At 32.0% G+C, this 121859-nt stretch overlaps 8 protein-coding genes and 1 long non-coding RNA gene across 13 annotated transcripts; 3 read left to right on the top strand and 6 right to left on the bottom strand.

The window, feature by feature from the left end:
• Window positions 1–10007: 10007 nt before the first annotated feature.
• LOC145319398 (uncharacterized) lies at window positions 10008–11498 on the bottom strand. The gene is made up of 2 exons (XM_080161518.1): window positions 10304–11498; window positions 10008–10075 (listed from the first exon to the last, which is right to left on the bottom strand). The coding sequence occupies exon 1, from the start codon at window positions 11299–11301 to the stop codon at window positions 10675–10677; it is 627 nt and encodes a 208-aa protein (XP_080017644.1). The 5' UTR covers window positions 11302–11498; the 3' UTR covers window positions 10008–10075; window positions 10304–10674.
• A 60-nt stretch (window positions 11499–11558) lies between these two features.
• On the bottom strand, window positions 11559–14890 carry LOC145319397 (uncharacterized). Its single transcript, XM_080161517.1, has 2 exons — window positions 13341–14890; window positions 11559–12873 (listed from the first exon to the last, which is right to left on the bottom strand). The coding sequence occupies exons 1-2, from the start codon at window positions 13378–13380 to the stop codon at window positions 12260–12262; spliced, it is 654 nt and encodes a 217-aa protein (XP_080017643.1). The 5' UTR covers window positions 13381–14890; the 3' UTR covers window positions 11559–12259.
• Window positions 14891–16858: 1968 nt separating this feature from the next.
• LOC145319409 (uncharacterized) lies at window positions 16859–21054 on the top strand. 2 transcript variants are annotated; one of them, XR_013879833.1, is made up of 5 exons: window positions 16859–17548; window positions 17953–18019; window positions 18252–18319; window positions 18748–18864; window positions 19650–21054. It is a non-coding gene; the product is annotated as an uncharacterized LOC145319409 (long non-coding RNA). The 2 variants fall into 2 exon arrangements; XR_013879832.1 differs by lacking the exon at window positions 19650–21054 and having other exon boundaries at window positions 18748–18999.
• Window positions 21055–31711: 10657 nt separating this feature from the next.
• On the bottom strand, window positions 31712–34434 carry LOC145319396 (uncharacterized). Its single transcript, XM_080161516.1, has 5 exons — window positions 34292–34434; window positions 33584–33844; window positions 33100–33206; window positions 32420–32538; window positions 31712–31840 (listed from the first exon to the last, which is right to left on the bottom strand). Exons 1-4 carry the CDS (start codon window positions 34432–34434, stop codon window positions 32477–32479), a joined length of 573 nt encoding a protein of 190 aa, XP_080017642.1. The 3' UTR covers window positions 31712–31840; window positions 32420–32476.
• Window positions 34418–38526, bottom strand: LOC145319395 (ral GTPase-activating protein subunit alpha-1-like). 3 transcript variants are annotated; one of them, XM_080161515.1, is made up of 6 exons: window positions 38289–38418; window positions 37538–37645; window positions 36875–36992; window positions 36174–36260; window positions 35202–35258; window positions 34819–34864 (listed from the first exon to the last, which is right to left on the bottom strand). In XM_080161515.1, exons 1-5 carry the CDS (start codon window positions 38363–38365, stop codon window positions 35217–35219), a joined length of 432 nt encoding a protein of 143 aa, XP_080017641.1. In that variant the 5' UTR covers window positions 38366–38418; the 3' UTR covers window positions 34819–34864; window positions 35202–35216. The 3 variants fall into 3 exon arrangements, with proteins under 3 accessions (XP_080017640.1, XP_080017639.1, XP_080017641.1); XM_080161514.1 differs by lacking the exon at window positions 35202–35258 and having other exon boundaries at window positions 34418–34864; window positions 38393–38526; XM_080161513.1 differs by lacking the exon at window positions 35202–35258 and having other exon boundaries at window positions 34418–34864.
• A 12706-nt stretch (window positions 38527–51232) lies between these two features.
• On the top strand, window positions 51233–62826 carry LOC145319394 (LIM domain transcription factor LMO4.1-like). Its single transcript, XM_080161511.1, has 7 exons — window positions 51233–51420; window positions 58008–58064; window positions 59359–59406; window positions 60172–60336; window positions 60600–60685; window positions 61092–61155; window positions 61668–62826. The coding sequence occupies exons 2-7, from the start codon at window positions 58014–58016 to the stop codon at window positions 62112–62114; spliced, it is 861 nt and encodes a 286-aa protein (XP_080017637.1). The 5' UTR covers window positions 51233–51420; window positions 58008–58013; the 3' UTR covers window positions 62115–62826.
• A 19390-nt stretch (window positions 62827–82216) lies between these two features.
• Window positions 82217–93459, bottom strand: LOC145319393 (uncharacterized). Of its 2 annotated transcripts, none has more exons than XM_080161510.1 (4): window positions 93405–93459; window positions 84689–84827; window positions 84305–84413; window positions 82217–84218 (listed from the first exon to the last, which is right to left on the bottom strand). In XM_080161510.1, exons 1-4 carry the CDS (start codon window positions 93448–93450, stop codon window positions 82284–82286), a joined length of 2229 nt encoding a protein of 742 aa, XP_080017636.1. In that variant the 5' UTR covers window positions 93451–93459; the 3' UTR covers window positions 82217–82283. The 2 variants fall into 2 exon arrangements, with proteins under 2 accessions (XP_080017636.1, XP_080017635.1); XM_080161509.1 differs by lacking the exon at window positions 93405–93459 and adding an exon at window positions 85294–85412.
• A 6521-nt stretch (window positions 93460–99980) lies between these two features.
• LOC145319391 (uncharacterized) lies at window positions 99981–104284 on the top strand. Its single transcript, XM_080161508.1, has 4 exons — window positions 99981–100118; window positions 100351–100483; window positions 100925–101033; window positions 101631–104284. The coding sequence occupies exons 1-4, from the start codon at window positions 100052–100054 to the stop codon at window positions 103548–103550; spliced, it is 2229 nt and encodes a 742-aa protein (XP_080017634.1). The 5' UTR covers window positions 99981–100051; the 3' UTR covers window positions 103551–104284.
• Window positions 104285–112576: 8292 nt separating this feature from the next.
• On the bottom strand, window positions 112577–118853 carry LOC145319390 (uncharacterized). Its single transcript, XM_080161507.1, has 12 exons — window positions 118741–118853; window positions 118197–118271; window positions 117900–117946; window positions 117401–117452; window positions 116945–116990; window positions 116044–116115; window positions 115491–115562; window positions 114660–114758; window positions 114143–114254; window positions 114009–114053; window positions 113362–113446; window positions 112577–113009 (listed from the first exon to the last, which is right to left on the bottom strand). The coding sequence occupies exons 1-12, from the start codon at window positions 118814–118816 to the stop codon at window positions 112882–112884; spliced, it is 909 nt and encodes a 302-aa protein (XP_080017633.1). The 5' UTR covers window positions 118817–118853; the 3' UTR covers window positions 112577–112881.
• Between the last annotated feature and the right edge of the window lie 3006 nt (window positions 118854–121859).

The following is a 121859-nucleotide window of genomic DNA, read 5'->3' as shown; positions in this document are numbered from 1 at the left end:
GGTTCAAATCTTCTGTATCAGACGATTTAGGAGGGCTATCAGGCAGGTCAGCCAGCTTAGCAGGCAGCTCAGGCTCAGACACACTCATTTCGTTCTTCTCTTTTTCGCTATCACTGAAATATATAAATATATATTATATATCCCAGGTAATCGGACCTTTGCCCAAAGAAGTAATTACCAAAAAATATGTAATATGTATTTATGTAATTATGTTGTGATGGATTGTCGAATCCGATTCGATGAATGGTTACCAAAATATAGCTAGGGACGGACGGACGGACAGACAGACAGACAGACATCATTCTACTTCATTTTATACATATTAAAATATTACTCACCCACTTGTGGTTTCCGGCTTCTGTTCTTCGTGCTGTTCGTCTCTCTCTAAGTCGGCTGCTGCGGCTGACATGTCGGACATTCTATATTAAATTTGAAAAGAAACAAATTATCACTGGTAATTAAATTTTCATGAATAAATGTCCAAAAAACTGACGTAGGGAATTTTAATATAATAGGGTCCAGCAAGATCACATATTGGTATATCTTATATTGTAAACAAGTATATAGACAAATTTCATTTACAAAAAGTTAATACAAATTTGAAACGTTCTCTTTTTTAATTACAGCACATAAACCTTACGGATTTTACCATGGAAATCTACCACCGTATTAATTAAAACATTCCCTACGATAACTGTCATATATATAATATTTATATACAAAATTAAACAAATATATAAAATTAACAAAAGCTAGTTGTGAATACTTTTTTTCCTTAGTTTAGGGGGTAAACTACAACTGCTATATACTGAATTACAAAAAATGCGACAGATTATACAACAAAAAATTTTCAGTTTAAGCTCTTAACTTTAAGCTCATTAAACTTAATTGGTGGAAAGGGGTAGTTTCACAAAATGCATTTGAACTTAATTTTGTGAATTGCATATTTTTCTTTGTTAAGATGGTAAAAGTACGTGGTAGAAAATTTAACTTTCTTCAAATTTATGCCATATAAATAGAGTTTAAACACATTTAAACAGGTTCAAATATACGGTTCACTAAATTAACTTCAAATGCATTTTGGGAAACTACTCCTTTCTAGATATTATAAAAAAAAGTTGAAGATGAAACTTATGAAATAAAAAAAAAATTACATATAAATATATATATACGTAAAGTCCTGGAATTATTGGGATTGACTGGGACCTATCAGGTCTTCGTCTTGTTCTTCGTCTTGTTCTTCGTCTTGTTCTTCGTCTTGTACTTCGTTTTCAGACGAAAGTTCCGACGAATAATACTTGTCCCCATTCTGCCAGGGATGTATATTCTACATGGTTCGGATGTGTAATATTTTTTCCAATTCTGCGCAGGGATGTATATTATATTTCATTAAATATAAATAGATGGAGGAAAGAAAAAAAGGTAATAATTAAGAAAACTGAAAACATTTGTAAATTTTAAAAATTTTTAGCCGTGGACAAACAATATTTCTTGTGCAGAATATACACCCCTTTCCCGAATCAGCTGTAATGTAGCTGCCAAAGATACTGTAATTGCTTATGTTCTGAGAACATTGTTGAGAACTTGCTCTCTGTGGTGGTCTGGAGCTTGATCTTTTCTTCTTCTCTAACTCAGCATCTTCAGGCCTGATTCCCTGTTCCCACAATCTTTGCTTCTTCATGTTGGCCTTTACTCGTTTGTTGGCATCTCTTCTTGTCCGAGCCTCACCACGCTGGCCGAAATCGGGCAAATGTGTATTTGTTCTGTTCAACATTTGCTGCATCCTAATTTGGTTAGGTTGCTCACTGAGTTGACTATAACTACAACCTGGCTCTGGACTGAGTTGACTATAACTACAACCTGGTTCTGGGTTTACGTCTTCATCAGGATTTGATGTGCCTGCGCAACTTTCAGCATAATCCCGGCTTGAATTTTGTGCTCTGCTCGTGCTTGCTCTGCTCTGGTTTCTGTACAACACCGCTTCAATTTGATTCGTTGATGGAAATGTTGTTTGTTTTCTGGGACGTTTAGGAACTTCTTTGGTAGGCTTTGGCTTTTGGGCCACTTTTGCTTTTGGCCTGCGTTCAACTTCTTCTTCTTCACTACTACTACTACTGCCAGTTCCAGTGTCTGGGTCTGATTGATGACCTTGATCTGTATCATCACTTTCTGGTGCTTCTTCTTTGATGTCAGAAATTAATTCACCTTCTTCTCCATCTTTTTTCCACTTTGCTTTTTCTCCTACAAAGAAATAAAAAATATTAAAGCAAATGTACATAATTGTAGCTTCAATATTATTTCCATACCTATATGAACATTAGTTACTATTAATCAGATTCAAATGAAAACAAGCAATATTTTTTACCCTATATTTATATGCCAATCAAAGATAAAAGGGGGAATTTTGCATTGGCAGTTGCTTTATAGGGGTACAATATGGAACTGTGAAGAAACGGCGTCGCCACCGCCGAGAACCGCCAATAAAAGCCCCAAAAAAATTCGGCTGGTTTTAGTTTTGGTTTCAAAAAGTGTCACTTTCGCCCACCCCCCCCCCCCCCCCCATTTATTACATTAAGACCTGTAACTTACCGTCAATGTTGATGAGTTCTAAAATTTCCCTTTGGTTGTGTATAGAAACATTTGAGCCTACTGCAACAACCTCATAATGACCCAGGTGGTTTTCAATTATAATGGCAAGTTTGGGTAATATTATTCCACATGGATGTATCCGAATTTCCTTACTTGCTTTGCCGTCATTCTTGCCCTCAATGTCCTCAACCTCCAAAATTTCGTCACTCTCGTTTCTGTCATCTTCGTTATCCACCTCGAATGATGGTTCATTTGAGTCCAGCTGTAAACTTCTCTTGGTTTTTGCTTCGGCTTCCAATGCGGTTTGCCTTCGCTCCCGGTTCTTCTTTGGAATGATCGGCACATCATCTAAATAATTATTATAGTCATTATTTCAAATAGTATAAATGTTACCCAACCCCCCCCCCCCCCCCCTCCAAGGAAATAGCTTAAAATCACCGCAGGACCAATACACAGAAGAGTAGAATCCGATCCCCAGGACACAATTAATACCATAAAAAACCTAGTTTTTACCACTTTTATGGTAAAATTTTACCAGCCTATACGATTTAAAAGGTGGTAAAATTTTACCGTAACCTCGATCGATTCAGTGGTTACTGAGATCTTAAGCTTCTGACGGCCGGACAGACATTAAGCTACTTAGTATTATAGATAGCGGCTGCGCCCATACAAATTTTAGCCTAAAACCCTGTCAGGGCCTGTACGAAGTTTCCCTTAAAACAAAATTAATGCACAGGGTTTTTATCTAAGACTACTTCTCAACTAAAATATTAATAAACTTAAAGAGGACTATCCACGAACAAGAGCACGTGATTCTAAGTACCTTCCAGCATTGATCCTGAGTATTTTCTTTTAGAATATAATAGGCCACTATCAATAATTAATATATTGACGAGAAAATTTATGTTTCACCACTTCATGTTGAAGAAAAGTAAAAATATGTCCACCATTTTTAGTTAAAATTCTATCAAACGTTTTGTTGAGTTCGGGGTGTCTTTAATTGTCCATGTTGTCAAATGATAAAAATTAAAAAGTCAATAGCACATTTACTATATTTTATATGTATGTTTAAATTAATGCTAATATGGATTAATTTACAATCTATATAACACGAGTATTCGCATATGTATCATCAAATATCCATTTTATTAAAAGAATTAGCTTCATAAAAGTTTTCAAAATCAATCAAAATATCTAAAAAAAACATGGTGAAACATAAATTTTCTCGTCAATATATTAATAATATATGGTGACCTATTATATTCTGAAAGAAAATACTTAGGGTCAATGCTGGAAGGTACTTAAAATCATGTGCTCTCCTTCGTGGATAGTCCTCTTTAGGTGATACAGTTCCTACGTTTTTCAAACTATAAATAACAATACCTTCGGCATCCTCATCATTCTCATCACTGCTGCTTTCCTCCACGACACTTGTTGCCTTTCCAGTCACCTGTCTCTCGTTACTGTTGCCTGTAAATAATTAATTTATACATTAATTTTATACGTTTCCAAACAAAAAGCAAGTACTGAAAACATTTTTTCCACCCCCCCACCCCCCCTACTTGGTGGAAAAAAAAATTTTAAAAGGAAATGTGTTGTAGGAGGGATAGAATAAATAAATCATAGAGTTCTTTAAATATTTTTCCATTTTCCCCCTACTTGGTGAAAAAAAACTAGGGGGGGGGGGGAAGAAAAATTTTAAAAAAATTAGTAGCAGAGGAAAAAAAATCTTGTGCAGTATATACACAATACGAGGAAAGATAAAACTTATAAATAATAATTAATGTTCAACAAATATGTACCTGTGATTGAATTATTTCGTCCATAAAATTCTTTCTGTCTTTGCAGTGGTGGAAAGTTTGGTGGTGGTTCATCATCTTGCATTGGCACTGTATCATCAAGATTTCCCACATTTTGGGCCTCATCGTCTGTTTCACAAATAATTATCTTCTTCGACTTTTTCGAGCCCTTTCCTTTTCCATGCTTCTTCCTTTTGGAGCTTGTGATGTTTTCAAATACATTTACTTTGGGTTTATTATTGGACTGGCTGTTGACAATTGGATCATCATATAACCTACGTGGCTTTACTGGTTGCTTTACTGGTTCTGGAGTTACTGCTGGATTCTCCGCGGGTGGTATGCGAAACTCATTCCCAATCTGATCATCATTTGAATTCATTTCAACGTCGTCGCCTCCGTCATCAATTACAAGCTCACCATTGTTGCTTTCTTCATCAGCAATGTTTTCCATACCATTTTCTTCAACAGCATTGCCTTCAGCATCATTGTCTTCAACAGCATTGCCTCCACCATGATTGCCTTCACCATCATTGTCTTCACCATCAGTGGATTCATCAGCAGTGGAATCATCAGCAGTGGAATCATCAGCAGTGGAATCATCAGCAGTGGATTCATCAGCAGTGGTGTTCATTCTTCCGATCTTTCTATTTCTGGAAATTACTGTTGCTTTCTCACTGGCATTGTGAATCTTTGTCTGTTCTTCACTCATTTCTGGTTTCAAATTTATTGTGGCGTACGTATAATACATTACAGCTCTTGCTATAACCTTCTTATCACTATGGACTGTCTTGAAAAATTGCTTGGGGTTCTTTGCATTCCCAATGTCTGCATAATTTTTGATCTGAAATGCAGTACTCGACTTGTCATTGTTTCTTTTCAAGTAAATCTGGTTCTTTCCTTGAACTTCGTGGGGTAAGCAACCCATTGAGTGGCCACCTAACATGTAGTAAAATTTCTTGTCTTCGGCTGTAACACCTGGTGTTGAAGTTGTGATTGTCTTCGGTTTAATACGCCGCTTAATTCTTTGTATCTCTGCAGGGGCCAGATACAATTCACACATCTCTAAGGCTGATCGTTTCTGTGGCTTTTCCTTCTTGTCTTTCTTGTCTTTCTTGTCTTTCTTGCCTTTCTTATTGCTTGTCTCCTTGCTTGGCTTGAGTTCAAAAACCTGTTCGAACTTGTAGAGGGGGGTTGACAATGCGCGTTCTTGTTTTCGCGTTACCAGCGCTCGAAATAACCTCCAGCAGACAGGATCATCATTAGGAATCATATAATCTTCGGCTCTCTTCATATTTTCACAAAAACCAGTCGCGTCCTTGGTAAAAGTGTGTTCGAAATTGCGCTTGAACCTAGATAAAAAAAGGGTTTATATCAAAACAGTCTCAATATATAACATATAACATATATCAAGAAAAGATGAACTAAAAGTCTTGCCACATAAAAAAATACATGGTACAAAATTGAAATTCTTTGAAACATATGCCATAGAAATGTAGTTTAACAATTTAACAAGAATACAATATGCAGTTAACATTTCGTGAAACTACTTTTTTAACTAAAGAACATTGAAATGCATTTTGTGAAACTACCACTTTCACATTTAATAGACGCGGAATAGATGCGATAAATAATTGAATTACCTACAAGCTTGTAAGTGGTTCCTCACTAGAAAAAGGTCGCTTGAAGACACATAGGTTCCTGTTCTCCACAAATTTGGTGGGATAGCTTCATGTAGGTACGTCTCGTTAAGCACTAACTTACAATGATCCAAGAAACGTTCCACTGAAATAATAATGAAATTTTGAATTAACTATGCATAGGTACATGTTTATTATTGTACCAGGGGTGTATATTCTGCACAAGATTTATTTTCACAAATAAAATATATATATAAAAAGATTATTGTACATGGTCACCTGCTAGCAAGAATAGGAATGCCCCTTTTATTCGGTTTATTTCCCTTGCCCCCACCTCCCTTCTCCCTGTTTTAAACGTTTTCTCATCATGTCAAATTTACAAAATAATATTTACTTACCAGTTTCGTCATCAATAAGTTCCGGAGCAGTCCAAAAGGCAGCGGTGATGCGGGCGTCAAAGGTGAACTGCTCGAACACGACATATAGGAAGGTGATGGTGTCTCTGCATACTTTCAGTAAGGTTTGCCAGCCTTTATCCACTTTCAGTGAGTCATCGAAATTTTGGATGAAAAAGACAATTTCTTCTCTTCGCATATAACCATCTTTTTTCAAGGGGTCATGGTTCTGTATTCTTTCTTTGTAAAATTCTGGTGAGAAAATACGGTCCACGACAACATCCTGATTCTCACTAGGCCCTTTATTCGCCTCCTCCTCAAGTTGCTCATCCACATTGGTCAGTCTTCTTAGATCAGTCACCAAGGTTTCCACTATTTTTCCGGTTTTCTTCATTTCTGTTGTCAGCGTTACAGTATTTTCAGCCATATCTCTTGATACACTGTCTTGCAGGTCTTTGATTTCATTCTTCAGTAATTCATGGTTTGTGGACGATTTGTTTGCCAAGTTTCTGATGGACGCATTAATGGGCTCTATTTGATTTTTCATGTGTGAGGTGAAGAAAGTACGTAGCTGCTGAAATTGGTTCTGAATTTGGTTCATAACGGCCCCGGTGAACAAATCCTTAAAATTAAACATATTAAACCACATATTTTCAAGTCTTGGTATTTTAAAAACTACGTGGTAGAAAAGAAGACTATCCACAAACAAGAGCAAGTGATCCTAAGCATCTTCCATCATTTTTGGACTTTGACAAACAAAAAAACTTGGTAAAATTTGACCAACTTTTTGGTAAAAATTGACAAGGTAAATTTTTAGGCTAAGTCCAGATTTTTGGACTTTGACCAAAAAATCAACTTGGTAAAATTTGACCAACTTGTTTGTAAAAATTTACAAGGTAAATTTTTATTGGTCAATGTTTACCAAAAATTTAGTCAAATCTTACAAGTTATTTTTTCCAGGCTAAGTCGATATATATCCTAAATAATTGTAATTTGTATCCTCTGGATGACAAAATGAAATAAAAATAATACCTCGCTTTCTTCCATCTCACCAGAAGGGGCAGATGATCCCTGGGGTCGTGATGACTGGGACTGGGGTCGTGATGATGATGCAGGAGGAACTACAACTCTCGCGGTCCGTTGACTCGCGGAGGGGGGCCGTGGCCGTGGCCGTGGAGATGGAGGTGGGGTAATCCTTATTGGAGATGTTGTGGTTCTAGTTGTGTTCTAAAAATAATATAGATAATTATTGTAAAGCATTACTTACCGAGGATTATAGTTTTAAACAACACCGGCATTATCCTAATTTTTTTCTTCTATTTTTTAAAACTTTACCCTCCCCCCCCCCCTCTCCCGACAAAATGACTGTGTTAGGTTAGGCTAGGTTAAGTTATATGGTTAGAGGGACCCAATTTGTTCAACGGTTAACGAGATTTGTTGGTACAAACCCACAAACAGACATCATGTTAGTAAGTTTAGTTTAACAACAAAACACCAACAAACCAAAAACCGATAACAATAAAACTTAAAATCCTACCTTTGCTGTTGTACCTTTGCCACCTCCAGTAGATTTGTTGCTTCCAGGTTTGGCACTTGCAGCTTTGGCACTTCCACCTCTGGCACTTCCATTAGGTTTGCCACCTCCAGTAGGCTTGTTGTTCTAAAACAAGAAATAATTGTTGTATTTACAATGCATAATAAGATATTAGATAGCAGTGGCTACGCCCCTAGAATTTTAATTACTAATATCAAATGTTAAACACACTGTGGAAAATTAATAAATAATTATACTTGGTCAATAATCTTTTGTGGTCTGTTAAGCATGAACCGATAAGGTTTTCCTTTCGATCCGGTAACATGCGAATTTATAAGTTTTAAGAGCGAAGGGTAGCAGCAATTTGTACAATAGTAAATTAGGCCTTAAATATAATTTTTACCTTTACAGAACTAGCACTCTTTCCAGTCCTCGTCATTTTGGGATCTAGCTTGGTCAATTGCCAGTCGAAATTACGCTGTTCTATCCAGGTCGTTGGCATGGGCAATTTGCATAGTTTTAAATCTGAAATGTGTAGACAGAAATTAAAATTTTATGTAAAATTAAATTAAATTGCAAACATGTACTCTTTCAAATTACAGACTAGACTTATAACACTTTAACTTCATACCCATCGATGGCCAAAAAGGTAGGGTTTTGCTAAATTAAGTTGAAATGCCTTTTTTAAAATTAGCTATAAAAAATAATTTTAATGAAAAAAATATTTTAAAGTACATTTCACATAAATTCCAAATAAAGAGGGAAGGGCCTTCAGTTGAATTTTACAACATTTTACATACATATTATAACAAAAGGGGGGGGGGGGGAAGTGACACTTTTTGAAACCAAAACTAAAAGTCAAAGGAACTGAACTAAAGAAACAGTTACAGATCTGTCATTTTGCATGGCAGTTGTTTTATAGGGGTACAATATGGAACTTTTAGTTTTGGTTTTAAAAAGTGTCATTTCCCCCCCCCCCCCTTTCTCTGCTTTCAATGTACAAAATTAAATTCCGATAGGAATTACGATGGAGACATCTTGATGCAACAGGTGTACGGAGATATGTGCTACTCTGTACTTCAGTAGGTTGGAGGCTAGTTGTGTTGGAGGATGGCTATAGTCTTCGGGATCATCAGTCTTGCCTACTCCTAATACCAGGGGTGTATATTTTCAGCGTTTAAAACCATAAAACTTAATTCATATTTCCTAGACCCCCCCTTTACCACACTCTCCTCCTGGCATGATAAGAGAATTACAAATAAATTGTGGTAGGTTAAAAAGGAATTAGATGAAATGTATAGTTCATGAAATATTTCTATACAACAATTAATCATGTGCAAAATATACACCCCTACCTATTATTCTGGAATCTTCAGGAAAGGTGTATGCCGGAAAAAATGTCCTCACTTTGTGGACCAACCATACTGTTTTATCACGACGGCAGTCTGGGACAAAGTAGAGGTCTTGGCAGTCTGTATAGAATTGATTACTCTCGAACTTTCGTTTGTTGGCATTCCTTGTTCCCCTGACAGCCAGCTTTTCATTTATGTACGGTTTCACTGTGTGAAATATCAACAATCTAAATATGTCATTTATGTCATTAATGGCTGTTAAACGGAAAGGTATGTTGCTGGTGAAATCGTTATAGCTTAAGTGTTTGATCAGCAATACACGGAAAGAAAGTTATGTTACATTTTTAAAAATTACATTAAAATTTGTAAAGAGTGGGGGGGGGGGGGAGAAGTGACACTTTGAAACCAAAACTAAAAGTCAAAGGAACTCAACTAAAAAAAAATAGTATTACCTGTTTGAAACCTCTTTAAGGCCAAAATTATATCCTCGGATGTAAGTTGATATCACATGATTGGCACTTTCGAAAGCATAACAACTGAACGCCATGGATGGTCCAAATCGGCGGACATGTTCCGGCATATGGTAAAGCATGTGAGTATTGTAACTCAAGCACGATTCGCCGTACATCTCCGCCAATTTTGAGTTCAGGACCATTATCATGGTCTTGAGCTCAGCCACACGTTCAGTTGTTAGATGCTCTTCGAGACTGCGCAATATGTGGAATAAAAACTTGCATATCAGACGTTGTTCATCTTTAAGATTTGCCAACTGGAAAAAAAAAACAGTGTAATAATTTAAGGTAAAACTAGCTGTTTCGCCCCTAGCCTCTAGGGGCTTCGCCCTATATACTTATTGGAAGTCCACCCTCCTCAATAGAAATATATATATAATATAGCACACGTGCAAAAATTTAAAAAGAATGTTATTGCTATACAATATAATGAAACTGAAATAAGCTTTAAATTCTAAAAAGATTATAATATGGTAAAAACCTACCTCTGCATAAAATATCATATGGTAGAAGCCCAGTACTTTGAATTCAGAACTTTTCAAATTGAGGGCTAGCTTCTTCTCTGTCAGGCGCATGATGGACGTACGGGGAACGCGATCAAAATCGCCAACAAGCTTCAATTGATCGTTGATTTCATCTATAATTGGAGTTACTGCAGTTCATGGTAAAATATGGGTGATAAGGAGAAAATTTTCAAAATTTAAGTTCTTTAAACTTTTCAAACTAACACTCTTTTAAGCGGCATAACAAGGCGTACAAATAATGTGTAATAGACATAAATCTAAAAATGCAGAATTTTATCGCAGTGCCGAGAAATGCGCGAAGAAAACACCTATTTTACGCGTCATTTCTTTAGTCAAATGCAGTACATCCCTGTAATTCTCTCCATTTGAACTAAGTCTTCTTCTTCCAATTCTGGATAACTATTACGTCCTTTCTTCAGGTACGTCATCACTTTCTTTACATAGCCCAGGTGCAACGCGTGCATCGGATCACTGGGGGTATCTTGTATTAAATCCAAGCTCGGGTCAAGGTCAGAAAAACTGGTTTTCATGTTCTGATTATTTTCCTCTAACTTGCGGAATTTCTCGTCAGACCTCGGCGTACCCATATTTTGACTGTCACTGGGGTAAAATACATTCATTGATTCGAACAATACCAAGTTCTTTTGACGGAGATAAGTCTGTGAAAAAGCCATCCCTGGAAGGTCACAGTGTGGGCATCCATTTTTTGATCCATGGCCAAGAATGCCGAATACATCGGCTCTGGCAACGGCATCGTGGATGATGGTTCTACATTGAAAGGTATGTCCAGGTAATCCTTCTTGAATTAGTTTGTTGATGAATCGGGTAACATTATCCAGAAAGTTGTAACTGTAGGGACGCCTCCTCGTCTTCTCAAATATGCTGACTGGCAATATAACACTGAAATCCTTGTTGAAGAATAACCTGAAATAATAAAGAAGAATTAATAATAATAGCATTTAATACCTTAGACTTAAAATTGTAGTCACTGATTTATAAAACGTAAAGGCTGGTAAAATTTTACCGTAAAAGTGGTAAAAACTAGGTTTACTTATGGTATTAATTAAGTCCTGGTATACAGTAAGACAGATTTTTATATATGTATGCAATAGAAAAAAGTATCAATTGTAAACTTAGTTTTCTTTCTTATTTGTTTATTGAATGGTTTCCTAAACTTTGGCTTTAAAAATCTGGGCTGTCAATTGATGTAAAACAAATATTTTGATATCCTTTGAAATATAGGCTGCCAATCCTAAAAAATACCTTTTCGAGGGTCATGCTGTATATGAAAAGAACTTTATCCCAACCCAACCCTTTCAAATCCACAATATATTAATTACTTACCTAATCCAGACAGTATAATAGGAGATATGAGATCCCTGAGCTGCTTTCACTCCGTCGCCCGAGATGTCAAAAGTTATATGATCATCAACGGCCTGTTGTCCATTCAACCGTTTAAAGTCTGTGATGGCGTCTTGGAGGATCTCATAGGTAGGGAATCTGGAAAAAGAAATATATTTTTAACTAAAACTTGCACAATTCAAAGAAATTTTGCACCATCGGGCTCCAAATAATATTACGATGAAAAGTAATGGAACAAGGATGACAACATCCATAAAAACCAAAGCACTGAAACGGTACGACAAACGGACATTAACAATTGTGAAGTATCTGAACTGAATTTAAAAATATTAAAGTCGAACCAAAATTGTATGTAAGTAAATTTGTTAAAAAAAAATGCTTCAAGAAGGATAAGGTTTATGCACATACTTAAATTTTAAGGAATTAATTATAGAGTGGCTTCGCTTATAATATTGTTCTCAAGTTGTCGCAGGAAGCAATATACCAAAGAATGATCAAACTGATAATTAGAACACTTGAAAGTTTGTTGTTAAAAAAGGAGAAAAATCGACATGTTTAAAATGGACGTACGGAAATTCTGGTAATGATTATAGAAATGCTACGCTTTCTAAATCGTATATAAACATACCTGCACTCAATCAGTGAACCAGGAGCATTTGTAGGATTATATTTGTTTTCTTTGATTTCAACTTTGTATTTGGGTTTGAATAATGTATTATATGACGGAAATTTGAAAATACACGAGCGTTTCAGAATCGCCAGGATGATTCTAACTTTGTTGTGAGAGATGGGGTTGTCTAGAACACAAACGCTTCTGAAATCATTAACAATTTCTTTCTCAAGTTCTGTAAGATGTTTGAAGCGATCCCCGTCATGATCGCCATCAGGTTCGTCATCAGGGTCATCGTCATCATCTGGGTCAAAATAATCTTCAGGTATATCAAACAATTCGACGTGTTCCCAGTCCTCGGCATCTTGAATGCTGTCATTGTCTGCATCATTATTATCGTTGGTATTATTGTTGTTAATATTGTCTACAACAATATTAATGTAGTCCGTTTCTTCAGGATTGTTATTTAATCGCTCCAAAACTTGGTTTGCGTAGCATTGATAACATATACTTTCGGTTTCCTTTGTGAAGTTGGTATTGCAGCCTGTACAAACTTTACCTAAAAAAATACGATGTTAAACATGATGTTTTATAGTTATAAACCTTCCCGGGACCTATGTGAAGGTACCCTGTAAAGGAGAACCCAATCGGTTCAGCGGTTAGCAAGATCCTTTTGAACAGACACACAGACATCCTGTTACTTTAGTATAAGGATAATGCCGTAAAGAAAAACTAGTCAAATTAGAAAGTTAAAAAATTAAAAATTCCAGAAAAAGTAGATAAATGTAGAGAGTGGGTGAAGGTGGGTTAGGTTAAGGGATCCCATGTAGAATATACACCCCTGGAACAAGGATATCTTGAGACAAACTTAACTAACGTTTGATCAAACCAATTGTTTGAAATTTAGATTGAAAGGAAAATAAAAAACAAAAATTGGGAGACAATGTTTGTGGGAATTTGGACAAACAAACAACAAACAGACAGACTGACATCGTTCTACTTTATATTACAGATATTGTAGGTTACCTTTTGACGATGCAGTTTCGTTCTCATATTCCACATCCATCAAATCCTCCTGCTGTTCTTCTTCTAGTAATGGCTGACTGTCTTCACTTTGTGGAGGTTTCTTGCGCCATTTTCTGTTTCTCGTTGCATTACAGAAGAGTTTTCTTAAGGACCTCAGTTTATGCTGCAACTGGAAAAAGATTACATAATTAGTGAATTACTTATTTAAAATAATATAGGGGAGTTGTTATGGATCGTTATTTGGGCAAGCTACACGTGTCAATTGATTACAGTACATATGACTATACTGGTGTAAGAGCAAGCATGTTTATAGTGCGCTGACTGCAAGTGAAAAATAGAAATTAAAGTCGAGCATAGATTATACTTTATGTACAGTAATGAAAAGTAAGGTCTCATCTTAAATATGTAGAAATAATTAGTTGTAAAAAGTCACCTGTACATTTTTCCTCTTATCTCCACTTCTTATACGCTTCAGTAGAGCTTTAGAGAGTGTACCAATCAAATTGTCTCCCATTTCAATAACGTCTAACAGGGGTGTATAGGTAACTCCTGAAATAAGAAGTATATGTTATAATCAGGGATGTATATTCTGCATGGGATCCCCTGCTCAGGGGGGGGGGGGGAAATAAAAAATAAGTGGTTGGAGGAAAAATAAATGTAAAAATTAAGAAAACTGAAAACATTTTTTCCATTTTGCCCCCCTCCTTGGTTAAAAAAACTAAAGAAATGTGTGGAAGGAGGGATAAAATAAATGAAATATAGAGTTCTTTAAATATTTTTCTATTTCCCCCCCTACTTTTTCAGAAAAATCTAGGGGGGAAAAAAAATAAAAAAATTTGTAGCAGGGGAAAAAAAATAAATCTTGTGCAGAATATACACCCCTGGTTATAATAATAAGGTTATTACTTGTTTACATATAACGAAAGAAGGAGAAAGTAAAAAAGGGGGGGGGGGGGAGTGACACTTTTTGAAACCAAAATTAAATGTCAAAGGAACTCACAAAATAAAGAGTTAGAGTTACAAACATAAGAAAATACCCTTATTTATTCTTTGATTGTCTATAAAATTAATTAAACTTACCTATCAAAATTGTGATCCAATTATACATACGTCATCCAGCGTTGGTCTGACATTTTTTTACTTTGAAAAAAATAACTATATACAATATACATAAAATTTTGTTTGTTCCAGTCCTGACCTGGATAATACCTATATAAATTTCCTGCCTTCCCTGAAAAGCCGACGAACGCATATATAATCGAGCCCCACTGGTCGTGACTTTTGCAGAATTCTGCAGTTGCATGGAGTTTTATTATAACAACAATGTTGAACCCAGAAAATTTGTTAATTTGCTATAAAATAAATAATAATAAATAATATAAAACAACATAACAAAAATATCAAAAAACAAAAACAAAAAATAAAACATATCAATTAAGATCTCCTAGAGAGCTATAGCCAGAAGCTTAAAAAACTGTACACGTGCATACGTAATCGTCGGCTTTAGGGGTAAATAATGTTTATTAATGTTTATATGCAGGAAATTATATATCTGCACGACCAGTGGGGCTCAATCACTGTCACCATGGGTACTTAATTATAAAATATATGGGCGCTGCAATCAAAGAGAGGTTAACGTAAATGTTCTGAAAGAACAAATTGATGTTATCCTCTTAGGAAATACCCCCCCCCCCCCCCCCTAGAAAAACGGCCCCTGGCCTCTACCTAGCCGTATAACTTAACCTAGCCTAACCTAACCCAGCAATTTAGTTTGGGGGGGGGGGGGGGGATGGGGAGTTAAATAATACAAACAAAATTTTCTAAGAGGATAACGCCACAAATTACAATTAAAATTCGCTTTCAGCATGGATATCCGGAGGCTGGATGAAATCGCCGGCGGCGAGCTCGGCTTCTCCTAGCTTCTCCTTTCTCTTCCCTGAAAGGAAAGAACATTGAATTAAAAATGAGAAAACTAAAGCGTTTTTTAATGAAGAAACTCAAAGAATTCTGAAACATTTTTTGGTTAAAAACAATTTTTTCCCCTGCTACAAAAGACAACTAGCCATGAACAAGAGCAGGTGATTTGAAGCAACTTCCATCATTGATCCACTTATTTCTTTTTTCCCCCTCCCCTCCCCCCCCCCCCCCCCCGGAGCAGAATATACACCCCTGCAATAATTTCGTAGTTTTTACCTTTCCTTATTCTTTCCTGCTCGTCAGAATGTGAAGAACTCATGGTCTTGAATATTATCAGGGCCGAGCAGGTTAATCTAAATTAAGAAAAGAGATGTGTTACTCTGGGTTTTATTTAGAAAAAAGGGCTGACGTTGGTGAGGAAAGGTGCACAGTCGGCTTCATGGTCAATGACATATCTCTCGGTATCATCCAGGCGGGGTCTCTCGTTCTCGTAGAGATTCTCGGGCATAGGTTCATTCTTCTTTAAGTGTGTCTCTACCCAACCGTGATGGTATAACAGTTTTACTATTTCAACAGCGTCATCAATGCCACATGATTCTTCTTGAACTCGAATATTTAGCTTGGAGAAGAGTCTCAACATCCTAACCATGAGGGCGTCCCATCTGTCATGCAGCTCGTGGTATTGGTATGGATCCATCCTAATTTGAGGAATGATTATTTTGTTTGTCTTGTTTATTTTTGGGAGGGGTGTGATTAATGTTTTTTAACTTTCCGGTATTTTATTTGTCCTTAAACAAGGGGGGGGGGGGGAAGGCCTGGAGCTCCGGAACCTGGAGGCCTATCCAAAAAATATTAAAACTTGGGAAAATTCATCATATAAAAATGATTTTATCCCTAATAACCTATACTCTCAGTCCAAAGATAAAGCCTATACTCCCTGTTTACGCAAATGTGTCAAAACTTCCCCCCCCCCCCCTATTTATTTAAAACAAATTTTGTAGCAGGAGAAAAAAAATAAATCTTATACAGCTAATATACACCCATACCTGTTATTATGATGTACGCGTACCCAGGTGATTGACTTGAATAGCCTGTTATTCAGAACTATCTGAAAAGGTAGAATATTTAAGAAATAAAAAATTACAAAATAAAAATAGCTCGTATTCATTCGAATCCGGTGGATAGGAACAGGTGTTCTCATTCATACGCAAAAAAACTAGGTAACTAGCATATCGTATTATATGCATGGTTTTCTACGAATATAAAAATCTAAAAGCATAAGATTAAAAACAGTTATTTTTAGCCAGTGCCTCCGGCACCTCTGGGCAAAAAAAGTAGTTTCATTCTTATAATTGTACTCCTATATTTGCGACAATCCGTTTATACTACGGTGCAAGAAATATATTTATTAATTTTACATTTAAAAAAGTCCTGTATATTACGTAAGCTAAAAAGAGTCCCAAAAATTGGAGAAAAAACGAATACGAAGAATATTTTACAAAGAATTTTCAATAATTAATGATAAAATTTGAATTATAAAACAGAATGTTACATATTAACTTCAAAATTCACTGTAATTTCACTAAAAATGATTACTAAAATACAAAAATGCACCGTAGTCATATAGTCCAGTTGAATATTGCGCCGATGGAAAGTTACGGTTGCCAACATACAGATTGAATAGGTGGCAAAACACTTTGCAAGACAGTTATATTTTTAATCGTAAAATTGCAACGAATAATAACATTTCATGAATTATATAAGTTATGCAGTTTTAATTAATTAACCGGTAAAATATTAAAATGATATTATATACATAAGGTGTTTTTTAAAGTTTGGCAACTTTGTCGAGCACGCTGATTTGATCATCTGAAAACAGGGTTACGAAAGTTAAATTAATGTAAATTTTTTTTAATGTGAATGTAATATATTTTTGCAATGACTTAAATGAAATATCATCGATAAAATATAAAAAAATATATTGCAATGGATATAAAAGAAATATTTTTCAATATAAAGTTGTATACCTGTACAGAGCATGTGCATGAATGCCGCTATACCGATTGAAAACTATTGTAAACAATGAGTGTTATATTTCAAGTCTCTTAGAGAAAATACGTGTTATATCCAAGTATGATTGACAGGAGATGGTCCATGTCACAAGATTTATATGAATGTCAGTTAAGAACGCCTAGAGAGCTGATATTCAGAAGTTTAAAAAAGTACGTGTCCACCTTCAGTCTTGGCTGTTAGTATATGGACCCTGCAATCAAAGAGTGGTTTGCGTAAAAGTAAGTGTTTAAATAATTTTAATATAAAAACATTAATAATGTAGGACCTTGAGCGTACGGTTTTAGGCTGCCTTCGATTAACGGTTTAAGTTTTACTAGCGGCTATGCCCCTTAGAAGCCTCGAGGGGCACTTAAAGTAGGAAGAGAAAAGTCGAGGCCTCATCCTATTTTTAATTTGAGTTTCAGCTATAGATTAAAATAAATAAAAAGCTTCGTTGTAAAAGAGAACAATATTAATATATTTATATAATAGGATAATTGTTTTAAGCCTTTTTTAAGCCTTTTTGATTTGATCTAAGAAACACTTTTTATCCTATTCTTAATATTAAATAATCCGGGTTTGATATATATAAATGTAAAAGAAATATTAATAAATTATATTTAAATTGAATATTGTTTTTCAGGTTCAGCAACACTGATTCATCAGAAATAACTATTTGGGCGCTGCAATTAAAGATTGGCGAGATAGAAGTAAGTGTTTAAATAATGTAATAAAAAAATCAATATAATTTAGGACCTTACGCATGGTTTTAAGCTGCTACGATAAACTGCATTTGTTTTATAATTTTTTAAACCTTTTAGATATATGATATAAGAACGACTTTTTATCCTATTCTTAATATTTAAAGTATTCTACTATCAATATATATAAATAATAATAGAAATATTAACAAATTATATTTCAATTAATATTGTTTTTCAGACTTAACCAGGAATCAGATTCGTGAGAAAATATATGGGCGCTGCAATTAATGAATGGTTTACATAGAAGTAAGTGTTAAAATAATTTTAATAAGAACATGGATATTTTAGGCCATGTTATTAAGACTATCCTTTAACGAAACCTTTTTAATTCAACCTTGCTACGAAGCCTTGTGTGATGGTAGAGTGTTTGAGTTCTTAGGGAACCACACTAATTACATAATATTATCTTGAGTTAGATAGGTTTTATAAGCTGTAAACAGACTAATACAATTAGATATGTCATTATCTTTAAATTATTTATTATAATCTATATAATAGCACCTTTGAAATAAGCTCATATTATATCCAACCTATATTCGCCCTTTAAGGTTTATGATTGTTTTAAGCGTAACGAATTTTTATACCCTTAATAGAAAGATATTATAAGATGTGTTTTATGTAAAATAATATTAAAAATATATATAAATTATATTTCAATTAATATTCTTTTTCAGGTTTAGCTTCGCACACAGCTGGGTGTATTCTCTGATTATAAGCTGACCGCAATTCGACCGTGGAACATTTCTTGCACCAACATGAAGCTGTTGCCATCAGAAATTCATCCGTTAAAAGTAAGTGTTTAATTATTTGTAATAAAAGATAGTTGGAATAATCCTACACGCAACTACGGCAACACCTCGGCCCCAAAAGGTAGTTTCCATGTATACAAGCATAACAAATATGAAGTTAATATACACAGACACACATCGAACTAACTTTATGAAACTGTATACTAAATTATATTAACAATTAAGCTATTATTAAATTTATTAGATAGATATTAAACTGGTTAGACAAAAGTTAATACATAAAAATAATGTACTAGATAGGTAGCTATTTAAAATTAGATTTTACTACTTTATATTATTGAAACAGTACATTCAGGATATTATTAAAATCTAAACAGCATTACATTCATCCTTGTGCATGTTTACTTCGTGAAGAACAGCTGCCAGTTCGGCAGCCTGGGCAGCGGCGGGCAGCAGAGGGGAAGGACGGCAGCGATTAAGATGTGTAGTAATCCATCCATGCTGATATAACCTCTTACAAACCTCCCTCTGGATCTCGACATTGTCAGTTCTGGCTCTAATCTCTAGACTCTCTCTTAAAACTAACATACGACTATTTAATTCATACCATAACTCCAAATTCCCGTTATAAGACATTCTTAGTTTCTCTCAGTCTGGTTATGTATTGATAACTGAATTAAACTTTCTCTAATAAGCAGGCACGTACACAAGCTGTATCTACTTTCTCCATGAAATTTTCCCAAAACAGTTAACTTTCCTTTTTGTAAGGCCTTTTTGATTTGTTAATCCTTTAATTGCTTAATTTAAAAATGAATATTCTTTTTCAGGATTTTGGAGTTGAACCAGTTTTGAAGTGTGGAGCTTTGCAGTTCCATGGAGAACAACTAGAGTTCCATCTCAACATGTAACAGTCACAGATTATACAAAAAATTTCATTATTTATTATGACGACAATGTTGAACCGAGAAAATATGTTAGTCAGTTAAAATTAACAAATAATTTACAGAACGATACTAATAAGTTTTATTATGACGATCAATGTTGAACAGAGAATATTCTGTTAGTCAGTTAAAATTAACTTAAATAAAGCGTATTGATTACAATCAGTGTTTATTATGACGACAATGTTGACACCTAACATTCCACAAGCTAAAATTCTAAAAAATATTGACTTTAACATATAAAGCGTATTGATTATACAATCCGCCCAATCGGTGTTTATTATGACAACAATGTAGAACCGAGAAAATTTGTGTCAGTTAATTAAGTTCTACTCGAGAGCTCCAAACATTCCACAAGCTAAAATTCTAAAAAATATTGACTTCATTACACATTTGACAGGTGTATGGTATGTTATTTACAGAAACGATACTAGTAAGTTTTGTAGTTTCAGTATTGACCTGGATAATATCTATATGACCTGTTATGTTATAATATGAAATAAATTCTAAATAAAATCATTATCATCATTATATTTTATTTGCGATTTTTATCATTAAGTAGAAGGATGTTTGTTTGGAAAAATCTGGACTTAGCCTAAAAATTTACCTAAAAATATTGACAAGAATTTAATTAACAAGTAAGAATGGAAAAACCTACCTTAAATACTGGAGATCTTGAGGCAAGTATAAACTTGTGCACTTTTAATTTGGAGGTACTAGTTTCTATCAAACAATCAGTAAACTCTGGATCCTCAAAACAATTCTCCAGGTCACCAGAGAGACAGGATACTGCACTTTCAGGTCCAGGTTTTATAACTTCCAGCCAAATAGTCAGAGTACCTCCAGGTAGGAGACTTGCCTGATTGTTCTTCAGTACATTAATCTCCATAAAAGCAGCATTACAATTTCCCTCTCCAGGTGGCACTGTTATCAATCAACATTTAGGCATCAGTACTAGACTGTTGTTATCTTGGATGCCAATCTTTTGTAGTTTCAGTATTGACCTGGATAATATCTATATGACCTGTTATGTTATAATATGAAATAAATTCTAAATAAAATCATTATCATCATATTTTATTAATTTCATATTCCATATAACGAAAGCAAATAGTGCTGAGTAAAAGGATGTTTGTTTGGAAAGTATTAGGTCTGAATATTTCCTCATTATATTTTATTTGCGATTTTTATCATTAAGTAGAAGGATGTTTGTTTGGAAAAATCTGGACTTAGCCTAAAAATTTACCTTGTCAATTTTTACCAAAAAGTTGGTCAAATTTTACCAAGTTTTTTTTTTTGGCAAAGTCCAAAAATCTGGACTTAGCCTAAAAATTTACCTTGTCAATTTTTACCAAAAAGTTGGTCAAATTTTACCAAGTTTTTTTTTTTGGACAAACGGACATTAACACTTGTATAATGTCAGAACTGAATAATCAGAATGCGAATGTATAAGAGTCAAAGCAAAATTGTAAGTAAATTTGTTGAAAAACTGCTTGATACAGGATAATGATTATGGACATACTTACATTTTTAGGACTTGATTATAGAGTTGCTTCGCTTATAATATTGTACTTTGTTGTCCCAGGAATCAGTATACCAAAAATCAGACCAATCGGATAATTAGGTCACATACAACTTTGTTGTTAAAAATGTAAAAAAAATCAACATGTTTAAAATGGACGTACGGACATTCTGGTAATGATTATAGAGTTGCTACGCTTTCTAACTCGTACCTAACTATTACAGGAATCACCATGCAAAATTTGAAATCGATAGGACAATTCTAACATGCCTAAATTAACGAAAAAAGCTATTTAAAAAAGTAAAAAAATCAACATGTTTAAAATGGACGTAGGGACATTTTGGTAATGATTATAGAGTTGCTACGCTTTCTAAATCGTACCTAATTACTAAAGGAATCACCATGCAAAATTTGAAATCGAAATTAACGAAAAAAGCTATCCGTGACGGACGTACGGACGGACGGACGTACGGACGGACCGACCCTAATTATAGAAAAGCTTTGCTTTTAAAAATATTTTTTAAAATTTTCATTTTAAAGAAAAGAGTTAGTGATAAAGGTTGGGTGGGATTAATTTTGCATTATCTTGTGAATCAAGGTTGTTTCGGTACAACGGCATTTGGCTGGCCGTTTACCAGATCTTTACGTACAGACGTACGAAACCTGCTACTTCCCACAAGAATCAAAACCAGCATAGTTACTAATACAATTTATTATATGAAAACGGTCATGCTGAAATAGAAAATAACAAAATTAATAATCAAATATTAAAATGTTAAATACATGATAAAATAAATCTTGTAAAAGAGAATAAATCTTTTTCTTATTTGGAACAATCATCTATTCAATAAAGTAAATATTCCTTATAAGAGGTTGCGTGACTTCGAAATTATATTTCAAAATGTATAAAGAAGGCTAGGGTTATTTTTTGCTTAAAATTAATCAAAATTGAATGCGAGTTTGAAATTCATAAACAAAATCATAATAGACTACTATTAAAATATTCTGATACAAAAATAAATTAATTACTTGGTCTAATTTCAGTGAAAATGAAAAGATTAATTTGCCGTCTTAAAAAAATCACTCCACTCCATTATAAATGCTTAAAGAAAGAATTCTTACCGAAGTTTTTGATCTTGTCAAGCCGGGAAGCACTCAAAGGTATTTTTCAGTACGGATAACACCACAATTCTGACTATACATGGTTTTTTATCACACAGATATTCCGCACATTTTGAAAGAAAGATTAAAGATGGCCACGCTAGCTTTGTTTTGGTTTAAGCGCAAGCGTTGTTTTGATTGCCGCGTCCAATTATGAACTTTAATTTAAACTTGGGCGCTTTCTAAACTGCCATTAATGATAAGGAAAACAAAAGGATGAAGGTTCGAGTTCACAAACGCATCACACTATTATACTTCCAATACAAAGGTAGTAAACCTCACAAAAAGGTGAAACTTCTGACGCAGCTCAACAGAATAATATAACATTTATCTTAAAAACTTGTTTTTTTAGCAAAGAATAAAATGAAGGAAAATTAAATTTCTATTTGCTTGTTAAAAACATCTTTTTGAGAAGCATTTTATGGTATTTTTTGGGTGTATGTAATTGTAAGTAAACTTCATACCTTAATTACGAGATCTCTACAAAAAAAAACCTCCCCCTTTACCTTTTCCCAAGGGATTGTCTGCAGATCTTGAAATTCACCACCCTCAATATCTAAACTAAAGAAGAATATCATTAGTTTTTTTAAAAAATCATTTAGAACCAAAGATTCAAAAAACTTTTTTTGAAAAAAAGTTAATTGTTTATGCTCAAATAGTGTCTACAAAGCATTTTTTTCTAAGATTTTTTTCCCATAAAGTTCAACCAATTCGGACCATTTTTTCCCTATTTTTTATGCTTTAGACATAAAACCTTTATAGTAAAGGATATTTATTGAGGGAGTAGACAATCTTATTTTATCTTTTATTGTAAAGGTATGTGGGTTTTTATTAGTTTTTAAAGAGAGGTTTAGAGATTTTTTATTTGTAAAACTTTAAAAGATACTTCTATAAGAAACAATGATGACAATATCAATAAGTTGCAGAGCACAAAAAAGGGAGATTTAAAGCGCATTTGTTTCAATACGGACAATGTAAACTACAAACTGGATGTTCATTGGTACAGGGAATCTTTACAAAAAAATTCAGTCGTCTATCTTGACTAGCAGCCGAGATAAACATTTCCCTGATAGCGTTACGGACTAAAAGACAAAGTGAACTTTAGAGGAGCTGTGCTATTAACAATGAGTTACAGTTTAAAATGGCTAGGAATGTCATTTCTTCAAATATTAGCTAATGTTAAAAATTAGAGCAATATCGCTATATATTTGTAAACTTTGTTCGTGCTTATTATGCTTTGTCAGAATTGTTGAGTTTTGATTTTTTGTTATCCTTGTAGTTTTTGCAAATACATATATTATTCCCTTCCAAAAATAAGATGGACAGTGTGAAATAAAAACCATTTTAAATTTAATATTTTATTGGATTTAAATTTGAATATGCAAATAAAATAACAAAAAAATGTGTCAACTGCAAAACTTGATATGGCACCAGGGGGAGTGATCGCAAGTTTACCTTTTAAAATTGCGCTTAATCGTCCTAGGAATCAATTTTTTAAACATCATATTAATGTGATAAATAAATTGTTTTAGAATTGTTATTTATCGCATCGTATTAAAGACAGCTTGATATATTAATATTAGGATTTATGTTTTATTATTCGTGAAAATTTTTCTATAATACAATACAATACATGATTTTTCAGTATGAATTATGACTGGTTCTAATCCAGCAGGTATTAATCAGATTCGAAGCCACGCTGAAAACAAATTTATATTGTTTACTTTGGCAAGCAGATTTACTTATAATGATTATAGAGATGCCACAATTTCTAGATTTTATTTAACTGTTTCTGAGAATTAAATCTGACATACCTCTATATCAACAATCAGAAGTTACGTACGAAATGTAGAAAATACACATCTATCAATAAAAATCACTTATATTTCTTAAGAAAATAAAAAAAACGGTATCCTCGGAAGTAAATTATTGAGAAAACTTATAACACAAAAAGTACTATCTGACAGAATTTTTTTTGCAACAATAAGAGCCACTTCTATAGCAATTAAATCTAAAATTAAAACTTGTTGGGATTTTTAAAAGCGAAGCTTTTCTATAATTAGGGTCGGTCCGTACGTCCGTCCGTCCGTACGTCCGTCCGAGATAGATAGCTTTGATTCGTTAATTTGGGCATGTTAGAATTGTCCTATCGATTTCAAACTTTGCATGATGATTCCTGTAGTAGTTAGGTACGATTTAGAAAGCGTAGCAACTCTATAATCATTACCAGAATGTCCGTATGTTCATTTTAAACATGTTGATTTTTCTACTTTTTTAACAACAAATTTTTATGTGATCTAATTATCCGTTTGACCTGATTTTTGGTATATTGATTCCTGCGACAACAAAGAACAATAGTATAAGCAAAGCAACTCTATAACCAAGTCCTAAAATGTAAGTATGTCCAAAACATTATCCTGTATCAAGCAGTTTTTCAACAAATTTACTTACAATTTTGATTCGACTCTTTCGATACTTTTATATTCTGATTATTCAGTTCAAACACTAGACAAGTGTTAATGTCCGTTTGTCCTACCGTTTCAGTGCTTCGCTTTTATGGATGTTGTCATCCTTGTTTTATTTGTAATTTCTAGCAAATATAGAACGCCTAGATACCTTATCAGTAAATGAATTAATAAGAACACAGCGCAAGAACATTCCGGATATCTTATTAATTGAAAGACGTACACATTTGCAGTTGCAGTTATTTTTTCCATTTCAACTATAACTGATAAGTCAGCTAAAAATAGTTTAATTTCTTCGGTTGAAGTTCATAATATCGTATTTGACTGATCTCTATATTTACAGTACGTCTAGAGTAATAAATCTATTTAATTTCATAAACAATTCAAAATTCAAATAATATTTAATTACAAAAGCTAAATAGAAGCAGAAATTTATCTGACGTGTAACATTGTTAAGTTGTCTGTCCAAGAATTAATGCAAATATTGCCGTAAGACTGAATTTAATCGCTGGACCGATTGGTCTCTGCTTTTCAGAGAATACACCTACTGTTCATACAATGATATTTGGCTTGTAGAAGGAGCAAGGTTAAGCTCTTTATAATGCCTATAAAAAAGTAATGTGATACAATAAAAATCACCAATGATAGGCCAATACACAGACTAAATTACCAATGGCAGGCCAGTATACATTTTAATTGATCTATGGTAGGGAAGTATGACGTCATTTTTATAGGCACTATACAAAGCTTCAAGCAAAGGTCCTTGTTAAAAAGTAACAACGAATAAACAAACTATAAAGATAATATGTATTATTGAGAAGCTGCACTCCAAAAAAAAATGTCCGTCAGACAGCCAACATTCATAAATGGATAGTGGACCAAATAATGCCATTTCTCGCGGTCGTAGCGGTCATGCGTCATGTTGAAAGGATGAGGCAAGTTTCAGATCCCAGATTTCGCGATTTGAGAAAAAATTTTCTTTATATCATAGCGAATTAAATAATCTTGCAAGCATCGCTTTTGTCAAATAGAGAAAAAAATGTAAATCAAGTAGCGAAAACTGAGATCTGAAATTTGCGTCACACTTTCTACATGAGGCATGACGGTGTATGACCGGGAAAAAAGACATTATTTTGTCCACTATCCATAAATGGCATTTGAAAACCATTCAACTGTGGGTTTTAATAATGGATAGAAGAATATGTTTGGGGAATAGGTGTGCACCAAAAACTATAAAACTTACACGCCAATTTTACTGATAAATTCAGGAAGGGGGGATAGAAATAAGAATAGAAAGGTGAAAAAGAATTACATAAGGGGACCATGGACAAAAAATTATACTGGTCCCTAAAGATAATAAATATGATCTCACATTTTTGTGATTGGGGTGTACAAACTAGTAGAGTCCAAACTTTTCAACCAATAAATACTGTACAGAAGGTGTAATTTTGTTTTTCATTATTTGGAATATACATCAATGTAACGTCCTTTACTCACTGAAAAGTAGAAAAATAGAGGTTATACTCTGAATTATTAAAAACAAGACATTAAAAAATCTGTTGTATTATTAAAATACTTTGGGGGAATATAAATATTGAATTAGATTATGGGTTGAGATAACAGAGAGTTTGGGCACATAAACTATTCTTGACTCTTTAATCATAATGGGTATATTACACATCCCATCAAATAAATTCACATACATTTTTAAAACAGAAGCTTTTCTAAAATTAGGGACAGTCTGTCCGTAACGGATAGCTCTTTATTTAGGCATGTTAAATTGTCCTTTAATTATTTGTTCTTTTATTCTGCCCATTAAAGACATATCTGTAATACAAAGTAGCTTGCTGTCTGTCCGTCCGCCCCTTAAGATCTCGGTAACCACTGAACCGATTGAATTATACTCTTCAGGGAATATATATACTGGTCCTGTGTTGGTTTTAAGCTATTTTCTTTGGGGGTGGAACAAAAATTTCCCGTAAGGATTAGAAGCACTCATAGAACAAATTTTTTTATAGAAAGGCAGAGCCCCTAGATGCCAGGGGCGAAGCCGCTAGTAATATACATACATAAACAATTATAATATTGAATAATTATAAAGGCTTCGTGATTTTCTAGTATTTTTCATATCCTTCTCTCTCTTTCTTTCTCCTGAGGTGGAGTCTTAAAAAAAATTTGCCCCACTAATCGCTTAGTTGGGCAAAATTGTATTCGTGAAAAATCCTCCAAAATCACATAAAAAATCTTATGTTAATTACCCTTCTATGATTTTGTTTAATTTTTGTAGATTTTTAATGTGATTTTGGTGGATTTTTCGCGAAAACCATTTTCCCCCACTAAGCGATTAGTGGGGCAAATTTTTTTTTTAAATCCACCTCTGCTCTTTTTATCAACACTGAACATATGACCCATAACTCCTTTGTTACCAATATTTTTTTTTCTGCTTACCATCTTATGTATGTTACCATCCTTGTTTTGTTAGTTTTAATACAAAATGTCAATATAACACTTTAAATAATTTTAAAACAAAGTGTTTTTTTTGTAGATGTAGCCAAGTGACTTCATCTCTATCCTCTATGAAGTGTGTCCCAAGAATGGTATCCCTACATTTGCTTTAGAGAAAAAATATTTTCTAGGTACGGTTTTCTTTCATCTTTTATAGGTTTAGATTTACTTTTTCGCCAAATCGGCTGAAAAAGGGGAGAGAGAGAAAAGACATGAATTATATTAGTTATCTATCACAGGATAATATAAACAGCTTTCCGCTGATATAAAAATTTACAACAACAAGATTTAAACCAGTTTTTTTAGCCCCAAGATGTCAAACGCACGGGCTTTTCAGTATGGCTGATAACCGGTTCTAATCCAGCGGATATCAATCGGTTTCTAAGCCATACTGCCAACTGGAATAAGAATTTCTACTATGCAACAACCAAAAAAGGGGCGAAACAAGAATAGCTAATGAAGAGAACGGAAGCTAAAAGAATGGTTGATGGAATTATTGGAGGGATTCAGCGTATGGATTAAGATCTGTGTTTTAGATACTGAAAAACATATTTGGTATGGGGAAATTGCTGCGTCAGAGGAGAGAGAGGGATGGGAATAAATGGGATATTAATCAGGGATCTATAGGGATAATATAATGGTTGATAAATTGATGTACATCCCCATTAATGATACACGTAATTAGTGCTTCTGTAGATAACAATTATTGGCTAAAAAGCTTGGAAACTTCGCTTCTGAATCAACCAATCAATATTCATGAAAAGTCCCCAAAGTTATTAAACTAACGAATGAGAAAACTTTATCTTAGAATCTTGGGGACTAGTGTAATAAACAGCCCAATGTTCCCTTCTTCCCTGGATATTAATAAAAAGGAAGAAGTGGTATAAATGTTAAGGATTAATAACAGCGTTGTCAACTTAAAATTAGAAATAAAACTTCACAAAAAAAGTCAAGCAAATTTATACTAATTATAAATTAAAGTAGTGTAGCTACCCTATAATATATGCAAACAAAATGTGAATTCGTTAGTATGTCAGTGTAATTCTCAAATATACAAACAAACTCTATATATTCTTCTTTCGGACAAAATTGTCTTTTTATTAATTTTAATTCTATTTGCCAAATATGATGTTTTATATTCAAATCAGCTGGTTATTGCTGGGATAATTAGTTTTCCTTAAAAATTCTAGTACTGTATTTATCTTTTTTTTTGGTTTGATTGTCATTAAAGTTTGCGGGAACGGTGACATAGTAATTTGCTGTGGGAATATTCTCTGATTAAAGAAATGTATATTATCTATAACACAAAGCAGAATGATGTCTCTCTGTCCGTCTGAAGCTTGAGAACTCACCAACCACTGAAAAAATTGGGCTCTACTTTTCAGGGAATATAAATACTGGTACTGTGGTGTTTTTTTCTGATGGGACCCCCTCGCCCCCCCCCCCCCAAAAAAATCCCAAAAATATTTATTTTAATTTTTTTTGTAAACAAAACTATTCAGGAAGTATAGATACTGGTCCTGCGGTGATTTTAAGCTGACGGAAAGACATTATTCTCTGTATCCTATATAATATAATGTGATGATAACAGAGATATCTGTACTAATATATATATATATCCATTATCCTATCTCTGTATCCTATATAATATGTTCTGATGATAACAGAGATATCTGTACTAATATATATATATATCCATTATCCTATCTCTGTATCCTATATAATATGTTCTGATGATAACAGAGATATCTGTACTAATATATATATCCATTATCCTATCTCTGTATCCTATATAATATGTTCTGATGATAACAGAGAAATCTGTACTAATATATATATCCATTATCCTATCTCTGTATCCTATATAATATGTTCTGATGATAACAGAGATATCTGTACTAATATATATATATATCCATTATCCTATCTCTGTATCCTATATAATATGTTCTGATGATAACAGAGAAATCTGTACTAATATATATATATATCCATTATCCTATCTCTGTATCCTATATAATATGTTCTGATGATAACAGAGATATCTGTACTAATATATATATATATCCATTATCCTATCTCTGTATCCTATATAATATGTTCTGATGATAACAGAGATATCTGTACTAATATATATATATATCCATTATCCTATCTCTGTATCCTATATAATATGTTCTGATGATAACAGAGAAATCTGTACTAATATATATATATATCCATTATCCTATCTCTGTATCGTATATAATATGTTCTGATGATAACAGAGATATCTGTACTAATATATATATATATCCATTATCCTATCTCTGTATCCTATATAATATGTTCTGATGATAACAGAGATATCTGTACTAATATATATATATATCCATTATCCTATCTCTGTATCCTATATAATATGTTCTGATGATAACAGAGATATATGTACTAATATATATATATATCCATTATCCTATCTCTGTATCCTATATAATATGTTCTGATGATAACAGAGATATATGTACTAATATATATATATATCCATTATCCTATCTCTGTATCCTATATAATATGTTCTGATGATAACAGAGATATATGTACTAATATATATATATATCCATTATCCTATCTCTGTATCCTATATAATATGTTCTGATGATAACAGAGATATATGTACTAATATATATATATATCCATTATCCTATCTCTGTATCCTATATAATATGTTCTGATGATAACAGAGATATATGTACTAATATATATATATATCCATTATCCTATCTCTGTATCCTATATAATATGTTCTGATGATAAGAGAGATATCTGTACTAATATATATATCCATTATCCTATCTCTGTATCCTATATAATATAATGTGATGATAACAGAGATATCTGAACTAATATATATATCCATTATCCTATCTCTGTATCCTATATAATATGTTCTGATGATAACAGAGATATCTGTACTAATATATATATCCATTATCCTATCTCTGTATCCTATATAATATGTTCTGATGATAACAGAGATATATGTACTAATATATATATATATCCATTATCCTATCTCTGTATCCTATATAATATGTTCTGATGATGAGAGAGATATATGTACTAATATATATATATATCCATTATCCTATCTCTGTATCCTATATAATATGTTCTGATGATAAGAGAGATATCTGTACTAATATATATATCCATTATCCTATCTCTGTATCCTATATAATATAATGTGATGATAACAGAGATATCTGTACTAATATATATATCCATTATCCTATCTCTGTATCCTATATAATATAATGTGATGATAACAGAGATATCTGTACTAATATATATATATATATCCATTATCCTATCTCTGTATCCTATATAATATAATGTGATAATAACAGAGATATCTGTACTAATATTTATATATTATATATATATCCATTATCCTATCTCTGTATCCTATATAATATGTTCTGATGATAACAGAGATATCTGTACTAATATATGTATCCATTATCCTATCTCTGTATCCTATATAATATAATGTGATAATAACAGAGATATCTGTAATAATATATATATATATATCCATTATCCTATCTCTGTATCCTATATAATATGTTCTGATGATAACAGAGATATCTGTACTAATATATATATATATATATATCCATTATCCTATTTCTGTATCCTATATAATATGTTCTGATGATAACAGAGATATCTGTACTAATATATATATATATATCCATTATCCTATCTCTGTATCCTATGTAATATAATGTGATGATAACAGAGATCCCAGGTTCTAATTAATACCATAAAAACACCTAGGTTTTACCACTTTTATGGTAAAATTTTACCAGCCTATACGATTTAAAAGGTGGTAAAATTTTACCGTAACCGTGGTAAAAACACTTTTTGTGGTACTCCGAGACGCTTTTTACCAGTGATTTTTACCACAATTATCGGTAAAATTTTACCAGATTTCCGGTAAAATATTACCATTTTAGGACGCAAATTTATACCAGATTTTGACCAATTTTTACCACTTTTTTGGTAAAATTTACCGCAAATTTCTGCAAGATTTTACCGAAAAAGTGGTAAAACTGTTCAACACCTGGTAATATTTTTGCCCTAAATTGGTAAAATTTTACCAGAAATAGGGTAAATATGGTAAAAATTTACCAAAAATTGTGGTAAAAACAGGTGGTAAAAATCACGAGAAAGTGGTAAAAAACGACCTTAATTATAGAAAAACATCGCTTGTAGGTATAAATCGCAAAAATAAAAAAAAATTGTTTTCATTTTTATCTTTATTGATTGAAACAACATATTTTTCTTGATTCTACTGCTCTGGCCGCGAAAACTGTTGCGCAACCTCCTGGATTTGCTGGGCACCGGCCCCATTCGACCTCGTATCACTGATATTCAACCTGGAATAAAATTGCTCATTAGTTAATTAGATAATTACAGGGATATAAAGGGATAAGACAATGGCTGATAAATTGATGTTCATCTCTAATGATGATACACATCGTTACCCCTTCTGTAGATTACAATAAGTGATTGAAATGTTAGGACACTCAACTTAATGAACCAACCAATAAAAAATCAATAAAAGTACCCAAGGTTGTTAGGCCAAAGAATAAGAAAATGTTATTTGAAAACTTTGGGGGCTAGTGTAATTTACAGCCCAATGTCCCATCCCTCCCTACTAAATATCTAATCTATAATACAAAGTAGAACGATGTCTGTCCGTCCGTCCGTCCGTCCCAAAGATAAAGCCTATACTCGCTGTTTACGCAAATGTGTCAGAACTTCCCCCCCCCCTTACTCTCACACCTAAATTTTTTCTTTTGAAAGCAAAAATAAAAGTGTGTAGGTTCGACTCCCCCTCTCCCCCCTCATTCATTTCCTACAGGCATCTTGACACGTGGCAAAAAAATCAGCAAACTTATCTAACTAAACATCTTTGAAAACGCAGAACGAGAAAAAATAAAGGGAAAGCTTACCTGGAAAACATAAGCAGTAACAACATCCCTGGCTAACAAGAACATGCTGTGTCCATACTACTCGGCATTACTGATTATATGCTTCACGTGGCGTATGGAGTCGTGGAACGCGGGGTCCTAAGTTATGGAGGATTAAATGAAGGAAGGAAGTGGACTGTTTATTACACTAGTCCCCAAAGCTTTATTTTCTTCTTCGTTGCTTTAACAACTCTAGGGACTTTTATTGAATTTTGAATGGTTGATTAATCAAGTTAAGTGTCTAAAGCTTTCAACAACTAATTATACTCCACAGAAGGGGTAATTTTGTGTATCATCATTGCTGATGTACATCAATTTATCCGCCATTGTCTTGTCCCTTTAGATCCCTGTCCCAAACAAGTACTAATATTAGATAAATTTAGACCTAAACCCCAGGCAGGGAGGGTAAAATATGGTGTAAATATCATAATGGTATCCAAAGTTTCAGAAACAAGTTTACTTATTCGTCAACTCAAAAACTTTGAGTACCTAATTTTTATTAGGTAAATCTTGATTTAATTTCAATACTTCGTCTTTTGTCCTATCCCATAAGAACCATGTTTCCCGTTGTGTCTACAGAAACGTAAATTATTTTAGTACAATCTTTTTTTAAACTTAAACAATATTTTACTTCGTCTTAAATCATTTAATAACCCATTCCTGAATAGCCTTGGTCCCTGGTCCACGTCTACCCGGGGAGGGTGGAGGTCCCCTGCGTCCTGGAGAATAGTCACCTGGTGGCCCTTTGGATGGGGGTGGTGACATGTACCTTGAATATTCAGATTAGTTTATAATAAGTAAATGTTATGTCGTTATCTATTAAAAATAACATATATCATCAAAATTCTAAAAAATACCTATTAAAAATCAAATTAGGTAAAAAAACTAGGTACTTTATGTCATTATTGAGAGGAGACAATGAACTGTTAATTTCATCAGTCCCAAAAGTTTTATTATAACGTTTTCTTATTCATTGGCTTAGGTAACTACTTTGGGGAGTTAATTAAATTTTGATTTATTGTTTCAATAAGTTGAGTGTTCAAACGTTTTTTAACCACTAATTTTATGTATCATCGATGTTGATGTTCATCAGTTTATCGGCCATTGACTTATCCCTTTACATCCCTGATATAAATTTGATTTTACCTTGGGGGTGGCCGACCTCTTGGTTCAGGTGAGTAATCCCTGGGTGGTGGGCCCCTACCGGGAGGTCCCCTCCTGGGTGACGGGGAATATTCTCTGTGGTGGGGGGGAGGAGGTCCGCGGGGGGGTCCTCGTGGCGACATATCCCTCATTGGCGGTGGGGGGCCTCTGTAACGTTGTTGTGGAGGGGAGTAGTCGCCCCTGGGGTGTGCCTCCCTTGTGAAGTAATGTGAGGGGGGTCCGTAGCCATCTCTCCTCTCATACCTGAAAAAATAAAAATAATTTACTTAAAAAGTTAAAATTCATTAAAAAAAAGGTTTTTAAAATTTTTTGATTGGTAGAAAAGGGAAGAACTAATAAAAAAGAGCATATCTAGGTAGGAAAGTTATTGTAATTTTAGAAAATCTTTAATAAAGCAATAAAAGAGATGGTAGGCATTTAAAGTTAGCAAATTTGGAAATTACACTAATATATTTTGTTTATATACTAAATTGTTTAAAGTAAAAAGGTTCTTTGTCTTTAGCTTAAGATTTCGATAACTACTAAACCGATTGAGTTCTCCTTTATAGGTAGGAAAGCTTCTCATATGACACGGAATGGTTTTAGACTATATTTCTGTCCCCTATCTATCCTTTTTAATACAGAGCCCCTAAATGCTAGGGCCGCAGCCGCTAGCAATATCTAAACTAATCTTAAAATTTAAAATTTTACCTTGGTGGAGGGGATCTACCACCCCCTCTGCCACCACGTCCTCTGAAACCACCCCTGTCCCCTCCACGGCCTCTGCCTCTAAAGCCACCCTTATCACCTCCCCTTCCTCTACAGCCACCTCTGTTATTTTTAAATGTTTTCATTTTGAAAAAAAAAATTCGATGATTTTTAGTAAGTATTTTGGAAGATTAATTTTAAATTTTTTTATCTTAGGTACTGCTGTTTTATTAGCGCAGCAACTTTATAACAAAACTGTACGTCAGTCCATGGCGAAATTACAAAAAATGCATTGCTTTTAAACGTTACATTTAATAAATAAGCCTACCTAAAGATTTTCTAACTTTTACTTTTTAAAACAAAAACTTTCCTAGAGTAATGTGGGGGGCTGCGTCTTTCATACCTATCCCCGCCCCCACCCCGGCCTCTACCTCTGTAAGAACTGCGCCCCCTATCACCTCCGCGTCCTCTATCACCGCCTCCGCGTCCTCTATCACCGCCTCCACGTCCCCTGCCTCGTCCCCGGGATATTTCCACTCTCAGCCGTTCACCGGCATATAATGTACCGTTCATTTCCTTAAAAAATAAAGTGAAGTAAAAATAACTTCAAGACCTGAAGTTTGTTTAATAACAATAAGGTAAAAATAAATCAAAACAATTCCCTATAACTTAAAAATACCTCCTACCCTTGTGGAATATTCTAAACCCTTCTTGATCTCCCTAAACCTAACTAAAAGCAGTAGTGAAAGTTTCAAACAAAAAATTCAAGTAATGAAAAGGTGAAGGCAAGCCTTGACTTTTAAGGGGGTGGCAACACCCAGCCATTTTGTTGTAAAGAAACCAAAATATTGTTTGTATTATTATACAGATCTACAAAGATAAATATAAGCTGCGAAACTTTTCTGTAACTTACTTCTTCAACTGCCCCCTATGTTTCAAATGCTGATCTGAGGTCTTGTTTCTTTACAATCTAAATAAAAGAATTTGTTATAATCAAAAACTATAGGTATGAAACTAAAAAAATACGACAAAAGTAGAAACCTTATACTTTTTAGCTAGACCAAAATAATCAGTAGGTAACAAGTTTGAAATAGATAGGACAATTCCTACATGCTTGAATTAATGATAATAGCTATGAGTTTCGTCCATACAGACCGGCCATCCAACACTAATTATAGAAAAGCTTCGCGTTTACAAAAAACATAATTCCCTTCCACAAAATAACAATGATAACGTTTATGAGAGTAAAGCTCTCAAATAAGACAGTGGGACAAACGGAATTTTGTTGGTAAAACTTCAAGGATTTAAAGGGATAAGGCAATCCCCGATAAATTGATCCACATCATTAATGATTATTAACAAAATTACATCTTTATAATTATAATTTTTTTTTCAATTTTTTTCAATTTTGTACCCCCCCCCCCCCCCCCCCCCCCCGACTACCGACGAACAACTATTTTAGGTTAGGTTAGGTTTTAGGCTAGGGAGCCGAGCGCTGCGGCTAGGCAGGCAAGTGGGCCGAGCGCTGCGGCTAGGCAGGCAAGGGGGCCGAGCGCTGCGGCTAGGCAGGCTAGGGAGACGAGCGCTACATTTCTAAAAGGATAATACCACCTACTCTAATGAATGTAGAATATACGTGGATATTACGACAGGGGGAAAAAATTGTCGTTATTTTAGCTTGCTAACATGAAATTCGTTTATTGGTCAGTTTGTTCAACCAGTAGTAGGGTAAGGATTGGGTTTAAAGAAGGGGGGTATCTTTATTTTAGCCAGCTGTGAGCATCTCCTTATCAGAGTAAATGAAAATGTGGTACAACATCCCAGTAATAATATATAGATTATTTTTATAAACTTTAATGGAAAAAACATTAAAAAAATAATATACCTGTCTAGCTAACACTCTGGTAAGGGTTTCCATAGTCTTAAACCACTCCCGGATTAATTCTTCCCATAAAGTTAGTCCACTCAAAACCTAAAACAAACGAACTTATTTTGACAAGTAGAAAAGTTGGTGGAAAAATAATTCATCTAAATTAATGAAGCAAAAATTCGTCCCCAAACTTCATTTTTAATTCTTGATACAGATTTTAAAGGGTGGGGCTTAAAGGGTGTTAACTCCACTCAACCCGTAAAACCCCTTATTTGTTTCCCTTCAAAATTAAAAAAAAAATATATTAGATTACCAACCTCAAACCTTTGAAATCCCTCATTTTATCCCTCTTAAAATTAAAAGCTTGACGTACAATCAACCATTGGTTGTCTTTAGGACGATTGGCAAATAGATCTGATTCCTGTACTGTAGAACAAATAAAACATTATGGAATGGATATAGAATATACGTGGATATTGATGACAGTGGAAAAATTGAAGTCAATTTAGGTTGCTAACATGAAACTCATTCAATGGTCAGTTTGTTTATCCAGTAGGACGGGACGGAATGGAGTAAAGGGGGCGAATTAGGGTTATCGTCATTTTAGCCCACTGGGAGTTTTACTTTATTAGAGAAAATAAAAATCTAGTGTAACATCCAAGTAATAAAATATCTATTTCTGCAGGTTATCTTAATTATAGTATAGCTAACATTACCTCTAGAAACTGATCCCAAAGTTCACAGGACACAACAACATAGAGATTAGCCTTGATCCATGTGACAATGAGGGTCTGGAAGATGGCCTGGGTCAACCTTCCTCCAAGGGTGTCCTCCCTGATAAGCATAGATAACTATTAACTAAAGATCCAAGAACAAATTAAATATAAATAGGCTATTTTTATTTAAGTGTGTAGGTAGGTATAAAGTATACTTTTTATCTAAAAATGGTATTTTTGTCTCTGATTTTATTTATCGCGTCGTATTATAGACAGCTTTCCGCGACTGGTAAAATGAGAAATTTTCAGATCAATAGCAATTTTGTTAGCCCCGAGGGGCCAAAGGACTGGCCTAACAAAGCTGGTATTGATAATATAATTTCTAGACTATTGTTCATAGAAAATTGTCTGTAATACGTAATTTTTCAGTATGGCCCAGAACCATTTTTAATCCAGGGGATATTTATCGGTTTCAAAGCCATACTGAAAAACTCTTTGTTTAGGTCAAAACTACATTAATATCAATTTTTCTTTATTTTAGATTTAGTGTGCTGACTAAACAAACTAATTTCATTACTTCTTCTTTACAAGCAAAATGCTAGTGAATTTGTTCTTAAATACTTAAAGAAAATCGTAACTTCTCTATAATAATTATCTATGTGCCTGCGTCTTGGTGGTGTTTCTGTGAGGGTGAGTTGAGTTATCTGCAGCAAGATAAAGAGTAACTGCTCCCATGTTCGCCCGTCCATCTTTACATTCATTACCATAAACCTGACCAAAATAAAATTATTGTTAGATTAGGAATATCTATTTCTTAAATAAAATTAACAGGATGTCTTTCTGTACCATGTGAAAAAGTTTAATTTTAGCTATAATGGGAGAAAAAATCGGCGTTATCCTCTTAGAAATTTTTTTTTCAATTTTTTTCAATTTTGTACCCCCCCCCCCCCCCCCCCCCCCCCGACTACCGACGAACAACTATTTTAGGTTAGGTTAGGTTTTAGGCTAGGGAGCTGAGCGCTGCGGCTAGGCAGGCAAGTGGGCCGAGCGCTGCGGCTAGGCAGGCAAGGGGGCAGAGCGCTGCGGCTAGGCAGGCTAGGGAGCCGAGCGCTGCGGCCAGAGTTCATAGTTCGCTGTCGGGGGGGGGGGGGGGGGGGGGTACTCAAATTTTCAATCTTGAAAAAAAAATTTCTAAGAGGATAATACCAAAAAATCAATTTAATGGACATTTTATATAATACGGAAAATTTCTTCCTTTCCCTATACCTTATAAAAATCGTCGGAAAAAGCCGTTTTTTAAGCAAACAAAAGCGCGTTTTGCTCTATCTGTGAGATATTATGAATAAGATAATGTTAAGATTTGATATTAAGATGAGAAAAATTTACGTTCACAGTCCCTTTAAAGACACAATACCTGTAATAATAATGTACAAACTTTTCAACCACTAATAATACCCTGGCCTTTCTAATTATAAGCCTAGGCAGAGCCATGCTGGTGATGCTAGCTCAAGCGTGTACCGTGGTTTCTGTAGAACTGTACTTCTGAAGCCAATACAGGGTTACGAAAGTTTAAATTGATGTTTTTTTTTTAATGTTAATATTAAATGTAATATAGTTTTGTAATGACATATAAAATATATATTCGATAGAATATAAAAAAATATAGTGCATTCAATATTAAAAAAAAATATTTAAATATATATATAGTTGTTAACCATATATGAACATATAATGAATCTATTTCCGGCCGGGTTCTTAAAAGATATTGCCGCGTTTTTTCGACATTTTTTACGCTATGAATAACAAGCGCGACATTCGCGAAATCTAAAAGAGTATACAATGATTTATTTAATTATTTCGCTTTTGATGGTACGGCCTTCATAGAAAAAAAAAAGATTATCTTCAATCCATTTTTGCTGCATATTAATTAATGCATCTTTTTAGAGCTGTGTTAGAAATTAGAAAAATTGCTAAAAAAATAATTTAAAATTCAGTATTTTCATGTTATATACTCTGTTTGAAATTCTATCGTCAATGTTCAATCAATCAATGTCTAAAAAACGCCGAAAAAATGTGGCATTCATCTTTTAAAAACCCATCTCAGTGGTATTTCCGGTTGGCAAAGACAACATAAATATAGAAATCATGAAACATTGTTGTTCCACAATTTTGCCACATTTTTAAACATCTTGCTTAAAAAAAATCTTCCTTGTAAATTCTACAAATTTAAATATTTAGAGAAAATTGAGTAGTAATTTACTTCTTGATTCAAAATATTTGATTAAATTGAATCAAAACTAATAATTATTTTTGGCACTCTATATTCAAATAATCATAAGCTTATCAATAGTGCGCATGCGCGCACAGAGGTGCCATAAATTTCAAAACTTAAAAATATAAGTTTTGTAGCGAAATTACTCTATAATTCGAAATCTCTGTCTTTCTTTTAGAAACATTCAGGGGAATATACGAAAGCTTATATTTATATTAAAGATGAAAAATCGATAAATTCAAATGCACACGGCACATCTGCGTAAACACACCCTGGATTTTTTTTCTTTTAATTTTAATTCGTATGAAGCTAGCTCAAATAAGTAAATATTAAATTTGATATATTTTTGACGATGCGGGAGGATGTTTTAAAAGAAATGATGAAATAATTTTCAAGGTTTTAAAAAAAAGTTAGCTTCTTTTATGCGAAAAAATTCAATAAAAAGTAAAAATTTTTACCAAAAAGTTGGTCAAATTTTACCAAGTTTTTTTTTTGTTAAAGTCCAAAAATCTGGACTTAGCCTAAAAATTTACCTTGTCAATTTTTACCAAAAAGTTGGTCAAATTTTACCAAGTTTTTTTTTTTGGCAAAGTCCAAAAATCTGGACTTAGCCTAAAAATTTACCTTGTCAATTTTTACCAAAAAGTTGGTCAAATTTTACCAAGTTTTTTTTTTTGGCAAAGTCCAAAAATCTGGACTTAGCCTAAAAATTTACCTTGTCAATTTTTACCAAAAAGTTGGTCAAATTTTACCAAGTTCATTTTTTTTGTCAGAGTCCAAAAATCTGGACTTAGCCTAAAAAAATACCTTGTCAAATTTTACTAACTTTTTGGTAAAAATTGACCAAATTGCGTTTTTTTGTCTAAGTCCGAAAATTCGGACTTAACCTGAAAAATAGAGTTGTAAAATTGACCACATTTTTGGTAAAACTTCCAAAAGTGGTAAAATTAAAAAAAAAAAAAAATTTAAATTTAGGCTTCATTGTATAGAAGTCATTATTTTAAAGTACTACAACTGATTATGAAGAGCTGTTTTTAATTTAAAACACAAAAAACGGGTTTTTTTGTTTCGTCAAATTTTACAAAAAAAATGGTAAAATTTGACTAATTTTTTGGCTAAAATTTTTGCTGGTAAAATTTACCACGAAACTGGTATATTTTACCAGGTTGACCAGCTTTACCACTTTTCTGGTAAAACGATTTTTTTTTCTGGTATTTCGTAGAACCTGGGATATCTGTACTAATATATATATATCCATTATCCTATCTCTGTATCCTATATAATATAATGTGATAATAACAGAGATATCTGTACTAATATATATATATTCATTATCCTATCTCTGTATCCTATATAATATGTTCTGATGATAACAGAGATATCTGTACTAATATATATATCCATTATCCTATCTCTGTATCCTATATAATATGTTCTGATGATAACAGAGATATCTGTACTAATATATATATCCATTATCCTATCTCTGTATCCTATATAATATAATGTGATGATAACAGAGATATCTGTACTAATATATATATCCATTATCCTATCTCTGTATCCTATATAATATGTTCTGATGATAACAGAGATATATGTACTAATATATATATATATCCATTATCCTATCTCTGTATCCTATATAATATGTTCTGATGATAAGAGAGATATCTGTACTAATATATATATCCATTATCCTATCTCTGTATTCTATATAATATAATGTGATGATAACAGAGATATCTGTACTAATATATATATCCATTATCCTATCTCTGTATCCTATATAATATAATGTGATGATAACAGAGATATCTGTACTAATATATATATATATATCCATTATCCTATCTCTGTATCCTATATAATATAATGTGATGATAACAGAGATATCTGTACTAATATATATATCCATTATCCTATCTCTGTATCCTATATAATATAATGTGATGATAACAGAGATATCTGTACTAATATATATATCCATTATCCTATCTCTGTATCCCATATAATATGTTCTGATGATAACAGAGATATCTGAACTAATATATATATCCATTATCCTATCTCTTTATCCTATTTAATATGTTCTGATGATAACAGAGATATCTGTACTAATATATATATCCATTATCCTATCTCTGTATCCTATATAATATGTTCTGATGATAACAGAGATATCTGTACTAATACCTATTTATGGCCATTGTGGCAGATCAATAATATTTGACTTTGTGGGAACAAATACTTAGAGCGAAACTTTTTTTACTTAGGGTCGGTCATTCCGTCCATCCGCAACGTATAGTTATAATTTCGTTATTGATAAAAGCTGAAAAGATGTACTTTCATAGTTATTTCTCTCGCATCGTACAGCTTTCCGCAGATAGGTATAAAATGTATTATTCAAAGATTAAAACTGGTTTTAATACTATATGATAGTATAATGTTTATATTTGTAAAAAAACTGGATATAATATGATGCTAGACATATTTTTTCTACTCGCGTGGATGAGAACCGGTTCTAATCCACCGGATATTAATCTGTTTCAAATGAATACGAGAAAAACGATAACAGTCCAATTTCTGATTACAAATGATCTGAAAATTATACAAATTTGCGCTTTTTTTGATTCCGAAAATTAAAAAATAAATAAGGATGGAGATAGAACTGCAAGAAGAAAAAAACATACAAAATGATGAATTTATATTTATATCCAATGTCAGCAAAAAAATCATGTTTATTGGTTAATTTTGAACATTGGATGAATTATACAACAATGGTGCTTTGTTTAATGATTTAATGACAAAATTAAACTTACTGCATGACCTTAAATATTGCTGATTTTTACATATTTGCCAGACTAGCGACCACGTAGGCATCAGCTCGTTTGGGGAGGGTACGGGTTCGAATCCTTGCTCAACACCTCGCAATAAAAGGCGGTACTAATTGCCATACATAGTTAGGACTTCCAGACAAAAGATCGTGCAATCAAAGCGTTAGTTAGTTGTCTGTTAGGTGTTACTTAAACTTATACCCCGAATTTTTGGACAGGAAAGGAGAGATTGGATCCACTTAGTTATCCTTGCATTGGTTGTAGGACCTGACTTTATAAGAGTGTCATATACAGCAGCCTCACCCTTACGAGGTATTTGAAACAGGTATAAGGTATGACCAACGAGCGAAATAATTAAAAATAATATTTGAGGTGCAAATAGAGAGGTCGTAAATTTTACGATGTGTTGCCCCCTACGACAGCTGAAAAACACGTACAGGTTTCGTGTTTTTTTGTTCGAATTAATTTCGTTATTGGTATAAGCTATGTTTGTCAAAGTTGAACAAAAGGAAGGAATGTGTTATTTTTTTAATATTGTGTCCCTACCCCTGAGCATAAGATCTCAGAGAGTGCATGTGTCGTCACTCTAATCAAGACATTTAGATCTAGCTACAATAAATGGGGATGTTTCCATCTTACAGCCATAGTTTTAAACAATAGATTAATCAAACAAGATTATAATTAATTATTTTGTAGAAAAAGGGACATAAATGCTTGTACCTAAAGTTTATAAATATGTCAATCTTCAAAGGGGGTAACTTAGTTTATCATCACTGGGAATTTACGCCTATTTATTGTCCATTGTTTTATCCCTTCATATTCCTTTAAACCTACTTTTCTTTCAAAAAATATTTGTATATTGCTGTGCTTCTTTTGGGTATCATTGTTTTTGTTTTGTATGATGTCTAACTATGATAATAATTTGAAACACACACCTACAGGGACATTAATTCATTTTATGAATATGAGTCATAATTCAGGACACGAGTGCGGCATTCACGCGGAAACCGCATCTTGATAGTGATCGATCAATCAATAAACAACTTAACATAAAAATAAATTTAGGTAAAGTAAACGATGATCAACTCGTGCAGTAGATCCAAAAGCCTAAATCCATGAACGCTAAAGTAAAAAAAATCCTTGAAAATAGAACAAAATCGGCCCAGTGCAGTGGTTTGGGGCAAACATCAGTATATGAACTATCCTTTCTGTTGTCAGCTATTACAGCTGCGCTACTTGTGAACATAATTGTCCTTGTTTTTAGTATAAAATACTTTGAGGTATACAAGCATTAGTAATTTACCTTTAATGGGAAAGAAGTGACTATATATGTAAGTAATTTTAGTATGTATAATTTTCTAATACACTTAGGAAAGCACAGCTTAGTGTAGGTGGTTTAGGATTTAAGCATAGCTGCAAATCATCGCCCTGCGACCTTAGGGTATTAATTTTACCTTAACGAGTTGCTCTATCACCCAGGGATATCAGAATGAAGAATACCCATCTGACAACAAACCCTTTAAAAGCAGGACTTTTGTCTGAAAGCACTAACTATCAGAGTTATAACATATAACGTAGCTAAGAATAGTTTCTCTCTGCCCTGTCTAGCATTGATAGATAGGGTTTTTCGTAGCGTAGTATAATATTTTTTTTTATAATAATACAGCATCAATAATATTACTATTTTTAATCTTGAACATTTTCTTTTTCTTTTCAATTCTTATTTCTGGAAGGCTGTAGACTCATAAAAAAAAACCTAGCTTGAAACCATTATAGAATTTTAGAAAGAAGGACAGATGAACAGATAAACTGTCTGACTGTCAAACAAAACAAAAATAGATATACATACAGAAAGATAAGAAGGAAAAAAGACAAAAATATAAAGAAAAAAATTGGTATCTAAATTGAGATTCGAAATTGCTTTTACTGTCATGACTAACTCAACCCAAGCAATATACACTTTACTATGTGATAAATGAAGAAGGACCTTAAGTGGAATACAGTGTTCTATACTTTGTATAATATACTTATATACTATACATCGATAATGCGGGTGTGCCACGATTTCCGCTTTAAATATCACTTTAAATCTATATTCAAGCCAAAATTGAAATATTAAAACAAAATTACATAACTAGGTAAAGTAAAACGTGCTTTTTATTAATACTAGTTGCTTCGCACAATGCCTACCTAATAACGTTTATTTTTTGATGAAAAGTTTCTTTTTCTTAGGGATATATTTTTTGGGGAGGTCGACCCATCCAACACTCTCTCACTACAGTCACATTCGAAAGTAATGTTTTACCTACACTGACATATTAATTCAACCAATTCCTAACAACATTAAAGTATAATGCTTTAAATTGTAAGATGAATAATTAGATCAAAGTGTATTGGGATAGTTGATATTCTTACAAAGAGTAGGGTTTTACATAAAATGTTCTAAAAACTATATGTAAATGTAATAAAGATTATTACCTCATATTTTTTAATGTTTCAATTTAAAAATTATTAAAATTATTAAAAATACTCCTTTTCCTAATTAAAATAATACTAAACTGTAACTGAACTAACCCTTTACTTTCAAAAATAGTTTAAAAACAAAATTAAAAAATGAAATTGGCGAATTTTTATGAAGGTCATTTTTCTTGGAAAGTTAGGTACCTTAAAATGGTTATAAACCCTCTCTGGGCCTGCTTAAGAAACTTTGCTAGATCCTATGCAACAGACATACAGTTTCAATTAACTTTTTAGAACTAAATTATTATCCTCCATTTTCTGTTCGTTTTTATATTTATTAATGGAAAAATACTGCCAAAAAAGGCTAATCTTAGAAAATAATTAATCTATAAAACAAGGTAAATTTTGTTCATAAGCAGCGTAGCAACAACAATACAAAAATTGCATAATCAAAAGATTAATATAACATTTGACAATAATGTAATTGAAATGTTGAATTGTCAGTTGGTATACATTCAATCATCAAAGCCTTTAGAAAATGGTAAATGCACATTTTAGTAGACTAATTACTAATTTGTCGAGTAATCAGGTTATTTTTAAAATTCAGTTATACTTTTTTTATAAAAAGTAGCAAAAACTAGAAGCATTGAATTATTTTTGTTTGATTTATTTATCCTTCTAATGTAAGTACACGAAGAATCAATCTCACCAATTTTTACCACATACAGAAAAGGAATAAATATTAAAAAAAAACTATGGAAAGGATAGTCAAATTGTATTGAAACTCTATAATTTTGTAATGTTATTTTACTGAGGTCTGTCCATCTATCTGAGCTAGATTATTATTCATTGTTATTGTTGGAATTCACCAATAATTTTCTTAAAAGTATAATATTTTAATAGTTATTTCTTTCATCGTATCATAAACCGCTTTCCGCGGATATAGATGTACAATTAAAAGATTAAAACCAGTTTTTTTAGCCCCGAGGTGCAGTTTTAGAACCGGTTCCTATCCACCGGATACGAATGAATACGAGAAATAAGTTTACCAAGATTACTAAAAATAAACCTTTTTACGTATTTTAAATCAGACTCTTATGGTTATAATATTCTTTGTTTAAATGTTCTACATGGATATTTGAATAAGTTTTCAATGATTTAGATCCAAAAGTAAATTATTATTACAAGTTTAAAAAAAAAACTTTTCAATTGTAATGAACAACTTATTGTTTATCCAAATAATATTTTATAATGCATGTCAATATTCCAAACTCTTACAACAATCTAAATGTTTGAGAAAAATACTAAATAATGAACCATGGCACTTAACACCACTCTACACATACAACATTTTTATTTCATTAGAAAAAACTCCTTTTTTTGCTAAAAACTTTTTTATGTAGTGCAGTTTCTCCACTGAAAAATACTTGTTAATGCTTTATAAAAGTAGAAGGATGTTAGTGTGTCTGTTTTTCTGTGTTTGTATGTTCGAACCTCTCCCCCTCCCTTCATCTGTAGAGGCGTAGCCGCTAAGAAGTAAATATTATGTTGAATTACCTCCTTTTCAGTACGTCTACAGTTTTTACGCAGGCTTCTAAATTTTTATTTAATGTTTTTAAACTGTATCTGATTGGCACATTTTTTCTCCTTTTTTTCTTTAGTAAATATAAATGTGGTATTTTTTACCTTTTTACCCTCAGATTTGTTTTTTATTCCCTTCCTTTCACAAATCTGAGTTTTCTCTTACTAAACAATGATGGTAACATCCATAATGCCAATACGTTAACTTATCAAAAGCATAAAATTGTTAGGATTATTTTTAAATTCCTAAAAATCCTAAGCTGCAAATTTACTGCACTTTTTTATTTGGACTTTTTAAATAGTTTTTTATTGAGATGCAATGTTCCTTAAACATATTTAGATATCAAATGAATAGTATTATTCTAATATTTCTAATTAATTTTTAAAAATTTATTTGATGGTCTTTTGATTAAATATGTTATAATAGCGTCAAACTAAAATGTTTGAAATCAGTCAAAATTTTCAGAAACTTCCGTTAGACCTAAATGTAAAGAAGATTTGGTTTTAAAGACATTGAAACGTACTCGTGGCAACTTTGTATTACACTATTGAATTTCCATGTACAGTCAAATTGGTTGAGTGACTTAAACTCGGGGGTGTGGCAATATTACAGTCAAATTGGTTGAGTGACTCAAACTCGGGGGTGTGGCAATATTACAGTCAAATTGGTTGAGTGACTGAAATTCGAGGATGTGGCAATATTACAGTCAAATTGGTTAAGTGACTTAAACTCGGGGGTGAAGCAATATTACAGTCAAATTGGTTGAGTGACTGAAATTCGAGGGTGTGGCAATATTACAGTCAAATTGGTTAAGTGACTTAAACTCGGGGGTGTGGCAATATTACAGTCAAATTGGTTGAGTTACTGAAATTCGAGGGTGTGGCAATATTACAGTCAAATTGGTTGAGTTATTGAAATTCGAGGGTGTGACAATATTACAGTCAAATTGGTTGAGTTACTGAAATTCGAGTGTGTGGCAATATTACAGTCAAATTGGTTAAGTGACTTAAATTCGAGGGTGTGACAATATTACAGTCAAATTGGTTGAGTGACTGAAATTTGAGGGTGTGGCAATATTACAGTCAAATTGGTTAAGTTACTGAAACTCGGGGGTGTGGTTAAATATAAACACAAAAATTTAGATTAAAATTCATAAATTGCTTGCTCAAGTTTAGTCATATAGTTGTGGTTTAAAAAAATTATTAAAACATGACCAATTTCCTATTTTATTTTTTCATAAGTATTCTGTATCACACAATAAATCATATAGAAAGAGAAAAGATACGAAAAATAGTAAGACGAAGAAAAGAAAAAGAATAGGGCCTTTACAGACTATCTAACTTAAGAGAATACTGGAAAGGTTAAGACTTTTATTGTATGATTGACTTTAGTAAGGTATTTAATACTTGTTTATTACATGCAAAATGTAGCTTTTGGTAGGTCCAATTAAATTTGATTTTCGTGTCATAGATATACAAAAAAATATCAAATAATTGTTTGTTTGTTTGTCAGGGTTCTCTGTATAAATAAGAAAGAAAAGTATGGATTTTCTATTCTGATTTCTGTAAAGAGTAATGGTTATTTTATACACTAGAATAACCATGATCAATGGTCAACTATACCCAGGAATATATGGATATATAATATTATTTTATACACTAGAATAACCATAATCAATGGTCAACTATACCCAGGAATAAACTGATATATAATATTATTTTATACACTAGAATAACAATAATCAATGGTCAACTATACCCAGGAATAAACGGATATATAATATTATTTTATACACTAGAATAACCATAATCAATGGTCAACTATACCCAGGAATAAACGGATATATAATATTATTTTATACACTAGAATAACCATAATCAATGGTCAACTATACCCAGGAATAAACTGATATATAATATTATTTTATACACTAGAATAACCATAATCAATGGTCAACTATACCCAGGAATATATGGATATAAAATATTATTTTATACACTAGAATAACCATAATCAATGGTCAACTATACCCAGGAATAAACTGATATATAATATAATTTTATACACAAGAATAACTGTAAATTTATGATCAATGGTTTACAATAACATTGTTTTTTTTTTCAACTGTTCTTTTCAAGCTTGTTTGTTGGTGCGTTACTTAAAGACAAAACTATTACAATTTTGATACTACATATGGTCATTTTCATGTAAAAGAAAATAGTTCTTTTGGGGGAGTGGGCGGAATTTTAATGTTGATTTGGACTCCAGTATTTTCATGTTTCCTTGACTAATAGAAACTTTACAAGTATCTGTAGATAATTTAGAAGAGACAAATACTTTTAGATCCAAGAAATGTGTGTCTATAGATAAATGTTCAAGTTTTAGTTATCAAAACGTTCTTTTGTAATGACACATTTTAAAGCAGTTAGATTTTGTTTGTTTGTCCATTAAGATAACGCTAACAATTCAACCGATTGAATTTTCTCGCTTGACGAAGCTCTTCATAGGTACCACTATGGTTTTAGGCTATTTTCTTTCCCTAACATCATCCTTATATACAGAGCCTCTAGAAGCGAGGATCGCAAGCAACCGCTAGAAATTTTTAGCAATTTCATTTAAAGTTGTTTTTATTGAAACTAAATGGTAGGTAATATTACAATGTTTGTAATTATTTTAGAGTTTAAGATTATACCTTATTGTTACTGGAATTGTCAACAGCCGATAGATAGAGTGAGGAACGGGAACGGTCTTAAAATATAAAAGGTTTCCTTTTTTAAAAAAATGTAATGCTATCCTAGCGAGCCCAAACGCAATGCATTCTTTACATGATAAAAATGACCTAAACTAGTCTATATTAAAAACAAGGTTGACACCATCCATAAATGCGAAGCTCTGAAATGGAAGGACAAGCGACAATAACTCTTGTAGAGTGTCAAAACATTAATTTCGTAGTCTAAACGAAATTGTACATATCTTTCATTTTTAGGATTTGATTATAGAAGTGCCTCACTTATAATTTTGTACCTTGTTGTCTAAGATCATCATCCCAAAAATCAGATATTTGTGTTTGTTGGGAGTAAAATAACACGGGAAGCGCACCGCAATTTTTTTATTCCCCCCCCCCAAAAAAAACCCGGGGGTAAAATTCGCAAACTATAACATGTATTTTTATCATGGTTCAGAACTGTTTTAATCTGGTGGAAACATATATAATCTTTTGATTTTGGGCGGTGGAAAAAAATCTTGAAAGTGGAAGTAATAAAACGCGAAGCGCGCCGGAATTTTTTTTTAGGGATTATTCATTTTAGGGGGGGGGGGCTTAACACGTAGCGCATCCGCTCGTCGTCGGGAAGGTGATAGGTTCGAATCTCGGCCTGACACCGCGTCATAACTAAAGACGTTAAAAATGGTTCCCACTGCTACTATGTCAGATGCGCGACGTAAATAGTTAGAGTGGGGGGAATGCCTTGGCCCAAAACAGGCGCAACTCGCTACCATGCACAGTTGGGACTTCTCAGACAAAGGACGTGCATCTCAGAGAGTTGGTTGTCTGACGGGTGAATGGACGCTTTACACCGCAATCATAAGTATTGTATGTATGTTTCAAGGTGCGTGGAGAGAGGATTAGTTACCTAGTACCCGAAGCGACACCTAGCCCCCTAGAGTCTTAACTCTTAAATGTAAAAAAATCAGCATGTTTTAAATGAAAGTTTGGACTTTCTGGTAACTATTACAGAGTTGTTACGCTTTCTTATTGTTGTAGGAATCATCAAGTTTAAAATCGATTTAGCATGGCTTAATTAACGAAAATGGCCAACCGTTATGAACAGACTGACCGACCTAGTTATAGAAAAGCTACGCTTTTTAAAATTTAACACACGAAAAAAACTTCCACTTATTAATTTCAATTTATTTCAATACGGAGGGGAGGGGGGTCTGTACTCGATCAATCACTTTGAGAGAGCCGCCAACTATACAAAACACATATGAAATTTCGTTGAATAAAACAAAAATTTAAAAATCACTCACATACATCCAAAAATTTTAACAGATTTCTTATTGAAAAGATAAACATAACTAAATGTTAGAAATTATTTTGAGTTTGCACAGTGAAAAACTTACATGATTGTAGAAAATTGTTGTTTAACTTTTTTTTGATTAAAGATACTCTATAACTCACAATATCTGTCCGTCCATCAGGAAGTCATCAACGTCACGGAGAAAGTTTGTTTTACTTGGCTGCTATTCAAAATAGACGTCAGAATCTTTTATTTCTTTTTTTTTCTTTAACGACTGCTATACTAGTTAGCTTTGTTTTATTAGCTTATTTCGTATTCCTTTTTACTTATGGATGTTGTCAACCTTGTTCTATTTCAAGGAATCACAAATTGATTGTTTTTTCATGTTTATCATTGTAATTGTTATAAATTTAAAATGTTCAAATAAATCACAGCAAAATTAAATGATTTGCATTATTAGTAAAAATAAAATTTATTTTAATGATAATTATTGAAAATCTAAATTTGATAAAGTCGTATTTCATTCATTTTTTAGTCGATCACAATATAACACTATTTTAATTAAACTAGCGGTTGCTTTTAGCATTTACCATATATAAGTAAAAGAGACTAAAACCACCCCGGGACCCATGTGAAGCACCCCTAAAATTGAAAACTTAATTAGTTTATTAGTTATCGCAATCTTGAGATTAAGACAAATACAAACTGATTAATAGGATTCCATAGTTTTATGTAAATTCATTAAAAAAGTTTAAATTCTATATGCCCATTTTGTCAATTAATTAGAAAAATTAGATTAGATTAATATATAGTACGTTTTTATGAAGATAAAATTTAAATGATCTTATTTACATGTATATTTACTTTATCTTAGCGCCCCGGTCCTATCTGTGATTGGCTGACAGAGAACATACATTTTTTCTTTTTTCCCGCTGTCCTATCTTTATTCCCGGCGTCGTATGTTATTTTGACCCTGTCGTGGTTTATACACCCCCCCCCCCACCCCCTACTCACCTCCCAACTCTTCACAACCATCCCCATTACAATGAGCTTCACCCATCCGTGCATTCCAAACATTCTTCTACCTCCGATTTTCCCGCGTTTATCTGATTCTACATTCGGAGATTTTCTCCGAGGATCGGAGGAGATATTTTGGAAGATTTTTCTCCGACAGATTTTGTTGATTTTAGTCGCATCTTAGCTGAGTTAGAAGCAACAACAGTGTACTCAATAAAGAAATTAAATATCTAAAGACAGTCTTAAAAAAAAAAACAGAAAGAATACAAAACAAATACAGGAATTTTATATAAAAAAGTGAATTTAAAGTTTTCAAAATTATTATCCAAAATCAATTCAAAACGGCGGAAATAATAAGGGTAAGTATTTTGTACAATTTAATATGAAATTTATTACAGTGGTTTTGCTGTTGACAAATTACCAAATTTAATTGATTAGCTTGAATAAAAAGGGATTTCTATCGAAGTTTTATGAGAACAAAGTAATTTTCATAAATAATACGATCCTTATTTTAATTATCCTAAAACAGTTTAACCAGTCGTTTTATCAGTAGTTCTGATGAACAAGTTTAACCAATTTTAAATTGAAACTGAAAGTGTATTATAGATTAAACATTTTACAATTTAAAATGTTAATTTGGTTCCATAAAAAATGACATTAATTAAATTTTAATTTGGAAAAAGATTTGGCATTTTAATATTTGGTGATTATTTCAAATTTTTATTCCCTGCTAAATTTAGTTGCTAATATTATATCAACATTCAAATGAAAAGACAAGAATAGGCTTGTCAATGCTTAATTACTAAACAGCTTTAATCCTGCGCAAGACCTCGACTTTGATACACAAACAAAACCAAAAGATTCACATTATTAGTATATTAGCGGCCGCGCCCCTATCTTTTTGGGGCTCTGTATTCATATTTGATACAGCGTAAAGTGGCACCAAAAAATGACATACAATAAAGTTGACCAATGAAGGCCAGTATACACTGTAATTGACCAATGGTAAAATTTATACCGGCCTCTCATTGGTTAATTATCGTATGACGTCATTTTTTGTGACACTTTTTACGCTGTTTCTTCGTAATTGTAAGAAGGAAATAGAAAATACCTTAGGCAAATTAAAAAGGAAATAGCCTTAAACTAACCCGATTCCTTCCGTAAAAAAGCATAACTCTTTGGATTCAGAAGATGTAGAAATGTTAAGCTTCAGACACAAATAAGAAAACCTTACTACTTGATCTAAAATAAAAGGATAACTATATGATTTATACTTTAATCCTTGTCTCTAATTTAAACTTTTTGTCTAATGTAGGACAATGGCGTGGAGGGGGGAGGGCGGAAGACAATGGGAAAGATATCAACTTTTTATTGTTTAAGTGAGACCGATGAGCTCAAATCTTATTAAAAGTTAGATTGATATTTTTGCTTCTTATTTTACGAGGAGTTTAGGTGGATTATTAAAGTAGCGCAGATACCTTACAATTCTGCAATTTTTAATACTTAAACACAAGAAGTGATAATTATAATAACAAGGATAACAACATCCATAATTAGCCAAGCAAAAAAATCAAGGACAAACGGACAAAGAAATAGTTAGAGCATAAGTACCGTTCAACTATTATTACAAAGCAAAGAAAGAGATAGACAGAACACACCAAAACTCAAGAAACATCAAAAGCATCAGGTTATACATTTCAAGCATGACCAACAGTGAGACGGACATCTTCAATCTTCAAGAAAAAATTTAAGCTTTTTATTTTTGTCTTTGAAATCACAAATCGTATGTCAAAATGATTTGCTGAATATGATTTCTACAATGCTGTCAAGAGAAACCCCATTGTTACAGGAATGTAAAACAAGGATGACAACATCCATAAAAGCAAAGTTCTGAAATGGAAGAACAAACGAACTTTAACACTTGTAGAGTGTCAGAACTGAATAAACTAAATATTAATTTGTTGCAAAACTGGTTAAATATATGATACTGTTTAAGAACATACTGACGTTTTAGGTCTTGATCATAGAGACGATTCGCTTATAACATTGTACCTTGTCGCAAAAGGAATTGATATTCAGATGAATAGGATAATTTTAACATACAAAATTTGTTGTCAAAAAGTAAAAAATTCTCCTTGTTTTAAATAGACGTACGGACTTTCTGGTAACGATTATAGAGTTGCTGCGCTTACTAAGTCTTACCTAACTGTAATAGTAATCAGCATGGAAAGTTAGAAATCGATAGGACAATACTAACTTGCTTAAATTAAAGAAATGAACTAACCGTAACGGACATAGGGACTGATCTACCTAATTATACATAGATAAACTTCGCTTTAAAAATGAATTATTTAGCTTTTACCAGATAATGGGAAAATATATATCTAAACACGTATTTTATGTTCAAAATAATTGTATATTAATTTTCATTTCTTTTGAATAGTTTTATTAACTTTATTCCGTAAAATTACCAGTTAAAAGCCTCCGAACTGGTGTTCATCGACTCGTTATGGGGATCTTAAGGAAAAACACCAGAACCGATAATTTGATATACATTCCCAACGATGAGAAACAAAATTACCCCTTCAGTAGATTAAAAATAATGATGGAAGAGTATAAGTGTTGCTAGGGGGGGATGTCCTGGCCTCAAAAAGATTCAACTCAGTGTCATCAACAATTCATTCTTATTAAAACAAGGATGGCAACATCCATAAAGCAAAGAACTGAAACGATAGGACAAACGGATATTATCACTTGTATATTGTCAGAACTGAATAAACAGAATATAAATGTATAAGAGTCGAAGTAAATTTGTTGAAATAAATTAGCGAAAAAAGCTATCCGTTACGGACGGACGGACTGACCCTAACTATAGAAAAGCTTCGCTTTTAAAAACGGCTTGATACAGAATGATCGGATAATTAGATCACAATAAAATTTGTTGTTAAAAAATTTAAATTAATCAACATATTTAAAATGGACGTACGGATATTCTGGTAATGATTACAGAGTTGCTACGCTTTCTAAATCGTACCCAACTACTACAGGAATCACCATGCAAAGTTTGAAATCGATAGGACAATTCTAACATGCCTAAATTACCGAAAAAAGCTATCCGTTCCGGACGGACAGACGTACGAATGGACTGAGCCTAATTATAGAAAAGCGTCGCTTTTCAAAATACAATAAATAGGCTATTCGTTCCTAAAATGCGACTATGATTGTAGAAAAGCCGCAATATAAATTGAATAGTATATTAAACCTTAAATACTATCATTATGTTTTATAGTGGTAATTGAAGTAGAATTCAGTACTATGTTTTTTAAAAGCAAAGCTTTTCTATAATTAGGGTCGGTCAGTCCGTCCGTAACGAATAGCTTTTTACGTTAATTTAGGCTTGTTAGAATTGTCCTATAGAATTCAAATTTAGCATGGTGATCCCTGTATTAGTTAGATACAATTAAGAAAGCGTAGCAACTCTATAATGTCCGTACGTTTTTTTATAACTTTTTTAACAACAATGTTTTATGTGATAAAATCATCCGATTGATCTGATTTTTGGATTCCTAATTCCTCTTACAATAAGGTACAATATTATAAGCGAAGCATCTCTATAATCAAGTCCTAAAAATGTCAGTATGTCCTTAAACAGAATACTGTATTCAAGAAATTTTGCAACAAATTTACGTATAATTTTGTCATAACTTATATAGTCTTATTTTGTATATTCAGTTCTGACACTCTACTAGAGTTAATGTTCGTCTGTCATACCGTTTCAGAGCTTCGCTTTTATGGATGTTGTCATATATAGAATATCTATATTTAAAAAGTCACGTTTGACTATGAATATTTACGATCGAACGTCCGTACGTCAGAAATATTATTTTTCATGGACAAATAAACAAATTGTAAAAATGATATCCCTAAATTGTTAAAATAAAGTAAATAGGTAAGATATACTTACTAGCTATTTAAATTTTATTTCTAAAAGCTTTTTCATTAAATCACTATAAACATGCCTGTTACCTGTTAGCAAATCCTGTTTAAATTTATAATTAATACTAGCAGCTGCACCCTTAGCAAATAGGGGCTCTGCATTCAAAGGGCCAAGAAAGATTATTAAAAATATACTAAAACCATTCCAAGACTTAAATCCATCAACAGTATATATTAACACTGGGATCTATGTCTAGTTTTCATAAAACGGAGAGCTCAATCGGTCCAATCTTAAGCTACAGACAAAAAAAAACCTTACTACATCATGTAATAGGATATGATCCATACCTTTTTTCACTTAACTGTCGATAACAGACTAGAGGACGTACATACCTTATTAAATGCAAGCATCGCCACTAGAAAGTAAATAAAATTGTTGATTTGTTGCACACCCCGCTTGATATGATATGATATACCCTGTGGTAGTTTTATCTGAAATGATGTTTATATCTTCAAGCAATATTATAGTCACTATATATATATAAACAAGGACAAAAACATTCATAAAAGCAAGGCTTAACAAATATCAAAATCGGACATCAACTAACAAGAACAAGTGTCAACGCCTCTAAAGTTTAAGAATAGTGTTCAGTAGAACTTAGAGGTGCGAATTTACTTTGGATATTGGAATGCTATTTTTTTCTAATCGTTCCTAAAATCACAATTGAAAAATAGCTAAAAAGACATGTTACCTATTAATTTAAAGACTTTCTTGTTGAGATAATACAAATTTATAACTTTCAATATTATAACTAATTAATACAGGTTTTAAGGTTTTGATGCTATATGATAATTCTAAAATTTATATTTTTTTATTTTTACAAAATGGTGTTTGTTCGGACGAACATGCACACTCTAAATGCAGAATAGCTTTGCTTTTAATAATATACACTAGAGTGTAAGTCATCAACCAGAGGAAATTAATTCCCCACAACATTTTCTCCCCCCCCCCCCTCCACAAAACTTTCCTTGGCCATCGCCCCATTTATTAGCACCCCCTAACTTATGTTAGAAGTGGGGAAAATTGTTTTTGGTTTATGTTAGTGTTTTAAATTACAGAAGAAAGGAAAAGTAAATATAATTATATCTCATTACATTAATCTTTATGATAGATACTGGCTAAGCTTTCCAAAAAAATAAGGTTAACATTGAATATAAATTAATGTTTTGATCTTTCTTTACCACTTTGAAGTTTTATCATTGCATTTTTAAAGGCTTCCGTTTTTAATATGACTATTAAAACAACATTTCATTTAGCAACGTAAAACTCTAGAGCATTTTTTACTTACCACAAGACAAAAAAACTACATAAAAATATATATTTTGATAAGATTCATTTTAGAATTAATAGGAAGCTACATGTTATTTGTATAGAACAAGTAAAAAAGTAATTTTAATCAGTTAGGGAAGTGGACACCTATAGTGATGCTATACATCTAAAAACATTATGCTGTTTGTTTACAATTTTTACTGTTTGTATTTGTTTATAAGATGGGGTGGGGGTAAGGGTTGGAGCGGAGAATTTGTGTTAAGAATGTTAACAATCTAATTTGTGTTATTTGGATTTTGTGTGCATCTCCTCCCCCCCCCCCCTCTACACTCTTCTAATTTCTTTTCTGGGATAGTTTTGGCGGAGTTAAAGAAGAAGGGAGTGGGATGGTAAACTAAATTAGCAATATATCATCTTGTAGACCACATAAGAGCTCTGGAAAAGATTACCCATAATGTAACAAATTTTTGGTGCAAATGTGTTACTTTTAGAAGCATTTAACCAAAGTGTTTGTTTAATGACAATGACAAAAATGTACAAAATAAGCTCAGAACAGCAAATAAATAACATTTTGGATGAATATGAGGAAAAAAGTTTTACGTTGTGATGTGTCATAAACAAGAAGTTGCGCTACTAAGTTTAACTAAAAGCAGAACATAGTTTTTTTTTGTATATATATATTTACATTATTTCTAACTCCTTCAGTTAACTATTTTTTTTTCTTTAGAAACTGACAAAATTTTGAATCTTGCAGTTTTATTTGGACACCTCATAGAAGAAAGATTTTGGGGAATGGGGGAAAAAGAATGAAGTTGGTTTATAATTGAAAACATTAAAAAATCTTGGCTATTCTTGCTTCTTTTTATTACCATATTATATCATTTTATAAACATTTCTATTTTCTAGAAAATTTAGGTGTTACTACTCTATAAATATAAATTTTACATACATCAATCTTCCTTTACACCGACTAACCACAGTCACTAGAAGATCATTAAGAATATAGATTTTAACTATAAATTCAAAAACAATCAAATGTCTGAAGCTTAAGACCTCAATAACCACGGAACTGATTGGGTTCTCCAATTGAAGTAAACTTCACATAGGTTTTTTTATTTTCCGAATTTAAGACTTTGTTTTGGGCTATTTTCCAGCCCCTTTCTGTCCCTTTGATTACAAAGCCCCTAGATGCTAGGGGCGCAGATGCTAGTTACATATAAGATAAGGTTGCAAAAGTACATACATTAATTTTTATGCGTTTAATTTTAAAAATAACTTTACTAGTATATAAAAATACATGACAAACTTTAATGTTAACAAAATTGACCTTTAATTATATCAAATGATTCTCATATGGACTTATTTATATATTACTTTTATCACAAACTAAGCAAGTTTTATCATTATGAATTTCAAAAGAAATCAACAAAAAACTAAATACTTTCAAATAAACAAGCCGGGATATAATAGAATATTGGTTGTGTTAGTTAAGTTATGATTAGAAGAGGTGTCTATTTTAATTCACAAAATAGGTCCATTTATCAAGACCAAAAATATTTTATTATTTTCTTTTTGACAACTCTTATAGCATGCTATAAGATTCGGAAAAAATACGTTTACTTTTGGCTGAAAAGCTGAAGCAAAATATTTAAAAATCAATAATTAAATATGTTTATTTAGGATGATATGATTATGTCTATGAAGCTTGAGGTGAGGGGGAGGATAGGTTCTACACAGGTAAAATATTTTTCATGTTTTTCTTCTTAGAACAAGGATATTCTTGTTTTAATGGAAAAATGTTCAATAATAAGGATTTAATTGAAGCTAGTTAAGTTAATAAAAAAATTAGATCTAATAATTTGTACCTTCTGCTGATATGTGTTGTGTACAAAATTTACAATTAAAATTGGGGAATGCCTCAGCCCAATGTATTCTAAACATTATCATGCCTCTGTTGAATCAAGAAAATTACCTAGCTAAAATTTATCTAATATCCTTATAGATTTTAATTTATTTTTTTTCTACAGTATTTGATAAAGCTAGTATGTAGCATTAAAATAAATTTACACCCATTTCGTGGCAATGCTCTTAAGGGGCGGTTCGTCGTTTTTTCACAGTTTCTTTAGATAGGTTATTTTAGGTCAGGTTAGGTGATTGCCCCGCAGGTTTAGGTAATTGTCCCCGTCTAGTTAAAGCGCCCTGCAGGGGCTAGAAATAGAAGAAAAGCTACTTATAAAATACGAGGAAACGCCCTTTAAGATGCGTAGTCACGAAAGGGACTATACCCCAATTTATTTATGAACATTAGTTTTTAAATTTTCAATTGGGATTATAAAATTGTATTGGCATTGAATTGTTATAAACTAAAAGGAGTTGAGGGTTGTAAGTTTTTGATTTTAAGAATATTTACCTTTACTCTTACTTTCATTCAATATAAATTGATGAAGTGTCAATCTTACTTCAATTTCATTTGCATCCTAAATTCTTAATTTTTGCAAGGTTCATCTTTTGGCAAGCTTAAATAATCATTTTAGATATCAGATGCTTTTTTGCAAAATTACGGGCTTTGCAGGACCTACAAAAAGCAAAATTGTAAAGAAGAACCATATCGGTTTAGTGGTTAACGATATAATTCTGTAGACAGACAGACAAACATTATGTTACTATTATATTAGTATTAAGATACCATTCTGCCCTGGGCTAATAAGAGTCTTATCAGATGCTTTTAGCAAAACTACAGGCTTCGCAGGACCTTGTAACATTGTTAAGGAGAACCATATCGGTTCAGCGGTTAGTGAGATAATTCAGTACAGACAGACAGACAAACTCAGTCGTAGTAGACAAACCTAAATGCAAAAATTATATATATTATAACGAATAAGTTTTTTTTTATGATGTATCTGATAACTTTTAATTCATCTTAAGTACTTTAATAAGTGTTTTTATTTACTTTTATTAAATTAAGAATAATGATTCTATTGCTTATTTGCCATTTTATCATTATATAGAATAATAGTTCATATTTTTTAAGGAATGCGCCGGCTGTTCAAAGAAAATTCATGACAGATATGTGCTTAAGGTAAACTGATTATTGCATACTGAGTGTTTTTTTGATATCAAGGCTACTGTATAACTAAGGAATGTTCGAACAACCGTACAACTATCATTAGTTGCAATTTGTTGTATAAACATTTACTTAGTAAGATTTCCTAAACTAAAGTTGAATTTTAGTTTTATAAAGTAGTAGTTTTTCAATCTAATTTAGAATAGATTCAGGAAAGATTTGAATAGTACAAGAATATTTCACATAAAAGTAGATGGTTTTAGGATATTTTAATGCCCCCTCTTTCCCTTTTCGAATACTGATTCTCTATAATGAAGATGCGTATTTGATAATATATAGTCTGTACGTCATTGCTGTTTGTTATTGTGGATATTAGTTTGTAACAAGAAAATTTTAAAATTACCCATTAATGTGTAAGAAAACCTTGTAAAATTCTTTACTGGATCATCAAATGTGTTTCTAAAGTCAAACTGCTACAAATACTTGCATAATTATTAATGGTGATAAATGAAGAAGCTCTTTATAGTGCCTATAGATAGAGGATAAATTTTTAAAAGAACTTTTGGCCAAAGTTTCCCGAATGAAGTCATATTAGAATAATGAATAATTGTAATATGACGTCAATCGGCGCATTTCGGCAAACATTTTTTTTAAATTGGTCCCCCTTTTTTACAGGCACTATATAGAGCTTCAATATTTAATAAAAGTTATATTTCTGTTCTATTATTTTTTTCTGTATACTATCTTTTATGTATATTAACCAACAAGCTATCTATCTAGGCACTGGACATGTATTGGCATGAGGACTGCCTAAAGTGTGGCTGTTGTGACTGCAGGCTTGGAGAGGTGGGCAACAGCCTGTATACTAAAGGAAACCTCCTGCTGTGTAAGAGAGACTATCTGAGGCTGTTTGGTTCTACTGGCTACTGCTCGGCATGTAATAAGGTAAGGAATTATCAATATATGAATCTTTATTAATTTTTAGCGAGGCTTTTCTATAATTAAAAAAGGTATATTTTTCTTTATAGAAATAAACAGGGAATTGCAAAAAAAATTATTTATTTTTTGTGCTGATTTCTGGGATACTTTTTATGATCTATTGATATGTGTGTTTTTTTTTACAGATTTTGTGTATTTTTCTTTCATTTTATGCCAAAAAATATGCATACGTACCGTTTTCATTGGACCTAAACTTTTTTAATATTTAGGTGATTCCAGCTTTTGAGATGGTTATGAGGGCCAGAACAAATGTTTACCACCTGGAATGTTTTGCTTGTCAACAATGTGGCCACAGGTAGTGGGAAAATTTTTACCACCACCCTGCCAATCTTTTGGGATGGTCCAGAGTAAAGAATCAGGAATCTAAAGGGATAAGACATTGGCTGATAATTTGATGTACATCCATAATGATAATACACAACTTCCCCTTCTGTAGATTACAATTAATAGTTGACACGTTTGGACACTCAACTTAATGAACCAACAAATCAAAATTCAAAAAAGTCCCTAAAGTTGTCAAGCCAATCATTAAGAAAACGGTATCATAGAATAAATAGCTTAATGTCCCTCCCTCCCAGGTACAGAATATAATTACATAAGTGTTTTAGTAGTCTCAATTTGACTTTATATATTTTTTTGAAGTGTAATATCAAGCTGCATCTAAGAAAAAAATTACAATATATTTAATTTCGTTATTTTAGGTTTTGTGTTGGTGATCATTTCTATTTGTATGAAAACAAGATTCTTTGTGGCCCTGACTATGAGGTAATTTTAAGAGAAAGTGCAAGCTTACATTTTTTGATCATTTTCCCGTATCACTTCGAAACCGATTAATATCCGGTGGATAAGACCAGGTTCTCAGCCATACTGAAAAATTATTTCTAGCATCGTATTATATCCAGTTTTCCACGAATATAAAAATGTACAGTTTTAATCTTAATCCACAGAAAGCTGTTTCTAATACGATGCGAGAAATAACTATTATAAAACTCTGAATGTAGACTGAAAAGCAGCCCAAACTAAGTATAAAACTGTGTACTGTGTACTAAACTACTTATAAAAAGTTCACGAATAACCTCTAAAAAATTAAATAAACACCAATGAAACTAAAATGCTGTAGTTAAAGTATGGCTGAAAATGACCATTTTAATTAGCCCTTACTCACACAAAAATTATTTTTTTGTTTATTACATCCAAAAATAGCTAAAATCTGGAATATTTTTGGTTACAACTGCATTTTGATATAATTATGGAATATTAAAAAACACCTATTTTAGGAAAGAATGGTTTTTGCCAACCTATCCTCAAATCCGCGCCATCTTGCTCAACTCAAGTCTCAGTCCCGGTCTCCCTTGCCTCCGTTCCCGCCGCAGCCGCCAGCGGGACACGGCTCCATGGGCATGAACGGGCCCGGCCTTCCCCCACCACCCCATCATCTAGACAACAATCATCATCATCATAATTTCCAACAACACCAACAGAACATGGCGGCGATGGCCGCCGCAAAATCCTACTCAATGAACGGCGTCAACGGCGATGGGCCCAATCAAAGCCGACAATCGCCAGTACCCGGTTGTGGCGGAATGGGACTGCCGCCTTCCACTGTCAGCGGTGGGCTAGGAAACGGCCCCCCGCATAATACTCCTGTCTCAATGATGAAAGAAATGACCCCCCTGCCCCCCATATCAACTGTACGGTCAAGTCAGGGGGTTATTGGTGTTTAGTAGAATATTTTCCCCACATTTAACTGATGTTGTGATCATTTTTTAAAAGTTGCCTAGAATAGTTTCTGTAGTAGCTTAATAAAGTTTGAAATTATTCTTGGCAGCATTTTAATGGTTGAAAAAATTTACTAATTATAAAAAATCTTATTAAAGTGTAATTGTACAAATTATGTTTTATGTAAATCAAATTAAATGAAAACATATCATAATGTTTACAAAATTTACAATCAAATATTTAAGTTTAAAATTATTGAATTTTGTTTTCAGTCAGAAAGAAACCTTTATGTTTTTTAAACTCTTCCATAGCAAATAAATAATAAAAATATAATATTAGGAGGCTTAAATGTAAAAAATACTATTTCTACTTACTAAATGAATTTCTAGTTGGTTGAAGTAATCACCAAATACAAGTTTTATAATTCTGGAATAGTAAAATATTAAAGAATTGAAGACTGTTTTTTAATCCCAAATAAAATTTAACTCCGATTACTAATAAATTGTTTAGTTTTTGTTTCAATTATTTCCAAGTAGCAAATTTCCTAATTTCTTCAATTTAAGTAAAATAGATACAAAGCAATACTTGGCCAGGAGGAGGGAAAGATATTTTGTTATTTTTAATTATTTTTAAAAAATCAATGCAAATCTAGAAATATATGTTATTTACTTATCCGCGGAAAGTAAAATTAAAAGTTATATGATTAATTCCTGTTTCGTTTTTAGGGGTCTTACAATAGGGATTTTTTGTGTGCTATTTTTTGATCCAGCAAATATTAATTTTAAAATCTCTCAAAATCTCTCCCTGTCTATTTCGGTGATAAGATATAATTTAAATTTGTATTTTGTCCAATTACATGAAATGAATTTCAATTTTAAAACAAATATCGAATAATAATATTTGTTTACAAATTTTAAGTTGAGCAGCTACTATATAACTAAACTATCAACATTACAGAATTGTCAAAAAAATTCATATATAATAAAAAACACAATTGCTTATTCTAACGGTATAATACTTTATTACTTTTTTTCATTGTTAGCTTGTTATTGCTGCATTAATATGGGCATATTTTTTTATTTCAAATAATTAATTATTTGTAAATTAACTAATAAAATAAATGTTGTTATTCATTCAGAATCTGATATATCATTTTTATGTAGGGTAGATTGGGGCAAATATTATAATCTAAACTTTTAGTCTAAAAACTTAATTTTCAATGTTTTAAAAAATTTCTCAAGATGGGCGTATAATTGATATTCCATCTAAAAGCTAATTAAATTTTAACGTGAGCTATCTTATATTGATAATATAACAGCAAAAAAGTTTGACAGATAAATTATAAATCAACATATCTTAAAAAATAAATAGTCACTGGTTTTTTAAATCTACAGTTATTGAATACTTGCTCTAATCTGCCCTAATTTACACATTATTGTGAAGCTACTTAATGCTTTTGTCTTGCCAAACATATAGAGAAGGTGTACATTAACTTCCGCTTAAATATCACAATTCATCAAATAATTGCTTAGTCATAATTAAAATAGGCATATATGTATTTATTGTAAATAGTCATATTAGTCAAATTTTTTTTGTGTTTTTTGCGCATATGATAAATCAAGCAATCCTGTTTTTTTTTTCATTTTTAAATATCAGCTATTTGTGCGGATATGATGTTTCACCTTTACATACACTCACAGCCAAATCAATTAAAATCAAAATTGATAAATAGATATAAAGAGATAAAATGCTTTAAGTAGAATAATATCAAATGTGAAATCAATCTACTCACACAAAAATTTAATAATTATTATAATTGCAATTTATATGTATAATTAATTATTTAATATAATAGAAGTTTTTAAATTAACATCGATGTTTTAGTTTTTTAAAGTTCAATTAAGATAAGTTTCCTAATGCGTCTGATCTATAACTACTAACTAGGTTAAATTTGTAAATATGGCTGCGCTACTTAAAGCAACCACGAAGGTCTAAAATTTGTATTGAATATAGCATAAAACCAAACTAAGATACAAGTTTTAAATGTCCTAAAACCCCTCAGAGACCCATAAGAATCTTCCATATAATGTAGAACTTAATTGGTTCAGCAGTTATCGAAATTTTAAGCTACAGACAAAAAATTTCTTCTTTAAATTATAGGATTCGCATGAAGTTATAATGTCATTAGAATGTCGGTATTATGTCAGGCAAGACCACTATTTCTTAAAGCTTTAAGGTCGATAATAATAACATTTTGATATAATGCCAACAATTTTTGATGGGGGTAAATGAAAGTTAGTAATCATACTTCAACTAGTTGACCCCTCTACAAATTTGTTATTACTTAGGGATAACAACATCCATGAAAGCGAAGCTCATTATATATCATCAAAAGTTAATTTATATAGATTGTAGACGAAATAAAAAGATACAACACTTATAAATCGTTGTTTCAGATCGTCATTAGAATTGCCAAATAATAATTACCACAATATAATAATTCCAGTAAATATATAATTGATTGTAAAATTAGATAAACATGATTTCAACAGACTTTGTGATAATAACATTTCCTGAACATACTCTTATTGTTAGTGAGTCTTTTTCTAGATATTTGGCAATAAATCTCTAGTTTAAGTTAAACTGACAGCACCAAGAACTAGAAAAGTTTGGCTTGCTACAACAAGTATATAATCGTAAAAAGAACAATAACCAATAAATATCTCTGATAGATTTCCTAGCTTTTCCCACCCCCCTCCCCCTTCCACACAACACACGCACTTCCAATTTTGTATCCGAGATTTCAATTAAGATTCTGTTCTTTGTGTGGTGGTGGTGGCCATATAACTTCCAGGGATATACGAATAGGTCAATTTAGAATATGTCCTTTTCTATATACGAATATGTCAATTTAGAATGTGTGGTAGTAGTGGCCATACAACTACCAGGAATATAGGGATAGGTCAATTTAGAATGTGTGTTAGTAGTTGCAATACAACTTCAAGGAATAAAGGGATAGGATAATTAAGATTATATTCTTTGTGTGTTGGTAATAGTGGTTGCGGCCATACAACTAACATGTTTAATGTGTAAGTAAGAAGTTTTTTTTGTAATAAAGATAGTTCTACTAATTAATGCATGTCAGACATAAACAAAGCTTGCAACATCAAAGAATAAAATATCAAATTTAATCTTTTAAAAAAATATTTTAGTAGAATAAATTTTGATTAGAATAAATTGACCTATTCCTACATCTCTGAGTATAGTGCAATGGATAGTATTATAATTGGGCAGGCTATTATTTGGGGAAGAGGGTACAGGGGGGGAAATTAATCCCCCATCCTCTTAGAGAATTATTACAACTCGTTGCTTATACTGGTTTAGAAGAGCAGCTTCTATCTAATAGTAATAGAGTTTATATAGTGTTGAGTTCGAAGCCAAGCCAAAATTCATATAGAGGTAATTAAAGGGAAACCTCATTGAATAGAGGTACATCTAACTACTTTATATTTTAGATTAATAAAGCATGAATGACAACATCTATATAAAAGAAAAGACTAAAAAAACAGTGTCAGGCAAAAAAAGGGCATGTAAATTGAACAATTATTGTATGACTTAGGTGGAAAAACCTAAAAATTACTTTACATCGCGTTAAGTGGACTCCCTAACATTGTGTGACGTACTCTCTATGATGATATTACATAAATGTATGAATATTGAATAAACATGTTTATACCTGACTGACAACTGTTACGGGAATCTGCGTGCAATGTTTTAAGTCGATTAATTTAAAATGCCTTAATCAACGATCCGATCATTCAGCTACTAAGGGTTGTATACAAATACGGACATACCTAATTATAGAAAAGTATCGTTTTAGTAAGGCAAGTCTTTGCTTACCCTTATTTCATTTCCCCTTTTACATGCATTGTAATTGTAAAAGATCCTTTAGGGAGTTAAATAAAGTAAAATTATGGATAGATTTCAATATAGATATTCAATACCTAAACTTATAATCTTCCCACAGGGGAAAGAGAGAGATGGGGGGAAGGCTGGAAAGGATGAGAGAGAAGCAAGTATGTCCCATTTTAAATCTCATATTAATGTATAATATGACCCACGAAAAAGTGTTTTTTAGCATCTGCAGCCCATATTTTTCAATAAAATATTAAAAGATGCATATGTACTTGTTCTCATCAGATGATATTAAAATATCTTTTTAATTGTACCCAACTGTTCAAGGAATCACCATCTGAAGTTTTAAATCGATAAAACGATTCTCACATGCTTAAATTAACTATCATGACTTTATCCTAAGTTTATAATCAATGATTGCATCCAATTTTTATTTTTTAAAAAGTTTTTGTCAGTCTTTTCCTTCAAATTGAGAAAATTGATCGGTGATTTGAACTGAATTAAAAGCTCAATGCAGTAGTATACCTAGTATATGACTGAAATGTGCAAACATACATACTCGGGCGCCTTAGGATTTTGACTTGTTGGAGTTTAGGAACCAAACCACAATATTAACAAGGATGACAACATCCATAAGTAGAAAAACAAATCATGAAACCGTTCTTCATAGCGTTATGGGCTGACAGAGAGACAAGCAAAGAGAATTATAAAATAGCTTCGATACTAAAAAAGACAAAAAAATATAGTCATTCAACCAAAAAGTATAAAAAGATTGGGACTTTTTTGGGAAAGCTCTGTTTGCTGGTAAAGTTTATATTTTCCTGCATGGCAAAATCATTGGATCTTTTAATACATATATTCATATAAGATATGTATATATATTTACAATATATGATACACTTACCCAAAGCTATTAGAACTAGGTATTACCAATATTTTAAGACGTTATTTGTTTAATTGTTATAAAAGTAATGATCCCACCCGGAAAGTTTTGGAGACCTGGAAGATCCTAGTGTTGCAGGTTTCTACCTGGAATCTAAAATTGACCAAGACAACCCCCTTTCTTAATGACTGTGTAGTTTTGATGTTTTACTGGGCGATTTGTAAAAAGTTATTTCACATCTTACAACCTTGTCTGATGTATTTCTATTATAGATATTAGCACATTTTTCGCTAGCATTGGAAAAGTGATTCTTGCTGTACTATACTTCATTCTTTTACTTTACAGGAAACCCTTGATAAATTTATGCTTATTGCTTTTGAGTGTTTGTGTGACTTAAATAGTTGTAATCTATATAGGTATATATAGGGAGAGGGTTGGTTTTCCTTTCCACAACTTATACAAGTTTAACAATATCCATAAAGCGAAGCAGATAAGGGAAAAATATAACTAATAATAGGTGGGGAATACTTTGTAAATAAACTTTCTAAAGAACGTACAATATAAATAATTAAATAATCTATATCATTATTAAATTCAGTAAAATAGTTAAAAATGAACGTATTATTCTTCGATAGCTACTACCGATTATTTATGCTTTATCGTTTCAGGAATCTTTGTACACGGATTCACATCGATTAAATGATTACATAAATTGTTATTGGAAGTTACGCCATCCGGACAGACAGATGTATTTAGTAATCTACATATAGAAAAGTTTCGCTATTAATAATTTATAATGGATAAAACCATAATCTATTTAATATCTGGGCTTATAATTCAAAACCTGGTATAGTTAAGAGAACTTAATTTGTAATAAAACAAGGACAATGAGTTTAAAGACAGCACAAACATGGAAAATTACAGGAAATTACGTCTATTAGTATCGAAGCAATAATATAAAAAAATCAGGCTTGAATTGTGATGAAATTGTTCAATAGATTATTAGATATAGAATATAATGACCCCCCACCCCCTTTCTTATTACTTTACCCCATCCCCTCCCTTGACAATGAAGGAACGTATTAACCAAAATCTGAGGATTATATTAGCAATCTAAAATTCCCTTTTCACAGTATTCTTTCTAAGCAGATTATAGTGCATAATATAAAAAATGACCATTGGCCAATTAAAATTTATACTAGCCTATCGTTGGTCATTTGTATTGTATGACGTCATTTTTATCAAGTATATTTAATTTTTCGAAAGAATACCTGCGCTTCTAAAACTAGGATTTATTTTATTTTAATCACAACTTGGGCTTGGATTTTTAGCTTAAAATAATAAAATAATTTGACATTTTTGTTATTAACTTTAAGAACTAACTTCATATATTGAACATCCATACATTTACTTGAAGCTCTGATATTTTAGATTAATCAAAAACACGTTTACATTTTTATCGTTTTCACTATAGTAATATAAGGTTTTCTAAAAAAGTTTTTTTTTTAATAAAAGAGATGATTTGTTAAGTGTTCCTATAGTCACCAAACAAGCGGCTGCATCCCTAGTTCTTATATTGTAATGCTTTTGGGGGAACTTTCCCATTCATAAGTAAAGTAAATATAAACAAGGATGACAACATTCATAAAAGCGAAGCACTGAAACGGTAGGACAAACGGACTTTAACATTTGTATACTGTCAGAACTGAATAATCAGAATATAAATGTATAAGAGTCGAACCAAAATTGAAAGTAAATTTGTTGAAAAACTGCTGGATACAGGTTAATGTTTATGGACATACTTACATTTTTAGGACTTGATTATAGAGTTGCTTTGCTTATAACATCATACTTTGTTGTCCCAGGAATTAATGTACCAAAAATCAGATCAATCGGATGATTAGATCACATGAAAATTTGTTGTTAAAAAAGTAAAAAAATCGACATGTTTAAAATGGACGTACGGACATTCTAGTTATGATTATAGAGTTGCTACGCTTTCTAAATCGTACCTAACTACTAAAGGAATCACTATACAAAGTTTGAAATCGATAGGACAATTCTAACATGCCTAAATTAACGAAAAAAGCTATCCGTTACGGACGAACGGACGGACGGACCTACCGACCCTAATTATAGAAAAACTTCGCTTTTAAAAAGATTATTCTAAAATAACTCTGAAATACAATAAGCATGATTCCTTTAGTGGAAAGTTTGTATGAAGATCAGGGATAAGTATAAGTATCAATATTCAAACAGAACAATTATTTCATTTTAAAAGGTTATATGAACAAACATTCTACTGGTTGGCCTAAGAAGAAACTATGTGTAGTGCTATTTGATTTTATTTTGCTTTAAATTGATATATGACTTAAAAGTTGATCTTTTGTATAATGAAAGCAAGTAGTAGGCCAATATACATGAAATATACAGCTTTGATATAAATATATAAATAAAACTTTAAAAAAAACATCTAAACGTAAAGGATAGTTTCTTCCCTGGTATTTGAAGTTTTCATGATAATAAGGTTAGAAAAGGACAATACAAATATACCTTTTTCCACAATGAATTTAAATTTACAAAATAGTGCATTTTGTTTATCATAACAGGGATTATAAATATATCGTTTATTGTCCTATCCCTGATCAAAGAATTCAGTACATTTTGCCATTGATAAATCCCTGGCAGAATTGGTATAAGAAAAAGATAAAGGTTGTTGTTAAATAATTGATAACCCACTTGAATATAAAAGGTTTCCTTTTACTAAATTAACTTTAGACTCGCCTCACACACACATACACACACACATGCATTTCACAACATAAGGGATACATGGAAAACACCATAAAAATTATTTTCTTTGTTGTTGACAAGGGTCTACACCCCTTTTTATACACTTACATTATTTAGCCGAAGGGGGTATCAATATAAAAAAAGTCACGCTTACAATTCAGGGACGCTTTTTGGACTTTTATCTTGGTAGCTGAATATATAGATGGTTGGATACACCCCCCTTACATTAAAAGTACACCACTCTTGTTGACTGTAATTCACCCCCCTACAGCTCACAACCCCTTGCAACCTTCTCGATTTTGGTTCAATGTGGCTGTAAAATTTTAAGGGAAAACCCTGTGCACGTATTTAAAAATAATTTTAACTCCATACAAAAAAAATAGCTCAATTTAATTCCAGAGATAAAAATATTTATTCACAACGCACTGTTGAGCCAACAAATATAAACAAAGAAGACAACATAAATAAGTAGCGAAGCACTAAAAATTCACGTAAGGACAAACAGACAAAAGAATGTTTAGTTGATAAATACGCAATAGTTCATACAAATAAAGAAACCTTTCTGAAAAAAAAATAATTTTAATATCTTTTTATGCATTACCGACAGACTGACTGACAAAGTAAATCAATTCCACCATTTTGTTGCGGAGGGACTGACAGAAGGACAGACTGACATATAGACAGACGGACGTACAGAATGACAGATAGACAGACTGACGGACGGACTGACAGAAGGACAGACTGACGGACGGACTGACAGATAGGCATACTGACGGACGGACTGACAGAAGGACAGACTGACAGAAGGACAGACTGACGGACGGACAAAAGTAATTATAGAGTAGCTTCGCTACTACAAATAAACGATTAAGTTATTTACAGGCCTATTTTAGTGTTTTAGAAAACAAAATTAGATTTTTTAGGCCTGAGAATATTTTTTTAACCGGCAATTTCTTTATATGTCTGTGATGTACCAAGAATCAATGTAATAAAACCAAACTTTAATAGCCCAACCTAACCTTACCTGAAGTAATAAGCAATAAGACCAAAACTATGGAGGGTCTATGTGCTCGACCAGGCACTTTGAGGGAAACCAACGTTAATCTTAACCTAATGTTATTATAACTAATATATTTAATAGCTAATACAAGGAATATGTATGCAATGTATAAGTAATACTAATAACCTCTGCACATCAATTAATTTTCATTACAGGTCCATCTCATGATTAACTTGAGAAAACTTTACTTTTTACACAATATCTCTCAAGAACAGAGAAACAAAGAAGATAGTAAATGGTTTAAAACCTAAGCTTTTCTACATATCTGGTGTTTCAATAAATCCTACTGTATGTCCTTAAATCCGTATGAATCCAATCGCATTTGGACATGACAAACTTTCTAAAATGAATTCTGTTTTAAAGGAAGTTTTTTATAGTGCCTATAAAAAATGACGTCACATTGATTAATTAAATTGTACTGACCTGCCGTTGTTAATTTAGTCAGTGGCCTATCACAGGTCATTTTTATTGTATGAAGTCATTATTGTTAATTTACTCTGTGTAGTGGCCAATCATTGGTCATTTGTAATGTATGACGTCATTTTATTTTTTTTGTTATTATGACAACGATGAAACTGAACTACTAATGATTAAAAATTCTACCTATATCCTGGATTTAAAGTTTGACATTTTGAAAGTGTTTCTATGGAATGTTTTCAATTTTAATTGTACTATTTAGTTTTAGCCAGGGATCAGCGGCCCCGTCGGATCATGGAAAGAAAACGAAGTAGCGGGTTTCATCGTATTTTCACAGTAGTTTTTGATGTAGGTAAGGTAAATGTTAATGATTGCCCCGGGGTTACAAAATTGGCACCGCAGGGAATAGTAATAGGAGAAAAGGTACTATTAAAATATGACGAACCCCGCTACTTCGTTTTCTTTCCATGATCCGCTCTATCATGCTAACATAAATAATTTAGAAAGACCCAGCCGAGCTTTTCGGTTAAATGATTAAAATAATTCTGTACATAAAATTTTATTTGGAAATTATTTAAGAGCTCAGCTTAAATGATATTCTTATATAAAAGTAATATAATGTCTATAAGTCTCTCCGTCTGTTTGTACTGAATGATCTTGCTAACCGCTGAACCTATATGGGTAACAGTGTAGCTTCTCATAGATCCTAGGAATTTTTAAAACTATTTTGGGGAAGGGTATCTCTAACCTCTACCCTCTCCCCCTTCCATCACCTGTAGGAGTGTAACCGCGTGTAAATTTTTTTTTTGAAAATTAGGAAAAAAATACCAATCTCTCTTTCTGATCTAAAGCTTTGTCTTTTTAAAACTTAAAATTTCTAAATTATAAAATTGGGTAAATTAGAATTTCAGCAAAGCATTGTTAATCAGACGAAGTGTTAAGGTTAAAAAAGTAATATTAGTTCCATTGGTAGCAAAGACAATTTGAATATAAATTTTATTTTTAAAAAATTCTTTTACACTTTCATGCTTATATAGAGAACCTAAATAATATTTTGCCTTGAGAAAAATATTTTAGAAGGTTTATCAAGATTAGTGTAAAAAAAGGCTAAAATATTTTATTTTACAGACAGGCGGACAAACAGTGGTCACTTATAGAAGAAAGTTAAAAAATTGAATTAATAGTTTTGGTGAGAGTTGTGAGATATTGTCATCCCCCCTACCCTACAATCCCATAGAAGGTAATAACGTAGCCGGTCTACAAAAGAAAATTGTTTATTTTCAATTAAACTTTTCAAATTGTGAAGTTTAAAATTGCTCGCAAGAAATTAGAAAACTTTTAATTGTGTTTCATCATCATAATACTTTGATCCTATATTGTACAACTAGCGGCTTCGCCACTAGAAACCTCTAGGGGTACTTCAGGTAACGGGGGTGATGGACACTCTGCTTTTAAGTACTAAAAAAATAAAACAGGGGGGGGGGATTTTCTCAAGAGGCGATCGTTGTAAACCATTCCTGGACCTATAAAAAGGTTCACTTTATAGGAGAACCATATCGGTCCAGCAAATAGCGGATCCTTCAGTAAAACACATAGACAGGCAGACATACGGTTGCTTCTATATATAGATGTACAACGAAGACGTACACAAAATTTTTACTATCAAAGTTATAGGTAGCGTAGCAACTCCACAAGGCTGGTATCTGTCTAACAGTCCTACAAAATGTGATTGTTACAAATACTGTTTATATTATACAGTATATACATTTTCTACGGTTTCTGACCAAACGAATTCTGACAAAACCACCAAAAACATTTGTTAGAAAAAAATTCATTATGTTATTTAATTAAACAAGATTATTGTTTTTAAGAGTAAAAAGGTATCTTTTAAAATGTGTTCACTTTCATTTAATAAAGTTACACTTTCAATGATAAAATCATCCTTAATAGATTTCTTTTGTACAAAAAGTTTTTACCTTTATTTTTAAAAGGTCACATTATATTAAGATATGTTTGTTTATGTTTATGTTTATATAATTCTCATGGCCCCTACTGGAGCATATCGAGAATATTAGGGCATCATCAAAACATGTCAATTTTATCACAGATATAATTACAACTAATAGAATATTCTTCACATTAACGGTTTTGTTAAAAGTCTATTTGATTCTATTCTTTATCTGAATTAGTTTAAGAAGTAAAGACAAATTACCCAAATATTATATATTGGGATAAAAGATAAATAATTGGTAATACTATTTCCCCAATCCTTTCCCTACAAAAATCAAATTCCCCAATCAATTTATCCCCTCCCCCGTCCTCTTCAAATTCTGTCCTCAATCCTTTTTCAGGGATCTTAAGGGATAAGACAATGAAGTTTAAATTCAAATGTGTTTCCAATGGTGATATATAAAATTGTGTCTTCTGTAGATTAAAATTAATGGTTGAAAAGTTTGGACACTCATCAAAATTCAACAACAAAAAAATCAAACGTTTTCAGTCATCGAATAAGATAACTTATTATAAAACTTTGGGTACCATCTTAATTTATATACCAATGTACCCTCTTTCCCTGATGTAAACTTAGTTAGAGTTTGTGAGAGAATCCTTTATTGACGCGAATTGTGTGACAATTTGAACCTCTATAGAAAATCAGCGAGCCACTGATAGACCCTATTCATACTTATCACGCTCTACCTTAATAAAATCAAGAGCCACTGATAGACCCTATTCATACTTATCACGCTCTACCTTAATAAAATCAAGAGCCACTGATAGACCCTATTCATACTTATCACGCTCTACCTTAATAAAATCAAGAGTCGCTAATAGACCCTATTCATACATATCACGCTCTACCTTAATAAAATCAACACTTATTTAAAATTACAATCATTTCTAAACTTCATTTATAATACTTAGTGATCTAAAGGGATAAAGATAATATCCGATATATCTATTCTATATGATTATGCATCCCCAATGATGATACTGAAAATTATACCTTCTGTAGAGTACAATAAGGTTTACATTTGAATAACTTACGTTGATTCAAATACTCAAAATTAAAGCATTATAAGAAAAAGAACTTGATAAATCTAAATTTAAAAGTCTGAAAAATTCTTGATTTTTTGCTATGATGGGGTGATATAACACATACTCACACATTCATGCACACATTCAAACATATCTACCGACATAACCATATAGACATACAGACCTAGTCAAATATATTCAAACATATCTACCGACATAACCACATAGACATACAGACCTAGTCAAATATATACAAACATATCTACCGACACAACCACATAGACATACAGACCTAGTCAAATATATTCAAACATATCTACCGACAAAACCACATAGACATACAGACCTAGTCAAATACATTTAAACAAACCTACAGTCATAAACATATAGACATACAGACATTATCAAATGCATTCAAACATACCTACAGACATAAACATATAGACATACAGACATTATTAAATGCATACAGACCTAGTCAAATATATTCAAACATATCTACCGACATAACCACATAGACATACAGACCTAGTCAAATATATTCAAACATATCTACCGACATAACCACATAGACATACAGACCTAGTCAAATATATTCAAACATATCTACCGACATAACCACATAGACATACAGACCTAGTCAAATATATTCAAACATATCTACCGACATAACCACATAGACATACAGACCTAGTCAAATATATTCAAACATATCTACCGACATAACCACATAGACATACAGACCTAGTCAAATATATTCAAACATACCTACCGACATAATCACATAGACATACAGACCTAGTCAAATATATTCAAACATATCTACCGACATAACCACATAGACATACAGACCTAGTCAAATATATTCAAACATATCTACCGACATAACCACATATACATACAGACCTAGTCAAATATATTTAAACATATCTACCAACATAACCACATAGACATACAGACCTAGTCAAATATATTCAAACATATCTACCGACAAAACCACATAGACATACAGACCTAGTCAAATACATTTAAACAAACCTACAGTCATAAACATATAGACATACAGACATTATCAAATGCATTCAAACATACCTACAGACATAAACATATAGACATACAGACATTATTAAATGCATTCAAACATACCTACAGACATAAACATATAGACATACAGACCTAGTCAAATATATTCAAACATATCTACCGACATAACCACATAGACATACAGACATAGTCAAATATATTAAAACATACCTACAGACGTAAACACATTGACATACAGACCTAGTCAAATATATTCAAACATACCCACAGAAAAACCCAGTCACCCTGGAAATAATATGAAGCTTGCCTGTAAATGGAGAATACTAATGGTTCAGTCAGGATATTATCGAAATCTAAAACAATTTAAGAACCATAATATCCTTATACTAGATTACTGGATGTCTGTTTGTGTGTTTTTACCGAAGGATCTTGATCGGGATCTCCTTAACATGGTAGATTTTCATAGGTCCCGGGAAGGTTTATAACTATTTTGGGGGAGGGTACCACCACCCTCCCAAGAGAAATCACAAAAAAATTTACGTTGCTCGATTTAACAAAGAGATTTCAATGAAACATTAACGTCAAGCGCAACATAGACATATTTTAATGTAAAAAACACATTTAGTGCCTCTAGATGCCTTTATAGGATTACCAACCGGTTGTTGGCTACAAAACAAACTTATGTAAACATCAAATATTTAAAAAAGATAGTTTACTATTCATTTAATCTTACGTGATCGTGACACAATTTATTTTTGTCAAATTTTTATTCGAACATCAATATAACGTCATTTAAATATTTAAGTAATATAATATAACAAAAAATAAGTAAAACAATCTCTAAATATGTAATTTATATTTTTTTTATGAATACAATATTTTTTAAAAAGATTAAAATTAATTACAAAATAAATTAGAATAAAATTGAGACACCTAGCGGCAACTTTTTACACTTTGTATAATAGAAAATTCGGGAACTTCTGTGAGAACTTGAACAAATCCCAATATTACTCATAAAGCCCAGCTAAAACTAAAGTAGCAGGATGAATGTGTGCTAGTGTACTATGCAGGCACATTTAGATCTCGAAAACGGCTGCAGACTACTATCCACAATTTTCTTAGATTCTTGGCAATGGTTCAGCCGGGTTTAGACTATTTAGTAATTCGATTCTCCTAATAGAGTTATTTAGGCAAATCTAGAGGAGTGGGCAAAAATGGCTTGGACTGTCCCTGGAAAGCTAACAAAATTAATTTTTAAAAATAATTGAAAAAGTATAACATATAAAGTGTATAAAGTTACTTTATACACAGACACGTACACATATACATATACACTTAATTTACTCAACTTCACATAAACACAAAGCTACACTAAAATACCATTTCACACACACACTGATAATTCAACACCCAAACCAACTCACATAAACATACCAATTTGCACACACACACACACACACACACTGATATTACTACACACAAACAAACACATACAGACATACCAATTTGCACACACACACACATACACTGACTGACACCGTTGTACACACACAAATAAACATTGAAGTACACAAAATCACAAACACAAATAATCTCACAAGACGCACACTTACACTTACACCACACAAAAACAAAGGTTACACTCAATAAACACCTAATACACATACACACACCCACACACATGCAAACACACACACACACACAAATACACCCACACATTATAACTGTTTTAATTAGATGAAATTGTAAAACTAATTAGCGAGACTTACCAAATGAAATTTAAATTAGTATTTTAATATTCTACAATGTCCCATTTAACCAGGGATCTTAAGGGATATGACCATTGAATATATAAGATACCAATGTATTTTATTCCTCAGAACAACCTCTATACCCCCACAAGGTAAAACAAATGAAATATCTCCTAAGGCATTTCTTCAAGAAGCTATGCCCGGACGAACTGACCAACCAATTTTAGACTGACTCCGCGGATATCAAAATGAAAAATTATATTATTAAAACCAGTTTTGTTAGTCCCAAGAGGCCTAAAGCTGAAACCGGTTCTAATCCATATAAATCTGTTTCGGAGCCATACTGCTTACTGGAGAAGTACTGAGAAGAACTTCTTAATCCTTTAAAACATACAATTTGTACATGTCTATTAAATGAACACTAACAGGCTATGGCGTATTTATTGTCAAAACTTTGTAAAATAATTCAGTGCCTGGTAGCCTCAGCAAAGTCAATGTCATAGCCTAATTAAGCCGAGCAGCTCAAATAAATCATCCAATAAGCCAAACAGCCTTAATACACAGCCACCCAATCTTCAATCAGCGTAAGACATCCACATTAAAGCCTCTATTTAAAGACTTCAGCCACCTTCAGTCACACTTCACCCCAGAATTCCTCAACCGCAGCCAAAAATTTTAATTTAGCTTTCCTCAGCCAATTTTTATGAGACAACCCTTATATAATTGTACACCTAATTGCAATTACAATCCTTTACTTTGAGCCACAACTTTCAACCTATTTTCATTGTTTAATCAGCATTAGTAAGTTACATGAGTAACTAATAAAGAGGAAAAATTAACCCCTTACTTTGAGCCACAACTTTCAACCTATTTTCATTGTTTAATTAGTATTAGTAAGTCACATGAGTAACTAGTAAAGTACAATTACAATTTCTTACCAGAAACCTAGTTTCATCATTTAATCAGCCCTAGTAAATTATATGAGTAATTAATAAAGAGGAAAAATTAACTCATTGTAATCAACCTTTTTCCATTGTTTAATCAACATTAGTAATCTTTTTTTTATAAAATAATCATAAGCATCACAACCCCTTACTTTAAACAAGAATGCTTTGATTCCATTTATGTTGTTTTATAAGCATTAATTACCCAAATGTGTATTGGGTGTTATAAAAATTGAAATAATAAACTCTTAATTTACACTTGTTTAATTATCTATAAAAAAAATTGAGGAGATATTCTTACCATTAGTTAAATTATATAAAATTTCTGTGTTGAATGCTAAAGGGCCATTATTGTAAAGATATTTTCTAGTCTCACAATTATACACAATTTTAGGTCAATTCTAGATTCCATACAAAGATATTTGAGAAAACGATTCATTCATTTCGGTAGTCCTTTCAGCGAGAGAAAGGGGTAGGACACAAATATGACTCTTTTGTATTTCTCTTTGAATTAATGGTTAGAGAAAACTAGTTGGGGAAAATAAATCTTGTTGAAATTATACCTCTTTCCCTAATACTTACATGACCCTTCTTTAACTTCCCCCTTAATCTCTTTTACAGCAAAGCTACTCTATAGTTCATTTATGTTCGTTTGCATAAATGCATGGAAAGGTAAAAGGAAAAATAATAAGATAACGTTATTATTAAGACGAGAAAAAATAAAAATATTCTCTAATGCTTCACCATGAAGAAAAAACATAACTAATTTTGCAAATCAAAAAAGTAAAATAGTTACTGTTTCAACAAGTATGACAACATTCATATGTAGCGAAATCTGCACAGACAATTAAGCACATGAAAGCCTTTCTACTTAGCTATATACTCTAATGGCCAGTAAATCTCATTTTGCATAAGAAAGTCAAATGTCTCACATTACATAACTGGCGGATGGACTGACAGTCAATTTAACATATGGAGTAAATGCTCATTGCTCATTAATTGCAGGAATCTCCACAAAAATGGCAGCTATTGGATAGACGTACATTACGAATTATTTGATATTTTCTCTATTTTAAAACTATGGATATACATCAATTTCATTGTGAGCCTAACTTATTATGCCACTATTGAAAATGAGTGTTCTTGTCTAACTAATACCCCTAGAAAAGTTGTTGATAGAATTTCTATTGTATACTTTTCTCCAATCAACGTGTAAGTAATTTATATCAGGGAGGTTGGGAACATGGGGCTGTAAATTATACTGGTACCCAAAGTATTTTTTTTATAAATTCTCTCATTTGTTGGCCTAAAAAGTTTGGGTATGTTAATTGAATCTTAATTTAAAAGCTAACAGTAGCCAAACTTTTCAAACAACGTTTTTAATCTACAAAAGGGATTATTTTTTATCCTTACGTGACTTATTCGTCCATTAACATCCCTGATATTCTCATCATATGATGGAAAATATTTTCTATAAGCCTTCACATGACCTTTTTTTAAATTGCAAGTGGCTTAATATTATGAACACACTTACATTTTAAATATAGAGTGAAGCAGCTTATTGAGTCTCCAAAGAAATGGCCCAAAGTTTACAACGCATTATAAGAAAGGAATATGACGTCAATCGGCATAGTACGGCCAAACGTGGGAGCATTTGTCCACTTATTTTGGAAACACTATCAGCTGCTTTTGAAATCGGTCAAAATCATACTAGGATTCACTATTACACAAATCAATGTAATAATTAACTGCCATTCAATATGTAAAACCTGAATTGTTAAAATTATAAAATTACTACGCTATCCAGGTAACATAAAACTGTTTCAATAATCCACGTGCACGGTTTGAAATCGATAAGACGATTATAACAAGCCTAAAAGAACCTAGCTCTGGATTATGTACTTTTTATATACGGAAGATAAAGAAAGTCCCTCAAAAAATCACCATGTTACGTCATAAAAACGAGAGATTATCTATCTCTTTTTTAGTGGTTTTCTTTACCACTCCTCGTCCCTCATTTTTATGACGTCATTGAGGGACTTTCTTCGTCTTCTATATAATAAAATATTTTTATGGAATACATTATTTGAATTACATATTCTGTATCAATCAATGGATTGGCCAATATTATATTATATACACTACTTTCCCAGTTTTAATATTGGTAAGTGGACTTTAAGCACAAAACTTTTGATACACAAGAAAGTTTTAGCAGTTCTATAACTGATTTCTGTCGAGTAAAATAACTAGTTTTTTATATCTGTCTCTCCCTCTGTCTGTCAGTCTTAAGTCAGGAATGCTAGTTTTATTTTAATATTTTCCTAGTTTTTTTGACGGATTTTTAAAAGAAATTAATTGTAAATTTACTTTGTATACCTTGTACGGGTGAGTTTGTTCTTCTTAAAAAAAGAAATATATATCAGATGAGTTGTTTCATCTTTACAGTCAAAATACCCAGAATATTAAGTTAAGTAACAATCAACACGATGATTGCATGACCTTTGTATAAGTCCTAGCTGTTCATAGTAAGGAATTAAAGACATTAGTATGTAGAATGTGGTCAAAGTTCGAACCCGACAACAAGAACTTTTTTATTAAGCCCTAAATATTGACAAATTGTTTTGTTGGGTTCAGATTTCTTGGCTATTTTAGAAATTGAAGGAGGACAAAATTCTATACATTTTTGTATCAAAAGTTTACAGTCTTTCATACTATAAAAGTGGCGCACTCTCTTACACACATACACTCACAAAAATTTTGATCACACACACACACACAAATTGTGTGTGTGCTGTGTGCTAGGGAAGAAAGGGGACATTACATAAAATATTAATACATCACTCTAGAAAATAAGACCACCCAGCCCTCTCCCCTTCCCCATCAAACCCTCAAAAATTCAATGACAAAAGCATAAGTAAATCTTTTGACAAAAAAAAACAATTTGATTTATCCAATTATTTTATTTTTCAAAATTGCAACTTCTGTATCATCATTGGGCAAGAAAAATAGATGCCTCTAGTTTGAACCATGTAATAAATTTTTAGTACCCAAAGTTTTAAGCCAACAAATAAGAGTACGTGTTTGTAGATAATGCTTTCTTTTAGATAGACAAACTTGTTCTAGTAACAGTAAAGCTCTGCTGCTAAAATGAAGGTTTGCCTCAAAGCACAAAATTCTGAATTTAATTGAAAATATGGGGTACGGTGGGGTACTTTTTCGTGTTATTGCTATTAACATTAGGTTAGGTTATATTGGGTATAGGATAGCCCCGTATGTATTGAGATAAGAATAAAAGAAAAAAAACTCTCCCCTTCCCCCCACATAATTAAAATTTATTTAAAACAAAAGGATAAGCCTCTAAAAGCCTCTAGGAGCACTTTATGTGATGGGACGGGGTTATTTTTCTTTAGGAGGTTGGAGCTACCCTACTCAAAAATAATAATAACCTTCCCTATATCTATTTGAAGCTTCACTGTAAAGAAGAATCATATCGGTTTAGCAAGATCCTTCGCTACAGACAAAAAAAACTTACTACTTTATATAATAGGATATAAGGATATGACAGGGTTTTGTGTGCTCGCTAGGTTCATTGAGGAAAAGCATTGCTACATAACTGAGACTTTAATTCTGTAAAAAATAAACATTTCCCTCTATTCGTGAACATACCAACACTGAGAGACATAAAGTTTGTTTTGTCCAATATGTTATCATTATTATAATTACATCAGTGTCAATGTTGCTTTTTTTGCTCACATCTGTCTTTTCTGCTACAATACAATTAAAGCTGTGCAACTATCTTTATTGGGGGGGGGGGGGGGGGGAGGGGGGAGTGGTTGGAATATTAAAACCACCGTAAATCCTTATATAAAAGTAACAGAATCTATGTCTATCTGTCTGCCTGTATTGAAGGATCTCGCTTACCGCTGACGCGATTTGGATCTCCTTTACAGGGTAGCCTATTATAGGTACTGGAAAGGTTTATAACTACTATTGGGGAGGGTATCACCAACCCCCCCCCCTCCCCCCAAGATAAATCGCTCAGAGAAGAATATCCTTCAACCCCCCAACCCCCCCAAAAAAATCAACCCCCCCCCCCCTCAAGTGCCTCTAGAGGTCTCAAGGGGCGTATTTGCTATTTATAAATTAAGAAAAAATAAAGTTGAAGAGCATTTAAATTTTATATGAGAATGTTAACCTATCCTCAACACGCTAAGTAGAAACCCTCTTGACACATGTAGATTCCCTAATTTATATAAGATTAAAAATTATTTTAGAATTTATTGTATTGAATATAGTGATAGATATAACTATGATGGTTATAAATACAGTTACTATGGTCTATTTACAAGTACACCTCTCATTTGCCAGGATGCCATCTCACCATAATGGGCATAGGTGTTGTTATTTCTTTTTACTGAGTACAGGTTTGTATCGTAGGATAAAAATGATGGGGGAATCAAACCTTGATCCTCGGGTCCATACAGGCAGGGGGGTAAAGCTAGGTATCCAAGCTCATCAAATACTTCATGTGACTTTCCATAGACAGGATCATGTCTGCAGAGTAACTCATTTGTATCAGCATTGTATAGTTCCATGGAGATACAACTAGGGGCATGACAGTGTCCAGCAGCATAAATTATGTTAATTCCATCATATTCAGTAGTGTTGCCCCAGCATGAAGGATTCTTTCTAACATCACAATCATTCATCATGTCCCTAACAGTAAAGTTAGATTTAATCTCATAAACACAGTTTTCAGCAGGAGTGTCCTTATTACATTTGATAACATCATACTCAGTTGACCAGGCCTCTGTTTGCCAGTACATACGTACAAGATTCTGATGGGATGGGGTTCCAAAGATAGTATTCTCTGTGTATTCCTGGAACCAGAATCTAAATTTCATGTGATAGGTCATCTCTTCCTGAGGCTGTTCTTGCTCTTTGTCAAGGAGAACAATTTGATGATGACAACAAGCAAGACCACCCTGGTAGGTATCAACAAAACAGGTTGGGTTCTTAGTAGCTAACAAGTCAGACTTAGGTTCTGGCAGACAGTTCTTGGAGAAAGGTACATTGTTAATTGTGCCTGAGACTCCCTTGTAACATATACAGGTAGGGCTTCCAATTGAATTTAAGTTCAAATTTCCTCCTGCTTTTGTAGTTCCATGATAAGCATATGTACCATCTGTTCCACTCGCAAAGATCATTGGTAATGATTCCATGTTGAAATCAAAGGTTAAATGATCAACTGTTTTTCCAGTAAAGTCTCTATCCATGACAACAGTTCTAACACCATCAGTGACCTGATTTGACTTTACTTTGATAGATGATTTGAGCACAGATCCTGGAGCATGGTTGGCAAGCTTACGTTCAGATACATTTCCAGTTCCATCAACTACTATTGTGTAAGGAGTGTCAGACATAGCAAAGTTGGAAGCATTAAAGCCAGCACCAAACCATTTTCCATCTGGACCAGACATTGTAATGGTAACTGTTGATGTTGATGAGTCAAGATCTAGTTTGACACTTAGTTTTGATGGGTTTGAAACAATTTTTCCTGACTTCAAACTGCCACCTCCACAATTGACAGTGCTTGAGGACTCAGTGTTATAGAACAGACTGGTCTTACCATCTGCTCCAGTTATGGCAAAACATCCTGAAGGCTTGGAAATATCAGATATTTCTTTACTTACAGTTATGCTAGAAATACCTACATTGTCGGCAGCATCAACACATTCTTTCAAGTTATGGACTTCTGTTTTGCATGTGCCTTGAAGAGTTGTTTCATATGAGACACTTATATTCTTCTCAATCCTGGTGGCACAGGGGCACTCCAGAAGACCACTGTAGCTGGCATTAGGAGGAGCAGCAGAAGATTGTGGTAAGATATCTGGCTTGAAATCTGTTCCATTATATTTTCTATTTCTAGTATCAATCTGCATAGGTTCAATCTGGAATGCAGTTGGTGATTCAATCAGCTGTGCCATTCCCTTTGGATATCCATGGAATGACTTTCTCCATTCTCCACCATTGCCCTCTGAAAACCATTGTGATACAGGAATACCTGAATCAGGAGTCTCATCAGTTACATCTTCGCGCAGAAAGGAATGCCAAACATTCTGACCATAAGAGTGGCCAACCTTGTGGGCAATATTTGCTGGAACTTTTTTCATTTCAGAGTTGGCACCCATGAGGTAGGCTTCGAAATGATGATTGTAGGCCCAGGTGATTGGCACTGATTGGTCTCCATCTTCTTTTTTGAACACCTAATTTATATTAATGATAGATTTGATAAAAAGATATTTAAAAAACACATTATTACATTGTATTTTAGTATAGAAAAACATTTCACCTGATCTGCTTCAAATCCTACAATAGCCATAACCTTGCCATCAAACCTCTTCACCAGAGCAGGATCTAGCGGAACAGCTTGCATCATAGTCCAGTAAACTTCAGCATATCTGTGATATGGTGTATCATAAACTAAATTCAGTGGATTTAAAAAAATTGTATTTTGAGTCAATTTAATCCAGAAAAAGATATACATAAATTTTATCAAAACCCTGTTAAAATCTAATACATTTAGTAAGTGAAACATTTCAAGTAATTTTATTAACTTTTATATAAGTCACTTTGAATCTCATTAACAACCTTTACGAAAAATCCTCTAACAACCAATTAAAAAATTAACCAATTTAATGTTGTCTTACTTTGAACAGAAAGAATATTAACTTACTTAGTGGTGATAGGTGGAGAGTAGACATCAAAGTATTCGACCCCATCATAAGAAGAGTAGTCAGTATTGAAAGGTTTGTCAGGATTAGGATTGTTTGACAACAGGTACTCTCCATTCATATTCTCCAACTTTTTGGAGCCTAAGATAAGAAAATATGTTAGTTAAAAAGCCTTTACTTTTAAAATTTTTGAAAATAGGTAATTTTCCCAAATATTCCTAGCTGGCACAGAAAACATCCACTTTGCAAGATAAAGGGGAAAATATAGATAAGTAGAACATGACCACAAAAAACTACCCCCCCCCCCTCTTTTAATTTTTTTTCAAAGTAAGATGGTGGTTTACATGCTTGACTAGGCTAAATTGAAGGAAACTGCCACAAACTTATAAATTGCTTGAATATTTCTCAATGAGGGTTTGCTTAAAAAAAAAATACCATAAAATCTCTCTAGAATAGGTGAGTTGAATTCAAAAATTTTAAAAAAGACTTATGATAGACTTTTCTCTTCCATCTTACCAACAATGTACTTAGTAAAAGCCCAATTAAAATTATAATAAAATACAAATAAAGGTTATGTTTTTTATCTCTTAACGTCCCCCTCACATACCTTTAAAAGTAGGATTTCCATAACTGTATATTATCGTTGTCAAGAATAATAAAAACAGGAAGATTGGACGCATTTTGTACACAGACTGACCTTATCTTCTGGTAAACAAGATATTTATACCCGGCCAGAAGTCAACCTTTTTATCTATATTGTTTATTGTTCTATTTTTTATAGCACAGTTACTCAATAAATACTTGTGGCTCTCTGTCGTTCGGTTATGCTTTCTTCTCTAGATGCCCAAATTTTTACCTTTAATGCTTAGGAGAAAATTACAAATATAAAAAGACAAAGTATTTTGCCTTATATAAATCTTAAGGAGAGAAAAAGATGATTTTGTCCTGCTCAAATCCATTATGAACATAAATGCAGTTACATACATAAGGACACGTAGGGAATACTCTATCTATATAGTAACTGCGCTACACAAATTATTTAGAAATTTATTGTTGATTATTTTTTATGCCTCATATATGTTCACTATTTTTTTCTTATGTATGATTACCTCCTTGTTAGTAGTGAAGCTACTCTATAATTCGAAATCAAATCAAATTCAAATTCAAATATTTATTGGGACAAAACAACATATACATTTAATATTCAACATTCATAAATGGTAATTACATTGCATTAAGAATTTATTAATAAACTATTTTTATAAACAATGAATACTATAGGTTTAACACAATATAATACAAGTATCCAAGGACTGAAAAACGCCTGAGGGCGGTGTTGACAGCCTTTTAATTTTAGACTTCGATTTAAATGTTTTTTTTAAGCGGTCTTTTTATATAAGTAATATATGTACACTATATACAGCAATATGCAAGGAAGGATGTTTCGGAAAAGTAGGGGGGGGGGGGGGATAGGAAAGTGGAGAAAAAATAGGGTCTCTGTGCGATTATAAAAAATGTATATATTTTAGGCAATCTAAAGGTAAGCTACAGGTTGACTTGTACAATCATAGATTAATGTTAAGGTCACAGGAGGGACACAATAGCCTGTCACAGGCAACTACAATACTGTCTAAAAGCTTTCTTTTCAATTTTTTATAAAATTTAAATCTAGAAGTTGCCTGTTCCACTATAAAGCTATTGTTAATGAAAAACGCATTCCAGGTGGCTGGAAGAGTACAAAGTGGAAGATTGTTAACCAAGTTTAATCTGGCAAATGGGATGCTATAATCTTCTTGGTTTCTAAGTCTAATATTACCCTGGGACATATGTCCTCGTGTTTTCCACATGTTAAAAAATGAGCAAGGGGCTATGTTAAGTTTAAATTCATACATGAATTTAATTCTAAAGTATTGCACTAACAATTCAAATGGTAGAATTTTCATTGTTTTAAATAGTGGACCAGTATGGGCTATATAATGAGAGTCTGTAATTGCTCTGATTGCCATCTTTTGCTTGATTTCAATAGATTTTAAGTTACTTTCATACGAGCTTGAATAAATCAAAATTCCATAGATTAAATGACAATGAAATATAGAATAGTATAAGGTTTTAAGTGCGCTCCTAGTTAGAATTTTTTTACATTGTCTCAATATAAAGAGAGCTCTTGAGAGCTTTTCATTTAATTTCTGTATATGATACTTAAAATTAAGGTTAGGGTCAAAGTAAACACCTAGAAATTTTATGGCTGGAATTTCAGATGCATTGTTGACATAAGCAATGGGTTTGATAAGGTCAGGATTAGGATTCCTTGCACTAGAATTATTCTCATTGATATATAAATGAATATCATCCCATTGTATTGATCCTAAAATGTCCGTCTGTTAGGGACAAAGTGGGGGAAACGTGATTTTCTCGGCTCCTATTAAAGATAGACAGCTGAAATTTTTAGTGAAGATTACTATGACATATGTGCATCTAATCTATACATTGTTTTGTCCATCTGTTAAGATTTGTATATTGATTGGGGTGCTAGATCGATTCCTAGTTTTTCAAGTTTTCATGATTAGCTCAACTCCTGTTCAAGATAAACGGCTGGAATTTTTAGGAATTAATTAGGTCAATATTCTACATATTTTCACCAAGTTTAATAAAGACTTGCTATTGGTTGGGGTGCTAGATCGATTCCTAGATTTTACGTTTTTTTATTTCTTAGCGTAATGCTTCAAAAGACATTATACATTTTTAAAAGGTTTCGTGATTTATTCCATTTATGTCTTTTCAACATTCTCAAAAGATAATTTTTTCCAGATGTCTAACAATAAATTTTGAGCTTTGCTACCTATGGATGTTGTCACCCTTGTTAATTGTTTATTTGCTCTATGGAGATTAAAAAAAAACTTTGGAAAAAAACAAAATTTTCATGTTTATTTTAGGTTAGTTAAGGATTGGAACATCACTGGAGGGATAGTACTAGGTAGGGATAAGGCTCCGCAGTAATATAGGCCTCTTCAGAAATGGGAAGACGACTTTGGTAAATACAAAGATGTAACTGAACATGGAAATAAATCAATAGGCCCTAGAGAATTTTAGAGGAGTTTTTAACCTTTAAAAATGATTTAAAGTGTACAACGTTTAAAGTTTTGGAATTACTGCGCAGTAACAACAATGTGATAGAAAAAGATAACAGGATAATAAAATGTCTATTTGAAAACAAGGATGACATCACATGAAACGGTAGGACAAACACTTGTATAATGTCAGATCTCAATAATCAGAATATAAATGTATAAAATTCGTAACAAAATTAAAAGTAAATTTGTTGAAAAACTACTGACATGTTTAAGGACATACTTACATTATAAAGGCCTAACATTTATAGGATGTACGGACATTCTGGTAAGGAATACGATTTCTAAATCTAACCTAACTACTACAGGAATCACCATGCAAAGTTTGAAATCGATAGGACAATTCTAACATGACTAAATTAACGAAAAGAGATAACAGTTACGGACGTACGGACGGACCAGTCCTAATTATAGAAAAGATTCGCTTTTAAAAATAGTAAAATAGTTTGTTTACAAGGGAAATTTCTATAAACTAAATGTGTACATCTTTCATTTATGGCTTTTTTAAGATTTTCTACGTGATGACTTTTTATTGGTTTGTTTAATCTAAAACATTACAGATTGTTGTTACTAAACCTGTAAAGGATCTAAGTTTTCTGTTTTTCATCTTAAATCATGAAAAATTAAATCAATATTCCTCCCTTCCAAACTGACCAAAAAGCATTGACAAAATATTCCAATCTAATAATATCACAAATATGTTTATAAATTGATAGAGAGATATATTGGACAGCCCCTTACCTACCTTCCCTCCCCCTCACCCCTTCTGTTAGCTAATGGATATTTTGGATGCTGTGTAAAACTCTATTGATAGTTTAATGTAAAGCTTTTAGAAAGACACTTTAGGCACTTCCTCCTTTACTCACACAAACCAGAGATGCAATATTTAGTAGACTGGATATTTTAAAAAAAAAATGAAAATGTCTACTCACTTAGTTATATAAATCATAAACAGATATAGAGCATAGACCAAAACAATTACATCCAGCACCAAATTGTTTTTATGCTTTTACATTAAGTTATATGTTTAAAGAAAGGGTTGGTTTCACACCTTATACCGTGGGTAATAGAGGGTATAATCGAAGTTATTACTTTAACAACAAGGATGACACCATCCATAAGTAGAGAATGGACAAATGAAAGTTATAAAAAAAATGTTCAGTAGTCATATAAAAGAATATATTTTTTTATAATGTGCAAAAAAAAACGAGGAAAATCATGAAACCTTAAAATAAGGCTTATGCCTTTTGAAGCATAGCCGACAAACAGACAGGCAAAACAATATATAGACTAAATGCGCATATGTAATAGGAATCTTCATAAAAAATGTATCTTTAATAGCAGCCGAGAGAATCACATTCCCCCCATAGCTTTACGGACTGACTGACAGACTAATAAACAGACAAAGTAAATCATAGAGTAGCCTCTCTACTAAAAAATATATATTTCATTTAAAAGGCGATTTTCAGATTTGGAAAGGGCATTTGATTAAACTATTTCTTACAACTTTAAACTTAAATTCTTCATCAAAATGTTGTTAACTTATTATAGCTTCTTTTTAACAAAATTTAGTTGATTTAAAATAATTATCAGGTAATCTAAGCTTATATTTGATCTATGTTTTACTGCCCGAGATACAAAGGATGAGAAAATGATTTATAAATGAAATATTTTGCTTAAAATCCACCTTTTTGCAATCTACTCACAACCCTTTATAGTGCCTGATGCTATTTTGAGGTTGTTGGTTTATTAGAGTTATTGTAGAGTGATAATTGTATATATTTTACTTCTTTAATTGTAATACATGAATTAATTAAGAAATTAACATAAATTCATCAATAACCATACATTTCAGGTGAATCCTATGGCAATTAACATCCTGATTACGAAGTACAACTTACACATTGAAACTAAAAGAATTCATCTAGAGGTCCTAAATGTGATTGTGCATGCTAATGAGTTGGTTTGTGTTTGTGTGATATTAAACCCCGAACCACTTCATTATGCAATCTACATTTTCCTGGATATTTTGTCTACGGTAGTCCATAAGTGTACAGCTTTACAGTACATTGTTTCTATTTGTTAAAGCAACACGTATGATAAAAGAAAAAGATTCTTTTTAAAGTAAAATGCTTATATTTCAATCAAAATCTATATTTTTTTATTTTTTACCGATCCACGTCATTATGCAAATCAAAAGAAAATCAATGAGAAAACGTTTGTTTTGCACTTTTCTCCAATTTTAAAAAATGATTCTGATAAAATAGCAATATTTTAAGGGATTTATGCATTAATTATAATGAAAAACAGTTTAAGGTAGATTTTAATGATTTTTCTAAATAAGAAATAATTGAAAAAAAGAAATTCTATCCTTATCTTTTTAGAGGACAGCTGCTGACCCCCAGTCTTATGGATGAAGCTAAATACATGTTAAAGATAAAAATTACCCTGAAAAGTATACAAAAATGTTTTTTGATGTGTTAAAAAAATCCATTTTAAAATCTTGATTTTGAGGATGATGGCCTTTAAGATGCTCTTACTGGTGGTGAAGGTGAGCTAAATTTTATCTAAGTACATGACCATTACAACAACTTGTCTATTAACCTATGTACCATTTTTTGTAGTCATAGCAGCCTCCAGTGGAGCCTCTCGACATGAAATATAACCATTATCTAAAAACTACATTATTTACTTTATGAATTTTAGTAATTAAAGTTGCAATTTTTTTCTTTTTTAATATTGCTTGGCTGGAGGCTGCTATGACTACAAAAATTGGACCATAGTTCAATATGTAAGTTTTCTTCAAGGGCATGCACTTTGATAACATTTAGCTCACCATCACCACCAGTAAGAGCATCTTAAAGGCCATCATCCTCAAAATCAAGATTTTAAAATGGATTTTTTTAACACATCAAAAAACATTTTTGTATACTTTTCAGGCAAATTTATATTTTTTACATGTATTTAGCTTCATCCATAAGACTGGGGGTCGGCAGCTGTCCTCTAAAGTGATAGGGATAGAATTTCTTTTTTTCAATTATTTCTTATTTAGAAAAATCAATAAAATCTACCTTAAACTGTTTTTCATTATAATTAATGCATAAATCCCTTAAAAAATTGTTATTTTATCAGAATTATTTTTTAAAATTGGAGAAAAGTGCAAAACAAACGTTTTCTCGTTGATTTTCTTTTGATTTGCATAATGAAGTGGATCGGTAAAAAATACAAAAATATAGATTTTGATTGAAATATAAGCATTTTACTTTAAACAGAATCTTTTTCTTTTATCATATGTGTTGCTTTAACAAATAGAAACAATGTACTGTAAAGCTGTACACTTATGGTCTACCGTAGACAAAATATCCAGGAAAATGTAGATTGCATAATGAAGTGGTTCGGGGTTTAGAATATCTCTACTTTTATACATATGCAAATGTTTTTTAATGAACTTATCAAAATTTCGACAACCATTTGTATTTCCCTACAGATTTCCATCTGCTTTTTTTTATCTACGGTAGGTTTTTATAGATTACAAGGATGACAACATCCATAAAAGCAAAGCTTTGTAACGGAACATGATATTGTTTAAGGACATACTTCCCTTTTAGGACTTAAGAATAGAGATACTTCGCTAAATAGATTGTACTTTGTTGTCCTAGGAATCAGTATTATAAAGTTAAATGGACGTACGGAAATTTTAGTAAAGATTGTAGAGTTGCTACGCTTTCTAAATTGTGCCTAACTACTACAGAAATAACCATGCAAAATTTGGAATCGACAGGACAATTCTAACCTGTTTAAATTAACTAAAATAGCTAACTGTCCGTGACGAACGGAGGTACGGACTTTGGGACGAACCAACCCCCCTAATTATAGAAAAACTTCGCCATTAAAAAGGAGTTTTTACGAGATGAAATAAATTGAATCTGTTTCAAAATAAAACATGTATGTTATAGGTTATCATTGAAACCTCACATATATTCTATTTGAAAGCAGTTAACGTAAATCTAGCTATTGAAGACTTACTTTGAAAGTTTTATTCTCTAAAACAAATTTTAACAAGGATGACAACATCCATAAAAGCAAAGCACTGACATTACCACTTGTATAGTGTCAGAACTAAATAATCAGAATATAAATGTATAAGAGTCAAAGCAAAATTATAAGTAAATTTGTTGAAAAACTGCTTGATACAGGATAATGTTTATGGAAATAGTTACATTTTTAGGATTTCGCTTATAACACTATACTTTGTTGTCCCAGAAATCGATATACCAAAAATCAGATCAATCGGATGATTAGATCACATAAAAATGTGTTGCTAAAAAAGTAAAAAATCAACATGTTTAAAATGGTTGTACGGACATTTTAGTAATGATTATAGAGTTGCTACGCTTTCTAAATCGTACCTAACTACTAAACTATAGGAGGTTTTATGAAAATCATGATAAAAACTACAAAACTAATTTACAGCTTCCAAGAAAAGAATAACCTAAAAATCATAAAAAGAATGTATAAAGAAATAATATACATAGATTTTGAGGTAAAATTAGTTAAAATGCACAATGTCTGAATGTGATTATCAGTTTAATCCTCACACAAAAGCCCTCTATTTAAGTTTGCAAGTCCTTCCTTTCCTAGGATGTTGATTCCTAACAGCCATAAGATTCTAACATTATTGTAGCTACATGTTATTTATAAATAATGAATTTCTTTATTTTTATCTCTTTCCCTCCCAGTTCATATTTTGCTATTCTTTCGTCTTTTTTTTTTGTCGTTTTTGTTTCTAATAGCGACTAGCCCTTAGGGTCTCAAGGAGCTCTTTAGGTGAAGATGGGTTAGGAAGGGGGAGAGTAATTATTTAATTTCACTTTTCTACTTTTTTTCTTTATCTTTTCCTCTTTTTCTCCAACCTTCTCCTCTTTTCTTTATCTCTCTGTCGGTCTCGCTTACTCTAATAAATAATAAACGCTGCTTTTATCTGAAGATTTGTAAGCAAGATTGTAAGCACACCTAAATTGGGTTGTGATATGTTATCTAGTAAATCTTGTAATTAAACTTGGCAAATCCTGGAATTAGTTTCTCCAAAGAACATATTCCAGTAGTATTCCTGTAATTGTTTAGTGGACCACATCCTCACATAATCTTGCGCCCCTCCCCCCCATTTTCCTATTTTTAGTATAAGTGTAGTAGTTCTTCCATAATTCATTATGTCTACCAGACCCCCCCATTTTTAATTTTTGTTTAAAAAATTAAATTTTTTTTTTGTGTGGGGGATTTTTTTCTAGGGGCGATTTCTCTTGGGAGGGTGGTGGTACCCTCCCCTAAAATAGTTATAAACCTTCCCGGGACCTATGAGAAGCTACTCTGTTAAAGAGAACCCGATCGGTTCAGCGGTTAGCGAGATCTTTCGGTACAAACACACAGACATCCTGTTACTTTAGTATAAGGATTGCCGTAAACCCAAACCAAGTGTCAAATCGATGGGGCAATTTTAACATATTTAGATTAATGAAAAGAGCTAACCGTAACCTATTGACGGACTCAGGACCCTAATTATTGAAAATATGCGCTTATAAAAAATATTAACCTGAAAATAATTGGGAAATATAAAGAAATACATCTGTAATCCGCATTTAATATCTGAAAAAAAAATTCAATAAAATTAGTAAAGCCTAAAAAATACTTAACTGAATTTCCTCTTTAATCTATTGTTTTTCTTGTATTTAAAATACACAACTAGACATTTAATTAACTACAAAATAACCCATCAATTATGTTTTACAATTATATAATATATTCTAACACAATTTATTTTGGCAATAATAATATGACAATGTTTCTTGATTACTTTATGTTTGTTACATAGACATCCTTCAATAAACAAGAAATACTTCTATATAAATATCACTGCTATTTGAAATTAAAATTTTACTTTTTAACTATTTTTTCACCATACCAAACCAAACTAAAAAGTGAGTTTACAGCTGAACATATGATTTCTTGTCATGAAAGCGCGCTCTTGTGAGCGTAAAATTGCGCGTATTCACAGTGACAATTCAATTTATAGAAATTTTTCTTTCACTTAAAACTTAAAAACGAAACTTTTGTATATTAAGGTGTCTGTCTATTAGCAGGAATAAGGTATAACCAACAAGCGAAATAAATCTAAAATAATATTTGGGGGGCAAATGGAGAGGTTGTCAATTTTACGATATGTTGCCCCCCCAACGACAGCTGAAAAACACGTATAGGTTTCGTGATTTATTTCCGAATTAATTTCGTTATTGGTAGAAGCTGGTCTATTAGGCTTCATACACAGTTTTTTTTTTAATTTAAGCATGCAAAAATTACTTTATCAACGTCAAAAATAGTAAAAGATTGGTCACTTTTATTGGAATATTAATTTTAAGCACATTAGCTTATAGTGCCTATAAAATTATTTCCATTGTTCAATTAAAATCCATACTGGCCTATCATTGGTCAATTGTAAAGTAGGGCGTCATTTTTTAATGGGCACTAGTCTATAAGCTGCTTTATTTTAAGCATCATGTTGCTGAGATATTAAGACCCAACATTTTGACAAATCATTCTATTTTTTATATGGGCACAAAATAATGTTTTTTTTTCTTGATCTTTGCTGTATTGATTGTTTTTCCTTTTTTTTTATGAAAATCTAAATCTGTATAATAAAACCAAACATTAAACTCTATGCTAAATAATCAATGTTTAAAACTCTCAGTTTGTTTAATAGTAATGGTATTCCGGATTAAAGGGATATTGAAAAATATTTATTTGAAATATATATTACTTTTAGAAGTTTTTTTTGTACAAAGTCCAAAAAGTTAAATTTTTCATAAAATATCAGAGTATTTGTTTTGTTTGTATCTTAAGAGATCTGCAATGAATAGTACCTAATGAATGACATCAGTTGACATCTTTAGGGTAGCTTTAAAAATACCTTGGTTTAGAAATTGATCTGTTTTTAGCTTAAAAAGGTTAGGGGCTATGCCGCCAATGCCTTATATCTGTGGATAGGTATAACCGTGTTAAAAGTTTAATAAATACATTTTGTAATTAGGTTTGCATTTAAAACCTTGCAAATATGAAATTAAATGAAAGTATTTAATGCAATTTCCCTCCATCTCTTTCACACTTACTTTAAGGAGACACTCTGCATTTAAATTTTAAAAAGCTAACTTTTTATTTTTTCATTAGCATGACATAATCGAGTCACTTCAGTAGTCCGGTTAATACAACTATTCTTTTCTTCCAAGGGCATCCTGCACTTGGCCACATTCTCCGCCTTTCTCAGTGACTTTTCAATTTAGAGCCTCTTCGGGAGACCCTTTTCTATCTTTTATTGTCATATCACTGTATCCCCGAAGCTTAACCCACAGCAGTACGGTGGCTCAACAAGTAGCGCATCCGCTTGGCATAAGGGAGGTTCGAATCACGGCTTAATACAGCGTCATAACTGAAGACGTTAAAAAATTCTACATTAAAAGAAAAAATAGGCGGATGCGTTGGCCTAAAAAGGAGCAATTCAGTACAGTTTGGACTCTTTAGACAAAGGTCAAGCAATCAAATGGTTGGTTGTCTGCAATATTTGGGATGGTAATGCTTTAGGACCTTCTATATAAAGGTCTTGTCAAACGCTGTTATCAACCGTCCCCAGAGGTATCAATCAATCAGGTTTCCCTGAAGCTTTATTGAATAGAATCAGAATTTTTTGTTTTGTGATTTTTACCTTTAATATGTTGTTTTATTCTTAATGATTATTATAAATTTTTGGTTTTCTATAAATTGTTGTTTATAAGCATACTATGTGTTCTTTAGCATGGCCTGACGTGCCAAGGATCGTTTGTGAGGCAAAAAAGTTTTGCTCTAGTTTCTTTTCCAACTGAAAATGGCTTTAGACATAAAAGGACTGATACAAAGTTTTTCTGGTAAGCAAACTTAAGGAATTACAGCCGTTTCAGAGATTTAAAGTGAAAAGATGACATTATTTCAAATTTGGTTATATAATAAAGTTTCCCTTTTATAAAAATGCACCGTTTTTTTATCGTACTAAAAATTATTATTTCACAGTTCCATTTCTGTATTTCTAATTTGTATTTGTGTGTATTCAAATTTTAAACAAAGTAGAAAATGTAATTAAATACTCAGAGAAATGGAGACAGAAAGAGAGAGAGAGAGAGAGGGGGGGGGGGGGAAGAGGGGAAAGGATAAAAGTATAAAAAGGGAAAGAGAGTTGGGAAAAGCTTTTTGGAACCCAATATATTTCTAAATTATCCTAATTAATTCTTTCACCAAATTAAACATAGTTAGCCAACTCGGGAATAGTTTTTGTCAAAATTTCACATTTTATCTTTTACATTTAAACTTCAGCATTAATTAGTTGTCTTCTTACTCTAAACATGAATGACGCAGTCAGTAGATTCACTTGGATTAAAAAGGGACCAATATGAGGCTTCCCTTAAATGAAAAAATAAATAGGTTAAAAGGTTAGATAGATATTAACGGACAAACAAAAAGCCTCACTTCTCTATATATTATTATGATTGCAATTGAATATTCCTTATATATTTACGATAAATCAACCTAAGTAAAGACATTAATTGTTAATTAAAATTAAATATATTCAAAAAGGTTATATAAATTTTTACATAAGAAGTGTTAATTTAAAAAGCTATTTTAAAAAGAATTAAAGAAAAATTTGCTGGTAAACAGAGAGATAGTTTTTTTCGTTAATTTAAGCATTTTAGAATTGTCCTATCGATTTCAAACTTTGCATGGTGATTCCTTTAGTAGTTAGGTACGATTTACAAAGCGTAGCAACTCTATAATCATTACAAGTGTCCGTACGTCCATTTTAAATTGATTTTTTTACTTTTTTAACAACAAATTTCTATGTGATCTAATTATCTGATTGATCTGATTTTTGAAATGTTGATTCCTGGGACAACAAAGTATAATGTTAGAAGCCAAGCAACTCTATAATCAAGTCCTAAAAATGTAAGTATGTCCATAAACATTATCCTGTATCAAGCAGTTTTTCAACAAATTTACTTACAATTTTGCTTCGACTACTATACATTTATATTCTAATTAATTAGTTCTGACACTATATAAGTGTTAATGTCCGTTTGTCCTACCGTTTCAGTGCTTCGCTTTTATGGATGTTGTCATCCGTGTTTTGATAGTATTATTTACTAAGTATATTTGCGATTACTTTTATTTAATGAAATCTTCCAATTTTTAACATGTACAAAACGGCCTGCTTAATTGCTTCAAGATCCATGTCAGATCTATATAGGAAATAAATGTTTATAAACGAGCTCAAGTTTTCCAAGGAATATATGATTAAAACTCATAGTGCTCCAATAATCCATAATAAACTCTCATTGCCCAGAACGATAAGACCCATTATTTTACTTTATTAAAAATAAATTCCTTTTTTTCATCTCATGTTGCTATTTACCTTATATTGATGTATTTAATTTCTAATCATAAAAAAGAAAATTTAAATTTATAATATGATAAATTTAAGAAAACTATGTTTTAAAAGAATTCGATTGTGGCGACATTTTGTGTGTTCAAATATTAAACTAAAATTGTAATCATCATCATTAACCCTTTGGTGATGGTAATGTTAAGAAAAAAATATAATTTAAAAAAATCTTTTAAAAATCATTTAAATTATTAAATATTTACTTTCTTTTAGATAGTAATGCCGGGTGAGGAAAATAGATTTATTGAGAAATAGATATGCATATAGAAAACTAGCCAATAGGGAGATAATTATATCGAGCCAACTCTAGTATTCTCATATGGTAAAATAGTTATCATCAATGCATCTGGAATAAAAGTATTTTATTTATATAAAAAATTATTTTTTTATCCAATTATAAATTTCAAAATAAAAGGGAGTGGATTGATTTTAGTATTAAATCTGGAATAAGGTATAACCGACAAGTGAAACAAATCTAAAATAATATTTGGGGGGCAAATGGAGAGGTCGGTAATTTTACGATGTGTTGCCCCCCCAACGACAGCTGCAAAACATGTATAGGTTTCGTGTTTTTTTCCGAAATAATTTCGTTATTGGTATAAGCTGGTATTAAATGTTGATTTGAAGTGACTTTTTCACTCCAAAATTTTGCGTATAAGTTAAAATAAACTCTTATTTCAACATCTTTGGTAGTAATGGTATTAATTATACAGAACTGTAGTTGATTATGTTGAATTAAGTTAATAGGGTTGCATTCAATTTTAGTCTAAATTCCATCATCTTCATAATGAATTAAGTTGATAAGCAAATACAGAAGTTGGCGGCTGGTGATACAAAATAACTAAAGGCTTAAACCAAGAATAAATTTATCACACAAATATATCACTCCACACAACTATAAGTTGGAAGGGAACTATCTCTCACTAAATAAACTATTTTGTATCACTCTACACAACTATAAGTTGGAAGGGAACTATCTCTCACTAAATAAACTATTTTGTATCACTCCACACAACTTTAAGTTGGAAGGGAACTATCTCTCATTAAATAAACTATTTTGTATCACTCTACACAACTATAAGTTGGAAGGGAACTATCTCGCACTAAATAAACTTTTTTGTATCACTCCACACAACTATAAGTTGGAAGGGAACTAGCTCTCACTAATTAAACGCTGGAAATTGGTTAACAAAATACATAACAAGATGAAATTTTCTTAGGACAATGCTGGTCTTTTCCAACAACCTTTCTTTTGTTCGTAAGAGCTTTAGCTTTAGCCGGAATCATTTTAGACTAACATGAAGTAGATAATATATAAGTAATTAATAGTTCAAGAACTACAACTATACTGGGGCTGCTATAATTGACTGGATAATGGCCATATATATCAAAAGTGCCTGCGCAAATAATACATATCGGTAACCGACTGCCATTAGCTGCAAATAAATTTTGAAGACGGCTACAGTTTTGGTTGGAGGGTAGGATATGTTTTTAGAAGCTTGAACTTACTTTGCTAAAGTACTGACATTTGGTTTGAACTAATTAATTGAATCTTGTTAATAACTTCTAATTAAATTCAAACAGAACTAATATACAAAGTAAATGTCAAATTGTCATATTAATGAAATATCACAAACTAACTAATTAGAATAAAATACATATTTACAATTTTGTATGCATGTAAAATTGTAAACTATAACTGTTGAAATACTATTCCACCATTGTTAAAATAAACATATTACGATTGAATATTTGCTTTTTATTTTAAATAAAAAAATCTAAAATGTTTTTAATAAATATAAAAAAGTAATCTTTTGAGCTTTTAGTTATTTTTCTAAATGCAATGAAATTTAGGAGTTAAAATTTTCTTGTGTAGACTAATAGGCAAACAGATTTAGATTTTTATCAAAAACATAAACCAAGTTGTTTGGTTGGGTTACTCAAATAATTGTTTATATTTAAGGGCTTAGCTACTTATTTTACCCTGACATCTTCGTTATTATGGATATGGTTCTAAACTTCTAATATTAAGAATGAATATATGCTACAATAGACAATCATATAATAAGCATAAGATTTACATTCTTTTTTGACAGGTTTATTCTTTATTTAAACATTCAAAATATTTTGAATTAAGACAGGTATTTTTTTCTTCAAAATTTATATTACATTATAAACACACTTTTTATATTAGTAAATTTATTATTTAACCTAGTAAAGTTTATTCTAAAGAATTAGTGTACATTTTACTTATCTGAAAGATATAGATGACAGCATCCATATGTACAGTTTTAGAATTTAGATATTGTTTGTTATAGTATAGTATATAGTATATAGGAAAGAGGAATACTTGAAAGGAATGTCAGAAGTCTATCTCAATAAACCAAATAGTCCCAAATTAGATCCCAATTTCTATATAGAGATGATATTAGCTTTTTAGCTTTGTAATGGATAAAGTTTGTTATGTTATGTATGCTTATTGGCCAAGATTATCTTGACAAAAAAAGGCAACTACCCTTGATAACAGCCAAATAAATTCAATTTAGCCATTTTGTTACTTTTGGACACACAGACATTATAACTAACAGAATAGCTACAAAAACATTAAAAATAAATAAACAATAAAAAAATGCACTCTTTAAATGTTTACAAAAATTATTAGGACATAGATAAAGAGAGATATAAAAAGTAACATAATAACAAATAAAGTCCAGTTTGAAAACATGAGACTTATCTTAAACTTACTGTTAAGTTACATAGTAACTGTTATACATGGAATTCCCACCAAAGGTGAGTTTATATTATACAAATCATCCTAATTTCATATTGATTTTGAAAAATCAATAAAATATTGATATAATTTATGTAAATCAAATTAAATCCAATTATAATTTTTTTGTTACCTTTATAAAAATATTAATCAAATATTATGAAAAAATAAAAGTTTAAAGAATTTTCAATTGAAAGAAAAAAAATTATTTTAAATACAAACTTAACTCTAAATGCCCCTAACATTATTAAGATGGGAAGCTTGAGAATATGAATGGAGAGTATCTGATTGCTAATCCTCATCCTGACAAACCTTTCAACACTGACTACTCCTCTTATGATGGAGTTGAGTACTTTGATGTCTATACTCCTCCAATAACTACCAAGTAAGCTGAATAAATTGATTTATTTTTTTCCAGGTGATTTACTACTTTTGATTTTTGAAACAACGTATTTCCCAGTTGACAAAAATTCAAAGTGTACAAGTGTTCAGTTTATAATAATTTCGTATAAAAAAGGCATTTAACAACCTCCAGGAGGGAGGAGATATTAAATAATAAACAATACTGGTCCCCAAAGTTTTTAAAACTGACTCTTGCTGGTTTATATTAGGGACTATTATTCAATCTTCTTAGGGTCAGAATCCAAAATTGTACCCTAATAAAGATTTTTTTAGAGAAGGGTCAGTTTTGTTTATTATAAATGGGGTTGTAAATCAGTTTATTGTCTATTGTCTTATATTTAAAAACCTTAATATATCTATACTATAAAGTTTCCTAAAATAGGATTATGATCAGTAAACATTTTCATTACTGTATGTATCCTAGGTATGCCGAGGTCTTCTGGACAATGATGGATGAAGTTCCTCTGGATCCTGAACTGGTTGCCAGGTTCAATGGAAAGACCATGGCTGTTGTTGGATATGAGGCTGATCAAGTAAAATATTAATTTTAGATTATAATATTTTTCTAAATCTTAGGATTGGTTGAAGCAAAAGGGTTGAGCATGAAGGTTAAACAATTCTTGCACATTTCAAGTTGGATATTAAGATATATAAGTTTTTAAGTTTTTATAAAGAATTTTAATGTTAGAGGTAGATTTAAAATCTGCATCAAATTTTAAGAATTTTTTTATAAAATTCGTTTTTTGTATAATTCTTTATTTAAAAGCGCAAATACAATTTAAGTTAATTAATTTTGACATCCATGATAGGTGGATTGAAAACTACCTGTGCTCTAATTGGTTGAATGATGTACGACACATAAGCTTCTCTAATCAGAACGCAGATAGTTTTCAATCCACCAATCACAGATGTCAAAATTACTTAAATTGTATCAAGAATTTTTATAAATTTTATAAAAAATCCTTAAAATTTGATGCAGATTTCAAATCTACCTCTAACATTAAAATTATTTCCAACTTTTACATCTTATTGGATATGTTGATTGAAAGGATGCAGTTTTACTTCAAAGGTTTCTATACAAAACCAATAGGGAAAAGGAATTGAAATAAAATCAAGATTTTTTTGTTCAGGTATTTAAAACCAATACAGGAGATGTTTCAGTGCCAATTACCTGGGCCTATAATCATCATTATGTTGCCTACCTGCTTGGAGCTAATTCAGAGTTGAGAAAGGTGTCTCCAGAAGTGGCTCACAGGATGGGTCACTCTGCAGGACAGGATGTCTGGCACTCATTCCTTAGAGAGGATATCAATGATCCTAATCCTAATTCTGGAATACCTGCATCCCAATGGTTTTCTGAGGGTAATGGTGGAGAATTTAGAAAATCATTTCATGGCTACCCCAAAGGATTTGCTCAGCTTATTGATTCTCCAACAGCTTTTCACATGGAGCCAATGCAAATTGATACTAGAAACAGAAATTACAACGGAACAGATTTTAAACCTGATATTTTGCCTGAATCATCTGCTGCTCCACCTGATGCCAGCTACAGTGGTCTACTAGAATGTCCTTGTGCTACAAGAATTGAAAAGAATATTTCTGTTTCATTTAGCACAGCTACCCAAGAGACATGTCCAACTGAGATACGCAATTTTGAAGAGTGTGTACAAGCAGCAGATTTTCTTAAAATTAATATTACAGACAAACTAAACATCAATGATAAAACTTCATTATCTGGTTGTTATTTAAGATACAAGTATGGTCTGTACTTCCTGGTTTACAATTCTGCTTCAAACACAGATACAAAGTGTGGAGGTGGAACTTTAAAATCTGGTAAACTAACCTCTGAACCTTCTCAGATGAGTGTCAAGCTAGATCTGGACTCAACAACATCAACAGTAACCATAACAATGTCAGGTCCAGATGGAAAATGGTTTGGTGCTGGTTTTAATACACCCAACTTTGCTATGTCTGACACTCCCTATATAATTGTTGTTGATGGAACTGGTAATGTATCTGAGCGTAAACTCGCAAACCATGCTCCTGGTTCTGTGCTCAAATCATCTGTCAAGGTTAAATCAAATCAGGTTGCTGATGGTGTCAGAACTGTTGTCATGGAGAGAAACTTTCCAGGAGCAACATCTGATCATTTCTCATTTGATTTTGATTTAGAATCAATAAAAATGATTTTTGCAAGCGGAACAGATGGTACATATGCCTATCATGGAACTACAAGATCCGGAGATACTCTAAACTTTTTATCTGTTGATGGATCTACCTGCATATGTTATGAAGGTGTTACTGGATCAATTAACAATATACCCTTCTCCAAAAACTGCCTCCCACCTCCTAAGGGTGACATGTTAAGGCTTAGAAATCCTACTTGTTGGGTAGATACATATCAAGGTGGACTACACTGTTGTCACCACCAAGTTATACTTCTGGACAAAGAACAAGAACAGCCACAGGAAGAAATGACATACCACATGAAGTTCCGCTTCTGGTTCCAGGAATATAAAGAAGTTGAAGAAGTGCCATCCCATCAAAATCTTATCAGATTCTTTTGGGTTACTGAAGCAATGTCAGGTGAATATGACATTCCCAAATGCAAGGATGAAAATCTTAACAACTGTGTTTATGAAATAACTTCAAACTTTACAGTTCGGGACATGATGAATGATTGTGATGTTAGAAAGAATCCTTCATGCTGGGGCAACACTACTGAATATGATGGAATTAACATAATCTATGCTGCTGGACACTGTCATGCCCCTAGTTGTATCTCCATGGAATTATACAATGCTGATACAAATGAAATACTCTGCAGACATGATCCCGTCTATGGAAAGTCTCATGAAATATTTGATGAGCTTGGCTACCTAGCTATTCCACCCTGTATGTTTGGTCCAGAGGATCAAGGCTTGACTCCCCCAACATTCTTATCCTATGATACAAACCTGTTTTCTAGGAAGATCAACAACAATACAAATGCCCACTATGGTGAAATGGCTCTGTGGCAGATGAGAGGTGTACTTGCTAAGAAAGATTGAGATTATATCTCTATACTAAAGTAACAGGATGTTTGTCTGTGTGTTTGTACCAAACGATCTCGATAATCGCTGAAACGATCGGGTTCTCTTAACAGGGTAGCTTTTTATAGGTCACGGGAAGGTTTATAACTATTTTAGGGGAGGGTACCACCACCCTCCTAAGAAAATATTGCCCCTAGAAATCTAAAATAAGAAATTGGTTTATCAAATTCGACTCTCCCCTCCTTAAGTGCCCCTAGAGGCCTCTAGGGAGCGTAGCTGCTAGTATTTTATTAATTTATTAAGTTATAAAAAAGATCAAATTTAGAAAATGTAATCATATTATCAATGTTTAACGAATATAAAGTATAAACTGATTTAATCAAATGTAATCTTATTTAATACTCATTACAGTTTAAACTTGTCAGACAAAGGTCATGCATCTCAGAGGGTTGGTTGTCTGATGGGTGAATGGACGCTTTACACCGCAATCATAAGCGGAGTATGTTTCTAATGCGTGTAGAGAGGTCTAGTACCCAATGCGACACCAAGCCCCCTAGAGTCTTAACTCTTAACTTGTTTTTATATCTATTTCAGTTGAATATAAAAGAAAAGAAAAACTTTTATAACCAATGGCAAATGGTTAATTTCTTCTAATCTTCTAATTTTCATATAAAGAGAACCCTAATTTAAAATTTTTTCAAGTGTCCAAGTTTAAAAATATATTTTTATTGATTTGAAAACAACATGTTTTATAAGCTTCATTCAACTTTTTACAAACAAAAACAGTCATATTCATAGTTAGCACAGCAACAAAATCTTCCGTGTGCGTGTCAAAGTCTGTACTGAAGTGCTTTGACATGTTAACAGACCATAGATATAGAGTAACTGTACATCTAATAACACTAAAATATTTGGTATTGTACATATTTATTAATGTAAGAGAATATCTACCAAATATGATAAAACATTAATGTAATAAAATAAGATAATATCTAAAATGGATATATAACTACACACAATTACAATAAAAGTTAGTGGAGTATTACAGGGAGTATAAGAAATAAAATCAAGGCTGATTAAGTACACAAGCCGCGAATATTTAGTATTTTAGTATAAGCTTAAGTTGTTCAGTAGAAAAAAAATCATTTTACTTCAAAGTAACAAACTCTACAAGTAAAAGTCTACAAATTATAGATTAGATTTGCTTTTAAAAGAAGAGTTACAAAGTTTTTTTAATAGAAAAATAAATTGAGGGAAGTTGAAATTGCCTAATAATCAAGAAATCTTTGTCAAACAAAATTCAGCTGTCTATCTTAAAAGCAAAAACACTTTTAGGACAGAAAGCCATACAGACTAAGTGAGTTATAAAGTTTCTTTCCTACTTTAAAGTGAGTTATTAAGTTAAAGAAAAAGAGAGAAAGACTAGAATTGCAGCATTACTTTGATAAAGTTTGTCTGAAAGCTTTTAGGATAAACTTGGCCACACTGGGCGGAGTGGCGGGGGGAGGCCAATTAGTGAAATTAGAACAAATTAATCCAACTAAATTCCAGTTAAGCCTCTCATTTTCTCTCCAGCGAATTTGCCCAACATTTATATATTTTTGTACATTGTAGAGTCTAATATTTTAAATCTTTTATATAAATGGGATTCTCTCTACAATGGGTAGAGAAATGAACCAAAATTTTTATTATACATTTCTAGAAAGAAACCTGAACCTAGCTATGTGGTACATTGTTAAACCTATGAAATGTATAATAGACATAATTTTTTTACTCTTTAAATCTTAATAAACAAATCATGAAAGGGCGCCTCTACAGTAAAGCTTTTAGACGTGATGCTTTGCTCATTGGTTAAAGGATTTTTTACAAAAAAAATTCCAGTTGTATATCCCAAATAGCAACTTTAAAGTTAACGTTCCCTTTTAAAAGGTTTCAGCCAGTCAAACAAACGGAAATTGAATAACAGAGTAACTTCGCTATTAAAATCATAGACAACTGTGTCAATTAGCAAATAATAGTTATTTCTTTCGTCGTTTTAAAAACCGCTTTCCGCAAATATAGAATGTACAATTATAAGATTAAAACCAGTTTTTTTAGCCCCGAGGTGCCGAAGGCACGGGCTAAAAGATAAAGGTAACAATATTAAATTCTCCTTTCTGGAAAATTTCAATACATGATTATCATACATGAGATCAAGCCATGGGGAATCATTTACCTCCAAAAAGGGGAAGGCAGTATAGTTAGGCTAAGCTGCCGCAAATTTGAGCCCCGGAGGAGTAAATAGGGGTGAGTTCTCTAACTTAGCGGTCATTTGCAAGCCAGGTAAGCAAGTTAGACCCGTTTGCGTGCCAAGACATACTTGATATAAGTATAATATTAGCTGTGCCCTTACTAATAAAAGTTATAGATATATTCCTAAATATCTTGAAATAATAGTTTAGTCTGAGGATAATTGGTACCATTAGCGTTTGCCCTTCCTATAGTAATTCTATTGGTTTCGAGGGGATACAAAATTAAAAGATTGAATATAAAACATTAAAAACAAAAATACATATACACTTTTTATTTTAAAAGGCTTTAAAATCAAATTTCTTCAATAAAAAAAAACTTTATAAAGGCCCTTGGAAATAACATTATTGAAATCAACTGGGGTAAAACGAACCTCCACTTTTTGTTCTTTTTGTGGGGGGGATATTTATTTTCTTCAATGGATATTTTTCTAAAAAGTGTGGATATACCTACCCACCTCTAAAATAGTTTTAACTATGGAAATATGTTCATTAAAAAGGAGAATCATATCGGTCCGATAGTTATAAACAGATAGACATCCTGTTACTTTTATCAAGTCAAAATCAAATATTTTGTGTCTCCCCTATTCCCTCTCATATATATATATATATATATTGTTTCTATTAGATTTACTACAAGTATAATCAAATTTACACACATGTTATACAATCATTTCTATACTCATTTAGTCAACACCAGATATTTGGGACAATACAGATAGAAATCTAAAAATATTATGTTCTTGTCAGCTATCAGTATTTTTACATATAGATAAAGATATTATGATACTAACTAGCGGCTAGAAATTAACTCTTTTTTTTTGGGGGGGGGGGGGGGTGTAGTTCTATAGGGGCGGTTTCTCTTACAGCAACCCTCCCTCAAAATAGTTATAGGAAAGCATTTTAAAAATAATTACAAGGTTAACTTTTGCAATCATGTGTACAAGAAGCACATAACAAATAACACTCCAAACAGACAGACCTTAAAGACGTGTACATATGCTTCATTTCTTAAAATAAAATTATGATTAACTATTGAATACTGTAAAAATCCGAATTAATTTTCCCTTTCCCTCTGAAAATGTTGACTAACAACCAATTTACATAATGCTTATTGATCAATTATTATCTCAAATATGTTAATTTATTAACTAACATTAATTGTTTAAGTTAATTCAATTATAACTTTACTGATTATGTATTAACTAGCAGCTGCGTCCCTATCATCTAGGGGCACAATATTCGATGGGGTATGGAAGGGCAGAAAAATATCCTAAAACCTGAACCAGACTTTTTTTAAAAATGCCTAAAACCATCCTGGGTCATGTAAGAAGTAGGGTTGGGCCGGATACCGGATACCGGATATCCGGCTGATTTCAAATGCCGGATATCCGGTAACCGGCCGGATATCCGGCCAACGCCGGATATCTGGCAAATATCCGGTTATCCGGCCAAATTACTGGATATCCGGCCGGATAACCGACCAAATTACCAGATATTAAAGTAGTAAAAAAAAATTTCTTCAGAAATCTTATATAAATTTACATAAAGTTAAACTTATTCAGAAAAAATGTTCTTCTAGCTTCAAAAATAAGAAAATTATAGCAATCTAAGATTTTATTTAAGTATAAAAAATTATAGAGCCGGATATCCGGCCGGATAGTTTCAATATCCGGTATCCGGCCGGATATTAAAAAGGCCGGATATCCGGCCCAACCCTAGTAAGAAGCTTCACTATAAAGGAGAAACATGTCGGTTCAGCAGTTAGCACAGTGTATTAACATATAAACAAAATATTCGTCTGCTAGAAATTCCTTTATATGTTAGCTTAAATATTTTCTCTAACACCTCATCTAGGGTAATCCTATTAATCTATAATACAAAGTAGAACGATGTCTGTCCGTCTGTCCGTCTGTCTGTCCGTCTGTCCCTTAAGATCTCGGTAACCACTGAACCGATCGGATTCTACTCTTCAGGGTATCTACCTTTTGGTCCTGTGGTGGTTTTAAGCTATTTTCTTGGGGGGTGGGACACCCCCAACCCCCCAAAAACAAAAAAAATCCCCCCCATTTTTTTTTTTTGTAAGAAATATCCTTGGTCCTTCGTAGAAGATTCCTTTGTGGAATATTTCCTTTGTGGAAGATTTCTTTGGTCCTTCTTATTATTTACAAATTTCACCTTACACTTTTTTTTACCATCTCTTTGGGCAAAGCCCCTAGAGGCTAGGGGCGAAGCCGCTAGTATTATATAAAGTAGTGAGGTTTTTTTTTGAAACTTACTAATTGAATAAATACAGAATTGATTAAGTTCTTCATTATAAGTAAGCTTCACATAGGTTTAGAGAAGGTTTTAGGCTATTAATGAAACCCCTTCCCAGCCTTTTTAATACAGGCCATCTAATTAATAGGAGCGCAGCCTCTAGCATATCTATATTTCTATATATCAGATGTAGGATATCGTCAAATGTTATGCAAAAGTTAAATTTAACAAAATACACATAATAAAACAATTATATAAAGCTAAAAATGCTATTTTATAAGATAAATTTACTTTTATATTTAACCTAAAATTAATATTTTTTTTTCAAGAAAAAGGCGCTTTTGGTATTTTGACGTACCAAAACTGTTCTACAAGTGTATTATAATAAATAACATTTGCAAATATATTATACATTAAGAATGTGTCCACCGTTACATACTTACGGATTGCTCATTCAAATCTATTCTTGATTCTAAATATTTTTTTACAAAAAGGGAAGATCTTAAAATCTTAGGAAATTTATAAGCATTACTTTAAAAAGTAAGAATTTTTTTTAAATGAGTGTATATGATGTGTAAAAGCCTTTCAGACAACTAACCCTTTAATTTCACAACCTTTGTCTCTAAGTCCTAACTGTGCATTGTAAAGAGTTGTGTCTGATTTGGGCCAAGGCATTCCTTCTACTCTAACTATTCATGTCGCTCACCTGACACAGCAGCAGTAGGAACCAGTCTAAAAGTCTTTAGTAGAAATTCGAACCTATCTTTTACCGACAACGAGTGAAGGTGCAGCATGTTACGCTACCGTCGCGGGTTTACGCAATTATACCTTTCCAACTCTATAATTACGTCTTAATAATCATAACCCAATGTATTAGTAAGCACCTTCATACAATTTTACGACATATAAAAATCTTATTTTGATTCAGAATTCAAAGGTATGAATGAAACCTAATTTGCTGTTTTGGAGATAAAAAGTAACAAACAGACCACTAAACAAACTGTTATTATGTATGTTTTAAAACGAATATATATATGTTGAAAATATATTAATGAAAAGAAACCCTTGATTAATCCCTATTTGGGAAAATGGGGAATAAAAATTTAATTAAATATCAATGATTCTTAATTAGACCTTAGATGAAAGAGCTATTGGCACCATCCTTTATATTACAGTTGAGTCGTACTAACAACCTATAATGGTTTCACTAATATCTTTAGTTAGGGCAAGTTCGTTCCTTCGTCTGTATTAGATAAAATAGTTATTTATCGCATCCTATTGTAGACAGCTTTTCGCGGATATTAAAATGGAAATTGTTATATTTATGTATAACAGTTCCGTTAGCACCGAGTAGCCAAAGGTCTGGATCAACAAAAGTTACTTTTATTTTAATATTTGTGGAAAATTGTCTGCAATATGATGCTATACATCATTTTTAAGTATGACTGAAAACCTGTATTAATCCAGCGAATTTTAATCCGTTTCGAATGAAGGTTAGTTTAACTTAGCAAGCCAAATACCCGAGACAACAAAACAGGAACTAAATCAATAATTTTATTTTTATTTTCTACATTACATAATTTTTCAGCATGGCTCAGAACTTGTTTTAATTAAGAAAAAAAATTTTGAGTTCCTTTTTCTTATTTCTTTGAAATTTACCCATTTTTAAAACTTATTTTAATTTTAACCGGAATTAGGAGGAGGAATAGTGGTCCATTTTGAGATTAAAGTATCTAATTAAAACATTTAATTAAATTACATTTAGAGTTATTGATACACAAAATTAATTAAAAGAAAAAGAATGCAAAACCTGTTTTAATTTATGTTTAAAAATAGATTCATTGCATTTTAATAAAAGCAAAGATTTTCAGCATAACTGGTCTGTAAGTCAAAAATATACATTTTTTCAATACAAAGTACGTCCATTTGTCTGTTTATCAGTTCTCTGGAGTAAACAGACAGGAATATAGGGGAAGTAAATCCCTCCCCCCATATTTTTTAATTTACGTAAAAGAAAAATTTTTAAAGAAATGTATGGAGGTTATTTTTTATGGGTGATTTATCTTGGGAGGGTGGTGGTACATTCCCTCAAAATATGTAGTATATATCTTCCGAAGAACTATGAGAAGTTACATTAGAAAAGAGAACCTTATCGGTTAAGCGGTTAACAACATCCTACACAGACAACCAAACACATACATACCTAGAAACCCTGTTTCTTTCATAAAAGATTAGATGGGAATAGCCCCTTTCAAGGGGCGTTTCTTCGTATTTTTACAGTAGCCTTTCTACTATTTCTAGCCCCTGCTGGGCGATCACCTAAAGGGACTATACCCGAATAGATTTATCTTTGTTTTATCATTATTCAAGACCTTTTTAAGCTTGTAAATCATATTTAATGCATGAATAAATATTGGGATAAGGGGGAGTAAAAGAAAAAACAAGGATGCCATTATACATAAACAACGAGGCTCAGAAATATTACATATCTAAATTTAATAAAATGTGATAACTCAAGTTACTAAGAAAAAAAGTTATCATATAAATTAGTAAAAATATTAATATTTTATCTCAGTACTTTTAGGAAGAGCGATGGTCATTTTTGGGTCATATGTTTAGACTTCCAGCTGAATTTTAAAATTGTAAATGTTTGATTTCTCTGAGGCTTACATGTGACTGACGCGCGGCTTCCAACCCATGGTTGTTGTCATCCTTGTTTACTTGTTAGTATTCTAAAGTATAGAATAGTAAAATCTGGATACCTATAAAATTGATCAAACATCTGCAAAAAAAACTACTCAATATTCCTATAAGGTTTTCTTCACCTAGCCCAACATATAAAACATTAACAACGGATATTTTATTTTTATTTCGATCCTGTATCTTAATAAATCTTTAAAATATTATGTTAAGTCTAAGCGACTCTTTAAAACCTTTTATTTTTAATAAGCAGCGTTGCCCATAGTTGGGAGGGGTACGTCTACACTCCCCTTTAAATTTTAGTTTTAATGAAAAATAGTTTTTCAAACTTTTTGAAATTTGCATGTTTTTCCAGGGGCGATTTCTGGTAGGTTTATGTTAATAGTTATAAACCTTCTCTGGTATTATTAAACACAAGGGTCTAGCAGTTTACGGGATCTTGAGCTGCAGACAGAAAGACAGGAAAACATCTTTCTACTTTTATATAAAAGTTATACGTTGCAAAGTAACTTTGATGCTAACCCACCCCCAATCCAGCTATATAAATAGCCAAAAAAAAATGAAGAATCTTCTTGAGAGTGTGAAGTAAAAATATTCGCTAAAGCAAGGCTCACATTTTGTAAAGTTTTAAATTCCGACTTATCCTTCAATCTAAAGTTTAACCATTATCATGCCTCTTTAGAATACAATATTTCTCTCTATCTATCTATCTACTTATCTATTTTTCTCTTCCTCTCTTTATCTCACTCTTTCTCTTTCACCAACATTATTATCTTTATACAATATTTCTCTCCATCTAAATATTTTCTCTTTCTATCTCCATTTCTATACCTCACTCTTTCTCTCTTTTTCTTTCACCAACTTAACCATAATCATTATTATCTTTTTCACTCTCTTTCTCTTTCTCTATCTTACTCTCTCTCTCTCTCTCTCTCTCTCTCTCTCTCTCTCTCTCTATCTCTCTCTCTAAGGCATATGTTAAGTTTCAACTGCCATAAAACAACTGCAACATGAATTCAACAGCAATTAAAAGCTTTAATTCTAAATCCATATAAAAAAACAAAAACATAAATGAATTCTTTTTAAATTTTCTTTTCTGTATTTAAACTGAGAATCTATCTATCCATAAAACACACACATTTCTGTTATATATATGAACAAACATATATCTAGAATGGTATTAAAAGTTTAATGGCAAAATATTGAACTTCTAAATTGGAGAGAGAAGTCGAAATTAATTTTGGATTCAATTTAAAAACCATTTTGATCTTAATTAAGATACAAGAAATTTTAATCAAATTTCAATGTTTTTATTCTTTTATCAGGCTAATACAGCTCCAACATTTTTAATGTGGAAATGTTTGGCATAATATCTTTTCATTTTGTAATCTTTTCAAAACTATCAAAATTGTCGACTATATGACTTTAATGAAAAGTGGTCGTGGCTGACATAATATCGACACCCTTTTTTCCAGAATTTTGACATCGTCCATATGTCTTATGTTACAACCAACTTATGTTGACATAATAACGACACAATTTTTTTTACAGGGATGTTCTTCTGTGTTTATGGATGCTGCGCAAAATGGCACAAAAAATGACGTCATACTATTAAGTTGTCCAATGAGAGGCCAGTATACATTGTAATTGACCAATGGTAAAATATATTCTCGCCTCTCATTGGTTATTTTATCATATGACGTCATTTTTTTGTACCATTTTGCGCAGCATCTTGCAAACAAATAAATTTAAACCATTGGAAACACACCACGCACAAAGCTATCAGAAAAAATGCTGCAGACTTTATCTTATCCAATTTTAGAAATAACAATTTAATAAATAGTACATTAAAAAAATAATAAAAAAGAAAACGAATTAGTGAGTTTCGTCGTATTTTCACAGTAGCTTTTGATAGGTTTTTTTTAGGTTAGGTTAGGCTAGGTAAATGATAATGATTGCCCCACATGGTAAGGATATTGACTTAGCAGAGGCTAGAAATAGGCGAAAACTACTGTGAAATGTGACGAAACCCGCTACTTCGTTTTCTTTCCAAGATACAAAAATTCAATAAAAACAAAATTCAAAGGTTAGAAAAACGTTTTTTAAGCTTCTGGCTTCTTCATTCCCTTGACAATTTTTGCCAAGTAATCCTGTCCAGTATTCTCCAGGTCCATCCTGGCAGCCATCAACTGGACAGCAAGGTCCTCACCTGACCACATCTCCCGAGGGGCTAAACAAGATATTTTGTAAGCGAAGCTGATATGGCCATGAGTTTGTCTGTTTGAGTAATTTTTTACATAAGTTTCTTGAATCAAATTCACAAATAGTGATTTATTTACAATATCTGTAAGACTGAAAGGATTTTTTATTTATTCAAATTGCTTTTAAAAATTACCCTTACTATCATTTAGTCATAGTTATGTGGGTGCGAAAAAAATAACCTTAACGCAAGCCCCACCCCCCCCCCTTAATTTTACTTCTAAATAATGGAAGGTGGCGGATGGGGTTTTCTATGCTCGACTAGGTATTTTGAGGGAAATACCCTTAATATGTTCAATTGTCCCCTCCTTTTTGTAACTTACTTGCGGCAGAAAGTAAAACATTGACACCCTTCCATACAGTGGTTAGATCCTTTCTGGCTCCTGATTTAAATACTGCTGATACAACCTACATTGAAAGGATTACATATATATAATAATGTTAATAAGAAGTGCATCAATCATCATAATAACAGCAGTAAATGTTTTTTTTTCTCAGTATGGCTTCAAAACCAATTATTATCCGCTGGATTAGAACAGGTTCACAGCCATACTGAAAAATCATGTATAGCATCGTATTGCAGAAAATTTTCCACGAAAATTAAAATAAAAATCATAAATTTAATACTTGGTTTGTTAGCCTTGGGTCTAACAAAACTGGTTTTTATCTAATAATTTTTCAGTTTAATATCCGCGGATTGCGTTATATAATTCTATTTGATAAATAGCCAGTATTCAATCGATTTTTAATAGTTATTTCTTTCATCGTATTATAAACGGCTTTCCGCGGATATAGAATGTACAATTATAAGATTAAAACCAGGCACGGGCTAAAAAAACTGGTTTTAATCTTATGATTGTACATTTTTATATTCGTAGAAAGCTGGATTTTTAGACATAGTTTTTTCGTATGGATGAGAACCGGTTCCTATCCACCGGATTCGAATGAATACGAGAAAAAAAATAATTACCTTTGACATCTTTTGCAGGTGTTCAAAAAGCTTAATTTCTCCAACCTAATTAAAATTATATAAATTAAATCTTAATGAAAATGCTAAAAGCTAAGTGCCTTATGGCTTTTAAGATTAAAGAAAATAATGTTCACCTTTTCTTCCCCTTTCTTGACCTTAGTTAATCTCATAATAGTTCTGCCAAGAACATTTTCAATATTTCCTCCACTTAGCTTGTCCATCATCGGGTGGTTTTCTCCGGCGGTCCTAAACATCATTGTCCAGTATAGAGTTGAGTATATTTGTGTTTGTCTGCAAATATCTCGTAAACGGTTGAATTGATTGTTCAGAATTTTTGTTGGTATAGGTTTAGTTTTAGTTCTTCGCAGGTATATGTTAAGATTTTGTGTAAAAATTGTTCAATAAATTAACCCTCGTCCCGCCCCCAATTAATCTTTTATTCAAAATAAATTAGTGAATGGGGGATACATACTCCCTCTTAAAACTTTTATAAAAAATGAAGAGAACTAAAGACATAGGACCTTAAGGACATAAGACCTAATGGGTACATAGAATACATAATTTTGAGATCATTTGCCTCAATACCCAAAATGAATATGAATTACCGTTTCTTCAAACAACCTAAAGAGTAGCTTTATAAATCAAAATTACTTTATAAGCATATCCATGAGAAGAACAACTGGTTTCAAGAGGTCAGCAGCTTCTGCAAGAGCCTCTTCAATTGCTTCAGTAAGATGTTCTTCGTTTGTCCTGAATGAGAAAGAGGACTCAGCTATGCTAACATCATTTTAGTTAAACAGTAACACAGTAATTATCAGGAAAATTTAAGGGTACTTTTCGTTTAATTTAAATTGTGTAAGTATATATTGTGCATCTCTGTAACGTTGTCATTTTATGGTGAACATGCCCTGGTTATAAAGTAGCTGCTCGACTAAAAATATATAAATTTATAACCAGAAAGATGTTTAGTGAAGCATAGACGTCCAAGTTTTTTTTGGGGGGGCGTAAAAAATTTTGAAGGGGGGGGTAATTCGTTTGTGGGGGGGTAAAATGGCGCGCGAAGCGCGCCGCAAATTTTTTTACCCCCCCTGAAATCTTTTGGCAGGGGTAAATTTAGTTCCCCCCCCCCAAAATTTACCCCGGGGTAAAATTTTTGAGGGGGGGTAATTTAAATTTTATTAAATATATAGTATTAATAATGCGCGCAAAGCGCGCAAAATTTTTTTTTATCAGAGATTTTTTATTTTGGGGGGGGGTATTAACCCCCCCAAACAATTTTGTTTGGGGCGATTACTTCCCCCCCCTATTTAAAATTTACCCCTACCCTACGGCACCCCTAGGGTAGGGGTAAATTTTAAATGGGGGGGGGGGTAATCGCCCCATTACCCCCCCCCCTTGGACGTCAATGTAGTGAAGTAAGAAAATTCCAAGAAACAATTTTTAAATCTTTTACCTAATGTCTAAAATTTTTGGAAACCTTACTTATAATTTTGTTCCAGGGCATCAACTGCTGTTCTCAGGTCAGATAAGGTTTTGGGGGCTTTGGGACTGCGACTGAAACAAAACATTAAATTTCTTTGAGTAGGATCAGGGAAAAAGCCTAAAACCCCTTCTAGACTAGAAAACTTACTAATGTATACTTTATTAAAGGCCTCGCTCCTAATTTTTTTTTTTTTTTTGGGGGGGGTTGGGGTTAGTTGACCCCCTTTTTAATTTTAGTTTTAAAAGAAAGTCTTTTTTTTTGGGGGAGGGGTATTTTTAATTTTTTCGGGGGGTTGGGGATGTCCTACCCCCAAAAGAAAAGAGCCTTAAATCATCACAGGACTAGTAGATATAATCCCTGAAGAGCAGAGCCCAATCGGTTCAGTGGTTACTGAGATTGTAAGCTTCAGACAGACAGACAGACATCGTTCTGCTTTGTATAATAGAAAACCACCCTGGCTTCCCTAAAATAGAGAATATTTTTAGTTCTGGGATTAGCAAGATCTTAACGGACAATCATACTACTTTATACAATGGAATAACACATATTTACCTTGGATCCTGAACATCTTGGAGTACGTCTGAGATTACATTCCAGCTTTTTAAATGGCTTCGTTTTGTTAGACTTGTAACAATAACATGCAAATTATTATTATAATATAAATATTATATAATTTGTTTAACCTAAATTATAACCACTTGCCCGTCCTGCCTAGCTTTTCTAAGCCTTTTTATCTGACCTACCTTAACCGAAAAACATAACAAACATGTTTTAGATAAAGATATTGGTAATTGTAAAAACAAATAACTAAAAATATGATGGTACATAGCAACAATAGAAATAGAAGAATAGAAGCATATTCTGAACCCCTTTTTCGTCAAATCTAAGAAGGAACATTTCTAGCAGACAAAAGTATTGTTTACTTTCGACTCAAGCTGATGTGGATTCTTAAAAAATTATAGACTCGCTACTCGATAGTGAGGCAAAATTATTGTTGTGAAAAATCATCCAAAAGCACATTAAAAATCTACAAAAATTAAACAAAATCATATGTTAATAACCCTTTAATATTTTATTTAATTTTTGTAATTTTTTTTATACGATTTTGGAGCATTTTTCACAAAAATAATTTTGCCTCACCAGCGAGTAGCCAGCCTAACTTGTTTTTTAAGAATCCACCTCGTTTCGAAGCTTTCAAATTTAAACGAAATTTTTGGGCAATTAATTCTGATTCCGCAAAGCTTTCTACTAAGAAAATATACTGTTTACAGCTGACTTTTAACTATGTATGAAATGAAAAAAAACATGCATTCTTAACAAGATGTGTACAAAATTTCAACCAATGAAATTAAATGTATGTACCGATGCGATTCTCCTATTGGCTCAATCAGACATTCCCTCTCTTTCTTAGTACCTTTATTATAGCAACTCAATAATTATTATGATAACTTACTCTATTTCTTCTTGGATCCTGTCGAGTGGATCATCAATGTATTCAACTAAAAGTATTTATAATTTAAACTTATTATTAAGTGGGTTTGTATGTCTGTATATATGGCCTTAGAACTCGCTAAACTATGGACTAGTTGGATCGGGTCCTTCGACAAACGTAGGCGTGGACAAACGCAGGAGTCCCAAACGTCAGATTGGACAAACGTAGGAGTGGAACAAACGTCAGACTGGACAAACGTCGGAGTGGACAAACGTCGGAGTGGACATTGTTTAAGTAAAACGTAGGAGTGTTCGCTATTTTAATAGTATGACAATTTTGAAGTTTTTTGGCGGCGTTTTTCCACTCCTACGTTTTAGACTCCTACGTTTGTCGTGGAACCGTTGGATTGTACTTCTCATTAGAGAAATTCAAGATTTGATAAGAGAACGTTGTTTCAAAAATGCACAATTTACAAACCTTCATGTTTTCCAATACTTTTCAGGTTTTCTTCAAAATTTGGAACTGTCTCCTAATTTAAAAAAATTATCGTCAAAAGAATGTGTCCTAACTATTGTGATTTTTATAAATCCATTCGTGACGAGTTCCCAAATTTCAAAGTTTTGATCCAACGGGGTTCAACAAAATAGATTTTTTCAATAATTACTCAACTTAAGTCAAAAAGTAAGGTGTCAAATTAAAGATCTTACTATTTTTTTCAAAATGACAATTGGCTTCTTTCTTTTTTGCGTTTTAGTACCTTAAAACCAACTTAATTTTTTAATTAAGAGGTCTACTAAAAAACCGATTGCATATCTAAATTCTATGGATTATTTTACATCTACTACTTACTAAAAACACCGACTGTTATTTTTTTAAAATCACAAAAGTTAGGACACATCTTTTTAAGCAGAAATTGCTAGCATGTATAATAATTAAGCTACTAAATGATTTTAATACCCATAGAAATAAAACTTACTTTCATCTTATTGATTCCAGTTAGAATTTCTTTCACTGTTTCCTCAACTAAATTATAAATTAATGACTCTACAATATGAATATAAGATTTTCTTCCTGAAAACAGCTTAAAACCTGCCCACGACCAAAATAAGGTTAACTTAAAATCATAAATCATATTTAAGTTGAAATGTGTAGATTAGGAAATATTAAATGTTAATCAAGTAGTGTGCACTTTTTTAACAACTCCGCCCAGTTTAATGGAACCAATTAATGCTGGGGTTACAGCCACTAATATACCAATACAATTATTATTTACCTATTTGAATTTCTTCCATAAATATTGGATCAAAGAAAGATACTTTGATATCCTCTGGGCAATATCTTTCACATTCTAAATAACTAAATAATTGGTTCCATATTTTTAGTAGGAAATTTTATCAATGAATCTTTATTGAGTTCCTGTAAAAATGACGTCATATTAGAATAGTCTATTATTCTAATATGACGAAATTAGTGATTTTTGGCCAAAAGTTTTAAAATTTATTCCCTTTTTAATAGGCACAAAATTTAAAAACTTTTGGCCGAAATATCCCTTGTGACGTCATATTATGATATTGGACTATTCTAATATGACGTCTTTTTTATAGGCACTATAAAGAGCACTTGGTCCATAATGCATGCCAAACGTTTATATCTCTGTTCAAAAGAAATAATTCTGGGGAAATATGAATTTTTCGGCTGCTAATGAAGACAGAGGTCTGGTATTTCTGGGTAAATATAATTTTCTTAATTGCTTTATGAGGTTTCAGTTTCTTAATACTTGCAATCCATTCTTGTTTTTATTAGAACTAAAAAGTTACCTTCTTCTTGATTTCCAGATACAAAAGATGACAGACAAATACAGAACAGTAAAAATAAATATTTCATTTTAAACATTTTCTAAAACACTAAAATATTCGACTATTAAAGTCAGAATCATTCAATGCAATTTTAATTTAATAAAAATTCAAAATTTGCTATTTTTCTGATTATTGGTTGTATTGCTGTTTTTATTTTCTAAATCAAATCGATTCTACTTAATTCTAAACATAATTTCCCCCTATTTATATACCTTTTTAAAAATTAGTATATTTAATTATTATTTGTCAGCATGATGATAATTGTTATCACGCGATGTCTCCTATAATACGTGGCTTAATTACATAAAATGCAGATAAAGATGAAGAAAGCACAAAGTTCTGATTACTCTGTTTCAAGGGTATTTTTATATATTCGTTGAAAACAGCCGCAGAGATGAACTTAAAAGTAAGATTTTCGGCTAAGGGTCAGAGTGTTGCTGATTATGTGTTCTCAAATCTACGCAGTTTTTTTTGGCTGAGACTGCAGAGGTGGAAAAAAATTTCCCCAACTAATCGGTTTATTATTTAATTTTTGTAGATTTTTAATATGATTTTGGAGGATTTTTCTCGAAAACAATTTTGCCCCACTAACCGATTAGTGGGGCAATTTTTTTTTAAGAATCCACCTCAGCTTTATCACAGAAGCATTGATAAGAAGTTCGGAAGCGGGTACTTCTTGTTGAAAAGTCTAAATTTCAGTAAATTATTTATAAATTTAATAAGAATAGAATAGTTAATTTTTCTCTCACATAAATAACTTAATAACAAGGATGAAAAAAGCAAAAGTGAAAAAAAGTTAAATATTTATAGTAAAATATTGAAGAAAGATAGCATTTGTTATCAAAATATAGGATATAAAATATGAACTTATTTACATTTAATGGGTCATGGAAAGAAAACGAAGTAGCGGGTTTCATCTTATTTTCACAGTAGTTTTTGAGGGTTATTTTAGGTTAGGTTAAATATTAATGATTTCCCCGCATGGTTGGGAAATTGGCCCCGCAGGAGCTTGATATAGGAGAAAAGCTACTATGAATATACGATGAAACCCGCTACTTCGTTTTCTATCCATGAATCCTTTTAAGATTTTATTTTGTAATGTAAATGCTACGCCTATAACACTTTGCTTAGAAAACTATTTCAAAAAAAAATCAACCCTTACTTTCAAATAAACCTCACCCTAAATGAAAGGATGATTATGACATGCCTAAATTTAAATCTGTATATATGTATAAGAATAAACAATTGTAGAAAAACTTTGCTTTAAAAACAAAAAGCATTGCTACTTTTTAGAATGGTATAAATCTTTCTCTAATTCACTTTGATTTACTACTGGGATAAAACAAGCATGAAAAAAAAGAGATATAGAAAAGAAGGTGAGTTATAACGTCCACCTAAATACTATTACGATCAATTAATTATATAGCCAAATTAAGATATAGTTTTATTGCCTGTTTTATATTTTTTCTTCTTTTAATCATTTGTTATTTGGAGTTTCAGCGATTATATACAATAGTTTTTATGTGGAATTGATACTTTATCAAAAAAGAAGAAGAAAATGAGAGAGAGAAAGAGAGAGGGAAAGAGAGAGGGAGAGAGAGAGAGGGAGAGAGAGAGAGAGAGAGAGAGAGAGAGAGAGAGAGAGAGATAAGAATAATAATGCTATTTGTTTCTTAAGATAAGTAAAAAGTGAAATAAATCAATGATGCACAAACAATGGCGTCCACAGGATTGTGAGAGAATTTTTCAAATTTAAGATATACTTTTACAGCACCAAATTTAATTAATATTTTAGTACAAGACCATTGTCTTCATATTGCCTGCTTAGAGGCTTAAACACTCTTCCTACTTTTGATATTGTCAAGCTTTAGACCTGGCAGCTGTAGGTACATATCCATTATTTTAGTAGTTTTAGTAAATTTATTTTGTATGAAATCCACGGTAGAGGAATAACAATAATAACATCCGCTTGTTCTCGGGTTAGTAATGGGTTCGAATCTCACCCCAACACAGCATCATAACTAAAGTTATTTAAAAACGGCTCGTACTGCTATATTTGCCATAATTAGTCAGAGTAGGGGAATGCCTCGGCCCAATAACAAGTAGATTCATTACCATTTGCAGTTAGAACTTCTAGATTAAGATATTGCAATCAAAGAGCTGTTTGTCTTGCGCAAGATTTAGTTAAAACAAGGATGACAACAACCATAAAAGCGAAGCACTGAAACGGTAGGACAAACGGACCTTAACACTTGTATAGTGTCAGAACTGAATAATCAGAATATAAATATATAAGAGTCGAAGCAAAATTGTAAGTAAATTTTTTGAAAAACTGCTTGATACAGAATAATGTTTATGGACATGCTTACATTTTTAGGACTTGATTATAGAGTTGCTTTCAATATAATATTGTACTTTGTTGTCCCAGGAATCAGTATACCAAACATTAGATCAATCGGACTATTAGATCACATAAAAATTTGTTGTTAAAAAAGTAAAAAAATCAACATGTTTAAAATGGACGTACGGACATTCTGGTAATGATTATAGAGTTGTCTAAATCGTACCTAACTACTACAGGAATCACCATGCAAAGTTTGAAATCAATCTGACAATTCTAACATGCATAGATTTACGAAAAAAGCTATCCATTACGGACTACGGACGGACCGACCCTAATTATAGAAAAGCTTTGCTTTAAAAAATAAGAATAATATGTATCCAAATTTATGTTCTGAAGAAAAAGTATCAAACGGCAGTTTTAAGTTGATCTAGTTGCTGATTTTTAATTAAATTTTGCGTCAGAGAACACCTTTTTGCCTCCCTCCCCTTTTTAAATAAGTGTATTCACATAATGATAAAATATGACTTTCTTTTATAACCATAAATGTGTTTGAAAAGGAAATATAAATTTTGACCAATCCATGATAAAGCCTCCCCTAGGGAAACATTACTACACATATTCGTAACATTAAACATTCCAGGATTACAATTTATCTTTATTTAAATATAATTGGATGCGCCTATAGCAACAAGGAACTTTGCTTAAATCTGAGAAAGCCGTTTTAGGGATCATGATG

The sequence above is a fragment of the Acartia tonsa genome, chromosome 5 (genome assembly GCF_053477335.1).
Source record: "Acartia tonsa isolate MP-2025a chromosome 5, ASM5347733v1, whole genome shotgun sequence".
Taxonomy (NCBI): domain Eukaryota; kingdom Metazoa; phylum Arthropoda; class Copepoda; order Calanoida; family Acartiidae; genus Acartia; species Acartia tonsa.
This window is presented reverse-complemented; position numbering and strand designations above follow the sequence as displayed.

Coding starts and splice junctions, on each gene's coding strand:
- LOC145319393 (XM_080161509.1), bottom strand. CDS start 85,366: ATGCGTCCAATCTTCCTGTTTTTATTATTCTTGACAACGATAATATAC. Junction 84,414..84,688: donor TCTCCACCTATCACCACTAA/GTAAGTTAATAT, acceptor ACCATATCACAG/ATATGCTGAAGTTTACTGGA. Junction 84,219..84,304: donor TAGGATTTGAAGCAGATCAG/GTGAAATGTTTT, acceptor AATATAAATTAG/GTGTTCAAAAAAGAAGATGG.
- LOC145319395 (XM_080161513.1), bottom strand. CDS start 38,365: ATGGCTCTGCCTAGGCTTATAATTAGAAAGGCCAGGGTATTATTAGTG. Junction 36,993..37,537: donor GAAACACCACCAAGACGCAG/GCACATAGATAA, acceptor TATGCTTATCAG/GGAGGACACCCTTGGAGGAA. Junction 36,261..36,874: donor TTTGGGATCAGTTTCTAGAG/GTAATGTTAGCT, acceptor CGTTTGTTTTAG/GTTTTGAGTGGACTAACTTT.
- LOC145319394 (XM_080161511.1), top strand. CDS start 58,014: ATGATTATGTCTATGAAGCTTGAGGTGAGGGGGAGGATAGGTTCTACA. Junction 58,065..59,358: donor GGAGGATAGGTTCTACACAG/GTAAAATATTTT, acceptor ATATTTTTTAAG/GAATGCGCCGGCTGTTCAAA. Junction 60,686..61,091: donor TGTCAACAATGTGGCCACAG/GTAGTGGGAAAA, acceptor TCGTTATTTTAG/GTTTTGTGTTGGTGATCATT.
- LOC145319398 (XM_080161518.1), bottom strand. CDS start 11,301: ATGCTATTATTATTAATTCTTCTTTATTATTTCAGGTTATTCTTCAAC.
- LOC145319397 (XM_080161517.1), bottom strand. CDS start 13,380: ATGGATGTGGAATATGAGAACGAAACTGCATCGTCAAAAG. Junction 12,874..13,340: donor CGAAACTGCATCGTCAAAAG/GTAACCTACAAT, acceptor GTATTTTTTTAG/GTAAAGTTTGTACAGGCTGC.
- LOC145319391 (XM_080161508.1), top strand. CDS start 100,052: ATGAGACTTATCTTAAACTTACTGTTAAGTTACATAGTAACTGTTATA. Junction 100,484..100,924: donor ACTCCTCCAATAACTACCAA/GTAAGCTGAATA, acceptor TATGTATCCTAG/GTATGCCGAGGTCTTCTGGA. Junction 101,034..101,630: donor TTGGATATGAGGCTGATCAA/GTAAAATATTAA, acceptor TTTTTTGTTCAG/GTATTTAAAACCAATACAGG.
- LOC145319396 (XM_080161516.1), bottom strand. CDS start 34,434: ATGAAAACATTTAAAAATAACAGAGGTGGCTGTAGAGGAAGGGGAGGT. Junction 33,845..34,291: donor GGTAGATCCCCTCCACCAAG/GTAAAATTTTAA, acceptor TTATTTTTTCAG/GTATGAGAGGAGAGATGGCT. Junction 33,207..33,583: donor AGAGGTCGGCCACCCCCAAG/GTAAAATCAAAT, acceptor TGAATATTCAAG/GTACATGTCACCACCCCCAT.
- LOC145319390 (XM_080161507.1), bottom strand. CDS start 118,816: ATGTTTAAAATGAAATATTTATTTTTACTGTTCTGTATTTGTCTGTCA. Junction 117,453..117,899: donor CTGGAATCAATAAGATGAAA/GTAAGTTTTATT, acceptor TTTTTAAATTAG/GAGACAGTTCCAAATTTTGA. Junction 116,116..116,944: donor AGGATCCAAGAAGAAATAGA/GTAAGTTATCAT, acceptor TATTGTTACAAG/TCTAACAAAACGAAGCCATT.